Raw genomic sequence first — 144,179 nt, forward strand, 5'->3', positions numbered from 1 at the left:
CATAGTATTGATGTATTTTTCATAACCTGTAATGTTGTAGAAATAAGCGAACTGCTGACCGCACCTTCATGTGACACTAGCAGACCACTAACAAACACGTTATTCATCACTGCCAACAGTAAAACTTCACTCACACACTATATTTTCTTACCTTACAATCATATAACGGTGTTAGTTCGTGTAATAAGCGGACGGTTAGATTCGGAGAGCTGTCCGGCCCGGATATCTCATAAGGTCAGATGTTTTCCGAGCGCGTATAGTCGAGCAGTATATGTGAACGGACCGCCTTCCGCTTACGAGGACTGCTACGTCGGTATTCACGAACGACCGCTACGTACTAAACATTTCGAAGTGTGTACTACGTCTCGAAGTGTGTACTAAGCAAGCGTTTCCTATGTAGATAGCACTATTTGTAATCTTAATATATGAGGCGCTTTAATATTAACCTGTAATGATGATAAACTGAAGCGAGTTTTAAACGCTTAAAGTTTAAAGTTGTGCGACACATTGAATTTCTATATAAAATGAGAGATATATAACTTCTTGATGTAAAATAGTAAGCTAGTAAAATTAGTAAAAGACTATATATTTTTTTTTTTGATGCTTTTGTTGTCAAATATGTAGTTTTATCAACAGTTCTGGAACAGTCATGAGTTATACATTTAAAGGAATTTAATTCATTTGCATTCATACAGATTATATGTTCTTTTAAATTTAAGAAAATTCAGTTTTATGGCTGTATTTATTATTATTATTATTATTATTATTATTATTATTATTATTACCTAAAAGTCTCTTAATGCCAACATATTTATTTCATAGAAATGTCATCAGTAGTTTACAGAAAATAAGAAAAATTACATTGCACTTAATTTAAAGCATTACGTTTATTTTATTAAAGTTGTAAAAGACTTTTCCACATATCGACACACTGAATTTGTATATGAAAATTAGTAATAAATAACTTAATTTCCTCCACAAGTCCAAAGACATGCGGTACAGGTGAATGGGTTGGCTAAATTGTCTGTAGTGTATGTGTGTGAATGAGAGTGTATGGATGTTTCCCAGTGATGGACTGCAGCTGTAACGTCATCCGCTGCGTAAAACATATACTGGATAAGTTGGCGGGTTATTCCGCCGTGGCGACCCCTGATTAATAAAGGACTAAGCCGAAAAGAAAATAAATGATTGGATGAATGTTATATGTTTGCAAAATGAAAACTTATCAGGCAAATATTTGTGTTCTTTTATGCTTTTGGTGTCAAATATGTAGTTTTTTAAAGTCATTAATTATGCATTTAAAGTAATTTATTTACATTACATTCAGCCATATATGTTCGTTTAAAATTAAACAAATAATTGTTAATAATAAAATTACATTGCACTTAAAGCATTATGTTTATTTTATTAAAGTTGTAAAATATAGTTCGACTTTTCCACTTCGACACACTGAATCGACACACTGAATATGACTATTAGCGATTTAGAATTTTTTTAAATGTAAAATGTTTACCTAATAAAATGAAAACCTTTTAGGCTAATATTTATGTTCTTTTATGCTTTTGGTGTCAAATATGTAGTTTTATACACAGTTTTTGAACAGTAATGAGTTAAAGGAATTTAATTAAATTGTATTTAAGAAAATTCTGTTTTATGGCTGTATTTATTATTATTATTATTAATAATAATAACTAAAAGTCTCTTAATGCCAACATATCACAGAAATGTCATCAATATTTTACAGTAAATAAGAAAAATTACAATACACTTAATTTGAAGCATTAAGTTTATGTTATTAAAGATGTAAAATATAGTAAGACTTCCACATATCGACACACTGAATTTGTATGTAAATTAGAAATATATAACTTTTTAATGTAAAATGTTTGCAAAATGAAAACTTTTCAGAGCAATCTTTATGTTTTTTGATGCTTTTGGTGTAGCTTTATAAACAGTTTTTGAACAGTCATAAGTTATAAATGTAAAGCAATTTATTTAAGTTGCATTCATCATTCATCCTTTTTCATTGCATTCATTCTTTAACATTTAATAGAATTCTGTTTTATGGCTGTATACATGTATTTATTATTATTATTATTATTATTATTATTATTATTATTATTATTATTATTATTATTATTATTATTATTAACTAAATGTCTCTTAATGGCAACATATTTATTTCACTTTATTTCACTCATTTATTTATTTATTATATTTTCAAATGTCATCAGTAGTTTACAGAAAATAACAAAAAAAACATTACACTTAATTTAAATAATTACTTTTATTTTATTTAAATATTTTCACAAAGTTTCACAAATTCACAAAGTTGCCATGTTTTCAAATTTTTTTAACCAACATATTAACAAAGTTTTAAATTCAGAGTTAAGAAGTTAACAAATAAAACCTTTTTTGGACCAAATATATTTTTCTGAATATAAAAAGCTCTAAAAAGGGGGTAATGCAGTAATAATCTTCTAAAAAAAATGTTCAAAATATATTTTCCTTCGCATTGTTGATCATTTGCTAATAAGACACAAATTAAGTTTAAAACAAATTAAGTTATAATTCTTTAAATAGGGTATTAAAGTTAAAATGTGTGTTTATCTTAAATGTAGTGTTATGAGGTGTTATTCAAGATGAACCTTCTACTTCTGTATATACAGTACACTACAAGTCAAAACTTTGGGGTCCGTTTTTTTTTTTTTTTTTGTTAAAGAAAATTATTCTGTTCAGGAATTATTGCTTGTATTACTTTTACATTAATGGTAGTAATAATAATAATAATAATAATAATAATAATAATAATAATAATAATAATAATAATAATAATAAGAGTGATTTCTGAAGGATCATGTAAAGACTGCAGTAATGAAGCTGACAATTCATCTTTAAAATCACTGGAATAAATTATTAAATTAAATGATAAACTACTTTTGAACTTTTGAACTTTTTATTTTATAGTTCAATAACATTTCACAATTTTACAAATTGTTCTGTATTTTTGATTAAATAAATGCAGCCTTGATGAGTAGAAGAAGCTTATTTTAAAAACATTTAAAAATCCTTCTGACCCCAAAGTTTTGACAGGTAGTGTATATCAACTGTATTGACTACTTTGATAGTAAATGAGATTTAGTTGGAGATTGAGGCCAACGACAGATTTTGTTTCACCAACAAAATTAAAGTTGAATTTAAAGTGTTTTACTCTGAGGTACTTTCACAAAGCTGATCCAGGTGTTTTTGTATGTTTACATATATTATTGTAAAATATATGAGAGATTTAGTCATTAATAAATATAAAGCTTTTTTTAAGTATTAAGTTAACGTTACACTCTTTACATACTAAAGAGGAAATTACTTCAGTTATTTGGATGAAATAAATGCAGTGTAGCTGTAATTCTCTCTTTAAAATGTCTCATATTAAAGTTAACTCAGTATTAATTACATGGTTAATAACAAGACTTACCTGCAGACTTCTGTTCGTGAGGTGCTAACCGTCGCTTGTCATTAAGTGAAGCGGTATTACAGACATACTATTTATACATTACAAGCGGACGATACCTGTGCAGGGCGAGCTTCGGTTTCTTGAGCGCTTCTCACGCGGCCTATCAAAACACAGAAGCAGTTCTGAAGGTCCTCATTTTCCCGCCCTCTTCTAGTTCTCAACCAATCAGCGCTCAAGAAAGGAGGGTCACTGGACGAGGTGCGCAAAGTGGTTCAATGGTGTGAGTGAGTGACGGTGTATGGTGAGAGAAGAGCAGCCAATCACAGCGCGTGTCTGAGAGAGTAGCAGCCAATCAGAGCGCGCGTCTGATGCGCTCGCCATTTCTGCACGAATCGGCAGGGAAGCCGAACAACGTTACCTTGACTACAAGAAGACACACATCATATCGGAGGATCAGCTCATCTCTGCGCGCTAAACTTCTGTCAGCACCTTATTTAAAGCACACAGGGTGTCTTAAAATCTTAAAAAAATAATATCTAATACATAATACCAGCCTGGTGTAAAAGGCGGTTCTTTTTTCTTTAAAAAGTAGACCTTTTTGCTTTCATTCGCCTCAATTTCTATTTAATTATGAGATTTAAATACTGAATTTAGGTGATATTTTAGGCACTATTTCTAGCTGAATTAGCTTGTCGGATGGTCATCATAACTAAACCTTTTGATATACCAAAGACATTTCCTAAACATTTACAATAAAGAAATATGAATCAATACTTAAATACTTAAAATACATATTTATTCTGTCAGATATCATTAGAAAAAGTAGGAATCTGCTCAAGTTTTAAATTAAAAACTGTAGTATATTGTCATTTATTAGACAAATAACAAACTGGCCAGCACATTCAACTTTCCTCAGTCACCATTTGACTATTTGAATAATAAAAAATTAAAACATAATAATAATAATAATAATAATAATAATAATAAAGCGTCATGATTTTTCTAGCCTCTCTTGTAAAAAAGTACATTTGATTGAAAATCCACAGATAATACTATAATAACCAAATATTAACCAAACAACCAACCATTAGTTTTCAAATGAATTTTAATGGTCCACTGTTGGTGCTTCACACTTATCAGTCATTTTTTTGTTTCAAGAATAAAGTCCAAGATTGAGAATAAAAGTTACTTGTTAAATCTTTTCTCTATTTAAAACAATACCAGTCCTATAGCCAGTTCGGTGAAAGTGGTGGGGTTTTTTTTCTCAAAAAGTGGACCTTTTTGCAGTTATACGCCTTATTTTCTATTTAATTATGAGATTTAAATACATTTTGAGCTCTGTTTTAGCTGGATTAGCTTGTCGGATAACCACAAATTTTGATGTCCCACAAATATTTCCTAGATTAAAAATAAAGAAATATGAAATAAAAATACTTATTTTTAAAATACAAGTTTAGTACATCATATATCATTAGAAAACAAAGACTCAGTGAAAAAAAAAAAAACAAGTATATTGTCATTTATTAGGCAAATTTCAAATAACAGACTGGCCAGCACATTCAACTGATCAGTCAGAATTTGGCCATTTGAATAATAATAAATAAATAAATAAATAAATAAATAAATAAATAAATAAATAAATAAATAAATAAATAAATAATATGTAGAGCTTCATAATTTTTCTAGCCTCTCTTGTAAAAAAGTACATTTGAAAATTCATGGATAACAACAATTGTATTCAAATTAATTTTAATTTCATGGGTTTTTGTTGGGTTATTTTGACTATTTATGATGGCATAGCAGTCTTTTTTCTTGCACAACTGGATGTTGGACTAAAATAATAGTTTGCATTGGCCAAAACTGATTAGCTGAAGTCACAATGATGGTCAACAGAGGATTCAGCTCTGTCTTAAAACCTTTTTCAATGGGTTACTTTTACAATTTCTGATGGTGTAGCAGTCAAAATATGTCAAATGAGCTCATGTATGGGACAAATTCTGAACCTTTGTCAGTGAGTGGTTGGTCTTTTGAACCACCTGAACCCCCTTTGGCTACAGGCCTGATTTAATAGTCTAGCTCTTCAAGTCTAGCACTTTTAAGATTATATATAGACAAATATGGTGTTGACCACTGTTACAAAGTACTTGACACTGAAAAGTAAAGGATCACTTTAAATTTGTTTACATAATCAGGCTCGTTGTCAGCCTGGTGTAAGGGGTGGTTCTTTTTTCTCAAACACCGGATCTTTTTGCAGTCATTTGCCTCATTTTCTATTTAATTATGAGATTTAAATAGTGCATTTTAGTGACATTTAGGCACTATTTCTAGCTAAATTCGCTTGTCGGATGGTCATCATAACTGCACTTTTTGATGTACTAAAAATATTTCCTAAAGATTTAGAATAAAGAAATATAAACAAATATTTTTTTTCAAAATACAAGTTTATTGCACAATATATCATGAGAAAAAATAGAAATCTGTTCAAGTTTTTAATTAAACATTTAAAAAAAAAACGTTTTGTCATTTATTTGACAAATAACGAACTGGCCAGCACATTCAACTGTCCTCAGTCAGAATTTGGCCATTTGAAAAACATAAAAACATAATAATAATCATATTAATAACCATAATCATAATGTAGAGCTTCACAATTTCTCTAAAAATAAAATAGAAAATTCAGGAATAACAACAATAGCCAAAATAGTATTCAAATACTAATAAGGGCCGCTTTTGGTGCTTCACACCTTTTTATTGCAATTTTTTTTCTGTGTAAGGTGTAGAAGTTAGAATAAAAGTTCAAATGTTTTCTCTATTTAAAAACAATACAGCCGCAAAAGATGACGACTTCTCTTACATCAGATCGTGTTTTCTTGCACTGCTGGATGTTGGACTCATAAAAAGTATTTGTTAGCGTTGGCCAAAATTGACTAGCTGAAGTCACACCAAAGCAACAGCCAACAGAGCATTCCGCTTTGTCTTAAAGGGCACATAGTTTACCTCTTTTTTATGATTTAATAATAATATTATGGTTCTTCTGAGTGTGCCAGTTTAGGTTCAGTTTAAAACACAATTCAGATTGTTTTATTATAATGTGTTAAAAAGTGTCATGTTGGGGGCGTGTCCACAGTTCGCTGATTTAGGGGTGTGTTGCTTCACATGTAAATTAGTTTCGGCTTCCCGCCAACGTAACAAGGGGCGGGGCCATGAGCTCACCCGCTCTGTGTTTGCAACAGAGTCTGACAGGAAGACTGCAAGAAGGAGCAGGAGCGAGAGGATCAGCATTCGGTCGTACATGTACGACTCGGACACAGACCAAGCAGAGAGTACAAAATCATATGTGTCTTTGTACAGTTTTACAGCCAACTGTGTGCTAGTTTCAAGTGCCGAGCTTGTACAAAGAAACTAATAACCAAGCACACTGAATTAACTTTGACTGAGGCACCGGATGCCCCACTCGAAGCCGTGACACGGCACACCAGACACTCTCTGTGGCGCGACAGAAACATGAAGTGTACCGAATCGTCGCGCCACACATTTTTGAATTCTAAACATGGGTTTCTGCAGCGGTCCGCGGCGCCCAGCCGTCGACTTGAGTGTACCCTGATAGAAACCTATGTTTAGATTTCTAAAACGCATGCTAGTTAAGATCACTGGGAGCTTCTGGGATCGCGAGAAATGCAAACGGCTGAAGTATAAGGTTGACTCAATGAGAAGTACACATGTTTGCAAACCTACCTAAAGATACAACCAATAATTCCAATTAGAGCGATAATGTGGAGAATATTGATCTTGTGTTGAGCCCAATGAGCCTTGCAACTAAAAACAGAGCTAGCGTGTTCCTTTAGTGATATCGCTTCGACTCACGCTGAAAATGGCGGACGTGAATCAACAAACTGAGGATATGATGACGCGCCTGTCAATCAATATTGGTGGGCGGGGGGACCGCTCTCCTACGTCAAGTTGCGTTCGGTTTGAAAACTGCTCCAAAGCACTGGGTGTGCTTATATCACCCCAATATGACGGTCTATACACCATATATGCACATATGTCAGTCCAAACAGCTTGAAAAGTAGATTTTTTACCATAGGTGCCCTTTAAAGCCTTTTTTCAAAGGGTTATTATCACTGTTTATGATGGCATAACAGTCAAAATAGAACAAATGAGCTCATGTATGGGACAAATTCTGGATCTTTGTCAGTAAGGGGTGAATCTTCCAAACCACCTGATTGTTAAACCACCTGACATGTTAAAAAAAAAACATGCACTTAGTTATAAATTAGACAATTGAGATATGCAGTGCTCAGCATATACAAGTACACCCCTCACAAATCTCTCTTTTAAATTAATATTTCTAATAAGAAGCTCTACAATATTATATTTGTGCATATACATTAGATTAGTCAGTACTGAAGCCAAATCTGCAGCATATCTAACAAAATAACTTACGATAACAGTCCAAAAGCTAGTACATCCAAATTGATGTTATAGAAAAATATTAAATACAAATTTTAAAAAAGAGAAGAAATCAAGAGAAAAAAAAGGAAAAGTTTAGTTGAAATTTTGTAGGTTGTAATTTTTTTTTGCAATATTTTGCTTGAATTTATTTGTATTATCTTTCAATTTCTGAATATGTTTGATGACTAAAATATAATTTTAATTAATATATCTGTTTAATAAAGATAGATTTAGAGACTGTCGTTGGTGAAGTTTTTATCCTTGCCACTGGCTTGCTTGGTTTGGGACTTGCTCTTCAGTGTTTGAACTTTCAGCAGTAAAATGTTAATCACACTGAACTAAACTGAACACTGAAATCTGTAGGAATTGAATGATAAATCTAATTGTATCTGGATGCAGCCTTTATCATGCAAGCTGAGATTGCATCACTTAGTTTGAGTGGATTGTGTCTGACATTGCATTGCTGAGCGAGTGACGTCACTGTGAGGGGTATAGGGTTAGGTGAGCCCATTAAAAAGTATTGGATGCAACTCAGATTGCACTGCACCGAGTCTGCAGCCAGATCCCTCTCCATAAATCTGTTTTGTTCAAATGCAATGCGCGGTAGGCCAGATTGACCGTCAGGCCACCGGGAAATGTCCCGGTGCTCCCTATGGCCAGTCTGTCCCTGGGTGCACTCAGTTATGCGGAGCACTGTCTAAATCCAGAGCAGCTGGGTATTTTACTTATTGGCTTAATTTTTGTTAATCAGGTATTCTACTGTAATGAAAAAAGTAATAATAAAATATGCAATTCAACATTTCAACTGAAGATGGTTACGTTTTTTAGAAAATTTCAAATGCTTTAAAAATGAATTAGTATGAAATTAGTCAATGACAAAATACTTTATGTCTGGTGTTACTTTAAAACATTTTATTTTTTGAGAATTTTTTTTTGCAGAGCAAATCTATTTTTGTAATGATTTTTGTAATGTGTTAAACTAGCGCGGTGGATAGCACAGTCACCTCACAGCAAGAAGGTCATTGGTTCGAGCCTCGGCTGGGTCAGTTGGCAATACTGTGTGGAGTTTGCATGTTCTCCCCGTGTTCGCGTGGGTTTCCTCCAGGTGCTCCGGTTTTCCCCACAAGTCCAAAGACATGCGGTACAAGTGAATCGAGTAGGCTAAATTGTCCATAGTGTATGTGTGTGAGTGTGTATGGGTGTTTCCCAGTGATGGGTTGCAGCTGGAAGGGTCTCCGCTGTGCAAAACATATGCTGGATGAGTTGGTGGTTCATTCCGCTGTGGCAACCCCAGATTAATAAAGGGACTAAGCTGAAAAGAAAATGAATGAATGAACAAAATAATTAAGCTGTTGCCAAAAAACAAAAGAATCTCAAAAATTGTGTTGATTCAGCTTATTTTAAATAAGTAGGTTGAACAAGCAGCAAAAATGTTTCGAGTGTAACTAACCTAATTAACCTAGTGAAACCTTGCACCCCCCCCCCAATAATGTTTAAAAATGTGTTGAAAATTAAAATAAGCTTGTCTTTAGCTGTACCTCAGAACATGCTGGAGATATGCTACTGTAGATGAATGTGTTAAAAGTCTCTAACCATCCTCACTCAAAAAACGAGCTCAAATTTTTTAAAAATTTTTTGGGACAACTTAAATGTTTTATTTTCAATTCACTTAACCATTAATAGATTTGTGTTGCATGAATTGTGTGGAACCTTGGATTTACAGTGTATGCAGACCAAAATGAACAAGATGTCCAAACGTGCAACAAAAGGAGACCAAAAACACAAATATGCAGATTTTTCTATAGGTTTTATTTGCTATAAAGACCAAAATAGGTAGATTTCTCATTATAAAATGCTTCGAATGGGGTAAAAACCTAATAATTAAAACATTTTTGACAAAAGCTACACGAGATTAAAAGATACAGCTTGAGCCAATTTCAATTTTCTTTTGCTGAACCCAGAGATTTATTTGCACAATAAAAAGGTGCTAATATAAGTTAGCCCTTAAGCCCTGGAGATCTTTGAGGAAAAAAAAAAGAATCAAGAGATATAAAATTATAATAAAAGAATATATATTTATATATATATAATCATTTATATATATTGAGAAAGTGAACTTTGGTAGAAGAAAACTCTAGAGGACACCTGAGGTAGAAAAAGACTGGAATAAAACAGCAAGACAATCTTCACATAAAAAAAAAAGTACCACCAAGTGACGAGAAAACAGCATCATTTCATACAGGTCAGTTCAGCCCAGATCAAAAAGCCCATGAAAAATAAAACGACAAGAGAAGAACAATACGGTGAGCAACAAAGCCACTTGAGATGATGAGAACTGACAAAAAAAGAAGTGAAAAACTCAAGTAATACTGATTAGATTTTATGAAGCTGACTGAAACAGACACCTTTCCAGTATATAAAAAGACAGAGTGCATAACTTTAAAGCTTTTATAAAGGCATAGAAAAACAAAGGAGAAAGAAAAAAACACCCAACGCAGGAACAAAAATATGTATTTATGATATGAAGTGTGGCTAAAAAAAAAAAAAGGAGTCAAGTAAAATACATTTAGCTACCAAAAATTCATATTTACATCTTAACTCTTCAAGCTCCGTCAGCCTGATCTCCACAGTAGGATTTGCATTAAATAACTTTACTTTTAAAAATAGTTCTCAAATTGTCACATTTAAAACTCGTATTATATTTGGGAGTCCAAATATTCTTAAAAAAAAAAAAACCTTTAAAACTAAACAGCAACAACACTTGAAGAGCTACAGTTCATTTCACCTGACATGTTTTCCGAACATGCATGTTAATCGTTTTTGAGGGGAAAAATAAACAGTGTTTGCTAAAAAGTCACTAGCTAAGTATGATCCCCTCCACCCAAACGTACGCTTAAGCCAAAATATTTAGCTGAATATTCCTTTAGGAAGCTTAATCGTTTACAAAAACAAAAAAATAATCTGTGGGATTTTCGTGAACGTGAACAGAACAGCACCAAAACAAAAACATGGCTGAGTAAAATGACAGAACTGAAATGAAATCACAACATAGAAACCGAAATCGCCGAATGATTTTCCAGTGAGACTTCCGAACATCTTAAAAACGAGATTTACAGACAAACGTCACAGTCTAAAAATTGGGTTTAGCTTTGAAAAAGAGTCCCAAGCGGCCTATAAAACAAGTAAAATTACACACGCACCATCTCCGCTCTCCAAAGGAACCATCGTTTGCGTTCACATTCAACGGTGTGCTAGTTCAACTAGCGTAGATTTGCCAAAACACGGTGTAAAACAGAGCATGAGGCCTTACATGCAGACTAAAAGCTAATCGCTAAATGCAAGGGGACTGAAAAGACTCTCCATTAGCATTATAATTAGCAGAATGGCACTTTAACACACACTTAACGTGTTTTCCGCATGGTGTACTGAGGATCCAGCATCGAGAGCCTCTTCAGTGATTGTGTTTTTGTGTGTTTGGGCGAGAGACAGACAGACAGTGGCTAAACTAGCACTAGCTTTAGCGCTAGTGGGATGACAGCAGTGGGAGCGGTGTTCAGTAGTTTGTGGTCTCGGCGGCTGCGGCTCGCGCTCTACCAGCTGTGTCTGAAGACGGGGTGTTTCAGCAGCTCTCTGGAGGGCGGCCGGTCAGTGGGCTGGAGCTCCAGGCAGCGCAGGGTCACGTCCCGCAGGCCTGGAGACAAGTGTGGTGGGATGGAGGGCGCTGTGGTGGCACTGGCGATCTGGGTGAGGGGAGAGAGAGAGAGAGAGAGAGAGAGAGAGAGAGGTTTAGACCAAGACAAAGGCCCGACCCCAATTTTATTTTTGTACCCCTACCCCGTGGCCCTTAAAACCGAGTGTGAAGGGGAAGGGCTTCAAAATTTACGCCTAAGGATTGGGATAGCACTACAGCACCTGCACACATCATCATGGCATCGCGATCTCTTGCTTCAAATGACATCAGACGATCGCGACTGCTGTAGTTATTTCAGTTGTGTTGTTTTTTTGGTATTGGAAATCACTGAAGGCATATATTATGTTATCATAACGATCTAATTTGGCAATAAGATCGTAACTGTATTGTGCATTTACACAGTGGCCATATTCATCTATGTAAACACACCAAAAACAACATTAACATTATAGCAGACACTGTAAAAGCTCATTCCCAGCCGCTAGACTTTTCTGACAGGGGATTCCAGTGTCATTGAGTGTCAGAATGTTGTGGGACTGCTGTACAGGAGTTAATATTATGGATTTTTTTTAAAGCATGATGGTAAAACATGAACGCGGTTATGAATATATTAACAAAAAAACACTGTGGATCTCCTCACTTCCGGGTGCAGCTTTACCGCCGTTGTGGCTGGTGTATTCTGGGAAATTTTCTTACCCCTTGGTTGAGTGTGGTCTTGAAAAAAATCTTCATTCGAAGGGGTATCTAGCCCTTCCCCTTAGCCCTACGCCTTCAAGCTAAAAAGAATTGGGACACTGGCACTCCTACCCCTACACATGAATGCGCAAAACGAAGGGTTAGGGTTAAGGAGAAGGGCTAAGGGGTAGAACTGGGACCACATCACTCACTCTAGTTTACTCAAGGTATGTTTTTCACCTCACGCAAACCTTTCAGCTTGAATTTAATTTTTGAATTTGCACAGTAAACGTGATAGAGGTGATTTCCTTGTGATGAACTTGTGCTGCATGGAGGAAATTCACATCTGTTTTAGGGCTGCACCTAACAATTATTTTAACAATTGATTAATCTGTAAATTATTTATATGATTACTCGATGAATCGGATAATAAAAAATAAAATAAACAAGAAAAGCATTCATTTCCAACTCTTTATTCAAAAAAGTTAATCCCTGAGCTGTTATAATAATAATAATAATAAACTACCAAAGAAGTTTTGCCCTATTTTCAATCCAAATATCTAAAAAAAAAATAAATCTTAAATCAAGATACACACTAGACACATGAAATAGCATATGAAATTATGTTGTGTTTTCAGACAAAAAAACCCCACCTCAAAATAAGTGATTATTTGCTTAAAACAAGCTAAATTATTTGCCAATGGGGTAAGAAAAATAATCTTTATGAGGTATAATCTCACACAGAAGTTTTTAGATTTTTCTGGTCTAGTAATCTTATAGATCTTAAGATTTTTTAAAAATATTTGGACTGGAAACGAGACAAAATTACGAAGAAAGAAAAGCTTTTTTTGCAGTGTAGCTATACATGACAACAGATGAAAAAATTAATGATCCAAAAATGGCGAGTGAATAAAAACTGCTTGTCTGCTTTTATATTTGGTGTCTGATTGGGAAAATCGATTTGTTCACTTCTGCTATTTATACTTTTATTTGCATTTCAGTGTATTTATTTTTTCCACTTAACTGCAAATTAGAATAGAAACTGTATAAAAAGCACACAAACATACTGACAGTAATGGGTACGGTCCATTGTTATGTGCTAATGATGCTAATATTCAGCACAAATTCACCAATTTCCCCTTTCTAGCTGCTCTTTCTATGAATTAATTATGTAGAAGCACTGTCCATGCCTGTTTCCTCGTCGGTTAGTAACACTATATTTCATTGCACAACAATTAATCAGGCTTTTTGGATAAAAATAGAAGTCACGGTTTAATTTGTAATTAATAGATTATTTTTAGATTTCACCTCTCCTGCTGTGCATATACTAAGCTGTTGAATGGTCAGCGTATGAGGCGGCTAGTCTTTAGCTTCAATTTTAATTAAATTATTTTCTAATCGGTTGCCTATCATGTCATGAATGTCCTCCTGTAACGCATACTGCAGTCCTTTTTTGTCTGGCTTCCTCAGATCTCACCTGTTAGCCAAAAATGCCCGATTACATCTCTGGGAATTGTCTGACACCAGTGCAAACATTTTGTAATAGACGTGCCAGGCATGAAAGCTTGACAGGCGTAACAACAGTAACTAAGAAGGGCGGGGCTTAGCAAAGGGTCAATTCTCGTACAGCTCTACTGAAAAAATGGTTACTACACACAACCAGATTGTCTGTATCGGTACTGAGAGCATCAGAGCCTATCAACAAACCCTGTGGATGATGGAAACGAACACCTACGACCCTTCACAACCGCGTATATACTGTGTGCCGTGCACTGTCTCAGAGCTTGGCAGGTCTGTCATCTTAAAGCTCGTGTAGTCAGGAATAATTAAGAAGCAAGGTCTTCCCATATGATCAGTTTATGAATAATAATGAGAAACCGACGCGTCATCAATGGACAGGCAAATTGGTGCTACGTCACCGATTTTGATCCCGCCTCAAAAATTATTTTAAACTCAGAAGATGAAATTAGCTGACAAAAGCTCAAAATTATCCAGTTTTTCCCACAATTAAAGCTGAGAGGTGTTAACATTGGCTAACTGATGCTCAACACACACAAATTTGTTATGATTTCAAAATGTACTCGAGGGTTTCTTGAACCTTTAAACTCACTTGACGTACACGATGACAGGAATTAACACTAGAAACGCCAGGGGTCACGCTATATCTAAAGTTTTACCCACGCACGTGAATAGTGTTTTAATACGGCTAAAGAACATTTTATTTCACTGTTGTCACAAAATACTCTATATGAAATGTATATTAATTTCCTAAGTTCTATCATTTATAATTTAGATAAAAGAACACCAAGAAATTTCAGGTAATCAAAAAATTTTTTTTTTCCATAACATCGTAGATCAGATTATTATTTTTTTTTTCTGGAAATGGTAGACTAGAATGATAGCCACAAAGTAGCGACCAATAAACGACAAAAATGGCAAAACAATGAAATTAAAATTGAATAAATAAATAATAATAATTAATTCATCCAAAGTTTGAACATTCTTGGTTAGGCTATATCATCTAAATATGAATATGTGGTGTGTGACTACAGTCGCCTAGTTCATTCATCACTTTGACTGTGCATTTCCCACAGACAGCATTCCGACACTTCAGACACTTTACAAACGTTTTATTCTGTTTGGATTGTGCCTTCATCATGCACATCATTCTTCTCAGCTGATCTGCTTTGTCCAGTGGCACATCCACGCGTAGTGCCACTTTGGATGCTGTGTGCGCTCGACCATTTCCGTCATAAATGAAAACAACAACAAACCAATTAAAATGCGGGTGCAACGCAAAGTAGACTGATGTTTACCCTACACATCTTATCCACCATTTCATTTTTTTCCTCCTTTACTAATTAGTGTAAATAGCCTCTGCATCTCCGCAATAATAATAACTGAGGGAGATGACTAATGACAAAAAAAAATACATCGTCGAAAGTTTATTGATGCTCACCCTCTGTAACTGTAGTTCTGTCCTGAAGAATAGACTCTGGATCGCTGTGGGACGAGTCACAAGCTGAGCTATCACTATATCTCCCCACCATCAGACTCTCCATCACTCGTGTCATTTAGCGCTTGCAATACTTCTTCGGCATGACGGCACCCATGAATGCCTTCTTTTTTTTCCATTATGATTGTAATTGAGATTTATAACGGCTTATTCAGTGAGTGAAAGGCATTGCCTAGTTATGTGCAATGTTAAAACAGGTGGTGCGAAAATGATACCGCGAAAATACAGCCATTATAGTGGACAAATTTGTCTCGCGCTAACGCTTATATGTATAAATGCCTTGTTTTTGATCTAGTTTTAGACCAAGCGTTTTTAACAATAGGGGACTGTAAATCCTACATTTTTAGTAAAGGTCAATGACTGGGAGACTTGAATGTTTGATTAAAAACCTGCTATCTACATTTGAAATATACCCACAGTTTAAATTTACCCCATGGAGGTTCTAGTGTTAAATTGGTGAAATCTGCAAACATATCAGCACTGATTTCTTTTTTGCCCAATATATAATAAAGCACAGTCCTAATATGGCCACACACACACCCACCCACACACACACACACCCACCCACAGCTCTGTCCTCACCTTGAAAATGAGCGCCAGATGGTTGGAGTGTTTTTCAGCGTTCCAGGGAGGTTTAGCACAGGACATCTCTATGATGGCACAGCCAACACTCCAGACATCACAGCTCCGGCCGTACTGCTGTCCTCTCAGCACCTGCACGAACAAACACAACAAATCACAAACTCCCGTCTGTCATCATTTACTCAGCCTCAAGTTCTGTGCAAGTCAGAATGGAGCAGAAACAATCTGGCAACCCACATTACTCAAAACATCTTTCATGTTGAGCAGAAGAAAAAAAACATTGACGTGAAATCTAAATGTGTACATCTTTTGATCTTTACACATTAATTTGAGAGAGATTGAGTCATCTGATCTAGAAGTGACTGATGTGGTTCTTGCAAAAACCTACTAAAGGGAAAAACCATGATAAAAACCAAAACCATGGGGATTCTGCAGTCCAAAACAATCTCCTTCCTCTGCTTTACAAATGTACAAAATATAGACCATCAAGACGTGCTGAAATTGTCAGTGATGCATTCATTATCTCCTTAATATCTTGTTTCAAATGAGTCCCAGACCTGTTTTTAAAAGCACAGTATGTAAGTTCCACCACTAGAGGGAGCATATTCACAACAAACAAAGGCGTAGTTTGATGCCGCCTTGATTTGAGTGTTGAATCATGAGAGTTGTGGTCCTTATTACATCGTATGGGACTCCTGCACAGGTCATGTTCACGGATGGGCTCAATTTTATGGTAGTATGAAGCAGAGTAAGGCTGAAAGCTGTCGAAGTAAAACGTGAGCACCGAAGCACCTTTTCACATGACGTCACGGTCCGGTTTCACTCCACGCAGTGTATCGTTACTTCCGCCTACACAGAAATCCCCATAGAGAACCCAGTCAGCTGTATATTTAATACAGAAACGGTTAGGCTGTGATTAAGGCTGTTTTCTGTTGTCTGCATTCAAGGTGAGACATCTGACAAAAAAAAAAAAAAAAACTTACAGATCATCCAGATTTCTGCTTGAACCAAGAAAATGGGACTTTAAACAGAGTCAATTGCTTTGTGTTGCTGTCTTTACTGCAGATGAAGTTGATATGGACTTGTCAGCATTTGTCAAATAAAGAATTCAGATGTTTACACGGGTGCTGTACATTTTAGAAATATCAAATTTATTTGTATTATTTTTTGTGTACTGAAGAATAAGTAATAAATAAAACAGTGGGTGTTTTACTGTGGTTGTTTACAGTGGATAGCTGAATCAAAAGCATTCATATTATTCAAATTCTCAGTTCTCTCACATTTTTTTTCTATGTAGGTATTTTATACATAAACATAAAACAGTTATATCCATTTAATATTCAAATTAAATGAAAAATAATAACAATGTTGTGTGTGACTCTTCCAAATCAAACGAAATCACAAAAATTTACAATTGCAAAAATAACACCAAGACGACAACATTAATTCAGTATTATTAAATTATGAATTTATTTGTAGCATTATTCATTAAAAGGTAGTACAGATATTAAATTAAATCCACCCAAAAGGTGGCGGTAGGACATAATTAATTAAACTAAATGGAGAAACTGAACAAGACATTAATAGATCAGTAAATAATAAATGATGAAACTGGTTGCATTTATAGACATACTTACCAGGTAATATAAGATTTAATAACGAATTGTACTCATGTTGGAACATTTAATTTAAAAACATTTAAAAATAAATCCATTATTGAGAAAATAAACTGAATTAAGTAAAAAATTTGCAACCATATGCTTTCCTTGATAAACAATAGCTTATTCCTATTCTTAAAAACTCAGAAAGCAGTTCAGTATTAAAAGAGAAACATTTGGACACATGCCAAATACCAATAATAGTCTTAAATCAGATCGTGCAATATTAATACTTTTATTTGTAAATTTTTCAGGGAAGTCTCCCATTCATTCAAAGGTAAACTGGAACTAAAAATACACTGCGTTGCCGATAGGGGGAAGTGAAGTAACGCCATTGTGAAAAGGGTCTATTGCTCACCGTCTGCTCTTTACAAAAGACAAGTTTCATGTTACTCGTGTGACTTGAGCCATGCTGCTCACATTCTGATTGGCTAAGCATCTAGTAGCAACAAGCAAACACAATTTCACACAAGTTCAAAACAAACTAAGCACCAAAATGAAAGGTTAACACAACAAATATGGTGCTAAACCGGCTTCAGAGAAGGATTTCATAAACGTAGCGGTGCTAAAACCACTTTGAAACATTTCTTCACCCGGGATTAAAAGTGGTGTTTAGAATGTCGATAACCCAAGGTTTATTAATGCAATTATCTAATTAGTCAATCACATGTCAGCAACTCGATGGATTTAGGCATGTAGACAAGATCAAGATGATCTGCTAGAGTTTAAACTTAACATCAGAATGGGAAAGAACTGTGATTTATGCGACTTTGTTAACATTTTGATGGTCTGTTTGAGTATTAGTAGACTGTCTGCTTAATATCTGTTGATTCTTCTCCTTCAATAGATATTTAACTGACTATAAGAAACTTTGCTAGTACATGTCAACTTATACGAACCCTAACCCCAACCTAACAGTCTACTTATAATCTAGTGACAATTATTTGGCATGTAGATGTAAAGTAACTTAAATTCAACAAACGGACCATCAAAATAAAGGGTGACCGCAATGTTAAATGTGGAATGGTGATTTAAGACAGACTGATCTGAGTATTCCAGAAACGTAAAGTCTAAAGTTTTGTCCAAAATGTGTCTATAATGAACTCAGTATCATGTTCAAGTAGATCATCAAAATATTAATAATATAATATATATTATAAAATGTCCTTCACAGTTTCCAGATCTCAGTCTAATAGAGAAGAAAACAAAAGGACACTGGCCAGCTTTACAAGTGCTCATATGAAACAAGCCAAATGTTGTTATATTTCCTCAGTGACTCCTGGTTTATTATTTATACTTGTGTAATGAATGAGGGCGCGTAGGTGCACAACCTCCTTTCCTTCTCTAAGCTTTGGACATATAAATCTCACAATGTCCTTCCACTAAACTGTGGTCAAGTTTGGTGACCTCTCCGTGCGGTGTTCAGAGTTACATGGCAAGTCAGGAAAGCAGGACAAAGTGCATTTAGATCTCTGAGTAACTTGAAATGAAAGTAAATTGCAGTTCTTTTGAGGCAGTCACAATTGGCCAACCCTTTAAGTCCTTGTTGTTATTGTGTGCCCAAACTCTGTTTAATTAGGAAGCAGTTCAGCTGGCCCTGCCTCCCCCGCCAGGGTATTCATTACTGAAACCTCTTCAAAATGAACAGGCTTTCTTTTTGTCTGGGAAGGTCTCTCTTTCTTTCCATCTCTCTTATTTTCAAACCAAACCTACGAAGTTTTAAGCAGAGTCTGAGCAGGTTCACTTCTGCATCTCTATATTATTTTACATCGGCCTAATGTGCGCACTGTTTTATTCTAAGCTTGAACATTTTGGCTCATTTCCACAGAGTTATGGTTCAGTACAGTACAGTTCTGTACAGGTCACCTTCATCAGGCTTGCATTTTACTTAGTAGCCATGTAGTATTCCAGAAAGTTGCAATCAATGACATTCTTGCTCGACAAGGAAAAGCGTAAACAACAATGGAGGACATACTGCAGATCCAGTTCTTGCTTCTTTTTATTTCTCAGCATGATTCCCATGGAAGGTCTCACCTCCCGGGTAAACCATGTTTCATTGCTACGGGCTGATGTGTTATTTCATTGTCGTGTTTTGGCTGTTTATTTTAACAAATTACACTTCCTGTGTTGTCATTCTCCTTGTCGAACACGCAATGATTCTAAACGAAAAGTGTTCAGCAGTGAGTCTAGCTCCACCCTTTAGGTACCATGCTATTGTGCTAGGCACCCTTATGTAAAAAATCCTATGGTACTTTTCACAATGTGGTACAATTCAACTTTTGACAGTGGAAACCATACACGTCAACCCTCCCGTTTTTCCCGGGATTCTCACATATTTTACAATTCTATCCCACGATCATCCCGTAAAGGTGTTTCTCTCGTATTTTGAATCTTTCTATGAAGGGTGGCAATAAACACCAAAGAGCCGATCCTTCCTATACATAACCAATACCGCTGAACCACCAGGGCATGCCCCTTGGTCTTAAATGTGAATCTGTTCTGTGCTTTTGTTTTATTTAGGCATGACAACACTTTTAAATAAATATTAAAACGGCAGGATTGCCTTCCTTTCCATTACAGGAGCAGTCAGTTCATGTAGCGGTGTGTGACTGTCAGACGCGCTCTATAGTGATAAATAGACGCTGTTTCCCAAACGAATTCTGTACACACGATTTAAAGCGAAGCGAAAGTGGACACTTTTTGGGTGCGTGTTTGAACAGACATACTGTATACATAATAATAATAATAATACACAAAATAAAAAATATAAATAATAATAATTATTATTATTTATAATAATAATAATAATAATAATATCTAAACATGTCAATCTTGGTGGGATTTCTTTTAAACACAAATTTGGTCTTAAATAAGCATATAAAGCGACACCTCTGTTATTTATGGTAATCAAACGAAAAATCTAAATGAGAGATTCATTCGTTGCTATTTAATCAATGCTTAAATTATACAGTGGATAAAAGGTTAATGAGATTTGATAACTTGATTCAATTTCTCTATAATAGCTATTATTTTTAATAGGCTAAACTGTCTAATCTATTTGCAGCTTTTTGTTATGTGTACTATTTATCCTGTTCTTTGTAAATAATAATAATAATAATAATAATAATAATAATAATAATAAAAAGTTGGGTCGGTATCCCTTATTTTCACATCCCAATGTTGACAGGTATGGTGGAAACGAAATTAATTACAAACCGTATTGTTCTGTACTAAACCATACTTTTCAGTGGAAACGAGTCATTAGTGCCAGGCAGTTGGAGCATTGAAGAGATTGTATAGTAAATGGATTGAAGCAAGGTAAATATTGTACATTAAACTGGATCGATGAGTAATTTAATTGTACTGGCTGTGTTTTGATCCATCAGTATATAGAGTGTACACTAATTCAGCCATGGCCTAAAAACGTCCCAATGTAAACACTGGAAAATTTTGTTTTAAAGCCTTTTCACAGTTTCTCAGCAGTGGATGTCATCATAGTTGGGTAAACTTAGAGAAAGCAGTGAATGGGAGGGCACCACAAATACACTTTTTTAAACTTCAATTCACTCAAAAAAAAAAAAAAAAAAAAATTGTGAGACCTTTAACTGCAGCCCACACAGAGAATAATGGTATTAAAACTAGTGTCCCACCCATAGCTGTTCAATTAGAAACCTCTTTCATAAGTATTCATTTTTTGTGAACATGTTTTTAAACAAAATCAGAATATTAAAATCTTTCAAGAATTTAAGATTCGGACGACTGTTGAAATTAATCATCTTGTGAAAAGGCTTTCTTGTGAGTGTATTGAGTGTTTGGGTAAACACTTCAGAGTGAACATTTTCATCTTAGCATATTTTACACAGCGATTTCATCTAGCTGAAATGTTTACCTCCGGAGCCATGAAGGCAATGGTTCCCAGAAGTTGACCCTGGAACTCCCCTGCTCCAGTGCCTTTCGAAGCCAAACGTGCTGCAGCCCCAAAATCAGCTATCCTCAGCCTCTGGCCTGTGCTGTCAATCAGTAAATTGGCACCTGCACAGCATAAAAACAGACCATGAATATTACAACACATGCTAAAGATCAGCTCCAAAACCTGCCTCACTGACAAAATAAAGTACTCTCTAAAGCAGCATCGCATATGAACACTTTATGCAAAAAGTGCTCCATTACTACAGCTTTTAAAGTTTACGTTCAGCTAGTGTTGTTTCCTGCAGGCTTTCTTCAGTAGTTTACCTTTGATGTCACGGTGGATGATCTGGTTTTCATGAAGGTAGGCCAGACCCCGGAGAAGCTGCTCCGTATAGTTGATGATTACCCCTTCTTTAAATGCGCCATACTTATTCAAGAGATGAGATACAGAGCCACCTGAGAAAACCAGAGGAGTCTTGTTAATGTAGTAATATCTTGTCAGATCTCAATGCAACCCCTACATCTGAGGTGCAGTCACGATTCCTGTTATTTGGGGAATTATCGTTAGCAATTTCAACAGGAAACAATACAATCTGGAATTTTGCAGTTTTCCCCCAGGTTGGTTAAAGGGATAGTTCCCACAAATATGAAAATTCTGTCATCTTTTACTCACTCTTCACTTGTTTCAAAACTGTTTGAGTTTTTTTCTTCTGTTGAATACAAAAGATATACTGAGGAATGTTGGGAAAAAGTAATGTAATGTGTATTTATATAGCGCATTTACGGTGTATGGTAATACACCCATGTCCACACCTTGAAAATGGTTATCGTCCCATGTCTACTGACTTCATCCAATATGCTGTCAGGATGTTTAACACCACTTCCTCTTCCTTTTCCCTACTCTAGAACTTTAAAAATCTACAGCTGACCCCACCCTTCCATCATTAAGAAACTTTATACTTTTGGCACTCTATAGACTATACAGTGTTTTACACTACTGCTGTAAACCTGCTATCTACCTTGCACCTTAAAACATGCATGTATATTTAGAACCTCAGAATGCTTACATAAAACGTCTGTATATCACACTTTTGTTTACATATATTAAATGTACATTGTAATGCCACAAAAAATGTAAATGCCAATTAATTCAATTATATTTATATTATACATATATACAGTTGAAGTCAGAATTATTAGCCCTCCTGAATTATTAGCTCTCCTGTTTATTTTTTCCCCTCAATTTCTTTTTAACGGAGAGAAGATTTTTTTCAACACATTTCTAAACATAACAGTTTTAATAACTCATTTCTAATAACTGATTTATTTAATCTTTGTCATGATGACAGTAAATAATATTTTACTATATTTTTAAGAAACTTCTATACAGCTTAGTGACGAAAGCTTAACTAGGTTAACTAGGCAGGTTAGGGTAATTAGGCATGATATGGGATGATGGTTTGTTCTGTAGACCATCAAAAAAATATAACTTAAAGGGGCTAATAATTTTGACCTTAAAATGTTTTTTAAAAAATTAAAAACTGCTTTTATTGTAGCCAAAACAAATCAAATAAGACTTTCTCCAGAAGGAAAAATATGATCAGACATACTGTGAAAGTTTCCTTGCTCTGCTAAACATAATTTGGGAAATATTTAAAAAAGAAAAACCAATTCAAAGGGGGGTTAATAATTCTGACTTCATAAACTGTATATTTATATTTATCCAATTATTACAATTACACTACTCAATCAGACAAACACAAAAACATTTTTAAAATTTGCACTGGCTGCTGACTATTCAAACTTCTATACTGCACCAAGACAAATGTAAACACTTTATGTGAGCGAAGAGATACAGTATTTTGACTCCTCTGCTCAATAAAAGAAAAAACTTAAAACAGCAAGTTTCTTGGCTTAAAAGAAACAACTGGCTTTCCACCATGGAATAATTTTGGACAACCAACCTGCCATCCACTCTACAAAAAGGTTGTAGTTGTTCTTCTCACAGGTTGCCCCCAGCATGCGGATGATGTGTGGGTGGTTTAGGAGGCCCATCATGCGAATCTCCTCTCGTAGCGCTTCCACCACCTCCTCCTGCTCTGATGAAGTGTTCCTCACATACGTCACCTGAAGAATCAAATCACAATCAAGCACCATGTCTAACATGATGGCTAACACCCTGCAGTCTGACTCCATCTTTAAAATAAGAAACATCTAAAGCTGGGTAGTATCGCACAAAATATTTACTTAATGCTAGGTCATTTTTTTGGACAGACATAGAAATGTCATATTAAGCAGTATTTGCAATTCAAATATATGACTTAAGTTTACGTTTGGATTTCACAGATATAAAAATATTAGGGGTGTAACGATACACTCAAGTTACGATTAGATATTTATCCCAATACTGAACTCACAATACATTTATTCAGTTTCTTTTCGGCTTAGTCCCTTTATTAATCAGGGCTCACCACAGTGGAATGAACCGCCAACTGATTATGTAATCAATCCCAAGGTCTGTATAAGAATGCTGTGAATGTGCACTTACTCTAGATGTAGCTGCACATTCTCATTATAGATCAGCAAATATGCAATAGACTAAGCCAGGATGTGCTGATTAAACTTGATCACGAAAGCACTAGGCGCTTTTTCTGTTGTCCAGGCTTTGTTCAATCTACATTCAGCTAATCAGCTAAAGGACATACATAAACTCCTGGGGCCTTATGTACGAAGACTTGCGTTGAATTCATACTAAAACATTTTATACGGACAAAGCTGTAAATGTGCGTACGCAGTAAAAAAATCAGATGTATGAAACACTGCGTACACTGAATCCCACGCATATTCTCTTTGTACATCTGAATTAATGTGAAACTTAGCGCATGTGCACGAGTGCAAAACCCCTCCCTGCTTCCTTCCCCTAATAAATATGGTAATGACTCTACTTTTGGCAAAACCAAATGAAAAAGCAATGGCAAAAGCAAGCAAGAAGAGAAACTTTGAACAGAATGTGAATTGGAGGTGCTCCTATCAGTGGTAGACCGGAGATAAACGGTGTTATTTGCAAGTTTGTCCTCCAGAATTAATAACAAAAGAAAAAAATAGAGTGGCAGAGTTTAGCTTAGCTTTAGCTTAGAGTTTAGAAAACTGGCGATCACTGCAAATTGCGCTTTAATGTTTGGCTGGTCAACTGTATGGTATGGAAACCTTGTATACCTGCTAGACATGCGGATGATCCCGTCCCATACAGCTGCCATTGCACGGCTCAAAGATACTTTGTAGTGTGCAATTTAACACAATTGCCTCAAGGAGTCGCCAATGGAAAAAAACAAACACACACAAGAAATGCACGTACGCCAGACATGAAGTTGGCGTGGACCAACGCACATTCTCACGTTCACTTCATCGTTAGTAAATCTGGTGTACGCAAAGTTTTTGTGCACACGCAACATTGATAAATGAGGCCCCTGTTCTTGCTTCTAGACATGTGGCTGTTTGTCAAAAGACAACCACAAGCTTTGTTTGAGCTCAGGTTGACCATGGTGCAATTAATGCATTCAGTGCATTTAATGCAGGATGTGAATTCTATTAAGGTGTCAGGTTTCAGCGGTGTATTTAAAAATGTTGTCGTTCCCCTTGTTGCATGTGCAAGTAAGTTGTTCCGCTGTGAGTTTAGCTCCACCATTCAAGGATCATACAAAGGGTACAAAAAAGTAGTGTGCTGCAGATCGCTATTTTGGTACCATTCAGAACTTCTGACAAAGAAAAATGGAAATAATTGGGTACCATACTGTACCAGTCTAGTGAAACTGAGCAATAGTTTAATTTTTATTCAAAGAGATCCCATTTGTATGAAAAGAGCAAAATCTTTTATGAGAAAATTGCAGATTAGTGAATATCAACGGTTTCTAGGGTCAGTAACTAGTCGGTAAAATGAAGCTGTGTCTTGAAACCTGAGAATGACAGTGCAGTAAATCTGAAATTTAAGATAAAAACTTCTATAAAGTGTGGTGTGTAACAGATATTCTCACCTGTTTGACAGCCATCAGAGTCCCAGTGCCCACATCCTGAGCCTGGTAACATGACGAAAAGGCACCCAGGCCAATCTGTTGACCTTTTAGCCATTCATTTCCCTCCCTGTATGGCTGCTTTGCTTTGGTATGACCAGGCAGAGTCTCTGGTGTCTGACCACAAAAAGCAAAAAAAAAAAAAAAAAAAAAAAAGGGGGGGGGGGTGGGGTGGGGGGTATGAGGTCAAACATACATTTTAATCTTAAAATTGTACACAAGCAGTGACTGCATGAGGTAGAATAATTTAACAGTCATTTGTTCAAAGCCTACATACATCACAGTGATTATTACTATAAACTTCTACATTCTTCAGAAGACAAAAAAAACATTATAGTCAAAGTCTACCTTTAGGGCGTCCAAGAGCTTGCTGCTGTGCAAGAACTCTGAAAGGACACATTTTGAATTTTGTTTACCTCTAAAAACAAGGATATCCAATCCGGTCCCTGATTTAGGGCCAATTCTCAGCAGAGTTTAGAAGTTACCAACTCAAACAAACAAAGGTATGTAGTGAGTAGGAAGAGGTTGATTCCTTTGGTTCAGGTGTGTTTAAGGTTGGAGCAAATCTCTATAGGACAGTGGTGACTAAGCTTGGGTCTGGTGGGACACTGTCGAGCAGAGTTCAGCTCCAGCTTGCCTCAACACACCTGTCTGTTAACCTTACTCCTAATAAGAACATGACCAGCAGTTTTTAGGTTTAAGTAGGGTTGGAGCAAAATTATGCAGGACAGTGGACACCCCTGACCTTGAGGACACTATGTTTCTACTCTTTGCACCTTTTTAAGGTAGATAAGTTCAGACATGGCCAGACTACAGTTAACACCTCCTCTTTTTGACTGGAGGAGAGGAAGTTCAAACACTGACTCATGGGTCTGTTTCGGGTCTGAAATTCAGCAGGGCTTGCGATTATGTTTGAAAGTCTCTCAGTTATGTCCTCTACAGAACAACTGGCTTGACCTGAAAGTGCCACTGGTGGGTAGCTGTAGACCATGGGTGGGGGAAATTTTTTTCAGTCATGCATGGGGAATTATGAGGGGCTGAGGGTTCAGTACAGAAAAGTGAAGTGTGCTTTTTCTGTTGCTCATTCTGGACACCCCTGGCCTTAAGGACACCTTATTCCTACTTAAGCTACTAATAAGCACCTTTTCAAGGTAGGTAAGTTACAAGCATGTAAGGAGGTACAGCCTCATTGACAAATGATTGTACCCCTAAAGGTAGACTTTTTGCAGGAAATATACTATGATTTTAGTCTAGAGTACTTACATCCACCTGAATAATGATCACGTCCTCTCCTTTGTCCACCTGTAACTGTGGGATTACAGGCAGAGCGTCTTGCGACTCAGACATGGCCATGACTACTGCCAATGCCTCCTCTTCTTCAGCTTCCATCTTCTCCTTGCACTTCTGGTTCTGGGTCACGTCTTCACTGTACGTGTCATCGTTTGCATTTGCCTGCTCTGGGGACAGCACTGCCACTTCAGACTGGAAGGTGACCGTGCTGTCTGCCACAGGGATAGTGGCTTCCAGCAGATCTTCCATGCTGGAGCTGAGATCAGCTGAAGCATCCAGACTGTGAAACTTCTCCTCTACTGGCGTGAAGGCAGTGTCCTCACTGGGGATGAGAGCAGATCCCCCACTGCAGGCCACATCATCTCTGGACCGGGCCTCCTGAAGGTCCAGTTTCATGTTGCCCTTTGTGAAAGGGCTTAAAGCTTTAGCTCCGTCAGATGAGGCAGCAGGAGAGGGTCGAGAAGGTCTGGGCCGGTGGATCTGACTCTGGGGCAGTGGCCGAGCTTGGGTAAACACAGGGGAGGGAAGCTTCTCTGGTTCTTTACTACTACAGGCACCTTTCTGAAGAGGCAACTTGCGTTGGGTACCCAGTGAGGACTGGGCAAGCTTGCTGGGAATAAAACTCTGTGGCAGGGCTTTGGAGTTTTCTGGAGGGAAGGCTGAGGCATTGGCCATGGACAGAGAAGGAAGGCTCGGGGGTTGACCAGATGAGGGGGAGTTCAGACACTGACTAATGGGTCTGTTTCGAGCCTGAATAGGGGGCTTTGGAAATTCAGCAGGGCTAGCGACTATGTTTGAGAGTCTCTCGGTTATGTCCTCTACAGGGGTTGAACTGGCTTGACCTGAAAGTGTCACCTTAGCGGTGGGCTGCTGTAGACCATGGGTGGGGGAGCTTCTTTCAGTCGTACATGGGGAGTTATGAGGGGCTGAGGGTTCAAGGAAAGCACAAGAGGGTGAGGTGTGCTCTTTCTGTAGGTCATCTAGTCCCAGATGAATCGCATCCAGGATGTCCATCTCCTCTGCAATGGCCAGAAGACGCCGGCGCATGCGTGCATAGTGAGTGGAGCTGGTGACATTGAGCATGTCCAGTAGCTTAACGAAGACATGAGGCACACGAGCTACCATACGGGCAGCACTCAGGAAGACACGACGAGAAAGCTTTCCCACCATGGAGTGAGAGTTATCAATAGACTTCAGAGCAAAACTTAGAAGAGGCAGCAGCTTCTGGTACCTGCAAAAGCAAAACGAACGTGTTAAACATTACAAAACAGCACATTTCATAAAAAGATTTATATTTTTGCGGAGTTCAGAGCGCACAATATTCGGCCTATTACAGTAATCAATGAGTGAGTCAGATTGTGTGATTTTTGTCTCCTAAATTCTTATGTCTCATTTGGACTGAGCGGTCTGGTTTAGGACAGTACAGTATAGCTCTACATGGGTCATCCCTAATCAGGCTTGCATTTCCACTTTCCCTTTGGTAGGTGTGGTGTACACCAGAAGTTGTGATCAACCTCACTGTCGCTCAAAGAAGAAAAAAGTCTCATCAAACACATGTTGTGTCTTTTGCTAGCTCAGGCTCATCATTTCAAGCATGCGCAAATAGAGAGGAAGTGCTGCCCTTGCTCTTTCCATTTAAACATGACATGTGAACATCCCTATAAACGACAATGGAGGAATTCTGTTCTTGCTTCTTGAGATGTGGCTGTTTGACACAAGAAGAGACAAACTTAGCCAGAGCATGCTTCATTGCTGTATACTGTCATTTTATTTTATTATTGCTTATTATTATTAGTGTTACATTTCAGATGTAAACAGAGTTCATCAGCCAGTTTAGCTCCAGGTACCACAGTGTGACAAAAAAGGAAAGGATGACAAAAAAGTGGTACCGTACCATTTTTGTTATCATGTCCAGTAGCTTAATAAAGACATAAGGCACACGAGCTACCATACTGGCATACCCACCATAGAGTGAGAGTTATCAATGGACTTCAGAGCATTTTCTATTTCGGTACCTTTGGCAGTCTAAAAGGAAATAAATGCATACTGCACAATACTGTACTGAACCATATCGCTTAGTGTAAATGGGCCACTTTTCCATCATCAATAAACGTCAAATCACACGTTGCTTCCTGTCAAGTCATAGCTAGTTCACAGACCACAGATGTGAGAGAACCTAGTCTTTGTCAGGATGTAGTAGAGCACTTGTTGGCCATCATCAAGATAACACATTAGCAAGATCATGTCCAATATCCATAATGGTTTAAGAATCACCACAACACACTCCACCAAATTAACTGTGCCAGAATGACTGATGTAGTGCAGTCTGAACCTGAACAGCTTCTGTTTAAGGTTTTTATATAAAACACATGAGACGATCAACCTCTATTCTACACTATACCACTTTTAATAATGTCAGTCTACAAATGTGAAGCCAAAGGCAAAGAAAATCATACAGACACTAATCCAACAAGCTCCTATTAGGTTACGGCTAATAACACTTCTTGGTTTAACTTCAGTTTCAAGCTATAATGTCAATTTAACTTTTTTTTAACATGTGAAAGAAACTGAGTACATCACAAGTATGGCCTTAAAAATTGTTTAAATGATCTGTATCTGTACCTCTCCACAACGTTTTGCGCCTGGTTGCAGTCTCCACCTGACACGATGTGTGGGTAGAATTCAGCAGGAAACTCCAGTAAGAGCCGGTCAATCAGACACAGCCGACCAAGCAGTGCTTGCCAGTTATTGGCCTCCGTTTTAGAGCCCAAGATACAGTTCAGGACATAGTCAACTCCACCAATACCAATAGAGCCTGATAGGAAACGAGACATGAACACAACCAGAGATAAACAGAAAGCTGATTTCAACATCTTATCAAGAACGTAGTGAGATTTGTACCTGCTTTGAGAATTTCTCTGCCCACAGCGAGTTCTCCCATTTGACCTTTGCACAGCTCCAGCAGAGTGGACACAGACAGCTGACTGGTGCGACTGTGAGCACAAATACAGGTACATGCATGCACTTAGGCTAAGGCACTCCAAATGAGCATTTAGGAGTCAACATGAGGATGTGTGACATTTCCAAACAAACAAATGGTGAAAAGTTAAAGGGAAAACTTCTATTATTGACTGAAATTAAATATTCTGCTGAACAGTTTAACCAGGAAGGTGTAGTTGAGCAAACTTTTATTAGCAATGATTGTTTGTCTTTGTTTGTTACACTGTATGCCCACTAGATGGCGATAGTCGGTTAAATTTACGTCAGCATGATATTATATGAAGTACACCAGATCTTCTGATCATCATACACAACATGCAAGGTTATGCAACTCAGAGATGTTGATTAGCAGTTGTACCTGTTAGCATCAGCACACTTGACCAGTATGGTTTCCACCACGGGCCGCAGTAGCTGCTGTAATCGAGTCCTCTCTGTAGCAGAGTGGCACGGGGTGTAGACAAGCATCGCTCGCAGGGTTTTCTGAAAGAAACAGGTTAAAACTCTTAAAACAGATCTACAAAACACATATGAATTAACAAACAAAGTTGCCACATTCAGAACTGTGGCTCGTCTTGTGGATTTTCTAGTTGTGTGTTGAGCACAAGTCAACAAAAAAAAGTTTCGATTATATTTATTAATTTAACAGTGAAATATTACAACTGTAATACCCACAGTTGTAATTATTTTACTACTAATAAAAAAAATAATAAAGTAATTCATATTGGTTTATCACATTCAAAATAATTTTTTTGTATTCATAATATACATCATTATTTAATTTATATATAACAAAATTCTCAAATATATCCAGTGTGTATAAATCCATCCATCCATCCATCCACTAAATTCTCAGATATATGCAGTGTATCCATCCATCCGGCTATCTGTCTGTCTATCCATTACAAAATTCTCAAATATATGCAGTGTGTATAAATCCATCCATCCATCCATCTATCCACTAAATTCTCAGATATATGCAGTGTATCCATCTATCCATCTACCTGTCTGTCTTTCCATTACAAAATTCTCAAATATATGCATTGTGTATCAGATCATTCATCCATCCATCCATCAACTAATATGCAGTGTGCATCTATCCATCTCTCTACATCTTGCCATCTATATACACATACATACAGTTTACACACACACACACGCACACACACACACCTCCATCCATCTATCTACAAAATTCTCAAATATATGCAGTGTATCCATCCATCCATAAAATTCTCACATATATGCAGTGCATCCATCCATCCATGTCTGTCTGTCTGTCTTACAAAATTCTCAAATATATGCAGTGTGTATCCATCCATCTCTCTAGATCTCTCTATCTATATACACAACCTATCCATCCATCTCTCTATATCTCTCAATCTACATACACATACATACATAGCGCACACACGCACGCACACACGAACAGAGAGAGTACTATGAAAATACAATACTTTCAAACTGATTAGATTTCTAATATTTGTTTTTCAATATATTCAGTAATGATAAAACCAATTGCCCTATAAACATGCAAAGCTAACCTAAAGCCTTTAAAAAGCACAACAAAGTTTAATAGTCACTTAATTTGTGAGCTTATACTGTATTTGAACATAGAAATACTACAAGTGGTACTTTAATATTTGAATTAACACAATATTCTCCCTGCGGTCAAAATCCCACTATGATCGTCCAGCTGAGAAGCGCCATGTTAACAGTGTGTGTGTGTGTGTGTGTGTGTGTGTGTGTGTGTGTGTGTGTGTGTGTGTGTTTGAGAGCGAGAGAGAGTTCACTCTGACCCTGATCCACAGAGAGCTGGGAGTGGTGACTAATAGAGCAGAGCCCAACATTGATTAACACACCATACACTTCGTACACTCCCCTCCTCAAAACAAAACACACACACATACATACACGCAGATACAAAAAAAAGGCTAAAATCATGGCACATGTAATACTCCTCTGCCTGCAAAAGAATAACGCCACGTCAAATATAAACAGTCAACCGATTTGACATTTGAACTTGGCACATTTAGACTTCAGATCTGCCAAACCACTACAAAACACTGCAGTGTTTACAGAGCAGTCGTAAAATCCTGAAAGCTTTTGTCTCTAATATTTTTAGTTCATAGCGACGGCCCTCTTTTCTGGTGTGTGCTCGAAGAATATAGAAAAAAAATGCTGGAAAGCCCCGAAAGGACAAAACGCTTGTTGTTTTCATAAAGGCAGCTCACTGAAGCACAGAGCCCGAGGGAAAGACACAATCCCACAAGTCCATGCAGCAAGAGCTATTGTTTTCTCTTTAAAAAAAAAATGGGTTATGAGAGAAAGAAAGAAAAAACAGAAACCTTTCTTTTCCAGCTTCAGTCTGAGGATCCCTGCTGCGTCCAGACTTCCTGCTTTAAAGTGAACTTTAAAACTAGCCTGCGTGGTTTGTTGCACTTTAGGACTCTGGTGCGGTTCTGATAACCTCCGATCAAAGTTGACAAAAGGGAAGATATACCTAAACGCTCAATCCACTGGATGCGCTTTTACATCTGGCAAGAATAAATGGATACCAGACAGATTCAAAATGTCATTTCTGGCACACCAGTAGTGTTTGAAAATGCTTAGAAACAATCAATTACACTATTTTAGATTAACTTTTAGATGTAACTTTAGTGTAACTTTTTGGCCAAATCTCAAATCTGTTTTTTTACCCTTACCCCTTCGGCCCTTGAAACAGAGTGTGAAGAGTAGGCATGGGCCGGTAAAAGAGTCTGTCGGTATGATAACCTTGGATAAAAATATCACGGTTTCACAGTATTGTGAGAACTGCTCCAAAATAAGTTCTTTTTAAATGTCTGGGTAAAAAACAAATTTTTCCCCCTATTGAACACAATATATTTTATTGTTAGAAACATTTTAAATATTCTGGACAAGTAGCTTTTAATGTAGGCCAGAGATGCCCAACGTAGGGCCTGCGGGCCAAAGTTGGCCCATGGTAACCTTTGATTTGACCCACCATCCCATCTGGAAAGAGGGAGAATGATGGGGAGGTGGTTGGGGCGAATTCCTTTGACAGAGATCGACATTTCAAAATTAACATAACCTTTTGTTTATTTGATTTATTGCTGAGCTAAAAAAAAGGCAACTGAAATTAAATTATTCAATTAAATGTTGTAAATGAATCAGATGTTTAAAATATAAATACTGTCACTGGACAGATAGAGGACAATGCATAAAATATCTGCAAGCAAATCAAGGTAAAGGCAGGAGCTGCTCGACTAGTATTTTTTGCATCGAACTCCATTGTGTTATAAATGGGATTGTTGATGTTTTTACAGTAATAAGTTCATTGTTAAATGTTACAAATGATTAGTTAATACGATTTAACGCAACATTTTATAGATATTTTTAAATATTACCGAAGTAATTAGGAAATTACCCATGCCAAATTTAATATATACAGGTTTGGTATATATATATATATATATATATATATATATATATATATATATATATATATATATATATATATATATATATATATATATATATATATATATATATATATATATATATATATATATAAATATATTCGGCCCACAACTCTCAATCGAGTTTGCTTTTTGGCCCTTTATAGGAAAAAGTTTTAGCACCCCAGATGTAGACGTTCATTTTCTGTTGGAGATACTGCTGCCCTAAAAACTAAATAAAATAAATGTGAAAAAACATATCTAAAAAAACATCCTACACAAACTTAGGAACGGTATAACAGAAAACGTTGGAGGTTTTAAAACCTTGACTTTTCCAAACCGTGGTAAACCTTGAAACTTGTTATGGCATGCCTAGTGAAGAGGGCTTCAAATTTTACCCCTAAGAAATGGGACAGCACTACAGCACCTGCACACGTCATCATATGTCATCGATCTCTTACTTCATCAATGATGGTGACTGCTGTAGTTATTTCAGTTGCGTTATTTTTTGGTATTTATCTTCAGGAAATCACTGAAGGCAACAATATCATGTTATAATAACCATTTAATTTGGCAATAAGCTTGTAACTACTGTGTATTTACGCAGTGGCCTTATTCATCCATGTAAACACACGAAAACTACATTAACATTATAGCAGACACTGTAAAAGGTCATTCCCAGCCACTAGACTTTTCTGACAGGGTATTCAAGTGTCATCGACAGCGAAATTTAGCATATTTTTTTTTTTTATTATAAAAAGCATGACGGTAAAATACGAACACCATTATGATATTAAAACATATGCTTGTTTGTTGTAAAATTCATAATCATCATTAAAAAAATACTAATTTGTGCTACTCCTGACTAGCGTGTGCAGCCATATTGCTGTTGTAGCAGGTGTATTCTGGGAAATTTTCGTACCCCTTGGTTTCAAGTGTCCTGAAAAATATCAAGTTCAAGGGGTATCTAGCCCTTCCCCTTATCCCTACCCCTTCATGAGAACGCACAAAATGAGGGGTTGGGGTAAGGGGAAGGGCTAAGGGGTAGCATTGGGATTGAGCCTTAGTGTAATTTATTTGAAACATTCAATTACACTAAACAACACTATTTTCCATTTGTCATTTTTACAGAATACAACACTTCTGGAAGTGAGACGTCATTCAGTTTCTCCAAAGAGAAACCAGTTTTTAACAGTAAGTGATAAATCTTTAAAGACAGATAAGATGGGGGCTCTAAGGTTGAGGTCTGAGGTCATTGAGGCCCGATCCCAATTCAACCTCTTAACCCTTCACCTTACCCCTACCCCTCGTTTTGCGCGTTTTCCTGGAAGGGGTAGGGGTGTCCCAATTCTCTTTAGCCTGAAGGCATAGGGCTGAGGGAAAGGGGTAGATAGCCCTTCGAACTGAGATTTTTACGGACCACACTCGAAACCAAGGGGTAAGAAAATTTCCCAGAATACACCAGCCACAACGGCAGTAAAGCTAGGGGTACAAAAATAGAATTGGGATTGGGCTTGATTGTACAAACTTTTGTTCAACCAGAATGTTCACGTTCATTTGACTTTGAACAGATTTAATCAACAGAATTTGTGAAGACTACATTACCCATGATGCTGTGTTTTCCAGTCTGTGAGCTTCCTCTAAACTGAACTTACTAAGTAAATTGTGATGGGAGTGCTCTCTTATGGAGCTAACAATATGACAAAACATCTGAATTTCAATTGTGTTAATTTGAATTATTGACAATTGTAATTTAATACATCTGAATTTTTATATGCTGTTAAAAATGGTTTTGAACTTGAATTTCTTATTTAGATTCAATGATTAAAATTCACTCTTCCCTGTTGATCACCCCTGACATACTTTCTGCTGAATCTGAATTTCACGATCTGAATTTCTGGTTTTGAATTTTAGAATATTGAATTTGATGTTCTGAATTTCTTCATCTTGAAAATTTGAAATTGTATTTTTACAAACTGAATTTCTGCAGTCTAGGAATTCAGAACCAAAAAATCTGAAGTTTGAAAATACGTCTATAAAAAAATTCAGCTCAGCTCTGCCAGTGAGAGTGGCTGAGCTCAAGTGCATCAAGTGAAAAACAAATGAGAAGCGTCTTGAAGGGGCGGGACATGTCAGATACTAGAAAGCATTTGATTGGTCAAGATTCGATAAGAAAAATGTAGTATGAGGTGACGTGAAAAATCGTTGATCGATTTAGGCACAAACTGCAAGTTTTAGATCTTTATGTCAGGTTTATATTTTCTAAACACAACTTTTAGCACACTAGCTTATAGATAGCGCTAAAACGAACAGACGGAAACTAACATCTACATTTTTTTTATTTCATTGGACCTTTAATGTACTGCTGTGAATTGACACTTCAGTCAGATGTGGTTTTATGCCATGTTTGACCCTTGCTCCAATTAACTTCCATTTCTGAAATGAAACTAAAGAGTTCAAATAATACATTAAAATGTTTCCTCAAGGCTAGCTAAAAGAGGAAAGGCCACCGAGGCTATCCTTTGGACTTCTGTAACTTGCTCTGATGCTTTAGGAGCTCTTGGTAAAAACAGTATTATGCAATTTCCTTCTGCTGTGTCACATTGTGTCTACTGTTCATATGATTATAGCAGAAGCATCACACGCTGTAAGACTTCATGTGACTCGAGTGTTTGTCCACATGATCACAGCAGCGGTCAGGCATATGAAACAGTGGTCAAATAAATTTGCACATGATGCTCTGCAGGATTCAAGTATTAAAGATTTTATCTTTAGAGACGAAAATCTGAAGTATCAAAGACTGGAATCATGTGACAATTGCCACAATCTGTGTTTATGTGTTATTTAACAAAAATTCTGAACATTATTGTTGGTTTTCTCAGCATGACTGCCCAGAAAAAGCACACAAGTGCAGAATTTGAATAAGTAAAAGTTTAATATTACAGTAAACTCCTAAAAATCACCCAAAAAGTATGCTTGACATTTCTGTGCATCACCTATAGCATCAAAATGACAAAACATAAGTTTTTGTGATAAACTCAAGAGCAGTGATGGGAATAAAGGTGCTATCAATAAACAGCATTACTAATGGCATTACTTTCAGTAATAAGTAATCAAATTAATTACTGGTTTCCCCCTTAAATGAATTAAACTGAAACCGTTAAAACGGTTTAATAGACTGCTTTGGTGCTAAAGCATATACTATAGCAGACTTGTTTTAAAGTGCTTCACCTCAGATGTTATTCATTCTTCTTGTTTATGTTGTAGATGACTGACCAACAAAAAATACATTAAAATTAAGTTGCACAATACAAAAAACATAATTAGTTGCAAAAAGATAAAATGTCAAAGAAAAATATATAAAGTGTACACATTTTTAGTTTGTGCCTGTCTTAAATAACTGCGGGTGTATAATGCTTCGTTCTGTGGAAAATAAGGATTTAATTAATGATCCACTGCTGTTGTAAACGTCTCTCATATATTTGCAGCATTTTTAATATGTCATTATTTTAAAGATCATGTCTTGAGCATCTGATTCTCCTTGGAGATTATGTTCTTTAAAAAAAGGCTGGTTATTTGACCGTCGAAGAGGGACAATAGTGGTATTACAGATTTCAAAGAAAATATCTTGATATTAAAAAGGAAACATAAGCTTGACAACAAAAGATCTGATCAATGTCGTAACAAATGCCCTTAAATAACGCAGCATGTAGTTTACAGCAAGCATCAAGTGTTCATTGAGATGTGTTTGAGATTGTGTGGTCTGTCCAATAGTATCTTATATGGGAGCCTTTATGATGCAAGCTGAGATTGCATCGCTAGGGTATGCAATGTCAGACACAATGCACTGAGTGGAGCGAGTGACATCACTGTGATGGGTAGGGTTAGGGGAGCACATTAAAAAGCATTGGATGAAGCTCAGATTGCATCTGCACCGAGTCTGCAGCCAGACCCCTCTCGGTCTGTCATATCTTTTGTCTGTCTTTTTGGGTTTTTTTCTCGTAAGGCACGGCTTTCGAAAATGATGACATGACACCCTGCTGGGTTGTTGCGCTGATTTACCAACACTTGTTTGGGTCTGTAATTTTATTAGCATCTTCATTAGGGTGGTATTGTTTTAAATATTAAAACAGGTTTGTGGTGTTGCCTGCTTTTGATGACACGAGTCGCCTGCAGTTTGCAATGCTCGTTGCTCTGTTTTGTGTCAGATTGCAAAAAACTTAGTAGCTCCAGACAGCTGAAGTTTAGTGATGTATCTTGTCAACAATGTCTGTGACTGTGGCCTTTTTTACCTCATTTTTTCTTACTCCTCCAAGTGCAACTAACACTGCATGGGTGTAAACTTGTACTACGTGCAGCATCTGGAAGGGCAGGCTGCAAAATGCCTGCACAGTGTTATGCATAGTGCATAAATATTATTGAACACTTATCAAACTGTCATTATCATTCTATCGTGATAATTCTCGTTATCGAATTATCGCCCAGCCATACATCATTTACTCAAACGTCACCTGTCACAAACCTGTTTGAGTTTCTGTTAATGTGTTGAACACAAAATAAGATATTCTGAAGAAAGTTGAAAACCTGTAACCATTGACTTCCATAAAATTAGTTTTTCCTTCTATGGAGGTTTATGGTTTTCAGCTTTCTTCATAATGTTTTCCTTATGTTTCCCTATGCTTATGTTTCCTAATGTTTACTTATAAATGGTTGAAACCACTTGACGGCGAGTAAAACATCATTTTTGGGTGAATTATCCTGTTATGTAGTGGCCAAAGTAATGTAATCAATGGAGTAGTGCAGTGTGATGGACTCTTTGATGATGTTTTTGTGCTCTTATACAATCGTACCCTTACTCTACATCTTTAAAAACTGTAGCAGAGACAAGTTTGGTGTCATTAACACAAAGCTGCATCATCTTACCAGCGCTGCCACGTAGACTTTGTAGACAGGGTCTGCACAGACCATGGAGAGCACACTACAGCAGGACTCCACCACAACGTCTCCAGATACCTCTGCCAGCCCTGCCCCTGCACCCGCTCCGGCCAATGAGTGCTCACCGTTGGCCAAGAGCAGGGCTCCGCTCACGTCATGGGACAGCCGCCGCAGAGCCATTTCTCTGATGTTCCAGTTACGAGAGAAGAGGCAGCCGACCAACTCCAAACCAAACACCTGAGACGAACACAAGAGATTATTACCACAATTTAAAATATTAAATGAATCTTATTCTTCAATCAAACCGATGCTGACTTCACTATATACTTGGAAAGGATGGCACAACGGCTAATCTAGCTGCAAAGTATGTGTACATTATCCAGATCATTAGAAATTAAACCATTAATCAAATCAATTCATTTACCTTATGTTTATAATCGGCACTACTTATTAAATTAAACATTAGAGATGTTTTCTGGGGGGTTTTTGTCTGTAATTTAGTTTTTTGTTGTTTAATTATTTGATGATGCAAATATATTCAATATTTTTTACATAGTTAAAATGCTTTGGCTGTAAAAAATGTCATTTAGACGTGACTTATTTAGACTTAAATTTGACTAACCAGACTGTACTGACCTAGACTTTTGACATTATTACTGACTCTAATGTTGTTCCAAAACTTAATGACTGTCTTTCTTGTCCAGAAAACAAAGGATATTATGTTGGGATGTTCCGATACCCCTTTCCCCTTCCCTACACCTGAGTTCAGGGTATCGGCCGAAACAGAGTACTAAACCGATACTTGAATGTGTATCAGTAGAAACAGTAGTCTATACTAACCAGCTCTGTATAAACTGCCAGAATTAATTTACGGTGCGCTTCAAACTTATCCATTAGTGAAGTTTATTTATAAACTAATTTCGAGAGGATCATGAGCTTATGATTGCTTGCGGCCAGTCCCGCATTATTCAATTTAAGATTCACCAATCAGACGATTCCTAAGCCACTATAAATACCCTAAGTTCCATATCAAAGCCATCTTCGTTTTGAAGAATCCCCCATTCCACCCTACTCCTCCTCCTTTCCTAGATGGGTGGCACAGTGGCCCAGTGGTTTGGTCCTTACAAAGCCACCCGACGTTTCTGTGCGGAGTTTACACATTCTCCCCGTGCTCACGTGGGTTTCCCCCGGGTTCCCCTGTTTCCTCCCACCGTCTAAAAACATGCAACTTAAGTTAATTGACTAATCCAAATAGGCACCATAGACATGCTCCTAGTAAGTAGTTATCTCTTAAGAGCAATCACTATATGTTCATTAGCTACTACAGCAGGGGAGTTCTCGAGATCTACCTGAGCTCAAACGCCCCTCTCGCCTTGCAAACGAGAGGGAGCCCCGGGCTCGAGGATCTTATGAGCTCAGGGCTCTCTCCCAGGACAGCATGCCAAACAAGCTTTATAATCAATCATCAGCTAAGTGTGAACTCTTGAAATAAAGTTTATTAACAAATACATACAGTGCATGTAGAAAAACTAGAGTATTTTTATAGTCTGTCATTTTTATTATCAGACACGCAACAGTAATATGATTTACTTGACTGTACTTTAAAAATCAGTGCATAAATAAAGAAAAATTTAAAATGAATATAAATAATATAGAAAAATAACATCTTTGAAGCTTCACTGCTTTAACAGTGGTTCATGTGGCAACAAAGCATAGCTCCGGGTTCATGTGGCAACAAAGCATAGCTCCGGGTTTGCAGTTGACTTCGGGTTTGCAGTTTTAAGCAAAGCTAGAGGGCACAAGTCTCAATTAAAAAGATGGTATCGGATCTGTTTATGGTTAAAAATATTCCCCCGATAACAATGACAGAATTTTGGCAGTGTCAGTGATACTTTATTGGTATCAGAACAGCCCTAATATTATGATGAGTGTTTGTAAGAATGGCCTAGACATTACAGGTTTTGGTCAATGAGATAAAGAGGACCCTGTCTTATAGACTAAAAATGTCAAAATCAAAGACAAAACAAACAGCCTTTTTGCCTTCAAACTAAACTGATGATTTCAGACAGTACAGTTCAAAAACAAGTCCTGAAATGCAGTTACAAGCTATCTTATACTACAGTAAGTTAACTTTTGTGGCTGTCCAAATTAATTTGGCTTACATTACAAAAGCAATCTAGTCAATATTTTAGACTACCTTTGGGAGTGAAAATGTATTCGATCCTGTTTACACCCCTATTTAGGGTGGTCTACTTGAGAGAAGATTGACAAAAATATATACAGTCATACAGCTTTGGATCAACATGAATAATAATTTTTGGTCTTCTGAAGAGCCAATGATACTGATACTGAGAAAGTTTAGAATGACTGGTAATCAACCAAGAAGTGATCATTTTGCCAAAATCTTTCCAGCATGAAGGCACAAAATTATACTGTAGTTGTAAAACAAACAAAACAAAAGCAACATCTGAAGACCTACTATGAAAAACCAATGAATTCTTCTCCAAATCAGAGAATTCACTATGAGAATATGAAACTCTCTGATGAGGAACTGCAGTTGGGTCATTCAGCAAGATGATGATCAAAAAAAAAAAAAAAAAAAAAAAAAAAAAAAACACCAGAAAGTCTACCTCTGAAAAATTTTAAAAGTTAATATTCGAAAGTCTGTAAATGTGCAGCACCCGATTTTCCATTTAAATGCATAACTAGCGGAAGAATTCTTACTGCTACTGCGTTTATGGTGCATTTACATATTAATGAATGCCATGTCTTGTTGATTATGTTCTTGATCACTTTAACCCTTTATTAGATAAAGAACCATATATGGTAACTTCACTGACATTGGTTACAATTTAATTATTGTTTTAGTCATAAAAAGTCCAAAAGTCTTGTTAAAAAAAAAAATAATAATAAAAAATCTGAACGCTCCAGGGTTTTTTTTTTTTTCAATAAGCATTTCAATGAATTTGCTATAAAAGTTGACTATGTGTGTATAAAAACATCTGACTGCACATTATATTTATGTATTGTTTCAGAGTTATAAGCGCACCTTGATCCAGGGTTCGGCAAGCTCCGTGTATGTCTGAGGGATGTGCTGAACTCCATATTGAGGAAGAGAGAAGTCTCCATCCTGCCCCGTCCTGGAGCTCTCAGCATGAAGAGATGAAGACGATGATGATGAAGCAGCTGTTTGGCTCTGAGAGCGGCTGGTTGTGCTTTCCACAGTAGACGGTGCTTCATAACTAAATCAAACACAATATTCAGGGTTAACAATTTAGGATAATTGGCCAGCATGAAGCAGGTGCTAGTTCAAAGCTAGTGCTCTTGATGGTTTAGAAATAGTTTGTCTGTCGAACATTTTAAGAACTGCACTGCTTTTTATGAGCTAAAGAGCCACCTCAAAGCCAGATCTGATGTCACTAACGACACATTATCTTTCCTTGCGGTGCAAACATAGATTTACCAAACAAAAACAAACCATCAATGTTGCATTGCTCTAGATGTTAATGGCTTTGCGAATATACATTGGCATCCAAACACACACTGTAAAACCCAACGATCAACTTTATCAAATGAAATGAGTGTAGTTAACACAATTGACTGAAAGTTAATTCTAACCATTTGAAAAGAGTTTTGAACGTGTTGAAGGTAATGATTTAATTAAATTCCTCATTACTTCAACTTAAATGGAGTAAGTTTACAGATTAGTTTTTTTTTTTTACTCAAATGGTTTGTAGCAATCGGTTTCCTCAAACGGTTTGAGTTGCCTAAACGTATTGGGTTTAACAGTACTCAGTTGGTTTGAGTTCTCTTTATTTATTGGGTTTTACTGTGCTCAAATTGCTTTTAGTCAAATGGAGTAAGTTCACAGTACTTATTAGGATTAGTTTTTGAACTTAAATTGTTTGTTTCAATCGGTTTTCTCAAATAATTTGAGTTACCTTAACTTTTTGGGCTTTACAGTGTAGCAAAGACTACAATAAAAAATAATGTGTTCACACAGCATGCTTTATTTGCGAAGATAGAGATTACAAACGATAATAGCGTGTTCATTTAGGACACTATTTTTTTAATAGGCCAAGATCACAAGTGATAATAACATGTTCTGCTGCTCAAAACAATTTGTTGTTCATTTTGTTAGTGATGTAACCCCAAACTCAGCTCCTGCTGCAAGCGGTTCTTATTATTAAACCAGCATTGCTGGTTTGTGCTACTTTCTTTTGCTGTGTTGAACGACGAAGAACCAATATGAAGCTCCAAACCAGCAGCCAAAACTCCCTTGGTAAAAAAGGAGTATTTATGTCCACTGGTGTCTCTAATAATAGCTAACAAAGGTTGCAGAATTCTATAGAGCCCTTAAATATCTTTTTTAGGGTTTCTGCAGGTTTCACCAGGTCAAATTGAACACTTTTTAAGAGCATTATGAGTGAAATTCTAGGCGTATAAAGGGATAAATGGTTATGGCCCGGTTGGTCCAGCAGAAAAGATTTTTACTGGGCCCCAACAAAAAATTAACTAGTTATTTCTTTGCCACATATTTTAAATGCTTCAAAACAACTTGCATATTTATTTTTAGCAACATAACTTTTGTTTAAAATAAAACTCGTTATTTAAGCTATAATAAATTAAAATATATGCACAACAGGCTGTCCAGGTCAGTGTCCTCACCCATAATGTCTAAAAAATACATGGAGAACTTTCAAACCAGTTTTATTGTAATGAAAATTAAACTATATTGGTTATAAAGCTATTAAATCAGCTATTAAAACATTAGTTATAAATGAAGTTTTGTTAAAACGGATTTTTGGTGATTGGATGGGTGTTGGCCTGACTGCATTTAAAAAAAATAAAGATCTCTTTAAAATAATTTAAAACCAACAGCATAATATTTCAGTGAATTTAAGGCTTTTTGAGGCCTAAAATTTTGTTTTTGAAATTTAAGATATTTTAAGACCAAGACATCATGTTTATTTTTAGGTGGGATCAAAAGATCACACTTACAGACAGTGCTCATTATAGCACCCTCATCGCTGTGGTATATTGTTTAGGAGTCTTGGTTATGCAAGTTCTGTACAGTGCATTGTAAGTGCGCAGCTTTGAGGTACAAACTCATTTTCTTGACTGGGGTGATAAATGATGGTTTACGCAAATGGTCGCCATAGTGTCTCCTAAAACAATAAAGCATGTCGGTTTTAGGTCTAAAACCCAAGACAAAACAACACGGAAGGCAACAAACTAGACTTGTGGTTTGTGTTGACACAACATAAGATGATGCAGAACTCTCTGAACATCAACCACTCAAAAGCAATTTTACACTCAGGGAAGACAAATAGAGGGGATTTACTTGGTGAATCAAGATAATTGCTGCTTCCTAAAGAAGAAACATCAGGGTTTGGTTTCGGGCATCACTGTGTGTGGTGGGGCAAATCCCTGGATGGTTTTGCAAGAAGTTGGAAAACAGCAAAAAACTGACTAGTCGCTAGCATGTCAATCCCTGGCAGACACATAAACATGGCTGGTGCCGGTCTGTCTCACTTACCACCAAAGGAGAGTTTCGCATCATACTTCGGGACTCTGCCTATCCTGACCCCTAAATGACCTAATTTCAGTGTCACAGGAGCAAACATAAGCAGAGCATGCTGAATGAAGACGAGTGATTTCATCTGAAGCATCACCGGGCTTCATTAGTTGGTGCAATTTGTTGCTCTGACATGTTGGATTCGGCAATGGCAAAATTCCTAAACTCCATCTTTGCTTGATTATGTAGGGTCCAATAAACACCCTATCTGCTTGTTTTCATCCACTGCATTTTGGGAAATCATATAATTTTTAAGAAGTGCTATGTGGAAATACCAAAAGTAGCATTTTTTGCTTGAATGACACAAAAAAACTATTTTAAATTTTAATAATATGAGGCTGGGTGACAAAATTATCACTATAGCAATCAATTTTCTCAGTAAAACAATTACACCTGTTCAATAGATATTCGATATGAAGCTTATACTTCAAAAATGTAGGCTGAGGCATGAATTTCAAACGAGCCTGGGCTGGTTTCGTGATTTGATTAACATAAAAAGTATGTAATTCTTGGCCCTCACGCCCAGCCCTGAGATGACTAAACAAATAACAAAAACTGTTAACAAATACATTTGTTGATGTGCAACAACAGGCTCATGTGACTGTCTCAGCAGATCATGGAATTTGATAACTGGACTAAACAGCGGGTCGAAAGGCACACCACCATTAGAAACCAGTTTTCCATAAAGTGATGATTGTGTTCTTTTGCTTACATGTGATGAAAGAAAAATAGCTTTCTTTGCAAATTATTCACGCACTATAAAATACATTTTTTGGTCACAGCATAAATCACAGCTTTGGATGTAAACATAGCGAACGATGCATCTCCTTAAAACTAGGGCTGAGCAATATATCATATATGCATCGATATCCCAATGTGTGTATCTGCAATAGTCACATCGCAGGATTAGATTGTTTATTAAAGATTAAAAGATGAAGATATTATTAAACTTGATTTGTTAAAAATAATTTATACAATGACCATGATATTTTATACTTGATTGTTTAATTTCTGTACATAAATACTGTTAGACTATTATTGTGTAATTTATTTGTAGACTCTGTAATTTATTATAATTTATGCAGATGCACTACACAGAAAAAAATCTTCCTAGTCAATCTAACTTATTGAAATCTTTCCAATTAGAGCTACTCAAATTATCTGGTGAAATTATATTCATAATCGCAATAAATATTGCAACAAAATAAAATATCGCAATGTTAGATTTTTTCAATATCGTGCAGTCCTACTTAATACACATAAAAAAAAATCCAATGTATGTTTCTGAGAAACCTAATGCTCAGAAAATCTGTAGCCGTTTCTGCATCTTTACCTGTAAAAATCATGAGACTTCCATTTGGCTCTACACAGTGGGCAGATTAAAGGATCGTGATTTCTTCTGCACTCCTCGGCCCCTGAAAAACAAATACCACACTAAGATCAGCAACAACTCATTACATAAAGAGCTGTTGAGGGATCTAGGGCTTTAAAAATGGGTCAAGGATGCCAATTCAACAAATGAAAACTAGACGAATATCAAAATAGCTTCCTGCATGCAATAATATAATTATTAGAGATTTAAGACCAACACTGGGAATTAGGACAGTTTTATACAATATACTAAATCTGGCTTCACTTTACCACAGAATTTCACAATTTTTCCCACTTTTTTGTTTTTCTAATAGGATAGAAATTAAGAATCAAACTTTTTTGATTTAATCGATTAGAAAAAAAAGAGATCAAATTTGTAGCAATCAACGCTTTGTTTAAACAAAATAAATCAATTTAACACATCTGTCTAACATTTATTTAATTTGCTCGTTATATTTTTTTAATTAAGCGATATGTAGCTTGTTTTCATTTCATCCGGTAATTAAATTAGTTGTAATGCAATATCTAAACAAATAATTCCATTCTATAATTCAGAATATAGTGCACTAGGTGGAAATTGAGCTGAATGCAATGAAGTTTATTGCAATACATATACAGCGGGGAAAATAAGTATTGAATGCGTCACCATTTTTCACCGAAAACATATTTCTAAAGGTGCCATTGACTTGAAATTTTTCCCGGATGTTGGTAACAACTAAAGAAATCCACATATGCAAAGAAAATAAAACTAATTTGTTTACATATTAAGTAATGCATAATAAAATGAAATGACACAGGTAAAAAGTATTGAACACATGAAGAAAGGGAGCTGTAGAGAGGCAGTGAAAGCCCAGACTGCAGCTGAAATCTCTCAGTAGTTCTTCAGCAACCTTCTGCCCTTCCACAGTGTATATAATAGTCGCTGCTTCAATTCAACATCTTCATTGCCAGGATGATGAAGATGAAACCAGGGTGGACATTTCAGCAAGACAATGATCCAAAACACAGCCAAGGAAACTCTCAACGGGCTCTATTTTAACGATCTACCACACACCTAATGACTTTAGACCTGCTTTCGGCTGGTCTATTGAACAGTCTATTTTAGTTCCTCAAAATAGCAAAGCGCCAACAATGCGCCTTAACACACCTCTTTTCTAGACCGAAACACCCACGAGTCCACAAAGTGGACTATTTAAACAACGTGGCGGAAAACAGGAAAATTAGGGTTGCGTTGGTCTGAAAATAGCAACATGTCGTGGAAACACGTCTTGCGCCTTATTGCACCGGGTGTGTGATAGGGCCCAAATGCTTTCAGAGAAAGAAAATCAAGCTGTAGACTGGCCCAGCCAATCTCCTGACTTGAATCCAATAGAAAACACAAATTAAAGATCAGATTTGATAGACGAGACCCACAGAACCATCAAGATTTTTACACTCTGTTAAAATGTGTAAAAATCACACCGGAGCAATTCAAGGCTGTCATCACCAAAACAAAGCCTTTTATATAAAGTATTAAATACATTTTAGTAGTTCAGTACTTTCTCCTTGTGTCATTTCATTGTTAATACATAAAACTAATGTTTTGTTTCATTTTTATGTTTTATGCATATTTGTTTGGGCTTTTACCAAAATCTGGTTTAATTCCATTGTCAACATCTCCTTTAGAAATAGTATTCCCAGGAAAAAACATGACGCGTTCAATACTTTTTCCCAGCTGTATGTATTTTTATCCTTTTATGTATGCATGTATATATGTGTGCAAGTGTATCTGTATTGGCATTTATGCAGTTTTTACTGCTCTGTTGCATTTCAGTCAAAAGATCTTCAAAAAAATGCAAAAAAGCTTATCCAAATAATCGATTCGTTGCTCGATTACAGTAGAAGATTCATGAATTATTGAAATAATCCATAGACCTACAACCCAAGTAAACACAAAAATGTTGACTGCTGCATTGTTTTAGTCATGAGTTGATCACCAAAATTAAAAAGGCCAAACAAAGCTTAATACTCACTCACAGATTCAGAAGTCAGTGTTTAAAATATAAGCAAGGGATGTGAGGTATTGTGGGATATTTCTGCTGGCACTTACATATAGACATGCAGTGATGGTGGAGTTTGTTTCGGCAGCCTTCTTCACACACTGTCAGACTTTCCTCATCCAACATGTCCAGCAGACAGATGGGACACATCTGCTCCTCCTCGTCCTTCATACTGTGCACATGAGGACACACAGAGGTAGATGTAAGCAATACTTTCCTCATGAGCAATATTTTCTTTGATCTTCAGAAAATAGGAATTAGCTGTAGCACAAAAGCCATCAATTTTAGAAGTCAAAAAGCTTACTGACGTCGACACAGTAAATATAACTGAAGAGACTTGACTATTCAAGCTTGTTAAGACAGATAAATATAGTAATGTGTCAAAGCAAAATACAAATTTAGACTGAATGATTATGCTAGACAGCTCTTATAATTAAAAGTGATGGGGCCTTTTTTTACTATTCTCTTTTATGACCTATGCAATTAGTTAAAAAAAATCCTCTAGTGTGAAGAGAATTGAATCTTTCATTTGCCATTTAGAGCGAATGGGAAAGCAAAAGGTTTATTAGTGGTAGTATATGTTTGCAAACAAAGTAGCTCACTAATTATGATTTCTGAGAACTACAAAAATGTAAAAATAGACCATGAAGCCATTTGTAATGTACATATAACATATAGGAGAATATAGCCTGGTTTCTCTCAAGGTTTTCTTTTTTTTCACTTTCGTCAATTGGTGAAGTTTGTTCCTTGCCACTGGCTTGCTTGGTTTGGGACTCGTCAAGTTGCGCATTGATGGATCTTCACATCTGAAAACTGGACTTACACGGTTTCAATTTACTAGAACTTCTATGTTAAGCCGCTTTGGCACAAGCTACATTGTAAAAGTGCTATAAAAATAAACATGAATAACTCGCACAACTATTTGATTACACAATTAAATAATTAAATAAAAACCAGAGCAACAAAATCACTTGCAACCTTTGGTCCATTATTTAGAGGTATCATTTTATATTTACTTCAAGATTCTTGTATTAAAGGTCCCGTGAAGTGACTTGAAACGTCCATTTTTTATTCAATGATTAATGTGATCTCAACTGAAAAAATGAAAAGAGGGCAGGACATAGGCCCAATCCCATTTCTACCCCTTAGCCCTTCCCCTGAATCCTACCCCTCATTATAGGCGTTCATGTGAAGGGGTAGGGGTGTCCCAATTCTCTTTATAGGTGTAGGGCTAAGGGGAAGGGCTAGATAGCCCTCGAAAGGGAGATTTTTTTAGGACCACACCCGAAACCAAGAGGTACGAAAATTTCCCAGAGTACAAAAGCTACAACGGCAGCAGGGCTGCACACGGAAGTCAGGAGACCCACAAATTAGTATTTTTTATCATTATTATGAATTTTTACAACAAACAAGCCGTGTAAACAATTTCATATCCACGTTTTACCGCTTTAAAAAAAAAAAAAGAAAAAAAAATTCCGCTATCTATAATCCATAATAATAACCACAACATACTTTCACATCTGAATTCTCCATGACATTCGAATCCTCTGTCAGAAATTTCTAATGGCTGGGAATGAGCTTTTTACAGTGTCTGGTATAACGCTAATGTTGTTTTTTATGTGTTTACATAGATGAATATGGCCACTGTGTAAATAAACACTACAGTTACGAGCTTTTTCCCACATTAGATCATTATGATAACATAATATATGCCTTCAGTGATTTCCTGAAGATAAATGCAAAAAAATAACACAACTGGAATAACTACAGCAGTCGTGATCGTCTGATCTCATATGAAGCAAGAGATCGCGATGACGTATGATGACTTGTGCAGGTGTTGCAGTGGTGTCCCATTTCTTACGGTTAATTTTTGAAGCCCTCCCCCTTTACACTCTGTTTCAAGGGCCAAGGAGAAGCGGTACAAAAATAGAATTGGTATTGGGCCATAGAGTAGCCTCCCTTTTAAAAAAATGACTCAAAGCTCTTTCAGTGAGAGCGGTTGAGATCAAGTGGATAAAATTAAGAGTTTTGAAGCATTTGATTGGTCAGAGATTTGAAGAAAAACTTAAGTATGAAGTGACGAGCTGATCAATTTGGGCAGAAGTGACAAACTGCAAGCTTCGGATATAGTCTTATATTTTCTAAATGCGAATTTTGTCTCTGTTTTAGAGCACACTGGCTAATAGATATCCTTCAGACTGAAACGGGACCTTTAGTCACAAATTTAAATGAATTGTTGTTTTTACGAGCACAAAACAAATAAATAAACATCTGATGATTACCAGAAAAATATTATATAACATAGGGCTGGGTATCGATATTTATTGACCGAACACCATTGTCAATATCGATAAAAAAAAAAGTAGTTGGTATTTAGTTTCGGTATGACGTGCTATTGTTTTAATAAAAATGTGGCTGCTGAGCCTTGGAAGCAGTGCCAGTAAGCTTGGTGTAAGTTTGTAATTTTCAATAGAGGCGCGCAACTTGCACGACTTAGCAAGGATGCCGTTAAGAGTGGCTTTTTGGTTTCTTTTCTTGTGCATCCCAGCCACTAGCTCCCCATCTGAAAGATTTTTTAGCATAGGGGGTATTATAGTCATTTAACCTCACTGTCTGAAATGTTGCAATATGTATTTGAATAATGATGGTTAGTTCCTTTACTTCAAAACTCTTGAGGTTTACTGTATCACTATTATTCACACCTTAAAGTTTGCTTTGATTGTTCAGTATTTAAGCTTTACCATTGCACACACTTTGTAACATTTTATTTATAAAGTTTAAGAGTCTCTTTAACACTTATGTTTATTTTATTATAAGGAGATGAAATATTTTGTTTAAATATTTTTTGTTTTTGACTATTAAAACTATGTCTTAGCAATGTTGATAAATTTAAATAAAGTGGTTAAATAAAAAAATCTTAATATTCCTAAATGCACTCAAAAAAATATTCAAATTATCTATATCCAATGATATGAAACATAATATAGTGATATTGTTTTTTGCAATATTGCCCAGCCCTAATAACATTCAAATAACTATTTGGATGGACTAAAGCTCACAAAAAGTAACATTGATTAATCAATATTTATTATTTATAATATTTCATTCATAATATATACATTTTTAAATAGGATATAATTAAATCTATACAAGGATAAACTATCCCTTGAACAATGTCTAAAAAAAAAAGAGGAACTCATAGTGACAGATGCTAAACCAGCCTATAGTATCATCTCGTGAAATATTTATATCTACAATTACAGTGTTTCCGACAGGTTTGAAATATACTTGCAGTGGCAGCCGGATTGAAACAAACCTTTTAACCACAGTACAGAAAAAATGGTCAACTACATGCGACAAACAAAAAAAATAGTGTGATTTTTTAAACTATATTTTTATTTATAATGACACACCTTTTCTTCAATGGGTTAAAAAGGCTGTTAAAATAAAGGAAATCATGATTTCTCTTACTTTTATGCTATTTACGAGCCATGTGCATCCACGGACAGGTAAAATCTGCTTGCTCTCTCTTTCTCAAGTTGCCTTATTGGCAAGACCTTTACAGTATTGGCAAAGCATTTTAGATATTTATAAAGTATGTAATATATTAACATTAAATTAATAAAATATACAGCAAATGAGAAATAAATGTCAGAAAAAAAATGAATAAAAATAGACAATATTTCTAATAATTACAATGATTACTAAAATAAAAAGTGTAGATTATTTAAATTAGACAAATTAGTTGATTAGCCATTTCTAATGGTGTACAAATATTTTGTAGCCATTATAGATGTCATTTTGTTCTCTCTGAGTATATAGTAAAGTTATATAGAGTCGTTTATTAAATGATTCATTATTTAATGTTTCTCTCATGGTTGTGCGCGTGCAGTCAGCTGCGAAAAGGTAATGCAAAAACGTATACAAATAACAGCAACTTAAGAAAGCGAAAGTAAAACCCGAATCCCAGACATTTTATGAGATTCAGAAATTACGGTCGGATGCATTTTGGAGGAAAAGGCGCGTCTCTGTGGGTCTGCAGAGCACGTGAGATTGTCTTTGTGAGTGACAGATCGTGCAGCACATACAAAACCAGCAGTAAGAAACATGCAAAGCGAGAGAAGATTTTCCAGTTGTTAATCGATTGTGAATGTTTGGCTTTCTTGGACGGTTACAAAAAAAGTGTAAAATGATGATAATAATAGTATTATTCATGTGTCACGACCAAATATACTTGGGCGGCCGTTAATATACCTGGGTGGCCCGCACTAAATTATTTATGATAACAATTTTGTAACCGATGCCACTGTTTGAAAACACTGATGATATGACAGCTTAAAGAGCAAAATCTAAATGACGCATCACAAACCTGCTTTCAGTACTGGATGGTGAGGCACTGGAAGTACACGAGGTGTGAGAATTGGACATGCGGGACACAAACTTCTGGATGGTGCTGCGTGAGGGAGCTTTGATGCGGGAGCTGCGGCGATTGTGGTACTTCTGAAACAAGCTCTCCACCTGAATGAAAACACAGCATCTGTGAACTGAATGCTGAGCTTAAATTACAAATGAAATCAAAACTAACCATTTTGTAAGCTCACGTTGCTAGTTTTGTGGTGAACAATTCATCGGTGCATGTCATTAAGTATAAATAAGCGACCTTGTAATCTTTAATTGAATTCTGTTTTCTCAGATTACGTGATTTTGAGGTATTGGGGTGTGGCTAACATACATAGAAAAGGTGAGGAGGAGGAGTCTGTTAGGTTGTATTAACTCTTCTAAGACCTATTTCCTAATCTTTGTGAATGAAATGACTACTTTACTACATCCAATCATCTTGCAGTAGAAAAAACAAGCCATGCCCACTGTTTTCTCATTTAATATTCAGTTTCTTTAGGAACTGCGTCACAAAACAAAAAAAATGGTCGCAGCTTCCAGTTCATATGGACTGAGTTCAAGATGGAGCACAATGAGGCTTGTGGAGCTTTGTTTGGGTTATACACTCTCCTCACCTCAAAATTCTTGAGGGTTTTCCGCCACAGTAGAGGATCTGAAGGCTCCAGCTGGAAAACTCGGAGCATGACGAAGAGCACGTGGATGCAGAACGTTCCTCTGCCGCAGCTGCAGGTCTGATCACAAACAACAGAACGCTTTTCATTGCAAGTGATACAATTATATACATTATTGCACATACAGTAAACATGAAGAAAACGGTTTCGCTAATATGCCTTCAGGCTTTTGTTTTCGGAGTAGATATCATAGTTTGTTTTGCAGAAAACGACCACTTCAACAAACCGTAAATACTGCTGACAAGATAATCATAGGTACCAGAGTGAAATTCAATGCCTTTTAAGATCTTTTTTGTTTTTTTAAGAATCTTTTCATACATTAGGACCTCATCGCCACTTTAGGTTTCAACCAGTAACATTGGCAACATTTTAACTTATTGTTATTGCTTTTAAAGTAAATTACTAAATTGTCATGGCAATTTCAAAATCTCTGAATGATAGACAAACATGTCCAATTATATTTAAAGATGATTTTGTCCTCTTGCAAGAAGGTCAGACAGTAGGGTTGCACCGTTTACCGGTATTATGGTAGTATCGTGATACTATGGCTTCAAAATACTGGCGGTGCCACTGTAGTTTGTAAACGGTAGTATCATCATTAATGGTCAATCTACAATAGATAATGTTGCATGTGGAAAAGTCACTAAATAATAACAATAGACCATTTTATTTGAATAGTCTGTAGTTAGTTTAGTTTCCTTTAGTTTAATAGCCCTTTAAGTTAGCAAAACTGCATAGAATTTGCATCCTTTATGGTAGCCTTTTGCACGTTTTCTGATGCTTCAGTTCGAACGCACATCTGAATTGGTTAATTTCTGTTCCTGTCAATATGATTTAGTAGCTACAACAACCGTGATAATCTCTTAAAAAGAACGACTCACAAAGTGACATTTTGAATTACTTTGGATTGTTACCTGAGAAGACTGGGGGAAAAAAACAATAGATGAAAAATCCCAAATAGCAACAGGAAACATTGAAACAATTTTTTAACACTTAATTTTGTTTGACAAATGCTCTTTTTGTGACAAATTTCATTTGATGTATTTTGTATCTTTATTTTAATGTATTTTTTGTTGGTCACTTATCTACAAAATAAACAAAAAGAATGAATACATTTTTAGGTGAAGTGGGATGCAAATAATACTTTTCAATAATAAGGGAATTATGAATTAAATTTAAGTAGGCTTATTATAACATAAAATATAGTATTTCTGACAATTTTTTTTTGAATTTGAGTTTTGAATTACAGTACTGCAATTACAGCTGCACGAAAAATTAATCGAAAAAAAAAAAATCATCGCGATCTCGATTCAACCCCATAAACGATCTTAATCCAGCATTTCTACGATTCTGCCAATCATATTTTCAAGTTCAGGAGAGAAGCAAAGGCGGCTGCACGAGTCTTTTCTTCGTTTCAAGTACATTGCTCAGCGACATGGACAGCTCCAAATGATGTTGAAAGAGTCACATACTGTATTTATAAGGTATAATTCACCTAAAAATGTCATTTTTGTCTTCATTTAATGATGTATTCGCAGCCAGGAAATCACACGTGACGTGAGCTGCTGACCTTGAGCTGTTATCACAGAGAGGGTGGGGGCGCAAACTACTTAATGATAGACGCGCGTGTGTCTACTTTAGTGAACAGAATATAGTGAAATAATATTCAGTTTGTGGCACAGAGTGATCGTTTAAGAGCCACGCGCGAAGTATGAACAGCACTTAGCAGTGAAAATGAAACCGAAAGCGTGCACATGATTTAAATAATCACATCATATTACAGAGCTATGGTTGCGACAAGCATTTGATATGTTTTTCTTTCATAGCGAACACAGAGAGTTGTGCATGAAAATAAATGTTTACAGTGTCAGTATAACTACTCTAGCCAATTAATGTTGATTTTACCAGTGAATTAAATGGTCTAATAATGTTGTCAATGACAGATTGCAAGCATAGGCCTATTTCCCAAACATAATTCAACATCAGAATTATTATAAGTAGAATAGAATTATTTATAGAAACCAGTAGACCTACAATACTATAATTGTTGTTTTACCATATGTGTGAGAAAAAAACAATAATAATTGCCGACTCATATTATATTATCCTTTATTTTACATCTACAGAATCGTGATCTTTATTTTAAGCAAAAAAAAAAAAAAAAAAAAAAAACATTTCTCATTTTAGCCAGAATCATGCGGCTCTAATTGCAATACTACTTGGTATTGTGATGCTTCAGCTGGTATAGTATCGCAAGATGAATTAGAGGTATAACGACAACCCTATCAGACAGTCTTACAGAAACACAGGTCGCTGCAGAGTGTGACAAGGAAGGGAGGGCTTTTTTCAGCTTATATCAGTTCTTCAAGGTTATTTTAACTTTCCAGTCAGAATTACAGGCCAGACTAATGATTTTTTTACTGCATTCTTTTAAAGCACCAAGCTGTTTACCACATTTGCTCTCTTTTGTTTTTTTATTTCTACCAAGACTAATGCTACCTAATCAGTCACTGATTTTTACATGACAATTCTTTTGGCATATATACTAAATACTGATCGTAAGAAACGAAATTGTATTGTTTAAAATATTAAATTTGACATTTATCCTCTGATACTTTTTACATCAAGTAAAAAATTCAAGAATATTTCACAAAAAGTAGTTTTAAATCTCTTAAAACTGAAACAGCAACAAAAGTCCATTCGTTTGCATTATTTTAACATTGTTTAAATACACCCTACCCTGTTCAGACAGTAATACATAAATATGGAGATTTCCATTTTCCTACAGCTGGTTTAAAAGGCTTGCACTTTACAGCAGATTTAAGCCCAATCCCAATTCTACCCCTTAGCCCTTCCCTACCCCTCGTTTCTTGTGTGTTTACATGAAGGGGTAGGGGTGTCCCAATTCTCTTTAGCTTGAAGACGTAGGGCTAAGGGGAAGGGGTAGACAGCCCTTTGAACAGAGATTTTTTCAGGACCACACTCGAAACCCTGGGGTAAGAAAATTTCCCAGAATACACCTGCCACAATGGCAGGATAGCTGCACACGAATGTAAGGAGAACCATAAATTCAAATTTTTTGTCATTATTACATCAAACAAGCAAATGTTTTAATACATTCATAACGGCGCTCGTGTTTTACTGTTATGCTTTAAAAAAAACAAAAAACGAAATTTCGCCATCTATAATCCATAATAATAACTCCTGTACAGCAGTCCCACAACATTCTGACACTCGATGACACTCGAATCCCTTGTCAGAAAAGAATAGTGCCTGAGAATGGGCTTTTTACAGTGTCTACTATAATGTTAATGTTGTTTTTGATGTGTTTACATAGATGATTATGGCCACTGTGAAAATGTGCAGTATAGTTACGATCTTATTGCCACATTAGATCATTATGATAACATAATATATGCCTTCAGTGATTTCCTGAAGATAAATACCAAAAAATAACGCAACTGGAATAACTACAGCAGTGGTGACATGTGTAGGTGCTGTAGTGCTGTCTCATTTCTTAGGGGTAAATTTTGAAGCCCTTCCCCTTCACACTCAGTTTAGGGGTAGGGGTACAAAAATAGAATTGGGCCCTAGTTCAACCAATAGTCATGCATGAAATGTGAATTCCATATACACTAATAAATCTAAACTTCTGCATTAATAACATACTTTTCAGGCCATTTACTACAGGCATGCAAGCCCAGAAAACATTATTGGTGCATTTTGAGTTTGCAAGTTGCGGATTTAAAAACATTTGTTAAAAAATTATGAAAAAATGTGCATGTAAACTGAAAAAAATCAGCCCTATGGCATCTATTTTACTTCCTCTGGCTCAAATGAATGAGGTGGCTGTCAAGAATGATGTGCAGTAATATGTACAGTGTGGGGCTAATTTGTTTTTTAAATTTTTAACTTATGTTGTTGTCTTGATGAGTGTTGCTATTGTGTGATTGTTGTATGTATGCAATTGTTGTCTTAAATCCAGTGTTAAAGACTAATTTCCTTCCTAGCAGAACGGCCAATAAAGTTTAAACTAAACTAATGAGGAATGAAAAGTTTTAATGGAATTGAGTGTAGAGAAAAGTATGATCTTAGATTCTGGAATGCAGTGAACTTAAAAAGTAAAACTTTCTCAAAACAAACACTGATAGAGTGCAGAATAAAGTACAGTACAGTAAAAATAATCTGTACGGTCACCACCTCATCTCTCAAACATTTGTCATTATTTATAAACCTCTGGCACAGAGATATGGCATACCTGTGGACCAATGAACACCCTGAACTTGTTGTCAGGACTGTCTCCGCCAATCAAGAATGAGTTGGGTCCTATTTGCTGGAGCAGGTACAGGCGGGCCCTCATGACCTTGTTGACCCTGCGGTTGGTCTCCTCTGGACTGTATGGAGAAAAGCCATCAGGAGAGGGAGCTCTTCGAGGAGGGGTCACCCGTCCACTCTGCCAAAACACATCAGCTCCATGACAAACAGATCATGGGCAAAATACAGAACATTTCTTATCTGAGGTCTTAACCAATGCTACGTAAAATTAATATATTTTGCTAATTAGTATTATAGAAGCAAATATTAACTCGATTTGGGATTCTTATCCTTTTTTCAGATTCTGAAGGTTAATGCACACTGAAATTTTTGCACGTTAAACAATTAATTCAACCTCACGTTGTGTCAGTCGTATTGACACGCTGCCTCCAAAATTTGTCCGTCAAAAAATTTTTGGAATTGGGTTAAATTGTTTTCTGGTTTTCACATTCGAAAAGAGGTGCTTTGACAATTCAGGACCACTATACAAGCAAAAGGCAAAATCCAAAATGGCGTCCAAGAATCACTTTGCATTTGTTTTTCTGTGTCTCCATACCTTAGATAATCTGCCAGTCTCTGTTCAGGATCAATTTGTTCAGTTAATTTGTGGTTCCAGTATCGCTAGCAAAGTATTAAACTGAGCCACAGACATCCTGAAGTAAACTTTGAATCAGTTTGGATTATCCGGCAGCTCAATGATAAGGAGGTGGAACTCTCCATCCTCTCTCTACAATCTAAGGATGGGACGATCCAATATTCCTCTCTTTCCCTTGTTAAGCAGGGAGAAGACTACAAAATCATCTTCACTACTCCAAGTATGCATTTTGTTTTGTGAATTATTTTGCAACTGATTAAGTAATACGTATCGGAATCAGTGTACATGGTTTGTGTGTGACGAATTTTTCAGATTTCAATATTAAAAAAAATGCGTACGAAAATTTCAAACTTCTGTGTGCAAAGACTTTTATTCTTGTTTCTTACTTCTGTAGAACACAAAATAATTATTTTCTTTTTGTACTAAGGATGTCAATTAGGATGCACCAAATATTTGGCAACCAAAAGATTTTTTTTCACCGAAACACAAGTGAAACAGTATGTTGTGATGTCACAAACAGGTGGCCTGCAAGCAGCAGGTCTGCTGTGTGTGTATTCCATCTATTCGAATCCTTTGCACTTCATCGTGACTGTACTTGATCCATGTTATAAAGATCATTACTTGATTGCGCATGCAAAATGATCCAGATCACAATGGATGCAGAGAACCCACGGCGAGACTGCAACTTCAGAGTTGACCTGCAACTCTTTATTTTACTAATTATATAGATCATACAGAACTGTATTCTCCTCAAGCTCTAGAAGTAGTGTCATTCATGTCTTTTCAGGTGCACTCAAAAGACAATCGCCTGTGATATCACTTCATTTTGTTTTTGATCGTCAGCATGATTTTATGACTTCTAGGCTAGATTACTGTAATGCCCTGTACTACAATGCTCTGTTCGCTGAAAAATATGACCATATCACCGAAATTTTATCCTCCTTACACTGGCTGCCTGTTAAGTTTTGTATTGATTATAAAATATTACTTCTTACCTATAAAGCTTTCAATAATTTAGCTCCCGTTTATCTAACCAACCTCCTGTCTCGCTACAATCCAACTCGCTCTTTAAGGTCTCAAAGCTCAGGGCTTCTGGTAGTACCCAGAATAGCAAAGTCGAGTAAAGGAGGTCGAGCCTTCTCATTTATGGCTCCTAAACTCTGGAATAGTCTTCCTGATAATGTCTGAGGCTCAGACACACTCTCGCAGTTCAAAACTAGATTAAAGAACTATCTTTTTTAATAAAGCATACACTCAATGCATCACATAGCGATATGATGCATGAATGACCATTTGGCCATAGGAGAAATGGTCGTGCCCAACTGAGCCTGGTTTCTCTCAAAGTATTTAATCTTTCACTTTCGCCAATTGGTGAAGTTTTTTCCTCGCCGCTATCGCCACTGGCTTGCTTGGTTTGGGACTTGTGGAGCTGCACATCAATGGATTTGCTCTTCAGTGTTTGGACTCTCAGCAGTGAATATTAAACCACACTAAACTGAACTGATCTTAAACTCTGAAAACTGAACTGACACTGTTTCTATTCACTATATTCTTCTATGTAAAGCTGCTTTGACACAATCTACATTGTAAAGCAAAGATAAATTTAACTGAATGTAGGCCAATGGTTATAATAATATTTATAGTTATAATGATATTTATACATAATCAAACTACTGTGCAACTTAAGCAAAACTGATACTAAAATAGTTTAATATTTGGTTTTGTAGTTTGGGCCCAAACAAATATTTAAAACCCCATTGTTTTAATTGCTAAATAAATATTTTTATAATTTGTAATTGAATTATTCTTTGAAGCTGTAATATTAATTTATGCAAATGCACTGCATTGATTTTAGTAAGGTTAGTCACAGTCATGCAAATGCAATGGTACTAATAATTTGCATCATTTATTTTTGTGTTTCGGTCTTCGGCCTCTTTTTTCAGTTTTTGGTTTCAGCCAAGAATTTTCATTTTGGTGCATCCCTAAAGTCGAAGGCTAATTATTTCTAGCATTCTTCATCTTGTATTGTGTTCCGACAGAAGAAAGAAATTCCTAAAAAGTTAAGAAGCACTTGAGTACAAGTAAATGATGAAATTCCCATTTGAGTGAACTATCCCTTTAAAGGTTTTATAACGGGACTAAAATGCTTTTGCAAGAGCTGTAAATGGATCTTGTTTTTCTCATTACCTAGAGGTGATCTAAACATTTATGGCTTAAAAAAAAAATAGAATTTTGTTGGTTCTGTTGAACAGTCCTATTGATGTTTTGTGTAAGTGTCAGTCATGTGACCACAAAAACAAACAAAAAAATGTGAACACAACAAGAATAAAAACAAAGCCTCACAGGCACTGGTGATGCTCTCCGTCTGCGTAGACCAGGAGAATCCGGCTTCCCAGCAGTCTTTGTGGAGGACGATGAGGAGGAGGAGGAACCGGCTGAGAAAGAGGAAGGTCCGGGAGACGGGCTGCGATGACCTCGGCTCTGGGATGAAGACGAGTTGTGACTGTCACTTCCGGCTTCAGTGCCGTCGGCTCTCAGAGGAATGGGCTTCACAACCTGAGACCACACCAGAAAACATCAGCAAAAATCTCCCTGTTTCCTCTGCTTTCATTCTGTACAGCAGTCCCATTCAGTCCCAGATCACCAGTTAACCACACATAAATGGGGAGTTAATTTCCTTTTAAAGCAATGTTATTGTAAAAAATAATAATTAAACCATATTAACGTAGAAGCAGGAAAAAAAAAACATTCCTTGTGAAAATGAAAGGATGATCACACACAGTTAACATTAGACCCATAAATAATCTGTTCAAAGAATAGTTTAAGCGAAAGCAACCGGTGCTGCTTACAAAAAGTAAAAAGTTACAAAAATCTGGAGCTCTTGAAAGCAGCAAGACTGTTGGTGCATGAGCATCACTTTTTGTCAAGTCTATTTGAAAGAGAACCAATCACATCAGTTGCGTTTCTAGACACAGTTGCTTCACGCAAGGAAACAGGAGCGTGCACGCATTTTAAACAGTCGTGCGCATCACCTCAGCTGTTAGCGTGAGTGATTATCCTCTCATTCTGCTTTCTATTGCTCGCGTGAAAGCAATTCTTTTTGCTTCTCAATCATGTTGCTTCTCAATTCTAAGATCGCCTTTGCATGCATATTGGACCATCCTTATGGTCGAACCCTGCTTTTAAGAATTATTATTCGGGAAAATTATTTTCAACCAGCCAAAGTGGCTAGTGGGAGTATCTGTCCGACTGTCTCCTCTGCTGAAATCTACCTGCATTTGGCGGGTGTTAATGTCAAGCCCTGTTTGTAATGGAAGTCAATTGAGCAAGAACAGCCACCAACAGTAAATTAGGGAGAAAAAAAAAAGAAAATTCATCAAAAACAATGCAAAGTTAAATGTTTTCACATGTCCACGACTGTGATAAAAGAAAAGAAAAAAAACAGTCCACAATTACTTATTATATTGAAAATGCATCATTTTGTGTTTTTTTAACCATTCAGTGTCTTAATTTATGAATTTGACAAATCAATAATTAAAATCTTGTAATTTCTAAACAATTTAGTAGTTTTGATCAGGAGGTTGATTAACGGATTAATGCAAGAAAAATGAAAAAAAAAACTATATAATGCATTTTTACAGCAGTTTAATTCGGTGGATGTTTTCATCCCGAAAGGGTAGTAAATTTACAGAGAGTGTTTTTTACTAAAAATTCAAAGCATTTTCTCAGAATGTGTATCAAAATAAGATGTCACCAAAAATCATTCTGCTAGCTAAAACACAGAAAACGTTATGGGTTAAAGCAAGCACTGAAGTAAGTAAAATAATCTTTGGACTAGAAACAAAACAACCAATTTAAGTGGGTACAAAAGTAAGGAAAAAATTATGTAATTTTTTTGAAGTGCAAATGTAAAACAACACTTTATAGTCTTCATCGCATAAATAATTAAATACAATCTTTGTTACACCTCCAAATGTCAATTTATTGTGCCTGGATGTTTTAAACTCACTTGAAATGTGTACAGTCACAGGCCTTAAAACACATGCAAACAATAAACTTTCACTCTCTTACGGTTCAACTTAGTAGTGACTCTAAAAATAACTTATTTAGTGGCTACTTAAACTCAGACTCAACATTGCAGATTCTGCGAGGTGATTATTGCGGACATTGCGGTATTGATGCTGAAACGATGTATATAAAACATCAGCAAAAATCATCCCATTTCCTCTGCTTTCATTTGCTGGTTTTATTTTGTACAACAGAGATGAATAATATCACTCAACACATGGATGATGATTATAGCTGCACAATATTAGAAAACTCTGATATCAAATTCCTCCAGATGGCTTGAATAGCTCTATTTCACTTTTTTTGGGGAAGTCTAACAGTACTCAGGTAGAGAAATTAAATAATCACACTGTTTCTAGTCCCAATATCTATACAAATTCTTAAATCAAGAAGAATTTACTAGACAATACAAAAAAATATTGCTCTGTAATAAAATTCCTAGGTCAAAATTGAATTAATTTTTTTATAAGTATAAGTAAAATAATCGTTAGATATTTGGACTAGAAACAAGACAACAATTAAGTAGGTAGGAAAGTAAGAACATTATTTTATGCAGTGCAAAATAAAACAACACTGTATAGTCTTCATCAAATAAATAAATACAATCTTTGATTTAATGTCATAATACACATTATACACCTTTAAATGGCAATTTATTATGCCTGGATGTTTTAAATTCACTTGAAATGCATATGGTCACAGGCCTTAAAATATATGCAAATGATAAATGTTCTCTCTATTATGGTTCAACTATGTAATGACTCTAAAAGTAACGCATTTCGTGGCTACTTATAACTCAGACTCAATACTGCAGATTCTGCGAGGTGATTATTGCAGACATTGTGATATCGTTGCTGAAACAATATATTGCGCAGCCCTAATGATAATGATGTTATTTGAAAGCTTCTGAAAGTCTTGTTAATGTTTTGTACGACTGCAAATTATTAGTTGAGTGTGTAGCCGCAGTGAAGCGCTCAGTGTGAAAGTCTGTCCGCATGGTCGATTGTTCTGATGGTTATATAAGGCATGCCGGCTGCACTCAGGAGGAGGCTTTCCACTTCAAAACCTCACAGTTCCGGTTTCTTACTTCGACCATTCTCAGCTATTTTTGGTAACTGGGCATCTGATCCAATGATTTAAAGGGATAGTGCACCCAAAAAAGAAAATTCTGTCATCATTTATTTCTCCTCTACTTGTTCCAAACCTGTTTGAGGTTATTTTTTCTGTTAAACACAAAGGAAAAGATTTTGAAGAATGTCAGAAAGCAGCAGCCATTGACTTTTTGGTTCGTACTATGGAAGTCAATGGCTAATTTTTGAACAACATTCCTCAGAATATCTTGTTTTGTGTTCAACAGAGGAAGTTTAGAAACATTTAAGTCTGAGTAAATGTTGGGGAAATTTTCCTTTTCGGATGAACTACCTTTAACCATTAATGATAGTTAACAATGGTTAACTAATTCAGACTTACTTATTAAAAGTAGTCATGTAAAAAAATGTCATTTACAGTAGTAAATGACTTTACAGAATCAGTAATAATAGCATTTGAATAAAATGTAAGAAGCATGCCAATGTGGTTTAACTGAATACAAAAGACGTTAAATGAGAAAATTAAGTGCAGAGGGTTGGGAATTGCAAAACACAGTTATTCTGAAATAGGACTGCTCTGAAATCATTCGCAATAGTCACATTTCAGGATATGCGCAATGTTTAGTTTGTATTATAATTTATCATTTGCATGCGTTTTTTTAATTCCTGGAGTTTTATTATGACTTTAAAAGCATTCAGGTGTTGGAAATTGTACCATTTGTGACCTTAACTACAATAAATTTTATTGAATTATTTTTATCATTCAGTTACTGTACTTAAATACTGTTAGACTCTGGAAGTAATAAACATTTTATTTTAATTGTATCTTTTTCTTGATTGTATTTCTAGGTTTGTATGCGTGAAAATAATCATAATATATCCAAATATAGAAATGCTTTGCAAATAGCACAGACCACAAAGAAAATGTGTTAGGGAACCCCTAAAATTTAAAAGATTGTTTATTAGATTTTATGAAGATGCAAATAATTAACATTAATTCATCAGTCTCTGACTAACACTTGCATGAAAATAAAACACATGCAAATACAGAAATGCACTGCAAAAAGCACAGACTACAGCGAAAATGTGTCAGGGGACCCAAAAAAGTTTATAGATTGTTTGTTAGATTTTATGGAGATGCACTTCCACTGCAGAATCATACCAATCAATCTAACACTATAAATTATTTTCCAAATAGAGATTAAGCCATCTGGTGAAATTTTATTCATATTGCAATATATATCACAAAATAAAAAAATATTGCAACGTTAAATTTTTCCAATATCGTGCAGTCCTAATCTGAAATATACACAAGAATATAAAACACTGAAAAACATCTGTAAATAAGTTATTTTAAACTCTTAAGAACTTTTAGTTTTCGAATAAAAAAAAAAAACTCAGTGTGTTGCTTGCCTTTTATTGGTAATTTTTTGAAAATTCACAACCAATTTCTGATCGTAAATGGTTTCAAAGTAAATCCTACGCCATTATATTCTGGGTTGCTATTATCAAAAATTATTGCTCAATCATAGCCCATAATACCACTATTTTGATCGACTGCAATTATTATGAAAAGGCAAATAAAGAGCATAATTTTATTAACTTTTATAATTTTAATAGCTATAAAAAAGTAAACCCTTAAAACACTTGTGTGATAACTGCAAAGACTGCGAAATGTTTTTCAATATATTATGCAGGCCTGTTGGTTGACCTTAAGTTCTATGCACGGTTTTGCTCATGACTAAACAAACAGTAGCTATGTCTCTATCCACAGATGCAAATTAAATGTATGCGCAAAACTGGAATATTGCATATAAAACATGTGAATAAAGAAATGTTTCTATTTCCTGATTAACTGGCGCCAAATATCGAACGTAAAAATGGAATTTGCCGCGGTAGGAGAAGCTGCGTCGATGTTTTCTTTATTAAACTACTTGCACCTCAGAAGAAAAATGCCTATACGTAATGAACGGCTCGTGGCGTTTGAAGGCGAGAGATGCGGAATTTGTTTGGTAAAAGCGTTTCCATCGTAGTTTATGTGCATTTCTTTTATTGAATAAAAAGTTTATCCTACTCAGTTATGCGCATTTGCTTTATGCACAATTTAAAAATGTATGCACATCTTGGCATTTCCATCAAATATTTTCAATGCGCATATCCTAAATGCGCAAAAAATAGGTCAATGGACACATAGCTAGTGCAATGTGAGCACGCACCACTTTTTGGGTGCTCTTTACAAAAAATACCTATCCCAGCAAAAGAGTACAAAAAGGCGGAGCTTAACGCGCAGCTGAACGTTATTGGTTTACAAAGATACATCACTCGCTCATGCAACAAGCCAGAATGAAAACAAAGGAACTGCCATGTTTTAAATTCACAGCCGAGACATTACACCGTAATAGTATATACATATAATAACGAGCCATGGTCGACCCGAGCTCAAACTAACCTTGTCGTCGTCTTGATGAACAGCCACAAAGCCAAGAAGGAGAGCAGATTCTACCCTATGCCCCATAGTTTTTTTTCAAGGCCACCTAAAGCGAGAGCGGTTTTGCTTTCTTGCTTGCACTCGCTGCACATGTAAATTTAAAATAACAGACTTCTTGAGCTGATGATAAGAACGTGCGTGTGATTATTGAAGTGCTTCTGACATCTGATCCTGTCAGAAACAAACAAACGCGAGACTGACGCGCGAAAAACAAAGGAGAAGCCGGAAAAAACAAAGGAATAAATTATTTTTTTCAGCAAACATTAATAAACTGCTACGTTTAACTATCATCATCGCCTTTTGGACTATTATGAACACAGAATGATGGAATTACTTTCTAACAGAGGTTACATGTGCTGGCAAAGATTAAAGATACAGACGAGAGGTTTGCTCTGACTGTGGACTATATTTTGTGTTGTTTTTGAACTTAAATAAGGGCTAAATGTATGCTGTGTGTAGTTTTTTTGTAATTGATAATATATCGGAGACTGTAAGGGTCTGTATGTGTTCATATACGTTTCATTTATTTATTTTATATAATCGCAGACTTTACAGTAGGCTATTTCGCATCATTGATCTGCATTAAAAAAATTCAATCATGTTCATAGAAAGGTTAGTAATGAACATTAATACACAAGTGTTTATGTGTATTAAGCATTTGTTTCATGAGAAATGCTTCTCATATGATATGTGAACGACGTGTGAACGATATGTGAACGACAAAACAGCGTATAGGAATTGAAGATGAAATAGGACTTGACGGTGAATTTAATTTCACTTAATGTCGGAATTAATTTAAAATGTACTCTTCTTATTTTTATATAGTAGTGCTTGTTATAAATAATGTGCACTTCATTATTTTGTAAAAATTCATTTGCATCAGAATCTTTTATCGACTACCACAACCTTCCCTCCCCCCTCGAAACAACTTTTCTTTACTTCTGGTCACATGAAGTGCCTTTGTGGTAGAGCTATCAGTGTGTGCTCTGCCTTCATCCATTCATCCAGCAATCCAATAAGTTCCCAAAGGGTGAAATCACGCACAATCTTAACTTCAGTTTTATGCTGACTTTCATTTTCTTTTGGGGCTTGTTTTTTTTTTTAACTAAACAGAAGTTCAAAAGATTACTTCATACATAAAAAAGAAAAAGTTGCGAGGTTGACCAACAAGTGAGCGTCAGAAACGTAAAGTTGTGTAGCGCCTCCTTAAGTAGCAGGGTATTTCTGTTTTGCATTAAAGGGATAATTCATCCACAACTGAAAAAATACTTCATTTTCTCAACCTCAATTGTTTCCAATCCTATACGAGTAAAGATATCTTGAAGAAAGCTGAAAACCTGTAACCATTGACTTCCATAGTGGGAAAAACACATACGATGCAAGTCATTGGTCACAGGTTTCCAGCTTTCTTTAAAATATCTTCTTAATTGTTCAACAGAGGAAAGAAACTCCAACATTCAGAAGTTGAAGAAAACGATGACAGAATGTTCTTTTCTGAGGGAACTATCCCTTTAAGTGCCGCCTAATATCGTGATTTTGAAATGTTTAGTCAGCTCATCGCTATGTAAAAATCTATTGGGTATGACCGCCTATATAAACGCTGATGATAAGTGTGAGCAAAAAGTGACACAGACTGCACACCAAGATTTAAATACATCTGTTAAAAGAGTAACTAGAAGCAACCACATGATTTGATTCAACAAAATAGTTTTCCCCCAGTGGTTTATACAGTATCTCCTCCCCATTTCTTTATTAATTATCATTATTCTATTTATTTATTTTAATATACTGAGTGTATGTTTATTTTAATTTCTTTGTTGCTTAGTTTTGATGTTGTTCTGTATCGTTAACTTCGGAAAAAGCTAAATGAAAATATAGAATTCAAAAAATGGCCAGCGTTTTCAAGGTGTCCTACCATTGGTCCTCTCCTGCTCCGCCTCTCCAGCCACTCGCTCTTCCAGGTGGGCATACAGGTGGCCTTGAGCTTCTCTCGGATCAGTCGTTCCTCAGGCCGGTCCTCCATCTTCTGCAGCCCGCGCAGAGTCTCCTTGTTCTCCATGTCCCGGCTGCAGAATGAAAAACAGAGTTCATATTGTTGCAATGCTTACATGCACAGACAAATGGCTTAAAAAATAATTAACAACATATTACTTTGACAAACCGCTGCATTAAGAAATAAGCTCTTTCCAGAGCAACTTCCCAACTAATCCATCAAGTTTCAATTCACACAAGATTAAAATCATAACTGATGGTCTCATTAACTGTCATTAAAGTGAATGGTGAAAAATCCCCCGAACCACCACCCAGCAGAGAGACAAAATAAATAAATAGAGTGGAGGAAGCCTGCAGGATGTGGAGCGTCTGTGTCTTCAATGAGCAGCAGGATCACACTCCAGTCCCTTCAGCTCTTTTGGTTCCTCAATACGACCCAGCGAGGGCTGCATAACAATAACAACCCAGGGACAGGAAAGCCAGACTTCCTGTGCTCCCCCAGTCAAATCGAATGAGGAAGTGCACTGACGTCTCAGCAAACTGAAACAACAGCTACTATTTAGCAGAACCGCTATCTGCTGACCAGCTGATTGTTAATATAAACGACCACCAAGCATGACAGTAAAAATGGCTAAATCTGCACAAGCAATGCTGTAAAAATGCCGGTAATAACAACTTACTAACTCTTTAAACACCACAGGGTTTTTTCAAACACAATCAAAACAATAAAGATACTTTTTTTGGCTAGTGGTTTTCTAAAAAAATACTAGTCACTACTTAACATCTTCAATTGGACAGTTTTGTTGTTGGAAAATTGCATAGATTGTTTAAAAGTTAATTATCACACACAAAATAAATTACGTAAATTAAACTGCTTTCCAATACAATTTTTGCCTATTTAAAGGGCAATTTTACTTAACTTCATTACATACAGTTGAAGTCTGTTTTTTTTTCTTTTTTAAATATTTCCCAAATTATGTTTAACAGAGCAAGGAAATTTTTACAGTATGTCTGATAATATTTTTTCTTCTGGACTAAGTCTTATTTGTTTTATTTCGGCTAGAATAAAAGCAGTTTTTAATTCTTTAAAAAACATTTTAAGGTCAAAATTATTAGCCCCTTTAAGCTAATTTTTTTCGATAGTCTACAGAACAAACCATCGTTATACAATAACTTGTCTAATTACCCTAACATACCTAATTAACCTAGTTAAGCCTTTAAATGTCACTAAGCTGTATAGAAGTATCTTGAAAAATATCTAGTAAAATATTATTTACTGTCATCATGACAAAGATAAAATAAATCAGTTATTAGAAATGAGTTATTAAAACTATTATGTTTAGAAATGTGTTGAAAAAAATCTTCTCTCCGTTAAACAGAAATTGGGGAAAAAATAAACAGTGGGGCTAATAATTCAGAATGGATAATAATTGTATATGTCATCCTTTACAAAAATTTTTTACATTTTCATTAAAAGGACAGTAAATATATAAGCACTTTAGGGTGATTAATAAAAGTAAATCATGTTTCTAGTGATTTTAGCACAGAGCTAACAGGCTTCAGCTGTTTACTAGCATTTTAACACCTTGTTATCAAACATTCCGTTTCTACAATTTTGGAAGTTTTTTGTCAGCAATAACAAAAAAAAAAATACACCACAATATAAAAACTGCATGAAAATTCACATCTCCAGTTAAATAATTTTTCCAAAATAGCAAAACCCTGGTTTGCGTAATGCATCTTTTGCTTCATAAATTTTATCCTCACAAATTTGCACATAATATGGTTGTACATACAATATTAAATATATCAAAATACCTGTACATATATTTGTCAATTTGTTTATTTTTATTCTCTATTTACTTCTTATATTTTTGATTGATTTATTTGGGTTATGACCGAAAGGACAAGATCTTGGATACAAGCGGTCAAAATAAGTTTCCTTCGCATGGTACACCCTTATGGATAAGGCAAGTAGCTGACACCCGGGAGGAGCTCGGAGTAGAGCCGCTGTTCCTCCACATGGAGAGAAGTCAGCTGAGGTGGCTCGGGCATTCTTTTTTGTATGCCTCCTAGACGCCTACCTAGGGAGGTGTTCCAGGTATGTAAGGAGGTGGCCTCTGGAAAGACCCAGGACATGCTGGAAAGACTGTCTCTCAGTTGGCCTGGAAACGCCTCGGCATCCCCCGGAGGAGCTGGAGGAAGTGTCTGGGGAGAGCGATGTCTGGGGTTCTCTCCTAAGACTGCTGCCCCCACGACACGGCCCCAGCAAATCGAATGAAAATGAATGAATGAATGAATGAATGAATATTGTCTGTGCTTTTAACATTTATTTTATTCACTTAAAAACACAAAATTTTTTACCAGTTGATATAGTACCATTGCTATAAATTCAATCATTCATTCATTTTCCTTCGGCTTAGTTCATTATTCATCAGAGGTGGCCACAGTAGAATGAACCGCCAACTATTCCAGCATATGTTTTATGCAGCGGATGCATATAATCTTAGGGCAAATGTTTTTATGCATATAATCTTGCATTCAAACACACACACACACACACACACACAAAGTTTACCCAATTAACCTATAGCGCATGTCTTTGGACTGTGGGGGAAACACAGGAAAAACAAACTCCAAACAGAAACTCCAACTGGCCCAGCCAGGACTCGAACCAGCAACCTTCTTGCTCTGAAACAACAGTGCTAACCAGACCACATGTAATGCATGATTTTAAATATAAACTCAAAAAGCTTACTCATTGATATGTGATTATATTTCTCGCTTTATTTAGATCTTTAGGGCAAATGTTAGTTCACATTTAAACATGTTAAATTAACATTAATAAAATAGAAAAACTATTTTTTAAAAACTATTTTTAAAACAAAGCTGTTAATTATGTTTATGTCTGAATCCCCGTAATGGTGTGCAATACTGCGCTCACAAATTATGAAAAGTCTTACGTAAACAACATATTTTGTGACGCCACCAAATACATGATAGTCTGTCATAATATGAAACAATAGACTTCTTTTGTCCATACGATACAGTTGAAGTCAAAATTATTAGCCCCCTGAATTATTTTTTCCCTAATTTCTGTTTAACGGAGAGAAGATTTTTTTCAACACATTTCTAAACATAATAGTTTTAACAACTCATTTCTAATAAATGATGGTTTGTTCTGTAGACTATCGAAAAAATATAGAGTTTAAAGGGGCTAATAATTTTGACCTTAAAATGGGTTTTAAAAAATTAAAAACTGCTTTTATTCTAGCCGAAATAAAACAAATAAGACTTAGTCCAGAAGAAAAAATATTATCAGACATACTGTGAAAGTTTCCTTGCTCTGTTAAACATCATTTGGGAAATATTTAAAAAAAGAAAAAAAATCCAAAGGGGGGCTAATAATTCTGACTTCAACTGTACATTTCACCATATTTCATACAGATAACATACTTGTACTGTCACAAATATGAATTCTTCTCACACTCGCACTTTACGTCTTTAACACAGCCCAAATTGCAACACTGTAAGCGTGCATAAAAACAACAGAGCAGCTCACTCCCACACTAGCAAAACCAGCTCTCACGAGCCCGAGCCAGCCGCACAGAAACCCGATAGCAGGAATTCACCATCTTCACTTTGAATGAGAAAGTCGGTGGTGGCCAACCCCTGCCTCTCAGATAACAGCAGTCCCACAGTGCCATGGGGCAGGAACAAAGAGGCATTGTGGGCCACGCAGGTGGGATGTGGAAGAGCCAGCGGCTGGGAATCCATTTCAAGACTCCACGTAAGCCTAGACTGCGGGCCTGTAGCTGTGCACACCCTTTCTCATGGGCCGCAGCGCTCTCAGCACTCGGGTTACTGCGAACACAATGAACACATCTCTGCTGGAGGGGCCGAACGCTTGGATGTCAAGTAAAGACTGCAAAAACACATTTGACTAACCAGCACTCGGCATGGGTAACTAAACTAGCTGTCGAGCACAAAGAAATGGCCACAAACAGGGTTCCCACTCCAACAATGTCCTCCTAATCAGTGTTGAGGAAGTTGCTTTTGAAAGTAATGCATTACAATATTGAGTTACTCCCCCAAAAAGTGACTAGTTGCGCTTAATTAAGTAATGTGTTATGTTACGTTACTTTTGAAGTAACTTTTGCGTTACTTTTTCCTTACCTGGCTAAGTTTTTTTTGCCTTTTTTTTTTAAAAAATAGAGAAGCACTGCAGTTAACAACAGCCATATCACCCTGCAGCTCAAGACCTGTTACTCACTGAAGCTAAGCAGGGCTAGGCCTGGTCAGTACCTGGATGAGAGATCACATGGGAAACTAGGTTGCTGTTAAAAGTGGTGTTAGTGAGGTCAGCAGGGGGCGCTCAACCTGCGGTCTGTGTGAGTTCTAACGCCCCAGTATAGTGAAGGGGACACAACACTGTAATTGAGTGCCGTCTGTGGAATGAGACGTTAAATCAAGGTCCTAAAAATCCCACGGCACTTCTCACAAAGAGTAGGGGTGTAGCCCTAGTGTCCTGGCCAAATTCCCACCATCGGCCCTGACCAATCATGGCCCCATCCAGCAAATTAGCTCCATCACTGACTCTAAACTCCATCAATAGCTTTTGCGTGGTGTTCGCAATGGCGTCATTGTCCTGTGGCTGTCGTTGCATCATCCAAATGAATGATTGCGAATTACTTTGGGTGTATGGCCATACATGATAAATGCGCTACATAAATACACTCATTACTTTCCAACAACGCACTTTATAACTTTCATTTACTTAAAAAAAACAAACAAAAAAAAAAAATAATAAGAACTTCCAGGCCGAGATCTATACAATGTGTTTGCTACTTTTGAATTTACTAAATTAACTTTTAAAAATGTCATATTTGAGTTACTTTTTTTAATAAAGTAATTAGTTACTTGTTACTTAGAAAAGTAATATTACATAACTTGCATTACTTTTAATGCGTTACCCCCAACGTACACACGATAAAATGTTTCCTTTTTACTCAATGTAAATTTCTGATTTGTTTTTGCACCAAAACTGCAACAAATAAAATATATATATATATGATAAATAAAAAAAATTATAATTAATAAAAAAAATTATAATTAATAAATAAACGATATATATATATATATATATATATATATATATATATATATATATATATATATATATATAGACAAGACACAATAATAAACATAATAAAATTGGGTGTCAAGTTTAACTTCATGCCAATAACACCGTATTTTTGTTGATCAAGTAAACTGTGTCTCTTGGTTTTCTCGTTTCTTCTTTTGTTTCGTTTCAGGTCACTTATAGTAAACTAGGGATGCGCAATATTGAAAAATAAGTGCATGCACAGGGATTTTGTAAATAACAAAAATCAATCAATATTTTGCTCGATTCAAAAATGTGTTGAAAAAATTCTGACCTCCTTCAATTCAAATTTATTTTTTAGCACTTTTACAATATAAATTGTGTTAAAGCAGTTTACCATAGACATTATAGTTAATCGAAACTGTGTCAGTCCAGTTTTCAGAGTTGAAGTTCAGTTTAGTTCATTTCAGTGTGGTTTAAATTACACTGCTGAAAGTCTAAACACTGAAGAACAAATCCATTGATGCACAAATCCACAAGTCCCAAACCAAGCAAGCCAGTGGCGACAGTAGTGATGTGTCAATAGAATACTGAATAATTGAAATAATATAAGGGCAGGGGAGTCATTATTAAAAAAACTAAGTAGCAAAGTAAAAACAAAAATCATTACTCTGTTGTACTGTACATACAGTGTGAATAGTACAAGCAACAAGAAAAACTAGTAATCTAGATGCAAACTTGTATAAAGAACACAAATGAACAATAAAAACTAGAAAGACAAATACTATTAATTACTGTAAAATGTTACATAATACAAAAATCTAGAGCATTTAAATGAAATAAAATGTTCTGCCTAATATTCCACAAAAAAAAAAAAAAAAAAAAAAAAAAAAAATCAGCTGTAAAATTTCAAACGTATAACAAAATATTTAGTACATTTTAGGCAGGGTTGCTTCACTAAGTGCAGTATTTTTTAGTGTGCATCTTGACATGTTTAAGTACATCTCTAAGCTCAAAGTACAAAATTCATAAGCAAAATCGAAAGTGAGAGTAGGCTAAGTAATATAAGGGTGCTGTCGCCAGTACTGTGAATGCGGGAGATGCTTTCAATTGAGAAATTAAATGTGCGCTGTCCATCTTTAATAAACTGCACTAAAATGCACTGTTTAAAAACATTTTAAACCTGTAAAACTCCTTCCTGAAGTGCAGCTGATCAAAGAGAGTTGGAACAGATCTTTTAATCCCAGTTTCTTTGCAAACCCTGTTCTGTGGATGTTTATATGTGATACAGAAACATGTTAATATGCTCCTGTCAATCAATTTGGTGGGTGGGGAAACTGCACTCCTACATCACGTTGCGGTGGGTCTTAAAATCACTAGGATTTGGATCCTATTTTAGTGTGAGAGGATTTATTTAAAAATGTGGAAAAATACTATGGACACACTATACCTGCACACATTTCTGTCAAACAGCTTCTAAAAGTTGGTTTTGCATCAAAGTGGCCATTTAAATCATATTGGTAGGATCAATGTGACAATTTATTCATCATGTGATGTTATTTTAAGTTACTTAAATTTAAATATGTTTTTGTTTTGAGAGAAGGGTAAATCAATTAATTAACAGGAGGGGGAAATAAATTCAGAAAAAAATACTTTGTAGAGCTGCACAATTAGGCCAGCGCTTCTCAAACATTTATTTTTTTAATATTACATGCCCCGCCATTGCTTCCCAGGCACTCATGCTGGATGGACTGAATGAAGCCTTGAAAATACACGTTTGTTCAGTAGCCGTTTCTGAAACTTCACACCACTGTCCTGCCAATGGCTCTAATAACCAAGTTTAAGTAATTAGGACAGGCATGAAGTATTAGTGTCTACCGCTATAGTGAAGTTAATCAGGTTTCCTTGCCTTTAAGCATGACAGGGGCGTTACAGAGAGCAAACTTCGTCACGCTCCTTCGCCAGGACCCAGCCGTAATGTGAACTAGCACATGAAACGAGCTGCCGTTGACACAAGCGTCACAGCGAGATCACACACTGTTACAGTCGAAGTGGGTCACACGGTAAAACGAGGAGCACTTTCAATCACTGCCTTACTGTACAACTGAGAGCCAATCCAAGTTGACTCCCAGGAGCAAAGGCTCACTAAATAACAGCTCTTCACATTCTGTTCTACAGGATAAAATATAATCTATATCAAACCCTTTTCAAAATCAATTTCAATTGTTTTATTTTCAATTATACTATTGATTTACTTTATATCTTTTACAGTTCATTGTCATCATTTGTGCTGTAAATATACTCAACTATTAAAAGGTCTTTTTCAAATGAAAGAGCACATATAATCTTTACAATAAATATTATTTCAAACTGAAATCAAAAAGCACAAATTGCTTAAAATTGAAGTCATTTTAATAAACCAATTGAATTTTTCATGGTTTAAAATGGGAATATAACCAGCATTTTCTGTGAGCAAAACCAAAGTTAACAAAACATAATTGAACTAAATATTTGCTACTTTTAATTTCATGAAATAACATCATTCTGCTATGCGACCCCTCGTAAGTTGGAATAAGCAAAAGGAGAGTAGAGAGTAAGTGATGCTTGACATATTGTAGCTCAGTAAAAGAATAATAAAAAACTATTGCTAATATTAATGTCAGGCTGCTGAATATTAATTACATGGTGTGCATTTGCCTTTCAATCACACTGTTCCCACCCAACACCAAATAAACCAGCAACAAAGAATTTTACCTGATATACGAGACACTCGCATTCTCTCTTTTTTTTTTTTTTTTGTTCAGTTTACATGCGCTAAAATGTTTTGGGATTGTTAGCAGGATTTAAAAACAAAATAAAATAACCTACATTGGGAAATTACGCAGGTTACAGGTTATGAATTTCAGTTACTTTTCTTCAAATCATCCAGCCCTAACCTTATACAATGTACTTACACAACAACTTCCTGGTTAAATGCAAAACCAAAACAACAACAATACAAAATACTTTGAGGAAAAGACACAAAGTTACTGACTTTTGTGCAAGTTGAACCATTTTAAAACCTGAAAAATATAAAAGTGTAACTTTAAAATGGCCTGTTCCAACTGAGTGGTACAGTATGAATTGGTATGCTTTTATGCTCGTTTCCTCTGTCAAAAGGTACCAAAAAGCGAATCTTACCGTATCACTTTTTGGGTATCCTTTCCAAAGGGTACCTAGCACAACAAAAGGGGACCAAAAGGAGGAGCCAGATGTGCAGCTGAAAGCTATTGGTTTAGAGGGATACGTCACTAGCATGTGTACAAGTCAGGAGAATGAAAACAAAGGAAGCGCTATTTTTAAATACACAGCCGAGACATTACACTGTTATAATATATACATAACAAGCCATGGTCTACCCGACCTCAAACAAACCTTGTCATCTTGATGAACAGCTACAAAGCGAAGTAGAAGAGCAAAATATGTGTGTGTCCTGTTGTTATTTAAGAGGATGTCTAAAGCGCGAGAGGTTTCACTATCTCCTGATAGCTCTCTATCGCTCGCCGTGCATCTATATTTGAAATAACGAACTTCTTGAGCTCATGATAATAATGTGTGCGTGATTATTAAAGTGCTTCTGACATTCGATCCTTTCAGAAATGGACATGCGTGAGAGTTGAGCGTGAAAAAAACCCAAAAGAGAAGCAAAAACAAAGGAGCAAATGATTCTTTTAGCAACCTAAAAGATTAACAAACTGCCATGTTTGTCTACTATCATCACCTTTTGGACTATTATGAGCTCGTAATGATGGAATTAATTTACTTTTTAACAAGATGTTATTATTGCATGTGCTAGTGAAAAATAAATGAGAGGTTTGTACTGAACAAAGATGAGAGGTTTGTACTGACTGTGTTTCATATCGTTAATGGACCCAAATAAGGCTTAAATGTACACTGTAAAAAATGGCCGTGATTTCAACGGTAAAAAAACTGTAAAAATGCTACAGTACAAATCAGTAATCTGGTTAACAGTATGTTTGCTTAATATATACGGCGAATAACCGTAAATTGACTTTCCCAGAAGTCCCTGTATGGCACATCACTTCTTATGCTTTTTGTTAACATTACATTGGATCTTTTTAGTTGTTTCCCCATCAGTTATGAACATTAGAGATGTATGTTACATCTAATGTTGATAAACAATGTTTATTTTATAACTTTAATTTTATGCGTGTTACCATACTGGTGTTTAGTAGCTGTGCGAATGACACTGAGCACCTTCTACATATTGATACACTTTTCTGCTTGTGGGAAAAGTTGATTGTGATGAGCGTTGGTTCATTATGTAACTTCTTCATCACCACCTGCGTATGGTTGTGCTAACGTGTCTAACTGTGTAACAAAAGATGTGTAGATGTTGGTAATTCAAAATACAGACATATTACCTCTAAAAATTTATAAAATACGGTAGTTTACCATAAAAATGAGAAATTACTTTTACGGTTTGTACCGTAATTTAAACGGTAAAGTACTGGCAACCACAGCTGCCGTTTTTTTACCGTAAATTTTACAGATTTATTTTTTACAGTGCAAGTTTGTTTTTTTTTTATTTGTAACCGGTAACATTTCAGGGACTTTAAGGCTCTGTATTGTGTTCATAAAGGTTTTATTTATTTATTTTTATATAATCGCAGACGTTACAGTAGGCTATTTCACATCATCATTGATCTGTAGCTATAATCAAATCCTGTTCATAGAAAGGTTAGTAATTAATTATTTATTCATAAGTATTTATGTTCATAAAGCATTTGTTTAGTAAGAAGTGCTTCTCATACAATGTGTGAATTTCAAGCGAGAAAGACGGCGACTGCAACTTTGTCAAACACCACGCCCACCAAGTGTACCATTGGTACCCTTCAGCAGTGGAGACGCAAGCCTGATAAAGGTGACCTGTACCAAACCATACTGTATTACTCAGAGGAAACGAGACATTTGGTGAAGGTACAGTCACAGTGACCGCTTTTGTATTGTTATTTCTGAGAGTGTACACATTTTTCAGTTGGCTTTATTTTCATTAATATCTGGATTACTCTTTTAAAATACTGTATATCATATATATTTTTTAAATTTAACTAAACAACGCAAATATGAATGTGGTGATTAAAGCATTAATAACTAAGCATAAATAAAAACAAAAATGATGCAACTTTAAAAGCTTTTTCCAAAGTAAAATCTCTAAATTAAATTAAATCAAATCCACAAAGGATGACCAATACGCAACTACACGTGCAATATGTAGTAATAACATGAAGTAGAAGTACCAATTAGTCTAATGCAGCTTTTTAAGTTATAATAAATAGAGAAAAAGTAGAAAATGAAACAAGAAGTGCTAGTATATTAGAGGATCAAATTGGGTCAAGTTAAGCAAATGATTCCACAAACAGGGTCTAGTTAAAAGTCTGTGAAAGCGATTTTGTGTCCGTTTAGGACAACACCACAATGCGGCATTCACTTGCTGAATGCAAGCATCTTTAGACAACCAGTGCAAATTGATGAACAGGTTTTGCATGCTTTCTGTTCAACTCAAAAGAGCCGCCTCGCTTTTACATTCAAGATTACTTAGAGGTTCGATAGCATGCACATGGCCTTTTGATCAAGAAAAGAATGAATATTTTAGCAGAAAAAAATAAAAGGATATTTCGTTCATAAATCAAAATAAATAAAAATGGTATGTTGAAGAAGTGATGATGCTTCTCAAGCCTTGAAATGAACTCTCATTCATAGCACTGGTGCTGCCAGTGGGGTATAAGCACACAGACATTTATGTTCAGTCAGCCAGCCCAAATACTTCTGGTGATCAATTCTTGCCATTACAATATCACCAAGATCTGATTTCCTATTTAACTGATTGTATTTTTATTACATTACAACATCGCTGCTGTAAAAGAAACCTTACACTACATTACATTAACCTTTCACTGGAAGTTTATTGTTGGCTGAAAAACATTAGCTGTGCATATATCCCATTTAAAAAATAAATAAATAAATAAAAATCAGGAGCACTAGCCAAAATTTAGGATAAGAGAACCACTACTACAAATGTTATATGTTTTTCTACTCCAATGCGCCTCTTTTCCAACTTTTTCCTTTGCACTTGAGATTTCTAAGATGCCTCGTCAAGCAAAAAATTTTGACTTTTACATGCAGCATCTTTCAGTCAGTTCCAGAGCAGTGGGCTCATAAGAAGACAAGTGGCAAGCATTGCAGGCTTTTGTTTATGTAGCAAGTTGGCAACTGTTTTAAACCTTTTTGCCTTTTCTGTGTGAATGTGAAGGTTGCAAGTCAACAATTTTATGTACTCGCATAAACGCTCCGAAATATATCTCGAGGTTGCATAGATTAAATTTCGGTGGCATATGTGACCAAGCTCTGGTTCTGTATAATAAAATAATGAAGCAACAGATTTATGATCAGAATTATACTAGAATAAAGCAATTTTCTATACTGATTAACACTCAATTATGCATTATGACTAAACACTTTTCATCCAAAGCGCTTTGCATGACTTTCTTGACACCCATTTCATCAGTTCAGGCTTTTCCTGAGAACTGAACCCATGATCTTGATGCAACTTATGCGATGCTCTACAGTTTGGCTCTCGTTAATGCTGGATGACTCATGAAGTATGTATTTTCACATGGCCAGATTTCTGTGTCAAGAGCTTTGACAAAGTGCTTATGCTGTTCAGGGCTGCTCATTTCTCACCAATGAAACATTTATGATTTTACCATTTTAACACATTATAAAGATTACCATTCCTATTTTAGATTGTAGTACACCAATCCAGAATTGAAGAATTTATAAATTTTTTGGTTTTTCTGATTATTATGTTTGAATTTAAGGTAGGCAAAGAATATCACAGTTTTAGTTGAAAAGCATTTAATGTAATTTTATTAACTTTATTGTGAAGTTTTTTTTTCCCCTCTTCACTGTCGCCACTGGCTTGCATGGTTCAGGATCTGTAGAGCTGCGCATCGTTGGATTTGCTCTTCAATATTTGGACTCTCGGTAGTGATTATTAAACCACACTGAACTGAGCTAAACTGAACTGAACTTAAACACTACAAACTGAACTACACTGTTCCAATTTACTATGACTTTTTATGTGAAGCTGCTTTGACACAATCTACATTGTATAAGCGCTATACAAATAAAGGTGAATTGAATTGAATATTGTAATGCCTATATATTAAATAGAATAGAAAACTTTATTGTCCACATGTGTGGAAATTCATTTTTGGCCTCCCAAGCATCACAAATACAAAAACACAAACACAGAGCAGTTTATGTAGCCTACAATGTGCACTCTGTACTAAACAAGATCTGGATTTTTAAAAATAAAATGATGGAATTAAACTTCAGCCTAAAGAAACTAAAAAATGAATTGCGGATCATATCAGTTTGTCGTCCGCAGCCTCACATGTCTATTTTGACAGTCAGCTGAACGTGGAGGAACTGACTTTATTTTTGGATGTCATCTGAGATGGCAACCTTACAATAAATTATTTCCTAATTTAGAAAGGACTATGAAAGAGATCAGTCACTTTGTAAAAGCCCCACAATGGATTTTTGTTTTACCATAACACTATTAGATAACATTTGGTGAAAAACTAAGTCTTGGTTTTGTTTATTACAGTATACACTCAATAACAAAGACATTAGGGCTGCAACTAATGATTATTTTAATAATCGATTAATCTTTCGATTATTTTATTTGATTAATCAATGAATCGGATATTTTAAAAAAGCATTAATTTCCAAACCTTTATTCAAAAACAGAACTTAAATCTTTGGAAAGTGAACAAACATGTTGTCCTTGAACATCCCTGAGCTGTTATGATAAAAATAATAAAATAAAAACTTGGTGGTTTTGTCCTGTTTTTAATTTAAAAAAAAATCTTAAAACAAGATACATACTAGACACATGAAATAGCATGAGAAATTATGTCTTATTTCCTAAAAAAAAATCCACCTCAAAATTAAGTGATTGTTTGGCGATCATTATTTTAGAACGATCACCCTTAATGTTTCTGTGGCGATGCGTCATGTTTGTCACGTGACACACTGCAGCCACAATAGCGCTGCATGACCGATGTATCCCTTTTATTATGCTTTTCTGTTTTAATACAAAATATACAAGTCAGTGTTTTTGTTGTATAAAAGAAGTATAAATGATCTAGATCGTGAACTATAACGTCGCCATGTTTACTTGCGGCCGCGCGCATGTGTTATTCATAAAAGCAGAACACGCAGGATTCGGCACGGAAATTCACCATTTACTCCCAAAATACATGCGAGCAAGTGACTGGCCAGCTGGGTGAAGAATAGATTGAATAAACATAAAACGTAATCTGTTAAAATTGCGTCGTTGTAAGAAAAGTTAACCTCTCGCTCTGGCCGGTAACGCTGCCAACAAATTAAGCTAACATGAGAAATTTCCTTGATGGAAAGATGACTGAAGTAGAGGAGGTCTATATAAATATATAGTTTACTGTAGTAAAGGCTAAAGTATACTATGGTAATTACTATTAGTTACTATGATAGTTACTAATGATACTACATTATGTAGTGTAATTTAATAACGAAGAGTTGTAAATATATACAATATAATGCTTATTACTAAATATTTCCCTTTACTATAAATTACTATAGTATTTTAAATGTGACACCTGGTTTTAACGGATTTTTTGTTTTTGCTGTTATATACTGTACTACTGTTTCTGTTTAGTACAGCATATAATTTACAGTAAATAATAGAACTAAACGATTTTTTGTTTTAAGGTCTGGTTTTGTGGTGGCTGTACTTTAAAATTAAATTAATATAATCTTAATTCAAGTGATGAAAGATTTTGAAATTCTAACAGTAAACAGAGCTACTGTAAGCTCACACCTGCTTGATATAAATGCTTGAAAAATATTTAGTTGAAAATATCCATTAAAAGCTTAAAGTAATCAAAAAGTAATCAGATGTAATCAGTTACTTTACTTTTATAAAGTAATTGAAAAGGTACACTACTCATCACATTTTAAACAGGGTAATGTTATTTGTAATCCATTACATTTCCAAAGTAACCTCCCCAACACTGCCCTTCAGTTCTCGATCGTCATGAAGGAAGCAGATCTCACGTTCGATCAACGTTTGTGAGAAATACTACAGTAAGAACTTCCCCAATGAGTATTTGATGTATTTTTGAGTTAATTCAAGCTTTTCTACCACGATGAGTCACACACAATGTTGTTTTTGCACGGCAAATGTGACAGGATACACGTTAATATCCACTGCTGTATGGATATCTGTTATATTAAATGCACAAAATAAACCTAACAGCCACAATTTAACAGCCACAAACTGGGATTGAAGCATCTTCTTTTATAATTTTACTGACATGCAGCTGTAGTGATAAAGTAAAGATGGTAAAAATCGCTGTAAATCATTACAAACATGCCTTGTTTTTAAAAAGTTTTAAACCTGTGATTGATGATCACAGAGAGCTGAACAGATCTTTTAATCCCAGTTGCTTTGCACACGTCCTGTCTTGTGAATATGATTAAATGCGTTACTTTGACATGTTAATACGCGGCTTTCAATCAATTCGTTGGGTGTGGAAAACTGCACTTTTAAGTAACATTGCGGTGGGCCTCAAAATGGGAGGGATTTGGATCCTATTTTAATGTCATGAAACTTAAAAATATTTAATTTTTGTCTTTATAGCACCCCAATATGACTGTGGACACACTATACCTACACACAGTTCTGTCCAAACAGCTTACAAAAGATGATTTTCATCATATGTGCCCTTTAAGTTAAACTTTGTATAACTTCAAAAATTTTGTTGAAACCAAAAATAACTTATTTTAATAAGTAAAAGCAACATAAAAATGTCATGTCAAATTTATTGTGTTGATTTTATGTCATTAAATTTTTTACAGTGTATATATTTTTATCAGATTTTTCACATAATGCACAGCATAGCCCATTACATTCATGTATTTGCATGTGTTTTTATAAGCTTGAATCTGCACACTGCACTGGCATGTAGCAGGAATGCAGAGAAATTCCTCCCACCAGGCTGCTTCACGCTACCCAATTGGAGCAGAGTGACCCCACAATCTCTCCACCGGCCCCTCTCTCAGCAGGACTGTCCGACTAACCTCACTGCCACCCACACACACACACGCAAACATGAACGCTGCTCAACAACAACAGACCACAACAGCCAATGAGTGCTTTGTGTTGGCATTTCTTGAATGCATGTTCAAGTGTGTTGTCAAAACGGTGGATGCATCAAAACAACAGTTGCATTTTTATATTTAACTGCACCAGGGTCAGTCGGGTATGCACTGATAGATGGCCGTTTCCTAATGCCTCCATGTGTATTTGTGTGTGAACACATTCCGCGTCAGAGGTTAATGTTTACAAAGTGCTTTGCATTGTGGAGCATTGTAGCCAATCACTGTCATGTTTGTTGAGCAGATGAACTCAACGGCCAATTAGAGGTGCTAAAGGCTCTAATACACACAGCAAAGCACTTTTTCATTCTTCATCTGCCTGAACATGGACAGACTGCTAGCTGAATTTACGGCGGTACACACACTGGTGAGAGCGGCATTTAGATGAAAACTCAAATATGCGTTTTGCTCAAAAAACAATTAAACAGCTTAAAAAAAAAAAAAAAAAAAAAAAAAAAAAAAAAAAAAAAAAGGTTAAGAAAGCATCTGATAAAAGCAATGTGTATGTCCATATGAGATCGACAGTGCAGCAGTCAGTCACGTTACATTTATTTATTTATTTTCTTTTGGCTTAGTCCCTTTATTCATCAGGGTTCGCCACAGCGGAATGAACCACCAACTTATCCAGCATATGTTTTACACAGTGGATGCTCTTCCAGCTGCTACCTATCACTGGGAAACACCCATAAACTCATTTACAAACATACACTACAGACAATTTGGCTTACCCAATTCACCAGTAGTACATGTCTTTGGACTGTGGGGGAAACCAGAGCACGCGGAGGAAACCCACGCCAACACGGGGAGAACATGCAAACTCCAATGCCAACTGACCCAGCTGAGACTCGAACCAGCAAACTTCTTGCTGTGAGGCGACAGAGCTACCCACTGCACCACCTACATTTATTTATATGATTTTATACAATAGACTGCTTTAAGTTTAGAAATTTGGTAAATGAATGCATGGACCTACATTTCCATAATGGTATAAAACTGGCACAAACTACAAGAACGAATCTAAAAATTATTTATTACTCTAAAAATCTCTCTTCAGAGATTTAACTTTAAAATGTTTAGCTGCTTTGCAGATTAATTGAACACATAAATACATCATATTTGACAAATACCTATTTGCATTTAAAAAAAGAAAGAGAAAAGAAAAAAAATCACACTGCTGTAACCAAGAGTGAATGCTGTAAACAATTTTAATATGCAAATAAAAGCTTAAAATAAATAGACTGATTCATTTTTATTTTTTAACATGAACAATTTGAAGAGCTTGAATGGTTTTGAGTAAATCTGAGGAACAGAAATCTGTCAGATTTGACTAAACATGTCTTCATTTGTGTTTAGACGACTAATAAATGTCAATTTTTTATTTGAGTTGAACAAGCCCCTTAGGTCTAAGTAATACAAATGCAATATGTTGAACACATTATGCTTTAATCTATTATTTAATTAATGTATTAAACATTTTTTTAAAGTTGCAATCGATCTTGCAATGGTACAAAAAAAAAAAAAAAAAAGTCACCAAGAATTTTAAATTAATACACACTTCTAAAATGTTAATACTGCAACAGCGCAGTTCCTAACTAGTGTTCCTGATCACGTTCCTGCACCCCCATCACACACACAGCTCCAGTGTCAGGCCGATTGTGCCGCGAGCCCTGATGAGAAGTGCTGGAACTGGAGCACGGGGAAGCCAAAGCTCATGAAACGTGCAGGAAACACACAGGTGGAGATATACACAATCAAACACGCTCTCAAAAAACACTGGACAAAATACATTTAAGCAAATCCATGCAAATGTCAACCTTGCCATGAAAAAATTTAGGTTTTCACCAAAATACAGAAACCGCTTCTAAGTTTGTCTAATCAAGTATTTTACAGTACTTTAAAAAATACTCAAACATGTCTCTGTCAATGATTTCAAACAATTATGTTTGATTTACCAAAGTCACACAAGTGGCATATTTACATTGGTCACATCCATACCAGAGAGCGGTCACATCCATAATGACACAATTTCCTCATAAATGCAAACATATTAAATAAAATTAAATCAATCAAGTTTGTTCTATAGTGAGCCAACTCCTATCCTTATGATTAGCATTATTTATTTTGGTTTGTGCAGTTTAATTCACAGAATTTCTGCAAAGTATGTTGTTTACTGCAAACTGCCATACTTTTTTGGTCACATCCATAGCGCATGTTTATTTTCCTCATTTAAAGTACAAAACATGTTTACAGATTGATATTGTTCTGGTTCCTTAACTCAGTTGTTCTGGAAAATATGAACAGATGTTTCAATTAAATGTAAACATACTCTCTTTGTGAATTCAGGTTGAGAGTTTTTACTGCAAATGTCACATCCATAACGCTGGAAATGCTCATTTACAAAACAAAACAGCTGAATTTTCCATTTAATCCCTTTCACATCAGTTCTTATGACTATTACGACTAAGTGTTTCTGCCAAGTCATTGCCTCGACATCAAAAAGAAAAGCACTCCATGCTGAATCGCTAACTTTCCTGAGGTTAAATATTAAACGTTATAACAGGGCACCTGAACTTGAGCAGAAAGCACGTGTCAATACTGCTGAGAAAAAGAAAACGCTCAAAAATAATTTAGCTATTTAACAATTCACTAAATCATTTGCAAACTGCATCAGCTTTATTTGAAACAGACATTAAGAAATATAATGTTGTGTTTGGGGTGATCAAAGAGCAACACTGCAGAATAATTAATACAAAGAAATGTCAATTGATATTAGGAAATTAAATTTAACAAAAAAAAAAAGGATGTGTAAAACAATAATGTTTGTTTTAAATACAGTATGAATCTAATTGCACATACGAGGAGCGTTCACACCTAAAAACCTTAGAGTAGAACATTTTTATTTGTTTTGGCATCTCAATTACAATTCATTGAGTATGTTTACATGGACACCAATAGTCTGATTTTAATATGATTAAGACGATACAACTTAATCCGACAGTCATAATTATCATAACCGAACTAAACAGAAATCAAACTAAGACGAGTATGCCAATGTTAGTTGCATTATTGAAGTGCAGTACAGACATGTAAACACCTTAATCAACTGTCAACCCTCGTGTAGAAATTTCAGTGCATTTTTGTGACAGGATAGTCTATATACACACAGCAGTTTGACACTATTCTCTGTACCTACCGTGTCAGAGAAGGACCACAAACACCTGCATCGCGAAATGCAGAGGTTTTTTTCCCCATACGGTGCGGTATCAAATTCCATTTAAACCAGTGTTAATTTTGACAGCAAATTTAGATTTAGTTTTAGTCTTAGACTTTTAACTAAAATAGTCATTGAGTTTTGGTCAAATTTTAGTCTTCTGACTCATTTTAGTTTTAGTCGACTAAATTTCAGAAGATTTAAGTTGACTAAATCTACTTGAGAATTAGTTGACAAATATAATTGGTTTAATTTAAGAGTAATTTAAAAACTTAAAATTAAATACAACTCTCTCATTAAAATATGGAATATAGTTTTTCCATTGAAAAACAAAAATTACACTGTTGAAAATAAATCCATAAAATTAACGGTAAAAAAACGGCAACTGTGGTTGCCAGTATTTCACCATAAAAATTATGGTACAAATCGTAAAAGTAATTTGTCATTTTTACAGTAAACTACCGTATTTCATTAATTTAGAGAGGTATTAAGTCTGTATTTTGAATTACCAACATCTACACATCTTTTGTTACACAGACACGGTAACGTGGTGGTTACATAATGAACCAATGCTAATTACAATCAACTATTTCCTATTATCAGTGTATGGAAGGTGCTCAGTGTCATTCACACAGCTACTAAACACCAGTATGGTAACACGCATAGAATTTAATTCATGCAATAAACATTGTTTATCAACATTACATGTAGCATAAATCTCTAATGTACATAACTGATGGGGAAACATCTAAAAAGATCCATAGTAATGGCAACAAAAAGCATATTAAGTGATGTGCCATGCAGGGAATTCTGGGTAAGTCAATTTACAGTTATTCGTCGTATAAATTAAGGAAACAATGTTAACTAGGTTATGGATTTTTACTGTAGCATTTTTACAGAGTTTAACCGTTGAAATCACGGCCATTTTTTTCAGTGCAGATATGCATGGTTTATTATTAATATCATAGGTAATATGTACAATAATGTGCCAGCAATCCACATGTAAGAACCGTAACTGAAAATGCAGGATTGTGCAGATATTTAGCAAAAGCCTTTATTTTAACGTGGTAAACTACTAACCTTTTTAAACTTAAACTAACCCGTCTGTTGAACAGTTTCAAGCCATTAACCCTTTGAAAGAGCTTTAAATAGTTTAAGTTCACTTTGCAATGTCAGTCTATAGCAAGCTTTACTGTTGTAGTTGCTGTTACAGTAGATGCAGGTGCTCAGCTTGATTGGCAAATAATGTGTTATCTTGCAAAATGTGCACTCAGTCTCATGGCTCTGTTAGCTCACATTCAGGAATTATAAAGCGAAAATGTTCTTAAAAAATAAGTGCGATTTACTTCAAGGCAGTTTTATATCTTGTATGTGACTTCCTAAGCAGAGATTATAGCACTTCAGTATCATTGCATCCTTACAGATGTAAGAAATAATCACATCGCTGAATGATGTCCTGAATAAAGCAGTTTTGTAGTACAGGTACACTGTAAATGGTTGTTGTCATGATGATTGCAGCAGACACAAACAGCGCATGACCCTAGCGTGAGTTAGTTAGCTAAACCGCAGCTAAAATGAATGGATGATGATGTAATCGCATGTCGCAACTACTGCGGATGAGTAAATTTTCAAGTGTGGTTGTGCGTGTGTGTCATGCATCACACACCAAGAATAATTCTGATTGGATATTTTCCCAAAAACGTCTCTCAAATCACATTCTCGTCTCGGTTTTATTACTCAACGAAAATGTCAGTAAATTTATATTACAGTTGTCATCATCATCACTTAATTTTATTTCGTTTTCATCTAGTTTTCGTCAGTAGAAACTTGTTCGTCACAAAAATGATGACGATAATTTTGTCAACGAAATTAACACAGATTAAAACAACATTCTTCCACCAGTCCTTACTTCATACACACATCCAATACCTCAGTTTGTTTTGGGGGCATGCATGAAATTTTCCTGAATGAAAGTAATAGTGGCAAACTGCAGTTATTGTTGAAAAATTTTTAATTACATGAAACTTCGGAGGAAATGTGGATAGCGCTATAACATAGAACCTGTGTGCTATAACATGTAAAACGGGATCATGACAGGAACATTCAAAGAGCAATTCAAGTAAACACTTTAATCATATTATTGTCTTATTCAGATTCAGGCAAATGATTTTATTACTGATGTCCATGTAAACATAGTCAATGATACTTTGGGGGCAATATCAATAAAAAGAAATAAGAATAAAAAATAAATAATTATGAAAAACTTAATTAGAGTAAAAAGAGTGACATATAGACTATATATGTGCATATGTTCATTAAATTAAAAATAAATAAATACTCCAAAGTGTGAATTAGGTGTGTTTCCATCAAGTTGTCAGAGCAGCTGACTGTAGTATTGGTAACCTAGTAGACAGCTGATTGGTCACTTGGGCATAATGTTCGCCAAGTCAAAGTTCATCAGGCAAGTGTGTTTCCATCTCCCATTATCCGCATTTACAATGCGGTTCACCTTTCTTGGCCTTACAGTTTTGTTAATTTTTTTGTGTGCAATTTGACAAAATTTGACATGCTTTTTTTTTTTTTTTAAGCGCATTGTGTTCTGCGCCCTGATTGGCTTTAGACCACTGTCAATCAATCTCCTCCGTGCAGCGTCTACTGTAGAGTACAGTATGTGTTTAGCTTGCCAAATTTACATACAGTTTAAGTGAGAATTATTAGCCCCCCTTTGAATTTTTTTTTCTTTTTTAAAATTTTTTCCAAATGATATTTAACAGAGCATGGACATTTTGACAGTATGTTTTATAATATTTTTCTTCTGGAGAAAGTCTTAGCTGTTTTATTTCGGCTAGAATAAACGCAGTTTAAATTTTTTTTAAGAAGCATTTTACGGTCAAAATTATTAGCCCCTTTAAGCTAATTTTTTAGCCAACGTTTCATCCATCATTTTACAATAACTTGCCTTATCACCCTAAGCTACCTAGTTAACATATTTAACTTAGATAAGCCTTTAAATGTCACTTTAAACTATAGAAGTGTCTTGAAAAATATCTAGACAAATATTATTTACTGTCATCATGGCAAAGATAAAATAAATCAGTTATTAAAAATGAGTTATTAAAACTTTTATGTTTAGAAATGTGTTGAAAAAATTCTTCTCTTCGTTAAACAGAAACTGGGGAAAAAATAAACGGGGGCTAATAATTCACAGGGACTAATAATTCTGACTTCAACTGTAAATCTTTGATCGCTAGCAGTGTGACTCTGAAGTGCTGTACTGTATGTTTTCTCCCCACAATGTTGACAATATGTTCTGCACAGTCAAAGGCACCTGCAGTAGCACCCAAAACGCAGATGAAGATGCTAACCATTGCACAAAAAGTTGATAGATAGGGCACCATTATGCAATAAATTAATCTTTGGTTCATTAGATTCAGTTTTACAGCCTTAAAACATCTATAACAATTAAAAATATAAATATAAAAAATAAAAATATAAAGCTGACTACTTCGTGCATTTTGCCTATTGCAGGTTATTTTTAAAACGCAACTCCCGCAATTAACGAGACCACTGTACCTCAAAACGCACATTGACCCTTTAACTGCCCAACCAAGAAAAAAAAAAAAAAAAGTATAGCATTTCTTAACTCCTAATGTTGCTAGTTATCACACAAGGCATTTTCTTTCAACACATCCCATAATTTGTAAAATATTAACCTCTACCAAATGGTAGATATGTCAGTTTATGATAAAAGTAACAAAATTAATACAATATAGTATGAAAAATGTGAAAATATGAAGTGTATAAGACCAATTTATTTAAAAACAAATCGAAACAAAACACTTTTAAATACTATATCATCATTATTTTTTGAAGTATGCCATAAAATATTTCAGATTTTCATTTAACATGTTTTTTTTTTTTTTTGTTTTTTTACAATAAAACCAAAATAAAGTGTAGCAGCGCGACAGGATCATGTCTGTTTTTTTTAACAGTCATTATTTAAAACAGTCAAAATATGGTAGAGCAGGCATTTAAAGGGTTAACACAGAGGTGAAAATCCATCTAGTGACACCTTCTGGTCTGACACGCAAAATACACTGATTTGAAGCAATGTTTGTAGACTGTTTTGACAAAGTTTAGTGTATTAAAAATGTGATTAGCAAAGCTTTAAATGTCTAACGCAATCATATGGCAATGTGTAACTTTGATTTAGTGGTTAATTTGTACAATCTCATTCATACGTTTTAGAGCCATTCGCTCATCCCCACAATAATAATTCTTTACATTTGTATAGCATTTTTCTAGACGCTCAAAGTGTTTTACACATTTTTTGGAGGGAATCTCCTCATCCACAACCCGTGCGCAACATCCACCTGGATGACGCAATGGCAGCCATATTGTGCAAGACCGCACCCCACACACCAGGGGCCTTATGTATCAACACTGCGTACGCACAAAAACTTTGCGTACGCCAGATTTTTGAGTACGCTCACGTTTAAATTTACTAACGATGAAATGAACGTGAGAATGTGCGTTGGTTCACGCCAACTTCATGTCTGGCTTACGTGCATTTCTTGTGTGTGTTTGTTTTATTTCCATTGGCGACTCCTATAGGCAATTATGTTAACTTGCACACAGTATCTTTGAGCCGTGCAATGGCAGCTGTATGGTACGGGATCATCCGCGTGTCTAGCAGATTTATAAGGTTTCCACACAATGCAGTTGACCAGCCAAACATTAAAGCGCAATTTGCTGCGATCGCCGGTTTTCACATTGCAATAAAGGCGCCATCTGAAGACTAATTTGGATTAATCAGAAACATTTCCATTCAATAAATGTGCAAATAATATGTGACGCTCAAATGCGCTTAACATAATACACACACTTATTAATGATTCCTACTTGTCCTCCTTGTGATGAAGAGTGGGCAAAATCTGATATGTAGTGGGGGGAAAAAAAAGAATGAGTTCATCATACGCTGGATTCGAACCGAGTCCATGATCGAACGTGTCAAAACATGTTTCCATGCGCTTTACGAGCTACGCCACTCATGCTGCTATAGATGCTATAAAATTGTACACCTTTACATCAGACCATTTCTTTTTTTAATTCACTCAGTGTGATGTTCAGACAGAACTGTGTTAACCGCGTCAGCTAAACTCTCTCACTTTTTTTTTCTTTTGTTATTAATTCCGGAGGACAAACTTGCAAATAACACAGTTTTTCTCCGGTCTACCTTTTGCTAGCTTTTGCCATTGCTTTTTCATTTGGTTTTGCCAAACTAGAGTCATTACTATATTTATACAGGTGAGGAGGCAGGGAGGGGTTTTGCGCTCGTGCACGTGCGCTCAGTTTCACGTTAATTCGGATGTACAAAGAGAATATGCATTGGATTCTGCGTACGCAGTGTTTCATACATCTGAATTTTTTGCTGCATACGCACATTTACAGCTTTGTCCGTACGCAATGTTTTAGTATGATTCCAACGCAAGTCTTTGTACATGAGCCACCAGCTGATTGGTGGAGAGGAAACATGATGTGATGAAGCCAATTATGATATGGGGATGGTTGAGAAGACGTTTTGGACAGAGGGCAGTGGGAAAATTTAGCCAGGATGCCAGGGTCAAACTCCTACTCTTTTTCAAAGGACACCCTGGGATTTTTAACGACCACAGAGAGTCGGGACCTCGAAAGATTTGAAAGACGTGTAAAGAGTCCCCTTCAATATACTGGGGTGTTAGGACCCACACAGACCGCCGGATGAGCACCCCCTGCTGGTCTCACCAACACCACTTCCAGCAGCAACCTAGCTTTACCATGTGTTGTAGAGTAGGGTTGGAGTTTGGGGACACCAAATCTAAAATTCACCATAAAGAAGAAACACAGAAAATCCCTGTAGAATTACGCAAAAAAAAGTTTGACTATCTAACAACATATAAAAAAAGTGATTGAGATTTATTAGAACAAGCTTTACTGACAAAATGCACACAAAAATCACTTTTGATTAAATCACCCTGGGACCTATGCAAAAAAAAAAAAGAAAAAGAAAAGAAAAAGCTTGCTGTTTTAGTGCATTGTTGTTGTGTAAATGTACTCTTACATTGGAAATCCCATTGGAAACCATAACTGATGACTGAAGACCTAATGTTCTGTGCCACACGTACTGATCACATGATGACCTACATTACGTCTCCCTGTGTGCTGGTTTATGAACACCAGCAAAACATGTTAAACATTTACCACATTCTTAGACAGAAGTCTTTCGGCAGAGTTTTAAAATGAGCTATAAAGTAACTTGAGTAACTTTATAAATCAGTTACTAAAGCAACTAGAGTAAACATCCTTGTTAATATAGGTTAGTCAATGACACTGACAAAGCACACACATTTCAGAAATCCAACAACTACATTAACTGAAAATCTATATTTAACTCCTCTACACACTCCACAGCTCTTTTACAGTACAGCAGTGATTAAACACTTTCTAGGTCACACAGAGTCAAAGCATTTTTCTTCATGTTCATTTTTAAAATTTCAGTGGATGACATTCAATAACAAATTATGTATTCAAGCAAACGATAATGATGTAGTTAGGATGGACTAGATTAATAACAAATCCTAAATGCATTATTAATAAGCCTTTGAGCAAATTCAATTAGTTTTTTAATTAGTTTTTTCAATTAATTTAAACTGGAATAAAATAAATCACCATTTAAAATGTCTTATCACATTTATAATAGCAAAAATAAAATCCTGGCCAAATTATTTTTCCAGTTTGTATTTTTACATGAAGAGAAACTTGCTAAAATAAAGATCTATAACAGAGTTTTACTTGTACATTCGGCGAATCACTCACAAATCAACTAACTGTGCATCTCTTATTCATGTACAACCCAGTTTGAGTTTCACAAAGGAAGACGTTGAAAATCTATCTATTTCGGATCTGATGTAAAGCTTAAGTCTTTTTAAATCCATGCTTTTATAATAGTATCAAACAAATAGCATCAAAGCATTCCAACAAAGTCATTGCTTATTCAATAATAGCACAGCAGTCAGACCACAACAGTCGATTTATAGATGAAAACACTATTTTCCAATAAACATTTAAAGACAGACCTAATGTCAATTCATAGGGTGTTAGACACATTTAATTTAGATTGCATGTTCTTTTGTTGAAGCCAGATATTCAGATAATTTCAACTTATTCTTGTAATTACAAGCACAGTATGTAATTTTCTAATGTAATGCCGTCACTGAGGGTGGAATTATGAGAGTTGTGGTCTGCGTATCCACTTTTCTCAACCTGAGCATTAATTTTTAGTTATTGTCAATAGTAGCAGCGCATTTGTAGCTATAACGCACCTATAACGTAGCTAGGCACTGAGTGGGCGTTCGACAGTTAGCGCTGATCGATTAACCTTTTTTTAGTACACCAAGTTGAAAAATGCAGCATCCATCAGTGTGCTTTTGAGATAGCCGTAAAATCAAACTGGAGGAGGGGCGGGAAAAGTTATTTTTTATTTCTACATTTATAAGACAAACATTTGCCCTGAAGATCTAAATAATGTGAGAAATGATCACATATGAATGAGTAAATTACTGAGTATATACTGAGTATATATAAAAAATTAAACAGTCCTTTTCCCAAAAAAAAGTCTTTGACCACCGATAAATTTGTAATTTTTTTGTATGATTATTTACATTTATTTATATTACAGCATAATGATATCTCGCTCTTCACCTGAACAGTAATGATATTCATAGATAATTTTAAATATTTATAGATATTCATGATATTTATAGACAAAAACAGCTAAAAGAGTCATGAAATGTAGTATTATAGAGGCAGTATGGGATTGCCTGGACAGAGGAAAAAAACATAAATTAAAAGATGAACTTGGGTCTGCTGTATGGACTCGTACTAAATCCTGTCTTTTGCTAGCGGGAGCCATTTTGTTTTGAAAATAGGGTTTTGTTTTTCTTATTTTTGCTTTTCCATTTGTTTATTTCTTGATGCGGAGACCAGTTTTATATCTTGAAGGTCATTAAAACTTTGCTAAAACACCAAAACGTTTGCACAGTACTGTATAGAAACTATTAATTGATTTAATTTACTGAAATGATACTATATCGGGATACATATGAGACGACTTGTATGGAGATATGAGAATTTTGTCATATTAGCCAACTCTAGGTGGTAGGATAGTAAGGCTCTAAGTAAGGCTATAGGCTGTCTAAGCAAAAAGAGTTCACTCAAGTGGTTTATCAGCTCGTGATCACTTTAAACATTTATATAGCTTTATACACATGTTTTCTATTGTTTTTTTATAAAACCAAACTTACTTGTGTTACTGCACATCGATCAGACAAACAAATGAAACTACTTTCTCAACACTCAAAAAATAAAAAAATTAATAAAATAAAAAAATCTAAGAGCAGAAACTGATGAACAAAACCTGACACATTGCAATGCAAGTTCTAAAGAGAGCGGATCATGACTAAAAATGTCTGTCTTAAAAGTTCTTAGAAGAAAAATTTTAAAAGACAGATTATTAATCTATAACCACAACAAGCTTATAACTACTAATATTATATTAGAATATTGAAAATAATATTGAAAATAAATATTAAAGCTTGATGGTTTAATATTTGAATAGAACACATGAATCAATGTAATTAGTGTTTATATAATATTTTTTGAAAAGTAGAATATTAAAATAGTAATACTTATTTGTTTTTGTTTTCTTGTAACAATAGTAGTAATAATAATAATAATAATAATAATATCAACTATTAGCACTATCATTATTAATCTTCACAAACAATAATTATATCAACAATACAACTATTATTATTATTCATATTATTATTAATACAATTACTATAATTATTACTTTTACAATAGTAGTATTAATATAATATATAAAATAATAATAATAATAATAATAATAATGATCAAAAATAATCAGTACCATTACTATTAATCTTCCCAAACAACATGAACAACAATACTACTATTATTATTATTTTGTTTTTTATTATTGTTATATTAATATAATTATTACTTTTACAATTATTATTATAGCTGATATACAAGTATACCTTTATGCTTTTCCATTTAGAGTGAATTGGCAACCTCCAATATTAACATGGTGTCAAAATAAATCACGTCATATAAAATAAAGCAGAGACACACACGGATTCGTTCTTACTATTTATGCCAAAAATTATGTTGCAGCTCTTAATAAAGTACAGGCCAATTCAAGAGCCCATTTTTGGCCTTGGATGTGGGGCTGGCAGGTTACCCTCACCAAAAACAGGTGCAAAAATGGTCACCGGGACATTTCTCTTTCAAAAAGGTACCTTTAGGAGCAAATAAGGAGTAACTATTTGAAGTTTTACTTTATTCAAACATTTTATTCAACCCATTTTACACCGTAATAAAGTGCCATCCCATTGTGACCGGCCTGCCAAAAATCCATTTCAACATTACGAGTAAACAGGGTCTGAAAGAGAAGAGGTTACTGCAAGTGACAGCCAAAGTACAGCTCCATTAAAAGATTCAAGACTGCAGTGAGAAAAAAAAAAAAAAAAAAAAAAAAAAGTTTCATTAAGTGCTCCCTGTCCACCAAACAAGGGCAGAGACTCGAGGAAAAAGGTCAATTGAGATTAAATCCGACCTCAAAAGAACAAAGTAAAACAAAAGACGATGGGGGAACAATGTCCCCAGGGAAGCCCCGGCCCAAGACAGCTGCCCGGATGGATGTTGGGAGTTGGCCGTGTTAACGCCACACATTTTAAACTTTAGCAAAAAGAAGGCCAGAGGGACCGAGAGGTGGTCAAGGGACACTTGGCCATTTCCTATTTTGGCCCCTTCGGCACTGAAGCCCAGAACTGGGATCCTCCTCATTATGACAACAGCGCTGGCGTTTCACAATGCATCTCTTTGTATCGCCTTCTAAGCCCATGGATTGCGTGCCTGTCCGCAGCGCCAATCAACTGACAGTCACTCCCAATTTACGGGCGGAATCAAGTTTCCCGCTGATGGTCCCCGGAGGCCAAAGAGACGCTGGGAAAATCGATGGCCCTTTCCCATGCCGTTACAACACACAGTGTGTCAACAGCTCTCATTGGACGTGCTGGAAAGGACTGTGTACAATCAACACGCTCCAATCTAGATGGGACGGCCTCACTCAGATCGGTGCATTCCGACAGAGATCGGATATGGTTTCCAAGACATACCACCGGGTTCAGAGCACACTGGCTCACATCGTGGGTATCTATCTCAGAGGCCTGCCACAAGACCTGTTGTTTTAACCAGTAATCTGCGCCTTATTAGTCACGCTCCCGTGTGTTTACTTTTCACATGTAATCTCCAGCTTGCCTCGTCCTGCTGTTAACTAAACAAAACCTGAGAGGAGGGGGGACCCCTGAGCCTGCGGACAGGGCCTAATGGGTATGGAAATATCCGGGCCTTTGTGTCCGGCGTCCAGGCGTGATCATTCAGCTAACCCTGGGCTTTAAACACGCAGTTCCTGGTGACCCTGGAGAGGCCTCCGCTCATTAGACAAAACATGCTAAAACACTAGACAGAGACCATACAAGTCACAGCGCTAGATTTCGGTACTAGCACCTGCATGAAAATGGCATTAACATTTGTCCTTGTAATGCAGGGGGAAAAAAGGCATTTAAAATGGTCTAGCAATAAATGCACATTTTATGTAGCTTGAATAATCGTATGCGTTCACACTCGACTGAGCTGCAGCTTGAAGGCAACTTGAACTGCCTCTTTCTGTAAAAGGAGTATAGCTATACACAAACATAAAATGATTTTATTCAGGTACTAAACATCTGAAAAATACTCATGAGTGATTCCTTTCAGTGTCTAGGGCTACAGCTTTCAATATAACAATAACAATTAACAGTAATTATGAATCAGTGTTAATTCCTCAACAAAAATAAAACAAGAAAAAAGTTCATTGACAACCTTTTTTCCCAGGACCAAATAAGGATGGGATGATATGGATACCATTAGATACTAACAGTGACTACATCAGCTAGCAATATTTTTGACAAGAAAGGATGAGAATAAAACGTAGCTGAAAAAAAGCTAATAAGTACCAACATTTAGGCCGATCACAATAATCAATATATTGACTTATCAGACATGGACATGACCTCAATCATTGTTGTTAATGCAATATACAATTAAAGTCAGTTTTCACATTCTGATTCCAATGCCTGATTATTAAATTGTTAAAATTACTATAATTCAATGAAATATTCTTAAGAATAAAATATTGTGTGTCCTTTGGAAGAGTGTACTTGCATTATGATGCTATTTTAGTGGCATAAAATGGTCTTAAAATTACAATAATATTGTTTAATCGCAATATATTTTGGTGCAAAATATCGTACAACAAAATCGCGACAGGCCTACTAACATAAATTTTTGGTTATAATTCAGTGGATCGATTTAATACTTTTACTGCATTATGCTGTTTATTCATTAGATAAGCAGATCAGAGTGTGCAAATGCTATGTTTTCACCCAACAAACACACAACATTGCCTCAACGTAACAGCCTTACTTCAACGTTGTACCAACCTTATAAAAAGGTTGGGGATCTACGTTGTTGTTGAAGGTTGTCACTTACAATGGTGACATGATTACGGCCATAGCTTTAGGTTGTGCTTAGGTGGCGTGGATGACCACTGTACAGTACAACCTTTACTTGTCATCAATGAGTAAGTTTAAATTTCAACATACCATTCGGCGTCTCATTCAACAACAACTGAGGAGACGCGAGTATTGCTTTATTTCTTCTTACTAAATAAGTAATCAGTGGTCATTTGTGTAGTCCTGTTGTGTCAAGCTCTGATCTGTTTTCTCTTTTTCACTGCCTATTTTAACTTGTGGCTGCTGTGGATCCATCTCTGAACTGGATTCTCTGACTGCTTTCTCCGTACCAACAACTTCACCTGGTCTTCGGCTGCGCTCCCCGGTCTGCTGTGTTCTCCAGTCCAGAGCTTCAATGTAGAGTCTGCATTTTAATGTATTTATTTATTTGCTTCTCTTGTTATTGTCTCTTTTAGTTTGATAATATATAGTTAAAAATTTAATATAATCTAAACTTTAATTTATACTGTTTGATTATATTAATTTGTGTGACAGTTTTACACTTTAAAGCTTACACAAGCAGTTGTTAAATTAAAAAGGAAAAATAAACAAACAATATTTAATATTAAGCAATAATGGAAAAGTATTACTGCTTATCCTGTATTTTAGGCAGTATTGATAAACTGCCAGGAAAAAAAGCATTGCTACATGTAGTAAGAACGTTGTCTCACGGTTGCTGAATGTCACACGACGACGTTGCTACAGCCTTCTCACGTCTTACATTTCTACGTTGTTACAATGTAGCGAGCACGTAAGTGGCGACGTTGCCTTGGAAAAAATGCAACGTTGTACAGACATGGCTACAACGTAAATGTGCTTGTTGGGTCAGTCACTGGCGCAGTAGACCTGTCAAAGTTTCTGTTCATTTCAAGACATAGGCTACGAATATTTTCCGTAGTGCACAGCGGAAAGTTTATTAAGGATGTACCGCTCGATTGCATCTCACTATAGTTGTTAAACGTGATATTTAATTCATTTTGTCTCTATCTAACGACTCTTCAGTCTTTTGAATCTAATCAGGTAACGTGTCACAGTGTCAGTACACTGCTTCAATCTTTCGCTTTAACGCTTTAAAAGCTTGTAGTAATTTTAGTGAAAATCTCAGATACTGTTGGTTGGTTCCTGTTGGTTGTGTACCTTTTTTTACCAACCAAGTTTGTCAACGCCATTATAACGACACAGATCACTCTGCTGATTCATGCCAGAGTCCTGCGGAAAAAGTGATTGACAAGTGGCAATTTGTGTGCAACTTATCTGTATTTATTTATGATTAGTTTATGGGTAAAACAGAGACCATGCGGGTCAGGTAGTTGAAATGGTAGGCTACAAATAATTAATTCGTTATGAATTATTTACTTATTCATGAATAATTAATTCACCTACACCTATGACGATGATGCCATTGTCCATCGCGTTATTTTACACTAGACATCGCACAATGCCAAATTGGTCGACATCGTCCAACCCTAGTTTATTGCATGTCAGAATGTCACAAGACAACGTTGCTACAGCATTCTCACATCTTACATTTCTACGTTGTAACAATGTAACGAGCACGTAAGTGGCGATGTTGCCTTTGAAAAAAAATGCAGCGTTGTACAGACATCGCTACAACGTAAATCTGTTATATAGTTCATGAATATTTACTTTATATTTCTAAACTTTTAAATCAAACATGACTTGTCAAAGTTTGTTTATATCAAAACATAGGCTACAAACATTTTTCCGTTCTTATTTTATTTGAAGAACTGAACACTGCTATGAATAAAAGACAAATTAGCAATGTTTATAGTTATTGCAATTACGGCCACCGTAAGACCATTAAACTTTCAAAAAGCAGAGATAAACTGCTTTATTTTCACAAACCGTTAGTAGCGCTCCACTGAAAAATATCGAAACACAGTAAGGCTTGCATTTAGTACAAAAATTACATTTTGTTTTAGTCACTGTACATGCACTTGTTTACTACAACTATATATTGTTTTATCATTAATCAATAATCATTCTAAAACCCCCAAATCCATCTGTCCATTGTTTCAGTTGATTTATTATTCTTCACTTTATATATAGGCACACTGACAATTCCAAGAAGCATTAGGTTTTGTTATTTCAGATGAGAAACAAAGCCTCATGCTTCATTTTTTTTCCCTGCGCTACTTTATCAGGAAATGTAAACAATAAATGCTGTTTTGGCTTTCATGTGACAAATCGCTGTACAGGCGGCTCAGTTCAAACATCAGCAGAGCACAAATAAACATAATCATTACTTCACATTCACTGGCTATACATTAGGGCTGCGCAACATGACAAAACAACAATATAGACAAAATAAAAAGTCTATTGTTTTAGGTACTGTCTAACGATTAATTGTGATTAAGTTCATAATTACTAAATTTATCTGTGCGCACTGTGTATGCATGACTATATTGTAGGGGTGTTAAAATTAATTGCTTCTTCCGTGCACCACGATGCAGATGGGGGCAATTCGATATAGATCCTAACTGGTTGTCAACGGCTCCAGTTGGTGTTGATTGTCCTGTCTCTACACATTTGGTAAGTGATCGATCAGTGGTCTGTTTGTTTGTTTATTCAGATGGCAAAGTTAGTTTGTATCGTCAGCAGTACTCTTTCAGTGTTTAAAGACATACCTTAGTCAAAATGATTTAGTTACTAAGTTTACAGTACGTTAATATCACTACAATATTATGGACTGAAAGATCCGCTGTAAATGTTGCTCTCCGAGTGTAAACATGTAAACACAGCAATCAAACGATTACTGTCATGTAGGATTTTCGCTGCATTTTGTGACAGGATAGGTCTAGTCTATACACACACGACTTTCTGAAGCTACGTTACCTACCGAGTGCATCTAAGTTACAGAGAAATGTGGAGGTTTTTTTCTCCCATTCGCTGTTGCGGTATCAAACAGTCTATTAAAACTACACTCTTCCAGCAGTTCCTTGCATCCAATATCTCGTTTGTCATGGGGGCATGCATGAAACTTTCCAGAATGAAAGTGAAAGTACCAAACTGCAGTCAAAGTCGAAAAATAATCATTTAGCAAGTAATTTGATTACTGATGTCCATGTAAACACAGTCATTGTCTTTCTCCTCTGCGTCTGTGTGATTGTTTTGCTTCTGTGAAAATCAGCGCATGCCCAAACAGAAACTCCCATTTTTATGCAAAACATTCCCTCTTTCCCTCCCCCGACACTCCCACCTAAACAGAGCTGGACAAACCCACTTTCCTCCGGACTTTTTCCAAACTAGAGGTGGGATTTTATTTACTCGCCCTCGCCTCCTTCACCATAGTATTCCATCACGACATAGCACAAAGGAGATAAATGACGTCAGAACGTAATAAGCGGTTATGATCTATTACTGAACCGATATCTCCACCCCTAATATATTTTATATAAAATAACATTTTTTTTAATTTTTATAATATATTTATATAATACTAATTATATGTAAATGTATTTATTTTGTATTTTATGTACAGTGAGTGTGTATATTTGCACATATATACATAGATGTACAATACACACAGTACATGTATACATTATGTAAACACAGATTTTTATCTTGGATGTGTATGAACATTTTTTCATGGGGTCACAAAATACACTGTTTATGGTTATATTTCTTCATAATTAAGACAAAGACATGAACAATTGCATTATGAGAAAGGTGCATTAAAAGTAAAATGTTTACATTAAGCAATTTATTATAGATTTTTTTTTTGTTGGGTTCATAATCATTAGTTTTGAAAAAGTGTTTTATATTTCATGAATATTTACTTTATATTCCCAAACTTTTGAATCAAACATTTGCCCTTAAGTTTTAAATAAGTGAGAAATATGATCACATATAAATGAATAAATTACTAGATAATACATTAAAATATAAAAAATAAATTGACTTTTACATTTGGTCGATATATATCATTATTAAATGACGCAATTTACAGAAATGGTACCATATTACAAAAAAAAAATCATTATAAAGATATAAGACAAGCTCTATCTTGACATTTGTCATATCACCAGCCCTAGCATGAAATAAAACCCATTAAAAGAGTTGTTAAAACAAACAACTCTTGTACTTGCTTAAGTGATTCAAAAGCAGAAATAAGTCAATATTGGAGCTTATGAATGTTGTGTAGCTTCAGATTTTCCTATTAGCAAGAAATATGCACACAATTATTTATTTTTGACTTGACCTCTGTCTTAACAGCTTAATATATAACAATGGATTGATAAAATTGTCGTAGTGTAATCCTGGAAATAAACAAACCAAACGGCATTTAAGAGAACACAACCACTAGACAAAGAGGGCTGTTCAGAAGCACTTCAGTTCAGTAAATGCACAGATTCAGTCTTGATCAACAGCCTCTGCTTTGTGTTGTGATGGAGTATCGTAGCATGTGCTGCAGACGAGACTATACAGCAAACAACAAGTTGTAAAAGTTGTTTTCAATGTGCAATCAAAATACCCGTTTATTTGATGCTATAGTGACTGCATTAGCCACATAATTACCAAAAGTTTAAATGGATTATGATCGGGCCCACATGATACTTCTGTAGGTCGTCATGCAGTCTATTTCTTAAAATATGTGAATGTATGTAAATATTAATTTATCCAGCTTTTTATATTTACTTCGGTTACATTACAGTCAGGGCTTGACATTAACTTTTTTGATCACCAGCCACTGTGGCTAGTAGTTTTCCAACGTTACTAGCCACTCGCCATATCCACTAGCCGCAATTTTGTTGTTTGGAAAATATATTATATTTGCATAAATTTGACTTTGGCATGCTAAAATTACTTTTTATATTATTTGTTTCTATTTTATTTATACTTGTGTCTTTCATTCATGTTTATGTAAAGCCCTCTGAATTGCCACTGTTTATGAAATGTGCTATATAAATAAACTTGCCACGCCTTTTATTAATTTTGTGTTATGTCCACATGCCTCCTCATTAATTTAAGTTTTTTGTGTTTCGTGACCTTTGGGAAATGGGTTGTGGTTTCAAAGTGCTGCATTGCAATTAGTTTTATTTCACATGACATTTTAAGGCTCAACACTAAGGATTTACCAATCATTTCTATGGCCACACCAAACTAATTAATTCCTAGCCACAAATTTTAAATAATGCTTCAAAACAAGCAAAATATAACAAACATTCCATGTGCGATAATGAGAGGATAATCGCATGCACACAGTTAATGTTAGGCACATTAATAATCTTAAGATTTAGAATAATTAAGAATAGTTAAAGTGAACGCTGGAACCACTGCTACTTTATTAAAAAATAAATAAATAAATAAATCACAAGCTCTTGAAAGTAGAAGGACTGTGGGTGCATTTTTCCAGTCTATTTCAAAGACAAACAAATCGAACCAGTTGTATTTCCAGGCACGGTTGCTTTGTGCAAAGAAATGTGATGCGCATGCGCGCGGGTGCTTTTAAGCACTCGCACACATCACCAGCTGTGCGAGCGACACTGTCATCAGTGAGCAAGGATCGCTTGTGTCGCTCCGTGCGCCTGATCATCCCCTCATTTGGTATTCACCAGCTTTCTTTTGTTCGTGCGAACACTTATTAGACGTGCTGCTTCTCGATTCTAAGATCACAATTGCACGCATACTGTCAACGTTTTGTCAAACTGTCTGTCTAACAGCTGTCTGTCTAACCCGCCACAGCTGAAATCTACCCGCATTTAGTGGGTGTTAATGTCAAGTCCTATTTACAGTACAATTCGCAAATGTTTAGATGTTTGGATTGTGTACAATACATTCACAAATTTCAATGTATTGTTTTGTTGTTATATATTTTTATTTAATATAGTATTATATGCATTATATATAATATTTTATTTTAGTGTAAATACCTTCTAATAGTATTTGCACTGTAAACCTTAAATAAAAATAATTATCTTATTGGTCAAGTTTCAGCTACTATACACTCAAAATCATTCCACAAAAATAAGCGGATTTTTTTTTTGTTTGTTTTGTTTTTACAAATTTCTGCCCCAAAAAAGCTAAATTCAGACACTTATTCACTACTTATAAAAAAGTAATTGAACAAAATAATAAGTTAATTGATTTCAGCAATAGAAGAGTAACTTAAAACTGCACCAATACAAATTTAAGACATTCTGGACAAAATTCTGAGAAAAATCTGATCAGAAAGATCAAGGCTCTTGAATAAAAGTTCTGAAAAGCAAATTCATTTGTGCATAATTCATGATGCCAGCGAACAAACACAGTGTTAGCTCTGTTTCATTCGGCTCTCTTAAAGGTGCTGTAAGTTTGACTCTTCTAAAGCATAAAAATACCATAATGTGTTTGCAGATATTTAAGAAACATGCCAAGTGAGCATTCGTTTATCTGAAAAACAATGCTGAAGTCAGATATTCTGCTTTGAAAATGTGCATTGCATGGCGGAACGTCTGTCTTTGTTTTGGTCATTTAACCCGGCCAATGGCAGTTTAGCCAATTATATTTCAGCACCTCGAGTTGTCTTTATTCATTCTGTCAGAATGGCTCTCAACATTTGCATCAGTGACCAAAAAATGCGACCTAAAGTGGACAGTAGCAGACTCCAAAATGAAACGCAGATTCAGTGTTCAACATGAGGTTATTATTTAGCAAATAATATAAATATTACAACCGTAAACATTAGGTGAGCATGTTACATTGTAACCCCGTGTCCTAACAACATGCTACGTGACGAGATTTGCAGTGATAAGCAAGTTGGCTGTTTACACCAAATGAAACAGAAATTTAAATGCAGCCATTCAGAAGCCGAGAATAGTGCACTCACTGCACTCCAACAAGATGGTAAGGTTTTTAATATAATTAATACATATTAAACCTCTTCAACATTATTAAATTTACATGCTGAGTCACTGATAAGTGTTGGTTTGCACAGTCACAGTCCTAAAGTTCAATTTCAAATGTTTATTTTATTTTTAAAATCTGTGGTAAGCTATCTGCTGCTGCTTTCAGTAAATGGCAATAAATGTCATGTAAAAAGGCATTCAACTCACATTATTAGCATTTAACACTAAATAAAGCACCTGAGGTGATCATTGCCAGTTTTCTGTTGTTCAGCTCCAAGAAATAGAGGCCGTTCAAGTGTTTCCCCTAGGTTTACAGTTTTGGGGGGTTGCAGCGCGGCTGCTGAGACTGACACCGACACAAGGAGTCATGATGTTAAATTTTTTAAAATTATTTTAACGCATTTTTTGGGATCACGAAGCAGATATAAATTTGCTAGAGACTCGCGGAGCTTCCGGGACAGGTCATAAGGTTGGATGAGACACTAGATAGAGGCGATAGCTCTACTCGCGTCACTGCAGCTCAAACACTGAAAATACAATGGCTGCACTTGCAACTAAAGCACATCACTCACGCGAGTCTCGCCAATACACTGTAAACAGAGGTTGCACCACATCTGTATATAGTTTAGCTGCTGTGACGAGAGCGAATCGATCGCTCTGGCCCCCACACTTGACTTCAAGGGGGGTGGGGAAAGCCGTTGGGAGGGAGGGGCGCCCCCCCTAATATAATGGTAGGGGAAACACTGCCGTTTCTAAAATATAAATTTCTCCTTTAATATGAAAAACATTCCTTCTATCTCTTGTCGTTGCTTTTATTTAGGACACCATTTAAATCAGCCTTTAAGCTCAACAGTCAGTCACACGGTTGGTGTCGTCAATCTGGCAACCTACGTATATTTTGATCCAGGAGTGCTATACCTAGTTCAACCACTGGGTGTCAAACTTACATTGTGCACCTTTAATGACAGACAAAATACAAACAAACATGCTCATGTCAATATTATTTACTGTCGTCATGGCAAAGATAAAATAAATCAGTTATTAGAAATGAGTTATTAAAACTATTACGTTTAGAAATATTTTGGAAAAAAAATCTCTCTATTTAACAGTAATGGGGGGGGGGGGGCAGGGGGGCTAATATTTCAGAGGGGCTAATAATTTTAACCTCAACTGTACATTTACCACCCATATAGCTTATTCTAGATGAGTACATAAAAAGCAAAATAACTTTGACTTTTGTTCTCCAAGTGAAACAAATAAATGGCTGATTTTCCAGAAAATACAGTAAACAATACACCACTCATTCTGGTAATACAACCCATTCATTCTCTTCTTAAAAGATTTCAACAGAGTCCCTGTGTATTCAAAGTCATAAAGGGGAATAATAACACTTTGTGTAAGTGAGACGTATCGAAATTGCCATAAATGAACATCTGCCCTGTGCCTTTTATACATAAACGTTTCCACCCAACAGATCATTAGGTGTGAAAAGAGCCCTTCACACTTAAGCAGAAAAGCATGTGCTATGATAGAAAATACGACGAGAGTGCTAAATTTATCCTCCATAGGTGAAGCGCGAGACTCAATTTAAAGAAGTGTCACATTTCGCAGTCAAACGCCAGTGAGTCACTGCCTCGGTGCACGTTTAGGACACCGCCGAGGATCATCCACCCTAGATCTTTATTTTAGCCCGTCGCAGTCTCCCACGAGAGCCTATATTTGTCGCAATAAAGCCTTGTGAGTCTTTTGACAGCATGAACTCGTGGAAGTGGCTGTTTCTAAAATGAACAATGGCAGACGGGATGGGGGCATGTGAGAGCAAACGTTTGAGGAGCTCCAGCTCTGCAATGAAGTCATTTTGGCTCCAGATGTTAGTCGGGAGCTAATTTGAGGACGGCCCTGGAAAGGTCAGTTTTAGAGATCTGACAGGCCAAGGAATCACATGCTTTTTTTAGGACACCAATGGCACAGAAACTTCAAACTAGGATGTGCTGCATAATCACATTTTGATTTAAATTTAGTAATAAACTTAGTTATGATGAACTTTGTTAGTTGAATGCAGTGGATTTTAAGTGTTTACACGGTAAAAAGAGGATATATGACGCACAAAAAAAAAATTTTTTCCTCAAAATTGTTGCAAACAATTTATATGGGCTGAATTTAAACAAACAAACATGCAGTAGGTGATCTGCCAAAATGCTAACTGGTGGTTAGCATATTATTTTTAGACGGCAGGGGAGGGACTGTGTTTCAAAGCCACGCCTCCTGAAATCGTAAACGCACGCACACACTGTGACACGACAGCAGACAACCGACTAGTTCATGTCATTCGCCAGTTAGAAATATAGTTAGTGGTTGGCCGGCGGCGTGCAGGAATTACACTCATTACGAAGCCATACGTACATGCTATTTCAGAGCGAATATTCAGAGTAGCATGGTAACAGTAAAGGGAGGCTGTTAATGTTCAAAAATGAATATTTATATGTGAATATAAAAGCAACTTCAGCTCAGTAAAGCAGGCTAGGTGGAATAACGCTATTTACTGATGTCTTGTTATTAAACTAAATAAAAATCTACATTATCGATGCTATGAAAGTACCTTATGAAACTGAAAATAGTCAATCTTTCACCAGGACATTTCAGTGGTTAAACAACACTTCTGTGCATATAACCCAGTCATAACACAACACCATGTACATTTTTCAGTCACTCTTTCAGCAGGTTACATTCTGCCAGGAGACAAGAAGGCTAACAGTCTTATTATTTTTATCATTGCAAGAGCAAAAACAAAGTAAAAAGTAATATGAAATGCTTTTATACAATAATTTAATAAAGTTAATATTACATGCAATACCACTATGCTGTTTTTTTACTTCACTTAAACAAATTAGCACCATTGTGAACTTTTAGAATGAGTTAATGAGCTATAGTGAAAGATCCAGAATAAAGAGTTGAAAAACAAAGGTCTTTTGGGATGCTTCTTGGTCCATACTCATTTACTAAAGCTATACATAAAGCTTCTAGACATTATTTAACAATATTGCTTCCAAAAAGAAAGAAATCATAAATAAATTAAAAAGTAAAAGGATTTTTTGGGTTTGATTTATTTGTTAATGTTTATGGAAGTCTCTTATGCTTCCAAAAGCTGCATTTAGTTGATTAAAAACAGTGACATTTTATAGTGTTTTCCTTTAGCAACTTCAAAAAATAATTTGTATGCATTTTAATACAAGAACAGATTAAAAATTTTTCCTGTTTACTGTTCAAGAAACATTTCTGTTCTTATTGTCAATGTTGAAAACAGTTTGTTAAAAAGATGTTAAAAATATTATTATTTTTATTGCGATTAAAAAAATATGACAAATGTCATATCAACAAAAGTCTGTGCATTACTATAACTTAATTAAGTTTTAACTAAATTTAAGTTACTATTTTTGTCAACTGTATTGATGGAAGAAATGACAAGTTTAATTAAAATTTGAAAGCAGCAAGAAATAGTTTTTACAGTGTAGTGAAAATACAATTATTCCACAGGAATCTTTGAACACAATGCTATTTTAAGCAGAAATCTTTTTACCATCATTTTTTACCCTTAATTTAATGCATCCTAGGGCTGGGCAGTATATAGAGTTCTGGGAATATGTCGATATGATTCCCCAACGCGATGCGAGATTATCCAATACCTTTCATATCGATATGGTTTGAGGCCACACGTATGCATCCTCCGCGAAACAGACCACTCCAAGGTAGCATGCGAGCTCCTCTTGCACAAATGAGCGCATGCGCAAATGAATGATTCACTCCCTGAGTCATTCAAAAGATTTGATAAAAAACGAACAAATCATTCAAGAACGACCCATCATTACACGCGACATGGAGGAACATGCAGTGCTGGTGTTGTATTGAAATCTGACTCCCAGGACTAATCTGACTCCCCCTCGCATGCATGCGCGTCACACAGCACCTGCAGCCGTCACAGCGGTTAATCAGAAACCTTTTATTGATAATTTCTACCGCAATTGACAGCAAAAACGAACATAGAAGCCTTGCCAATTTGACAAGCAGCACCTGAATGTGTTTAAAATAATTACAAATGCCAAAATGGGAAGAATTTATACCGCATTTCGAAAGTGAAACCACCTCATATTCACTGGTCTGTTATTGCATATTGACTTCAATTCCGATGATATTCTAATCATTGTGTTTATTTATTTATTTATTCTGTTTATTTGATTTATTTATTTTAGCCCATTAACTGGAGGATGTGATTTGATTTGTGTGTGTGTGCCTATAGTGTACAAACAGTTGGTAGTTTAAACGATTATTAAAACTTAAAAAATAAAATAAAAATACATGCATTTGTCTACCAAAAATTTCTTTTTTCCATTTTAATATCTGGCTTTAATATCTCAACAAATAACAATATAAGAATGATAATTATATGATAATAATATCAGGGAGGGGAACCCCTGGATGTTTCTCATTACGCGTTCTTCAGCGGTCTTGCGTCCTCATGTAACGTCATCATCAGATGCAAAAGTTCAGTTCCAATACTCAAGACCGCAAGAACAGAGGACGCGTAAAACTTCCCGGATGTGTTCTGGATATCGAGGACGCACCGATGCAGACTTGAGCATCGATCTTGCTCTAGAAGTCCCAGAAGTCATTGCGACTGGAGGTGGGAAGCGCTGCATTTTATTTAGATTTATTATTAAAGTTCAGAGATATCACTTATTTACCTCAGGAGTTTCCTTAAATGAAACTGTAAAAGTAAATATTACCATGAACATCTTAATAAAGGAATAAACCCATTAAGGGTGTTTGTTTGCTGAAATTCGTATTAAAATCTGTTTTATTTATTGTGCAACTTACATTTATAATGTTTTTATGCATAGTATATATTTTGAAAAGAGGAAAAACAATAAATCGTTGTTTAAATGCTGTAATCTTTAAATAATTTTCCATTAAAAAACGAGTGAAAGTCATGTGACCATCAGGAAAAATGTAGCATCTCATTTCTCTAAGGCGTTCTCTGTTCTCGTGGTCTCCCGAGTTTGTTCTTCCGAGGACACCTGGCAAGACCAGTCTCCACAAGAACGCAAGTCCGATCTCTGCGTTCTTGGAATTGAGAAACAGCTCCTGTGTTGTGTTGCTCAAAAACTGCTTAATAAAGTTTTAATAAAGGCTTTGACTTTCAAGTAACCATTTATGGGAAAATACCGGATATATATCATATACTATCATTTATCCTAAAAATACCGAGATATGATTTTTTGCCCATATCGCCCAGCCCTAATGCATCAATGCCACATAACCGCATTCATTTAAACACCAAACCTTTGTAAACACAAGTCAAGGACTTTTTCAAACACAGCCCTCATGTCAAGAAACTCGTTCCTGATATTTACACGCAAGTTGAACATAAACCCATTTAACCTCATGCATTTGTTTAGTTAGATCAAAGACCTGCGATATCTGCCAGGGGAACCATCCTGTCGTGCACAGGACCAGCCATCTATGCTTAAAGGGGATGGTCAAACCCCCACCACATCCGCTGGAAACGCAAACAAATTAATTACGATTCTGTGGGCTGGAAACACCCAATGGAAGCACACCAACTGTGTCAACCACACAGGAAACTCCGATCCTCGCTGCAGGCTCACCGGACAATGAGGGAAAACCAAGCTGATGTTTCACAATCTGAGGCTCCGATTGCAAATCTTCCCATGTATATTAAGCAATCATAAATCTCATAAATAAAGGCTGCTCTAAGCACATCCAATAGATCTGTTTAGGGCAAGACACAACAGGCAACGCATTGTTTTGTTGTGCGCTGGTGAGATTGGAGATTTTGGCCTATTTTGCTTTTCAAAACATGTTTCAGAGCAGTGCAAAACATCCAGAACGCACTTGGGTTTTATTGCACGTCATATATTTGCATGTTAATTTTCTTTGAAAAAGTCTGTTTGACTTTGTACAGAAGGGACACACCGAATTTCTTAAAAACAAACAAAACTTTACAAACACTCTGAAAACACATTTATTTTTTATTTTTTTTAATTTAAGAAATATACTTAAGATTTGCACTTGGTTATTTTTTGACCAGAATATTCAGACATTTAGATATCAAAAATGCTTCTTGTAAAATTATCTATTATGTTATCAATGACAAAACCGCTTATTTAAAAAGATATTAACCTTAAGCTCCCATCGGGAGCTGAATCAGAAATTCTAAAACAATGGCAAAAACGAGCGCACTTCTGCACTGCAGAATAATGTCAATATATTGTGATATGAAAACAATTACAGCAGATGACTTGAATAGCTCTATTTGGAATGAAATCTTTAACTTTGATTGATATAATCTTGCAGAGGAGTGAATCAAAAGGAATTGCAAGCATAAAAAATAAGATGGAGCAGAGGAAAAAAGTTAAATAAGTCAGATATTCAGGTACAGTAAACCAATACAATACGATAAAATCATGATATTTTACTTACCATAATGAGATTGCATACATACTTATTTATTTATTTTTTGCCTTTTGGCCTTAAAGACTGCTGACGTACCAGGTTTTTTATTATTAATATTAAGGTTTAGTTATTTTTTTCCCCTTTTTACTTAATTTGCGTACTTTTAATGCTGCAAAATGTTACCCATGGAATAGAATATGGTATCGAATAGCAATATTTTAAAAGGTATTATATCAAAGTTTGAAATTCCAGTATCGTGACAACATTAGTGCATATTATGTGTTCACTATACAAAACCATTACAACATGATCGTTATTGGCCCGTGAACACTTCTTGTTGTCAGACTATTTCATATCTGTAACAAGAGGCAATTCAATCATAACTTGATCTTATAACAGCTATTGTAACATTATTTATCTATATGCAAAGCGTTTTGGACTCTCAGAAGCTATGGAAATACGTCAGGACCATTATTATCATTTACATCCCTCACACGTGCGAATTGACAAGCAAAACAACAACAGCGTAAACCAAAATTTTGCTTCAGACTTTTACTTCAGTATAAAGAAGTATTTACATCTGAAAGAGAATATGGAGTAGGGGAACAGGGGTTTATTACTGTGCTCCTTCTTTCACATCTTTCGCTCACAGTAAACTAAGGCTTAAAGGGGTTTGGCTAAGCAAAAATCACTCTGACATCAGCGAAAAACTGTCAATGCAGAGCAGAAGAAAATGGTTAAATAAAGATTAACAAAACAAGCTTTTTTTTTTTTTTTTTTTTTTTAAGAAAACTTGTATGGATTAATAGTTCACCTTAAGACTTATTATGTGCGCCAGTAAATTAAACATAAAATTTTGATTTCACACATAATTAAAATGACAGCATTTCCTTTAGATACTTCAATGTAGCTAGTTTGTGCAAATAGGGATCATTTTAACAATGCTGTCGTCCATTTTTAGTACATCACTGCCATGTAAACATATCTTTCTTCATCTTAAACACAAGTAAAACGAGCTCAAGGATCATTGAAAGGAAGCTGCTTTGATCTTTCAACAAAAAACAGTTTCAGTGGATGACTTGTCCCTAAATTATTCAGACACAAGAACATCTGCTTCAACAGCAGTGACAGAAACTGACACTGTGCAACACCTGTTGTTCTCAGCAGGGCTGTTTCCACCTGTAACGTTCAATCCATTAAAAAAGGCCTACATGAACAGACAATGACCAACGCTCCTATTCCTACCTGAGGGGAAAACGGCAGTAAATGAATAAGCTCAATGACGTAAAACAAGGAATCACAGACTCTGAATCCCAGTATAGCACATAAACACACAAGAAAAAACAAAACAACGCTGTGAAAAATGCTCCACACAATTGATTTATGTTGAGAAAACATGAAGAAATTAGGTTAACTCAGTTTTTACAAATTTAAGTTGATTGAACATAAAACAAGTTGTCCATACACAAAAACTGTGTTGTTTCAGCTCATTTTAAATAAGTAGTTTGAACAAACAGCAAACGTCAATTTATTCAGTGCGGAGGAAGTAAATAACAGAAAATCTTCTAAGAATTCTGTATGTGTGCAGAAGACACTTTAATTCCTGATTTCTTAAAGGTTTAGCTTCTCATATTTACAGTCTCAAAGCCTGCAGCTCCTATTGCATCAAATCCTGTGCTCGAAGTCTCCATTAACGTTGGATAAAGAAAAAAGCTGGCTTTCAACCTGCAGACGCGGAACTTTCTCGCAAGATTCACACTTCATCAATACACACACATCCCACACTCAACTAAACATACAGCTTTTAACCCCACACTCAAATATGATGTGAACATTAACCATCAAAATATAGCTACAAATGTCACAGGTCACATAACTGTCACTCGGAAGAACTGACGTGTAATTTAAAAAGGGGAGAAAAATTAAATAAAGATAGGCTATATATAGTCCAATGTAGGTATTTTAAAATAATAATAATAATAATAATAATAATAATAATAATAATAATAATAATAATAAACAAACAACTTTTCGCGTGTCTAAATATAAATCTTCCGAAAAACAAAATAATAAAAATCGCGTTGACAAAACAATCCTTTGAAAGCAAGCTGGACATCAAAACAAACCATTTCGTCCACACAAAACAAATCTTAATCAATACAAACGATTTAAACTTGGAGTTACATCCCGTAGTACAACTTTTATTCCTTCAGGAGATAATTTTTTAATAACTTTAAAAGTCACCTGCCCCGTGACTGTCACTTTTCAAACTTGCGTCACAAATTTCCTTAAACTTTCATACAAACACAAACACAGATAGATCTGTCAGAGGGAGCTTTATGCACATCTTTAGTCACTTTATACAGTTTCTTCAAACCCATCTGCGACAGACGCGCGTATCTGAAAAGTAGTTTTGCCGTTATTTTTACCTGTTTTGCGAAGCGTTCACGTCCACAGCAGCAGCAGCCCCTCCATGTTCAGCGCTCGGACTTTCACTGCTGCTTTTTAAAGAGCTTTTCATCCATTCCTGAGCACTTGTACACAAATTATTGCTGGTTTTGTCTCCGAGCTGCGGGTCGGCAAGGCTTTGCTGCAGTAAAGCGGTCTGGATCGAGCCGGGACCGGACACCGTGAGGAAGTGCAGCGCTGCGGTCCCGCTCTCGCATTTATCCAGATCCACACTCCTCACCTTTCGTCTCCACTGAGAGCTCTCACCCGCATTTCTCTTCACTTTCCCGCTGCTGTTCAGAGGCGTGGAGCCGTTGGAAGTGCCCTGAAGTCCGTTCCCGACGTTTGTGCCGCTACTGGAGTCTAATAATCCGCCTAACGACGACGTCCGGCTCCCCGCCGTCGCCATTTTCTGTCCTGAATTTTTGCCACTTAATAGATTCTATGAGAGAGGGAGTGGCGGGAATTTAGGGGAGGATGAAAAGGAGGGGCTTCGGGATGGATGGGAGGGGTGCTCTGAAATACAGGAGGGACCTAGGGACCCCTTTGGGAACATACTTACCTACGTGCACGGTGTCAGACAACTTTTTAAGTGGTCATATCATGATATTGAACTGTTCATGAGCATTTTAAATCAAGGTTAAAAGTATACTCTAACATTATTTCCTGACTCAAAAATCACAGTGCAAAGGGTTTATCACTTCTATTGCATTTAGATTTATGTTTTATTGCATTATAATGTTAAAACACAAACTTGCAGCATAAATAATCATTTCTATGCAGTAGTCAATAGATTACAAAAACAACAGGAAAAGCAAAACACAATAAAACTAAAAACACACAAAACAAACAATATATATAAACAAATAACCAAATAAACACAAGCATTCATATACATAGAAACCAATTACACAATAAAATAAAATAGGCCTAAACAATATGCCTCCTATTACAAAACTTTCCACAATTTCTCTCCTAGCGGCATCTTTTATGCAATAGGTTATTGTAATTTCAAAATCTTTAGGTTTTAAACATGTGTTATTCCAACCACAACAATATTTAAAAGCCCTCAAGCTAAACTTATTTTCAAACCTTTTTTTATGGGCATAAGACATTAATATTGGGTTAGATTTAGGTCGTGATGTCAGGTAAAAAAAATTCAATGTCTAGCCAGCGTCTAATTTTGATTTCCAGTAACACCATCAGTAACTTTCTTGAGCTTTTGAAATCAATGTTAAAAGTATTCTGTAGCATTATTTTCCAGTCTCAAAAGTCACAGCGCAAAAGATTCCTCAGTGATATTTGTTTTATTGCTTTTAGCACTTTATAACGTTAAAACACAAACTAACAGCATAAATGCTCTTATTCAAACTTTATCATCTTATGTTAATTGTTCTTTATTTATTCTTCCTTAGTTGTGTTATGCCTATATAAATATTTCTTTTATTAAATTTTGTTATCATTGTGTCCCTCATTTGTTATGGTTTTGAGCTTACTGGGAATTTTTCCATCCTAATGCAAAACAAATCTTTTCAAAGTTATAGCAAAAAATTAAAAAATCCCAAATGTAAATTTTCCATGAAGTTGCTAGAATGACTGAGCTATGTGTTTCTGTCTCGATTATCAGCTGGAGTGCCCATGGGGACGTTATAGAGCACTCCACACATAACCTCTGACACACACCTGGATTACACTGACCATGATGTTTTGCACCAGCACACCTTTACCCATCTGGACTTTAATTTCACCAACACATATACAGGACATTACACACCATATATGCATCACTTCCACACTCATTTGAGGGTCAGTCTTGTATCACGTTTACATGGGTGCATTTACATGGCCACCAATTCTCTGATTTTAATACAATTAAGACAATAATCTGGTTACCATACAGTGTACTATACAGAGATTGTTTTTTGATGTAAATACACATTTGACGGACCTGTTTGACCGTTATGCTGGTGTCTTGCATCATTTGGATGGCTGCACACTGTGTTTTTTAACACCATGTCAAATTGAAAGATCTTCGAGTTTCACACACAGCACAGCTGATCACTGTCAGGCCCAAAAGCAATGGACTAGTTAGAAGAGGTTGGAGGTGGGGCAACAACTTTTTGTTTTATCAACCATTATATCATGGGGGAGGAGGCACTCATTGTGGATGTATACAGAAATTCTGAGTTTTATAATGTATTTTCAAGTGCTTATCATAACATATTGTTTTCCTATTTCTAATGATCCTGTTTTTGTCGTTATTTCATTTACAATATCACAACACTTTGACCTAGCGCTTTTTTCAAACCCATACTTAAATGCAGCATCTCTGCGTTTGGTGTAAATGAGCCCTTAATTAAATTAAAGTCATAGTCACAGTAAACACAAATCGAAGTAAGACATGTGAAGTATTCCTATTTTATTCATGTTATTGGTGTGCAGTACAAACCGGTAAACACCTTATTGAGTTATAATCATCATGTAGGACCTTGAGCTGCATTTTTAACAGCCATACACAGACGGCTGTTTGACACTATTCTCTGCACAAAGTCAGTCAACAGACACACACACACACACACACATCTCCAAGGGCACAAGTAGACGCACAGTAAACTCCTGGGAGATCATTACACCACAGATCATTACATCACTGTTATACAAATGCTGTCTGGGAAATGCAGAGGTTTTCTTTCCATTTGGCGTATCAATTAAACATCACATGATAAATTCCATTAAAACAACCCTCTTCCACCAGTCTTTACTTCATACTCTCATCCAGTTGCTCAGAGTTTGTCATGGGGGCATGAATGAAATGGTGCTAAATAAAAGTGAAATTGCTGCAGTTGAACTAGGACAATTTGAAATACCTGAAAATACATAAAAATCCAGAGGAAACATTGGATAACATGGAGATGTAATGACGTTAATCGATTTATGTAGTATTACATGTAAAACGGGAACACGAAAGGAAAATTCTGAAAGCAAAACACCTTAATCATATTATTATAATCATATTATTATAATCAAATAATTCAATTACTGATGTAAACATAAATCAGCAAAGGTTTCCTTCTTCCTTTTCTTGTCCCATTGTGTTTTGCCTGCTACAACCTTCACTTGTTTATTGGATTACTCTCTTGGATTACCTGTGAGCTATTTGCTCCTGTTTTGACCCCTGCCTGTTTAAACATCCTTTGATATAAAACTCATTTGAAACCTCAATTTTGTTAATAATAATAATAATAATTATTATTATTATTATTTTTATTTATGTAGCGCTTTTCTGGACACTCAAAGCACTTTACACATTTTTGGGGTGAATCTCCTCATCCACCAGCAGTATGCAGCATCTACCTGGATGATGCGATGCCAGCCATATTGCGCCAGACCGCACACCATACACCAGCTGATTGGTGGAGAGGAGACAAAGTGATGAAGCCAATTATGGGGATGGTTAGAATGGTGGGTAAATTTGACCAGGATGCCAGGGTTAAACCCCAACTCTTTTTGGAAGGACATCCTAGGATTTTTAACGACCACAGAGAGTCGGGACCTCGGTTTAACGTCTCATCTGAAAGACAGCACTCACTGAGCAGTATAGAGTCCCCTTCCCTATACTGGGGCATTAGGACCCACACAGACCTTGGGGTGAGTGCCCCCTGATGGCTAACACCACTAACACCACTTCCGGCAGCAAACTAGCTTTCCCATGTGGTCTCCCATCCAGGTACTGACCGCCGCAGCCATGCTTAGCTTCAGTGGGTGACCATGTGAGAGTTGCAGAGAGCTAGCTGCTGGCTGTTGTCCCCAATCCATAATAGTTTCCATTTCCTATTTGCATTAACCCTAAAACCAACTCAAGCAACCATTTTTTTAAATAATTATTTTATATTTGGTGCATTAAGGCAGGGTGGTGCCGTGCATAGTACAATACTTAATAAACAGTGTTTTTATCAATTTTCACAGATCTGGTGTTCTGACAATACTTATTTATAAATTCATAAATTCAAAGGAAGAATTTAAGTGTCAGATAAAAGGGAAAATAGGCTTCAGCATGTGCAGCATCAAAGTCTCTGCCCAAATGTCTGAAGCATCTAAGCCTGAACGTGGGTTTGCAAAATTTTTTATTTACATCAGCACTTACAACGTCTGGCTTCAACAGTCAAATCAATAAACAATCACAAGAAACTGCGCACTGGCTGATCTGGCCCAATCCCTGCTGAATACAGTGGTTCTCAGAAGACAAAGAAAACAGCATCATTTATAAACAAACAGTACTTTTTTAGGTTACAGAGAGTTTTGTTTAATAATCTTAATTGTTTTAAAGCAGTTTCTGTCCCAGTACAGAGAGACTGTCCCAGTACAGAGAACCCCCCCCCCCCATCCCCCAAAAGACTTGATGTTACTGCAGTTTGTTCAAATAATTTAAATCAACAATATTTGGCCTTTTAAACCTTATTATTTTGTACAGTAAATAAAGTAAATGGTTGAAGAAAATAAGAAAAGACCAGGGGCCTCATGTACAAAGACTTGCGTTGAATTCATACTAAAACATTGTGTACGGACAAAGCTGTAAATGTGTGTATGTAGTAAAAAATTCAGATGTATGAAACACTGCGTACGTGGAATCCTACGCATATTCTTTTTGTACATCTGAATTAACGTGAAACTGAAACACGTGCACGAGCGCAAAACCCGTCCTTGCCTTCTCCCCCATATAAATATAGTGATGACTCTACTTTGGCAAAACCAAACAAAAAAGCAATGGCAAAAGCAAGCAAAAAGAGAAACTTCACACAATGTGAATTGGAGGTGCTCCTATCGGAGGTAGACCGGAGAAAAACTGTGTTATTTGCAAGTTTGTCCTCCGGATTTAATAACAAAAGAAAAAAAATAGAGTGGGAGAGTTTAGCTGACGCGGTTAACACAGAGGGGTCTGAACATCACACTGTGAGTGAATTAAAAAAGAAATGGTAACATGTAAAGGTGCAGGTTAAGAGGAGAACAGCGGCGCACCGTAAAAGTGTGGACTAAAGTGGCGGGGAAATGGGGATGCTGAACTAGATTTAGATTAGATTAGATTAAATTAGATTCAACTTTATTGTCATTACACATGTACAAGTACAATGCAAACTAACACCCTTTGAGGAGAGAGTTGCCTCAATTGTGGGTGACACTTTACTGTCTGGAGTAGTATCCGTGTCTGTGGGAGACACAGATGTAGTAGAGGAACACTTTGTTTGGGCAGCACCACTTCGCTCTTTTTAAGGCAGCGCCACCGGCATTTCAGCTGCCCAATCGCCTGCTCTACAACTGACCGAGTGCGAGACTGAGCATCAGTGTATCTGCGCTCTTGATCAGTTTGTGGGTTGTTGAGGGGGGTTAACAGCCACGTCTTTAATGGATAACCACATTCTCCTGATATGCAGTTAAATAATTACGCTCAATAAAATAAAAAAAGTAGCTGGAATAATATCTTTAAATACATCACTCACCAAGAAGCCACCCATCGCGCACCCTGCCACCTTGGAGTCTCAACCATGCTGTTTGTGAGGATGAATTAACCATAGGTTGACCAAGGCCATCTTGCCACAATATTTGTTAAGCACATTTGAGTAACACATATTATTTGCATATTTATTTAATAGAAATGTTTCCGATTCATGTATGCAAACTCGTCTTCAGATGGTGCCTTTATAGCAATGTGCGTGCAGTCGATTGCTCCGACTACATTGGGAAAACCGGTGATCAATGCAAATTGTGCTTTAATTTTTGGCTGGTCAACTGTATGGTATGGAAACCATATATACCTGCTAGACACGCGGATGATCCCGTCCCATATAGCTGGCATTGCACGGCTCTGAGAAACTTTGTAGTGGGCAATTTAACATAATTGCCTCTAGGAGTCGCCAATGGAAAAAACAAACACACCGCAAGAAATACACCTACGCCAGACATGAAGACATGTAAATCCAAACGTGAGCGTGAAATCTGACGTATGCAAAGTGTTTGTGCATACGCTGCGTTGAAACATGAGGCCCCAGGCCTGTAGTATAACAATCACACATCTGCTATTATGGGATGTAGATGAGAGAGTAGATGGAGGAAAACAAATTTCGAGCTGTTTTGTAAGGTATGAAGTGCAGCGTTTCTAGTTACAGGTAGATTCTGAAAGCTGTTGGGTCTGCATATTTGAGCAGATTATGTTTTTGTAGTGCAGTGCATGGTAAATTGACAAGGAACCTTTGACAGAACCAGATTCCTTTGTAGCATGTAGCAGCAATGACATTCTCAATTCCTTAAGCTTCAGGGTTATAATTCTGTTTAGTTTCAGTGTGTTCTGGTTCAGTTTTCTGTGCCAATCTCTCTGACTGAGCTTCTTGTTAATTCCATGGGTTATTGATTAGTGGTTTCCGCAAGTTTCTGTTTGGTTAATTACCACTTTGAGTATATTTTAGACTCCTCAGTTTACGTGTTTACATGTAGTTTCCTGAGTGCTGTGTTTGGTGTCTTGTTTTTACATTTATGTTGCTCATTTTTTCTCTTTAACTACAAAATGTTAAATTGGGAATAATGACATAATCAAATATATGAAGATACACTTTCAATAGCCACATTATCTCATGAATATCTTTTATTATACCATAGAACAAGCTTCAATCAGTTTGATAGAGGACGAGATGTGCTGTCTGAATGTAACAATGTAAAAACCAGTAAAAAAGGTATCGGTATAAAAGCCTAACACATTCACATGAAGAAAAGCTTGAGTTTCAAAACATATCCTAATTTAGATTTAGGTTACAGCACACCTTTTTGCCTCTAGTTTTCTCCAATTTGCAGTCTGGATGAATGAAAGTTCTACAGCGCAGGGATGTGTTTCTAAAAACCATCATTAGCCAACTAAGGTCACAAGTTGCAATTTTACAAACATAGTTTGTTAATTTGCCATTTCCCAAATCCATCGTTTCGACAAACATTCGCAAACTGCTTCGCAAACTTATCCCCCCATGCCCTATTCATTTAGAACATTCTAATATTTAAACTTGGAACGATTTTTTAAAAAAAGCATTAAAGTCATCTCTCTAAGGTGTGATTTGCTTTCAAAGTATTTTTACAGTCCAGTTTAAGCGATCTTCATATTGACAATTGCGTTGCCTTCGTAGTGCACTTTAAAAATCTTGATGTAATTTTGAACACAGTCATGGCTCATGACGAAAGCTATAGGTGACCTATTATTTAAAAGTGGAATTTACGTTACGTCTCCAAAGCTTGTGAATACAAAAATATATAGCATACGTTTATGCTTTTAATTTATAGTACGTTATTTATTTAAGTGTCTGTACTGTGACATGGGCCTGTTAGTTAGAACATTACTGCAGTGGTTTGCATGTGTCAAATTGTAAAAGTAGACTTAAAAAAAAATGATAAATAAAAAAAATTTCTACTTATTAATAATAATAATCATCAACATCATCATCATTAATATTATTAAAGTAGGATATTTTCATTTACTAATAAATTATAAATATTAAATTTCATTTCTTAATAAATAGCCTCATTATTTATTTATTTTTATTTTTTTTATATTTCTCAAATGATGTTTAACAGAGCAAGAAAATTTTCACAGTATGTCTGATAATATTTTTTCTTTTGGAGAAAGTCTTATTTGTTTTATTTTGGCTATAATAAAAGCAGTTTAAATTTTTTTAAAAAACATTTTACAGCTATATACCTTTAAGCTATATGTTTTTTGATAGTCTACAACAAACCATTGTTATACAACAACTTGCCTAATTACCCTAACCTGCCTAGTGAACCTAATTAACCTAGTTAAGCCTTTAAATGTCACGTTAAGCTGTATAGAAGTGTCTGGAAAAATATCTAGTAAAATATCATTTATTGTCATCATGGCAAAGATAAAATAAAACAGTTTTTAGAAATGAGTTATTAAAACTATTATGTTTAGAAATGTGTTGAAGAAATCGTCTGTCCATTTAACAGAAATTGGGGGGAAAAAAACAGGGGCGCTAATAATTCTGACTTCAACTGTATAATTCAATTAATATGGAAAACGAGTGCATGATTTTACCAAAACTAATATTGTATTTTTTTTAAATGCGTGTGTGTGTAAAACAATATAATGTGCACTAAGAAAGTATGGGGTTCTTCTCAAAAAAAGTTGTTACTCCACCATTTAGAGCATTATTATGGGCGTTTTACATTATAACATAACGTGGTTCAAATGATGGATCTGCGACAGAGAAACTATGGGTTTTGGGAAACACTCGTCACTACATCGTTCTTTTCCCACATGATGCATCGTACTATGATAGTTCAGCCGCGAGTTATATCGTTGTTTGGGAAACACACCCCAGATTGTGAGATTGTGAGAAATAACAGAAAACTACACTCAAAAAATGCCATTTGCTGTTTGATTAATCTGCTTGTTTAAATTGAGCTGAAACAACACAATTCTTGTGTTTTTTTAATGTTCAATCCACTTAAATTTGTTAAAACGAATAAGCTAACTTAATTTCTTCATGTTGGCTGCACGATGGCGCAGTGGGTAGTACGTTTGCCTCACAGCAATAAGGTTGCTGGTTCGAGCCCCGACTGGGTCAGCTGGTGTTTCTGTGCGGAATAAACACAATTTATTTACAGTGTACAGAGACATTGAAACATTTTTTTACAGCTTCAGTAGCTAAAGAATGCCTTCCTTGCATGTTTGAGACAGCTTTGCAGCCTATAAATCTAAACTGAAATAAAAGAAAGTATTGTATGAATGAAAAGTAAGACTGCAGCGATCCACAATGAGACCCATTTCTAAAAAAAGCAAAAAGATGGAACAGTGGAAAACCTTACCAGGAGTGGCTGCCTGTACAAAATTACCCCAACAGTGCAGCGACAACTCATCCAACAGGTCGCAAAAGACCACACAACAACATCCAAAGAACTGCAGGCCTCATTTGCCTCGGTTAAGGTGAGTGTTCATGACTCCACCATAAGAAAGAGACTAAGCAAAAGTGATTTGCTTGGTCAGGTCTACTGTTGAACAAAAATTTCTGGCATGTTGATTAACAAAATGCTATAATGATTTGACATGTTATTTCCTTCAATTAGCACGCTGCTTGCTAACATGAATTACATCGATAGCACATTTCTAGCATAGCGTAGGTAATGATTAACACATTTTAACATGTCTAACATGCTTGATATTCATGTTTTAACACTATAGTATCATGTATTACTAGATTAAATTATTGGTGCGGACATTTTGATAAACTGGGGATATTGGTGGGGATACGTCCCCTCCGTCCATGCCAATTCTACATCCTTGATCTGACATGACGCATGAGAAGCAGACATGCCCATGAGAACGTTGGACTAGCTCATTTGCATTTAAAGGCACAGGCTACAAAAACAGCTTTCTTCTCACCCCAAAATAGACATGTTCTGCATTGTATAATAAATAATTTGATGGGAATTTTGAGCTGAACTTCACACATTCTATAGGCTTTAAAGATCTTAAATCTTATAAATGGAGACAAATAGGAGCCCTTTAAAAGATTAAAAACTGCCAAATCAAGTTTTTTAGTACTACTGTATAACGGGCAGTGATCTCTCAGTAGCTTTATTTCCATCCCCAAAAAAAATAAAAAAACAGTTACGGTGTTTTAGAATGACCAAAATAATATTTCAGATGTTTTACAATGTGCTCAGCCAGCTGCTTTGTCCATTCACACACATTTTTATCATCACACGATCTCTTAAAACAACATCAAAAGTGTTTCCATTGCAGTTTATGCACATCTTTTCCTATCGAATAAAAAGTTTATCCTACTCAGTTATGGCCATATGTTTTTATGTGCATTTTCAAAGTTTATGCGCATCTTGGCGTTTTCATCAACTGTTTTTTATGCACATATGCAAAACGCGCATAAAATAAATGGATGAAAACGTAGCTAGTGGTCTTTTGGAGAGCTTTAAAAATTACAAATGTACATTTAATAAATGAAACACATCACGTTTTTTACAAGGGCATATTTTAAGCAATATTTAGTAAAATGACAATGCAGATAAACATTCCACCTGATGATGTGCAGACCACTTGTATTTTTAACGATGGTGCATTGACTCTATATATATTTTTTGTTTGAACTGCAAGCAATCCAGTCCAAGTGAGTGAAAAATAACTTGAACAGCAAGCAGCAAATCCCAGAATCAGCAAAAAAATGTGTCTTTTGAAGCATCAGTCCAGTCGTTCACCCTCCTGCTGGTTGATTATAAGCAAGCAGAGTATTCATTTAGGGCGAGGGCTGCTAGAGGAAGCAATTTCCTGTTAAACTAGATCCACTCCATCAGTAAGCACTATTCTTAGCCAGTCGGGCTTCCTGCAGCTTCTGCATTTCCTGCTCACGTTGACCACCACACAGTATTTTTGCTCTAACTTCTGTATTGTCAGCACTACTCAATGCAGTTCAATCACAAGTGGGAATTAAACAAAATGAGAAAGACAAAAACAAAAACGTAAACAATGAAGGAAAGAAGGTCCTTGCATAGTGAAAGCTTACAGAATTTATCGGGCTGGTTATGAAAGGGTATATTTAACAAAACTTTGTGAACTATAGGAGGATCAGGGCACAAAAGATTAAAAAAATGTTTGCTATATTTTGTGCAAATTTTTTAAATATCATTACAGCAAAATGTAATAAAGACTGCAGAGGCCCGATGCAAAGCCGGTTTGGGTTTTCACCCCTGTAAGTTTATGTTTAGTTTGAGTAAACTGTGGGTTTTTCGGGCTCAAGAAGGTGGATTGGTGATCAGGTTTTGCCACCATGGTAACACACAACAATAAATCTGTGAGAAAAGTGACATAATGTATATATAATAAATACTAAACTTACTTTCAGTAAGAGTGTCTTTTCAAGAGTTCACACTTAGCTGATGATTGATTATAAAGTTTGTTTGGCCCAGGAGAAAGCCCTGAGCTCATAAGATACTCGAGCCTGGGCTCCTTCCCGTTTGCAAGGCGAGAGGGGAGTTTGAGTTCAGGTAGATCTCGAGAACTCCCCTGCTGTAGTTGCTAATGAACAGATAGTGATTGCTATTAAGAGATAACTACTTACTAGGAGCATGTCTATGGTGGCGATTTGGATTAGTCAATTAACTTAAGTTGAATGTTTTTGGACGGTGGGAGGAAACCTGAGAACCCGGGGGGAACCACGTGAGCACGGGGTGAACGTGTAAACACAGAAACGTTGGCTGGCTTGTTAAGGACTAGAACCAGTGACATTTTGCTGTGAGGCAACAGTGCTAACCACTGGGCCACCGTGCCACCTAGCTAGGAAAGAAAGAGGAGTAGGGGTGGAAGCGGGGATTCTTCAAAACGAAGATGGCTGTTATATGGAACTTAGGGTATTCATACTGGCTTAGGAATCGAGTGGGGTCTGGCTGCAGACTCGGTGCACTGCAATCTGAGCTGCATCCAATGCTTTTTTATGGGCTCACCTAACCCCACCCCTCACAGCGACATCACTTGCTCCATTTGAGTGTCTGACATTGCATCGCTGATTGATGCAATCTCAGCTTGCATCATAAAGGCTGCATCCAGATACTATTGGAGGAATCGTCTGATTGGTGAATCATAAATTGGATAATGCGTGACCGGTCACAAGCAATCATAAGCATGTGATCCTCTCGAAATTAGTTTATAAATAAACGTAACTTTTTACTCCAATTAAAGACTTTTAAACTAAAATTGACTCCTTCGACATTTCCAAGTTGAGCCATTTGTTGCTAATCATTTATTCATATGAATTATTTAAACTAAGATTATATTATATATTCAAATAGTTTCAGATTTTCAATTAAAAATATTAGTAATAGTTAAAAAAAGGACATCAATTTGCTTAAATAAATTTGATCAAAAAATTTTATTTGTGAACATTCATTTATTTTCTTTCGGCTTAGTCCCTTTATTCGGCGGTTCATTCCGCTGTGGCGACCCCGGATTAATAAAGGGACTAAGCCGCCAAGAAAATTAATGAATGAATGAGTCCCTTTATTCCTCAGAGGTCGCCACAGCAGAATGAACTGCCAACTTATCCATCATATGTTTTACGCAGCACATGCCCTTCCAGCTGCAACCCAGCTATGGAAAATGCTACATTTTTTTAGTAGTTTTTCTTAAAATTCTGTAAAATTTATCTTTTTTTTGTCATAAAATGTAAAATTGGAGTTTTTAAGGATAAAGATTGAAACTTTCACTTCTGTTTAAAATGATATATGACACTTGATGCTGACTGCTAAAATAAGTTAGAGAAAACTAAAAATGCAAGCATCTTGGGCATCTACATTGTCTGTAAATAGAATGTACCAGTTTTTCACTGAAAAACACCTAGAATTACATTGAAATAAAATGCTATAATTTGCTTAGGGAATGTTGGATGACAAAATTTATTTTGGAAGTATAAAACATCATAGCATTTATTTCTGAAGAAAAAAAAAAACTAACTTCATGAGGTTTTGTCTGTGATAATAAAAAAATAATGTTTTTCTTAAAATTCTGAAACATTTTCTGTCTGTTTATGTTTTTAGACCAAAAATTATTTTAGATTTGATTTTTAAATAATAAAGATTGAAGCTTCAGGTTTTCCTGTTTAAAATGATATATGACACTTGAGGTTGACTGCTAAAATAATAATAAAACTGCTTTGAAAATATAATAAAATAGGCCCATTAGATGCCCGCAAAATACCTCTAGGTCTTTAAGGGTTAACACTTAATAGGAAAATACAATTTTATGGCTTGTTTTCACTATGGGATTAAAAAAACACACAACTGTTTTGTATAGTTAAGACTTTTCTGTATTCTCTGGGAAAATCAGAACTTCAAAATTTGCATACAATTCAATTATTTGATCAATAATTGAAATGCAAAACAGAAACATTAATAAAAATATATTCATTCATTTTTCTTCGGCTTAGTCTCTATTTCAGAGGTCACCACAGAGAAATGAACCGCCAACTATTCCAGCAATGTTTTACGCAGCGGATGCCCTTCCAGCCACAACCCAGCACTGGGAAACATCCTTACACTCCCACATCCACACACACTCATACACTACAGCCAATTTAGCTTACCCAATTCACCTATAGCGCATGTCTTTGGATTGTGGGGGAAACTGGAGCACCTGGAGGAAGCCCAAAACAACATGGGGAGAACATGCAAACTCCACACAGAAATGCCAGCTAAACCAGCCTGGACTCAAACCAGCGACCTTCTTGCTGTGAGGTGACAGTGCTAACCACTGAGCCTCCATGGCACCATTAATGATAATAGACTGTTTTTCTAAATAATGTTTTAGAATAGCATGGAAGTTAGTCTGAATATCATCGATCATACATTGTCAAGGAGTAACCACCTGTTATTCTTTTATGGGAAGGTTAATTTTTCATTAGGGACATTTACAAAAATGTAAATCTTCCTGTGGAATATCACATAAACAGTGCACCAATGCACAAAAGCAGAGATTTTTCCAAGCTTATTCAAAGGAATACGAGGCCAGTTTGGTCAAAGGCAGGAAACAGCTTTGTGGATAGATGTTATTGTTTTCCATCTAATGAAAGGAAAAGTGTGACGCAGAGAGCTGTGCTGTGAGTCTGGGTGGGTGGTTTTTCGTTCATGATTGTGTGATAGTTTTACTTGAATAGTCTTCATGAGTTGGAAGGACAAACCGAATCCCTGATTTATCTGTTAAATCCAAGTGATGAGACCCTTTAGACTGCTATAACTAAGGTTTTCAAAAATGCAGTATATATATCAAATGTTATGCAAAAATAAGTGAAAACTATTTAATTTGTAAGACATGATTAACGCCAAGGTGGTTTAGATGACAGATAATGAAGATTATATCAAGGTGCTTCCATGTATTTTCAATATGGACAAATATTTATTTGAACAATAATCTAAATATCATTTCTTATTTAGGGAATGTGTAAATTCATGTTAGCAAGTAGCAATGTGCTAATACATTTAGCCATGTATTTAAACATGCTAATTCATGCTGCCAGCAAGCTAATTCATGCTAGCTGCGTGTTAAAGGTGTTCAGGCTGTGACAGTTCATTGCAGTGTCCTGTATGCTTTGTATTATTTTTTAAATCATACGCCAACATAGATAAAGATATTTTATATATTAAACATGCTAGAAGAATGTTAATTCATGCAAAAACAAGTAAGCTATGAGCTAAGACATGCTGGAAACCCGGTGCCTGACTTTTTATCCTACCCATCAGATTATGCTACCAACATTGTATTTGAATGGTTCAGAGGTTAAGGTTATGGATTATGTAGGTTAGGGTGATATTACAGCTTCATATTACACTGCTCCACATTAAAATTTACATTGGTAGCAAAATCTGATGGGTACCCTGCTGAAAAATCCAGCTTAAACCAGCCTAGGCTGGTTGGCTGGTTTCAGCTGCTTGACCAGCCTGGTTTTAGAGGGGTTTTGGGCATTCCCAGCCTGGTCTTAGCTGGTCAGGCTGGAAAATTACCAGCTAAATCCCGCTAAAACCAGCTTGACCAGCCTGGTTTAAGCTGGACATAGCTGGTTTTGGCTGGGCTCCCAGCCTGGCTAGGCTGCCCAAGCTGGTTTTAGCTGGTCATTTTCCAGCCTGACCAGCTAAGACCAGCCTGGAAATGGCCAAAACCCCTCTAAAACCAGACGGGTTTAAGCTGTTTTTTTCAGTAGGGTAGCATATTGCATCATTAAAATGTGCAACGTACTTTTTGAATGGGAGGAGAACAATGGGGGAACTAATCGACAGAACACTGGCAGGAACATGTTAAGTTCAAGCTACAAACAGGTTAGCAATGTGCTAACCATGCTAGAAAGATGGCTACACATTAATATAAAACATTTTACAATCTAGTTTGTGTTATTGTTTTTAACTATTTGAACACTGAAAGAAGAAGAAGCCTTGATTTGAATAGCTGTATGAAGGACCAGACACAGATATCTCATCTTATCTTTCTACAGACAAATACCTCTGAGTGCCCTTTAGCACTCACATAGCAGTGTGTCTGAAGGATTCAGTGACGCTACTAGAAATTTGTCAAGTAAAGAAAATGCTGAGTAGCACTTTTATTATAACTTGTAAGTATCTTGCAACTGGACTTGGACCAAAGCCTGGATGCAACAACTGTACAATGTATGCTAACACAACTGTTGACATTTATGTTTCAGTCAGTGATTGTGCATGTAAACTGGATGTTTAAGGTCAGTAAAGTTTGTTTGACTTTGAAAAAATAGCAAATGGCATAGCATGGCATTTTACAAGGTTAAAAGTTTTCAAGGTTGGTTTTAAGGTACAGGATAACAGCAGAACGTGTTTATTCAATAAGAATTAAATTAAACAAAATGCTTTGAGAAACTTACATAACAACAATGTACCAAAAACAGAAGATTTTTTCTCTGCATTTTTATTAGTTAATGTAGATACAGTGCATCCGGAAAGTATTCATAGCGGTTCCCTCTTTCCACATTTTTTATGTTACAGCCTTATTCCAAAATGGATTCAATTCATTTATTTCCTCAAAATTCTACACACAATACCCCATAATGACAATGTAAAAAAAGATTTTTTGCAATTGTTGCAAATTTATTAAAAATTAAAAAGCTGAAAAATCACATGTACATCAGTATTTACAGCCTTTGCCGTGAAGCTTTAAATTGAGCTCGGGTACATTCTGTTTGCACTGATCATTCTTGAGATGATTCAGCAGCTTAATTGGAGTTCACCTGTGGTAAATTCACTTGATTGGACATGATTTAAAAAGGCATTCACCTGTCTATATAATGTCATAGGGTTGACAGAGCATGTCAAAGCACAAACCAAGCATGAAGACAAAGGAATTGTCTGTAGACTTCCGAGACAGGATTGTCTCAAGGCACAAGGCTGGGGAAGGTTACAGAAATATTTCTGCTGCTCTGAAAGTTCCAATGAGCACAGTGGCCTCCATCATCCGTAAGTGGAAGATGTTTGGAACCACCAGGACTCTTCCTAGAGCTGGAGACTAAAATTGAACTCTTTGGAGTGAATGCCAGGTGTTACGTTTGGAGAAAACCACGTACCGCTCATCACCGGGCTAATACCATTTCTACAGTGAAGCATGATGGTGGCAGCATCATGCTGTGGGGATGTTAGTCAGGATAGAGGGAAAGATTAATGCAGCAATGTACAGAGACATCCTGAATGAAAACCTGCTTCAGAGTGCAGTGCGACAATTCATCTTCCAGCAGAAAAATGACCCTAAGCACACTGCCAAAATATCAATGGAGTGGCTTCACAAAAACTCGATGAATGTCCTTGAGTGGCCCAGCCAGAGCCCACATCTGAATCCTATTGAGCATCTCTGGAGAGATCAGAAAATGGCTGTACACTGTCGCTTCCCATCCAACCTGACAGAGCTTGAAAGGTACTGCAAAGAGGAATGGGCAAATATTCCCAAAGACAGGTGTGCCAAGCTTGTGGCATCCTATTCAAAAAGACTTGAGGCTGTAATTGCTGCCAAAGGTGCTTTAACAAAGTATTGAGCAAAGGCTGTGAATACTAATGTACATGTGATTTTTCAGTTTTATTTTTAATAAATGTGCAACAATTTAAAAAAATATTTTTTCACATTGTCATTATGGGGTATTGTGGAATAAGGCTGTAACATAAACGAACGTGGAAAAAGTGAAACGCTATGAATACTTTCCGGATGCACTGTATAATACCATTGCCAGAAGGATCCCTGTTCATGCAGATCTGTGGAAACTACTAGAAATGCTGAACAGCAGTGGTCTTAAACTCAATTCCTGGAGGGCCACAGCTCTGCATAGTTTAGCTCCAACCAACTTCAATGACTGTAGCAGTCATGAACACCTTGATTAGGTGGATCAACTGTGTTTCATTAGGGTTGGAGCAAAACTGTGCAGAGAATCGAGTTTGAGACCTTTGCTGTACAGTATTTTTACTTGCCAGGGCAGTAGCTGGTAATGTCCCTTTTTAAAGAGCCCATATTATGGGTTTTTGAAAATGCCCTTCCATGTAGTGTGTACCACAGCTAAGGCTTAAATCCAGCTAAGGCTTAAATCTGTAAGTGTACAGTGTTTAAAACTATTGATTCATCTATAAAAGAGTCGACTCATAGTGCTTTAAACGAGTCGTCTTCATAACGAGTCATTATGTGTTTTCGTGATGATGCGACTACGAAACACAAGTAGTTGCACGCGCAAACCCGGGACATTTGAAACCTGTGGCTCCGCCCACTAAAACAGAAAAAAAGGCACACAAAAAACACACACACAGAGACACACACAGACACTGGTCGAATGAAGTCACGCTGTGCAGATGGATATTATTGACAGTCTCTACCCAAAGATGAAACCTCAGCAATATAGCCCAGCCATGAGCAGTTCGAGTGCTTCTGGAAACTACATGCTTACAAAGAAAACTTCATTGGACGTTTGTTAAAGGAAGGATCAGTAAAGACTGTCAGAACATGGATCAGTGCATCATGGATCAGTTTCTTCACCCATTTCACCAGTGTAAGTACGTGCAATTAAAATTATTGCCTCGTTTACTCTAGTTTGCAAATTATGTATTTAGTTGTGTTTTGTTACTTGTAACCGCGTGTACTGTATCAGGTTATCTCTTTATATTCTCATATCGCGTGTAAAGCCACGTTGAAATCGCGACGCGTGCCGCTTTGTTTACGGATCGTCAGCTGTTCTTACACACATGCAACAGTCAAGTTTCAAAATATTTCAGCTCAGGTTCGAGGTGAGGTGTCTAAATTGCACCCAGCAAGCTGAACTGGCGCTCTAGGCGAATGGTGAGGGTAATGTGTGTGTGTGTTGTGCAGGGCCGGAGCAAGCTGAACTGCCGCTCTAGGCAAAGGACTAACCCGAAAGTGAAAACGAAAGTTATCCGTTAGCAAAGTGAGGACGGGGGGCGTGTCGCGGATATAACTGAGGACGCGGGTGGTGAGGGAGGTGTCGCGGACGTCGCCCTCTCTATTCTGCCGCCAAAGGCGCGGATATAACTGCTGAGGACGCGGGTGGCAAGGGAGCTGTCACGAATGCCGCCCTCTCTATTCTGCCATCCTAGGCGGCCGTCTAGGTGGCCTCTATGGATGCGCCGGCCCTGGTGTTGTGTCTTCAGAGGAGGAGGAGGGTAATGTGTGTGTGTGTTCAATTCAATTCAATTCACCTTTATTTGTATAGCGCTTATACAATGTAGATTGTGTCAAAGCAGCTTCACATAAAAGGTCATAGTAAATAGGAACAGTGTAGTTCAGTTTGTAGTGTTTAAGTTCAGTTCAGTTGAGCTCAGTTCAGTGTGGTTTAATAATCACTACTGAGAGTCCAAATATTGAAGGGCAAATCCAACGATGCGCAGCTCTACAGATCCCTAACCATGCAAGCCAGTGGCGACAGCGGAGAGGGAAAAAAAACTTCACTAAAGGTGGAAGTGAAGAAAAAAAACCTTGAGAGAAACCAGGCTCAGTTGGGCACGACCATTTTAATTTCTCCGCTGGCCAAACGTCTTGTGCAGAGCTGCAGTCTCAGTGGCGGAGGCTGGAAGCTGGCCTCAGCGAAGACTCGTCTGTCTCTGGAGCGTCACAGGAATCAGTCTTATGTTCTCCACTCTTCCATGACCATCACAGTAGCTGCTAAAATGGCAACAATGTATTGCATTTTATTTTTTGGGGGGTTTTCACTTTTATTAGACAGGACAGTAGAGAGTAGAGAGAGGGGAAGGATCGGCACAGGACCGCGAGGCGGAATCGAACTCGGGTCGCCACGAGCACCAGAGTGCATGTGTCAACACACTAACCACTACACCACCGGCGGCGTGCGTGCGTGCGTGCGTGCGTGCGTGCGTGCGTGCGTGCGTGCGTGCGTGTGTGTGTGTTCATATGGGAGTCGCTGGGATAATTAGGTAAAAATAAATGCAGATTATAAGACCATGAAAGTGTTTTTTGACCTTGCATGCATATTAGACTGTTGTTGGAGACCCCTACAGTCAAAATATGACCCTGTTTCATGTATAATAGTGGCTCTTTAAGGAAGCACTATGTGCATGGCTATAGACTATAAATAATAAGCCAATACATAGACATGTACATTTTTTCTGCCATTTACAGTCCTCAATTAGGGGCAGCATGGTGGCGCAGTGCTAAGCACTGTCGCCTCACTGCAAGAAGGTCGCTGGTTCGAGTCCCATCTGGGTCAGTTGGTGTTTCTCTGTGGAGTTTGCGTTTTCTCCCTGTGTTCGTGCGGGTTTCCTCCGGGTGCTCCAGTTTCCCCCACAGTGCAAAGACTTGCAGTATATGTGAATTAAATAAACTAAATTGGTCATAGTGTATGAGTGTGAATGAGTGGGTATGGATGCTTTCCAATACTGGGTTGCAGCTGGAAGGGCATCTGCTGTGTAAAACATACGCAGGATAGGTTGGTGGTTCATTCCGCTGTGGTGACCCCAGACGAATAAAGGGATTAAGCTAAAGGAATGAACTGAAACAGAGAGCTAATGAGAAACTAAACCAGACACAAGTGTACACAATCAGTGAATCAATAAGTGACCACAGAAGACATTAAAAACAGGAAAAAGAAACAAGATCTAACACTTAGTAAGTGTAGCTATGAATTACGCCTCAGACTTTAAAAAGGTCCCAGGTTCTCAGAAACAAGTGGATAGTTTATTTATTTATTTTGGAGAAAGATTGTTTTGTAACCAAGGCAACACTGTGGAGAGATTGCAAACTGAGCTGTTTGCAAATTATGCAATCAGCTGCAGTTTTATGGAAAATATTGTCAAATCACTCGTGTGTGTGTGTGTGTGTGTGTGTGTGTGTGTGTGTGTGTGTGTGTGTGTGTGTGGCATTGTGACCAATCAAAACAGTGGACATTTACTGACAAACCTTTTAAAACAGATCCTTTCAGAAAAGGAATTAGCTACTTTACATTACACAACTACTGTCAGAACATAAAATATGATGGTTAAAATGCTTGGAAGCATTCTAGAAACTATCTAGAAATGTCACGGCAACACAACGCCCTAGCAACTACATGTCAGACCAAAGTGGCTTGAATGCACTTGACATGAAAACTACTGTGTTAGAAAGATAGCAGACGGGTCATTTTATATTCATTTTGTGCCAGAAAGCTTTCAAAGGACAAGGGAAACTCTGGCATTTATAATATCAGCAGTTGCTGTTTCACTTCTCTTGGAAATAAGGCCATGATGACAGATGAGGGAACTGAACTCCCCCAGTTTCAGTCCTCCTCCCGTGTGTGTGTGTGTTTACTTATTGGCCTTTATTCTGACTAGTAAGATCAGAAACACTTGATTCTTGTGTTTGTGTTTATTATAATGCTTTATTGTGTTTATTTTATCACAGTAAACTAACAGAACACTTGTGGGTCCCACTTTATATTAAGTTTCCTTAATTTCTTTGTACTTATATTTAAAGTAATCATTTAATAGAATGAAATTGTGTGCATACCCACCTAGAAATTTGTAGTTCTCTACATGTTCTGAGAATATTATCAAGCAATGTTGCATTACTGTTTTCGGCAGGTAGTTTTGTTTTATTTCCCTGAATATTGTCTTAAAAGATAGGAAAACATTTTCTAGAAACATTCTAACCACATTTGCTGGAAAAAAATGTTAGAACATTATATGCTAACATTCTTTTTACATTATTAGTGGGTAGTTTTCTTTAAGTTCTCAGAATGTTCTCTTTAATGGTAGGAAAACATTCTCTAAATCCGTTTCGAAGTAACATTGCTACATCATTATACACTTTAACATTATTATCATGTTTCAACGTATTGTTTTATTTAACTTCCCAGAACGTTCTCTTAAAAGACATTGCTTTCTTTTTTCCAAAATGCACAATAACAATACGACAGACACAAAACATTCTCTATAACCATTTAAAATATTTTATTTTACTGTAACAATGTGAAAAAGAAAGTTTAAAGTCCTGTGACATGTGAAACTTGACGCATGACCTTGCGTTTCCGGTCAGACGCATTCACTTGCGTATGAATGGAATTCTATGGGAGGAAAAGCCCAGTGTGACCGCAGCCTTAATGTGGACAGAGAAATTAAACTGTAATTGAGGTGTGACACTGTCAGGAATCTTTCCGGACCACCAGATTCATTCACTGCACCTGCACAGCCCCAATCACCAGAATACTAATCATCTTCACCTGTTGCTCATCACTCCGCTCACACTACATAAGCCTGGAACATTCATTCATTCCCTGTCTGATCTACTTGTTAGTACCCAGACTCATTTCTCTTCAGCTTAATAGCATTTACCTGTTGTTTTAGTCTGCCTGTCTACCAGTTTGCCTATTATCCCATTTGTTATCTCGTCCTGTGAATCCTGTACTGTGCTTACCTCCACCGGCCTCATCTTGTTTCAGTTACCACCTGAAGTTAAGTTCTGTTTGTTTTTTTTCTTTTATTATGTTGGTATTAATGATCTTTCTGTTTTTCTGTTCAGAGCAACCCTCTTTCACATTGTTTGTTTAAAGTATCATTAAATATTCATTCTTTCTGTTCATTTGCATTTGTCTTCTCTCTGACCCGTTACAGACTTTTTTTTTTTTCCCACGCTTAGTTTGTAGTTTCTTATTTTGTTCTTTTAATAATAACTTAATAACTGTATGATGTTTACTTGTGTTATCTTTGACATATTTATTTTGAAACCTTTAAAGTTTAAATAAATCAGTAAGGGTAAGAAACCAGTAAACTCTTTTCCACACCACTGTATATACAGTTGAAGTCAGAATTATTAGCCCCCTGTTTATTTTTTTTCCCCAATTTCTGTTTAATGCATTTATACAACATAGTTTTAATAACTCATTTCTAATAACTGATTTATTTATCTTTGCCATGCTGACCGTAAATAATATTTGACTAGTTATTTTTCAAGACATTTCTATACAGCTTAAAGTGACATTTAAAGGCATAATTAGGTTAACTAGGCAGGTTAAGGTAATTAGGCAAGTCACTGTATAACAATTGTTTTCTGTAGACTATCAGGAAAAAAAATTGCTTAAAGGGGCTAACAATTTTGACCTTAAAATGGTTTTAAAAAAATTTAAAACTGCTTTTTATTCTTGCAGAAATAAAACAAATAAGACTTTCTCCATAAGAAAAAATATTATCAGACATACTGTGATTTTTTTTTCCTTGCCTAGTTAAACATCATTTGGGAAATATATATAAAAAAAAAATGTATATATTATTTATATACTTTAAAATGTATAAGAAAATCAGCAAATGTTTGCTGTATGGGAATGGAGGAACTGTTAAAATCAAAGCACTGAGATGCCTTTACTCCCACCTGGAATTGTAGAAACGCAGTGCCTGGTACAGCAGAGGTTCATCTACGCCTCCTCCTCCTCAAGAGTCTGGTTACCAAAACAACCAGTGCGGGTATGCGAAGATTTACAGCATATACAGTGGCTACCCGTCAGTGTGCTATAGCTCTGCTTTTACAGCTTTTGACAATTGCAAAGGAACTTGTCTTTAAACGCTACAAAGAAAGCTCACAACACACATGATGGGGAGACTTGTTATGCATTTACTAATTCATTTAAAACTGGGTTTTTACTTTGTAACTCCACACACAGACTATCATGATCATCTGCACGCCAACCACACACATACGAGTCAAATTAAAAACCCCTTTTGTGTGGTGAGTGCAAAAGCAGCTTGTCATACCACTCACACTTATGTTCACAAACACTGCAGATACAGTGCTAAAATGCATCTACTGTAGCTACTTTTTTTTTTTTTCAGAAAATGTGAACTTATTTTTGTATTATATTGAATATTAATGTTTATGTGTATTTGTTAATGAGGACATTGTGTATATGTGTGACTCTGGCCCACAAATGCAATGTTGCACAGGTTTATTTTTCACAATAAATACATTGTATGGGTCATAATGACCAGTAAAGATTATATTTCATGAAGATATTTTGGTCATTTCCTACTGTAAATATATCTAAACTCATTTTTTGATTAGTGATAAACATGGCTAAGAACGTCTTGGTTACGTACATAACCCTGGTTCCCTGAAGGAGGAAATGGAGTCATTTATGTCAAGTTAATCAACTAGCCGATTCACTTCGAACAGGGGTAACCAACCCTGGAGATCGACCTTCCTGCAGATTTCAGTTGCAACCCATCTCAAACACACCTGCCTGTAATTATCAAGTGCTGTTCAGGTGCTAATTAATTGGTTAGGGTGTGTTTGATCAGGGTTGGAGCTGAACTTTGCAGGAAGGTCGATCTCCAGGTACAGGGTTGAGCACCACTGACTTAAGCTGCAGTCACACTAGAGATTGTGTGTGCAAAATTTTGTCATACGGTGCTGCGAAAAGGGGCAGGAATAAACAAGATTATTAGTCATTAAAAAAAAGCGAGCGATTGCTCCATGTTTTAAATTTCTGTCCAGAGAGGTCCTGTTTTGATCCTCGATTGGTCTCACGCAATCAAGTGATGCGATTTCGCAGGTCAGAGTTCACCAAGCTTGAACTTTGCACCGCAGTGAACTTCGAATCTTAACGCATGACCTTGCGTTTCCGGTCAGACGCATTTGCGTGCGTATGTATGGAAGTCTATGGGAGAAAAAGCCCAGTGTGACTGCAGCTTCAGAATCACCAATCTCTCTAATTTGTAAAAAAAAAGGGCCAATAAAAAGCCTATGAGATTGGCAATCACATAGGAGCTCATCAGACTACTCGCTGAATGACTTTACCGGCAAATTCATAAAACAGCGCTATAACGCTCCGTAATACGTTCTGAAAAGACCATTCACACATTTATTCCTAAATACGGTAAATTCTGACATCATTAATCAGAAATTACCTATAAAAAGCTGCACTTGTATTTGTAAACATAGAAGGGGTCGACCTTTTCTTGATGGTTTCACTTTTATTTAAAGCTTTACATTATCATTCATGCAGCTGCTTTGTGAGAAATCCAAAGGCAGAAACGCAACTGCGGCTAAATGTTTACACACTTGACTACATTACAAATTCTGTGGATGGATAAGTATTGTGAACAACTTGTATGAAAACATATGGAGGAACACTTTCAGATGCTGAGTAGTCCATAATATGTGTGTGCTAGTGCTCATCGGCTCCTTCATGTGCACATGTGTCAAGCAGAGCCTGAAGGTAAATAAACATCGGTTTATCATAAGCATTTTATCGGTAATTTTTTACACAGTTGGCATTAGGAAGGAACAGAGAAACGTTATCTGACTTGCATCTAGCAGCTAAATGTGTCTGGAAAAATATTCAATGGCTTTTATTTTCATAAACAGCATGGATGTGAATGCGTCTGATTGGCTAAAGTAGACTTCTAATGTCAGCTCGGTATTGATGTGCACACTCTCTTTCCGGCAATCGTCCTTCTGCTTTCACACAGCGCAGCATTCCGGCAAATTACCGGTAATGTTACAACTTCTCTTTTCGGAAAATTGCTAGAACGAGTTTAGCGGTATTTTCAAAAAGGGCCTGTTCACACATACAAACCGTTCCGGAAAATCGTTGATAATTTTCCGGAAAGGTTTGTATGTGTGAAAGGGGCTAATAACTGATTTTAACGTTATTACTTCCTTTCAAAACCAGGGCCCCCCATAAATAATGGAACGTTCCTTTCGTACTGCACATGCGTGAGGTGTGAGCGCTTCAGTCAAAGACACTGTTGGCCAGTTTTGCTACCTTAGCGAGTTTTCAAACTGTACCGTTCCTAACGTTACTCTTCATAGCTTTCTACAAACATCCTTGCAGGTGTGTATAGACAAGTTGGAGCTAAAATCTGCAGGACACTGGCCCTCCAGAACCGAGTTTGGACACCCCTTGGTTTGTGAACTTGTTTTTTTAATTTTGTGAGTTTATTGCCTTTAATTTTACATTAGGAAGATAAAGGTTCATTTTAATATTAAAATATATAAAATATATTGTAAATATATGCAGTTAATTTTTCAAAAACGCTAGGGCCACATACCTGAAATTGCTTTGAGTCCCCAAATCATTAACTACGCCCTTGCATAAATGTCTTCGTTCCCTCCTTCAGGGTTACGTACTTAACCAAGACGTTTCCACTCAGTCAATCACTACAAGTTTATGATGAGTTGATCGACTATCAAATATCCTAAACTCAACAAGAGCTGAACCCATTAGACACTTTGGGGTGTCGGGTGTCAGGTGAGTAGCGTGAACACCAAAAAACCACCAAAAGCTTGACCATCCAACGTTCCTGGCCCTAATTACCTAATAGGGAAAAATAGTTTGAGAAGTCATACTCGCCAACCATGCCTAGCAAGCACCAGCAGTATCTTCTGAATTTTGAATGGGGTGCACTGATGAGGAACAGGAAGACCGCAAGGGGTTAGCCAGCGATCGAGCTCCTGTTGTAAGCCTCAGGTCCTCTTGTGAACTCACCGCAATACGGGGAGGCGCAGAGGTGGTTTGCACCTTAAGCTGTGCGAGCCGTGACCTCACCGTGGCCACGAACATGCTCTCTCAGTGAGGGCACGACCCGTTCACAAGCACCGCATTGACGTGCTGGATACCCAGAGACGCCACACAGTACTTGTGACCATCTTCCAGGAGCAGGGAACCCCCACATCCAGAAAAGCACGACCAGAGCGACATCTTTTAAAAGACACGTGCACCGATCGTTTGCTCTTTTAGAGGAAACTTTTCTTAAAAGACTGCTGTGTGCTTCATGAATACACCGATCAGAGACCAGCGAGGCAAACAGGAACGAGACCCAGACCAGCATCGCTGAAGTGCCACACACACCATTGACTTTCACTGCTTTTAGAAAAGGCTTCATGCGCAAGTGAGGCTCTAAAGCAAAGTCTGATAAACTCCTTTCCCATGCAGCATTTTATAGACCATTTTGAGGGATGTAAACAATAACAATGGTCCTAAGAAATTTCCTGTTTTACATTTTTAATTTTCCATAGCTTCTGAGAATCCAAAAAGGTCCACTTATTGATAAATGATGTTATGAGCTCTGTTACAGTTAGGAAGTAGTTTAACAACAAGCAGGAAATATTCATGGGCCAATGACATCACCACATTGAAATGGTCTATATTCCTAATTGCAGAGTGGCTCCAATTCTCTCGCCAATCTCACAGGCACTCTATTGGCCCGTTTTATACAGTGTTACAGAATGTTACGTTTACACACTTCCACAAATTACATGTAAATGCATCAGCTTTTTACAGCTACTCTTGAGTACTTTTGAAATGGCAAATTTTTACTCATACTTTAAGTAATATTTACAACAGATACTTTAACTCTACTTGCCCTACATTTTCAGTGTTGTGGAGTAACTAGTTCCATGTAACGGCGTTACGTAATTTAATTACAAAGTAAAAGTAACAGCTACTGAGAAAAAATGTGTAATTAAATTACAGTTACTTATGAAAATGTTAAAGATTACAAATGGGGTTACATCTAAATATGTTGAATAATATTAATCTGTTGCTTTGCCTGTTTTTGATATGCACTGCTTTCTGCTAAGGCTATTTATTAAAGTGGTGCTATTCTAAAGCTTTTGATTGGTTTTCCGGTTTGATTGTGGCACACCACGTCTACCCGTTACGGTAATCCTCTCTGTCGCTGGAAGCATTAGGCTACTACAACCAGTCTGAGAGCTGCCACTATTGCGAGTGATAAAAATGCATTTCATTGCTGGAAATTTAAAAATCATTTCACCCTGAAATCCGAGAAGGGCACAAATACAACAGCTCAGTGCAAAATTTGTAGTGAAAATACGTTTGACACCAAAGGCTTTAATATCAAACCTGAGGAAGCATCTGCAGGTATGTAACCTAGCCTTTCTTTATTTTATAAAAGCAAATGGTTTTTGTCGTTATCGTGAGTGTACAGAAATAAAAACAGACCCTTTCATTTCGAATGATATATTATGACTTACAAAGTTATCAATTTGTGAAGTTCCGGACACCAACAGGCTCCTCTGGCCAAAGCCATTTTATCACATTAACAGTGTTGGGCAGTAGCGTTGCAACAAGTAATGACGCTACAAGCTTTGCTTAGCATTGCTTCTTTCTAAATCAAATAGCTTTTCAGTAGCGACGCTATTTTATTAGTCAAGTAGCGCAGTAGCGTCCACATAAGCTACATTTACAGATCAATATGACTGAAGGAGAGGAGGTCTATATATATATATATATATATATATATATATATATATATATATATATATATATATATATATATATATATATATATATATATATATATATAGTTTACTGTAGTAAAGGCTGAAGTATACTATGGTAATTACTATTAGTTATTGATCGTTACTAACGATACTACATTATGTAGTGTAATTTATTAATGAAGAGTTGTAAATATATATACAATATAATGCTTATTCCTAAATATTTCCCTTTACTATAAATTACTATAGTATTGTAAATGTGTAACACCTGGTTTTACTGGATTTTTTTTTGTTTTTGCTGTTATACATTATTCTTTGTTTCTGTTTAGTACAGCATATTTACAGTAAATAACTGAACAATTCTGCCTCATATGCTTCATTAACAGTTTTATTGATCACTAAGATGTAATTGATTTGGATTTAAGTTGCTTCGATTTAAAAATGAAAATTGCAAAAATAGCTTTGACCTATTGTTTTATTGCAAATGTCACAAAAATCTCCCTGCACAACTAACTAAAATTTAGATTTTGTAACAACACTAAACAATTTTTTGTTATAAGGTCTGGTTTTGTGGTGGCTGTACTTTAAAATTAAATTATTATAATCTTAATTCAAGTGATTAAAGATTTTGAAACTCTAACAGTAAACAGAGCTACTGTAAGCTCACACCTGCTTGATATAAATGCTTGAAAATTATTTAGTTGAAAATATCCAGAAACTTAAAAGTAATCAAAGTAATCAGATGTAATCAGTTACTTTACTTTTATAAAGTAATTGAAAAGGTACACTACTCATCACATTTTAAATAGGGTAATTTGTAATCTGTAATCTATTACATTACACCTCCCCAACACTGTACATTTTAAGGCACGTAATGGTACTTTTACTTAAGTATGGTTTTTCAGTACTCTCCACCACTGGTCGTTAGCCCAACACTCAACCCCCTAACCCGGAGGACCAGGACATACACACATACACTACGGCCAATTTAGCTTAGCCAATTCACCTACAGCGCATGTCTTTGGACTTGTGGGGGAAACCGGAGTACCTGGAAAAACCCACGCAAACACGGGGAGAACATGCAAACTCATGCCAGCTGACCCAGTCAGGGCTCACACCAGCAACCTTCTTGCTGTGAGGTGACAGAACTACCCATTGCACCACTGTGCCTCCCACAATTTTTACCTACAAGATTCAAATTGACTGGTATTGGGGGACAATCCCCACAATGTGATAAACACACACAGCATAGTACCATGTAAGAGATTTTCCTTTTCAGTAATCTTTATGTCTGAAAGGGATTTGATTGCTATATCACAGTAATGAGAAGGAAAGTACTTTTTCTATACCATGGATGAATTGATTGTCTGCTGAGCTGCTCAGTATTAATTAAAGGAAAGGTCAAAGCTCCTCTGGCTTCTGTGAAACCTGAAGGAGTTGTATAAATGGAAAGGGGATCAGCGAAGGGAGAATGAATGAACTCAAGGGCTGGTTGGGTTTGAGTGGGAACTGCAATTAATCTGCTTTAATCTCAGAGCGGGGAGATTCAGACACATTCCCGCAGACACTGTGTTCTTTTGCCCCGGCCAATTAGTTTACAAACTAATCTTATCCAAATGGTCCAAACAGATTAGATCCCAAAACAAGGGCCACGTAAGTCAGGCAGGCTTTAATTCCACAGCAGTCCTCAATGACATCATTGTTTAATGCAACAAAAGGTGTATTATTATTTTTGATTTCTTCATTTTTTTTTCCAAGTTGTGGATGACTAAATCCTTATGATACACATATGAACAGGCCAACTAGTGGAATGAGAAAGTGAATGTGTTTGATCTGGCCTTAACAGCAGTAGTTTTGAAACAAACTATATTAGAGCTATTGGTTTGGGACATTCCTGTCCTAAAAATACAGTTTTTAAATACAATATTTGTTTATTAATATAAACCAGTGTGTAATACATGAACTGCACAACAAATTCAACAGGTGCTGCTTGATGTTTTGTTCCTTCAGTATAGATTGTGTACTATTATGATCTATATTTATTACATTTCATTTACTGTACATGTAAAACAATTTTGGCAGACGTGTAAAAGTGACTCAGTGTACCAGGTATGCATTGTTTACAAGCTGTAATGATTGATGTCATCATTTTCCTCTCAAGTAACTGATGTAAACATGGGCTTTCGAGACATGACATCACTTTGTGGTGGTTTAAGATGTTGGCTGGTTTCTCCAGCAGTTGTTTAATTGGCTAAATTCCAGGGGCGGATTTTGTGATTTGGGGGCCCCAGGCAATTTCAGCCAAGGGGCCCCAATCATCCTAATATGCACACTTTGGAACCTGTATTGTCTCATTCTCGAATTACAGATCTACATTTTTATCTTAATGCAATCTCTACATTACAAAAATATTAAAGAACTAACAATATCTGTGATTACACTTTTATAATACAGGGATTTTTCTGACCGGGATATATGTAGTGCACAGGCATTAGCACCACACATAAACATTCATTTATTCATTCATTTTATTTTCGGCTTAGTCCCTTTATTAATCAGTATTTGGCAAAGTGGATTGAACCGTCAACTTATCCAGCATATGTTTTATGTAGCGGATACCCTTCCAGCTGCAAACCATCACTGGAAAACACACTACGGGCAATTTAGCTTACCCAATTCACCTATATCGCACATCTTTGAACTTGTGTGGGAAACCGGAGCACCCGGAGGAAACCCACGCCAACACGGGGAGAACATGCAAACTCCACACAGAAATGCCAACTGACCCAGCTGGGACTCGAACCAGTGACCTTCTTGCTGTGAGGTGACAGTGCTAACCACTGAGCCACCATGCTGCCCTGAATCAGTATATTAAAAAGGATTATACAAAGTTAATGTGCTTCAGTTTTCTTTAAAGCAATCATTCTGGAAGGTTAGGTTACAACACGCTCCAATCCACAGCCTAATGAGGTTGTAAATTCAAAGAGCTTTTATTTTTGATCTTAACAAAGACGTCAAAACTTTGCAATACCACAAAGTGGAAAAGCTCACATAAGAGAAACCCGATGACACCTTCATTGCATGTTTATTTCACCTGGATTCAAACAGTTCTGAGGAAGAACAGATACAGCTGCTTCAGTGTTTTTACTCAGAGGTAAAGTGTGTCATTCAACAAACAGCAGACATGTTGAGTGATCAGGAAACTGCGTTTGAAAGCAACAATATCGAGTGAGTTTTGCGTCTTATTAAATGGTGACAGAATATTTCAACTCACTCCATTAAGAGGCTGCTTGAAAAAAATACTTTTGAAAACAAAAGAATACAAAAACTAACTATAAGCCTATATTCTGCTAGTTTTAGTTGAACTGAACATCAGAGACAGTAAAAAAATGAATTCCCTTTCACACAAAAGCTGATTTCAGAACAGATTACCATTTAAGATTTACTTCGATGAGGTTCCTCTCATAATACTATGCTATCACCAAAGAAAATATTTTGGTAACACTTTATTTTGATGGTCCATTTAAGTATTAGTAAACTGTCTGCCTAAAATCTGCTGATATGCTCCTTCAACAGACATTTAACTGACTATAAGAAACTTTACAAGTACATGTCAACTTATACTAACCCTAAACCCAACCCTAATCCCAACAGTCTACTTCTAATCTAATGAGAATTAGTTGGCATGTAGATGCAATGTAACTTAAACTCAACATAAGGACTATCAAAATAAAGTGTGACCAATATTTTGAGAAACCTTTCACTTGGTTTTCACTATGTATATGGAATATTTGTTTAATGCAGAGACTCGTCTGTCACTGGGGTCTTTCAGGAATCAGTCTCATGCTCTCATTCAGACAGAATGCTCGAGCATACTGCCCGAGAGGTGTTTCAAAGATGGCCGCGGACTTGCCTTAAAGGGACTTTGACCAAACTGCCATAGCTCCAAGAACCAACATAATTAAACATTGGCACAGCATTTGATTTTTTTCTGAAAAAAAAAATGTGACGACATAAGTAATAAAAGACCAAATTCTGTGCTTTACATATGATTCTATATTCTCTCAGGCTTATCATA

The 144,179-nt window shown here is 36.1% G+C and overlaps 2 protein-coding genes across 4 annotated transcripts in view; both read right to left on the reverse strand.

Moving 5' to 3' along the window:
- The window catches only part of hmgcs1 (3-hydroxy-3-methylglutaryl-CoA synthase 1 (soluble)), a 23,159-nt gene extending 19,580 nt beyond the window's left edge, over positions 1-3,579 (reverse strand). The window contains exon 1 of one of the 2 annotated variants that reach the window (XM_056466386.1): positions 3,473-3,579. Coding sequence is in view for 1 of the 2 variants with exons in the window: in XM_056466385.1 (XP_056322360.1) it covers positions 152-162 (11 nt within the window). In the remaining variant the exon portion in view is untranslated. Of the gene's footprint in view, positions 1-151; positions 253-3,472 lie in introns of those variants that run through there. The other variant, XM_056466385.1, reaches the window with a different exon arrangement.
- Positions 3,580-9,694: 6,115 nt separating this feature from the next.
- On the reverse strand, positions 9,695-113,250 carry map3k1 (mitogen-activated protein kinase kinase kinase 1, E3 ubiquitin protein ligase). Of its 2 annotated transcripts, none has more exons than XM_056466396.1 (20): positions 112,797-113,250; positions 66,710-66,860; positions 59,494-59,706; positions 56,500-56,694; positions 52,185-52,301; positions 51,542-51,690; positions 47,223-47,344; positions 45,096-45,177; positions 41,234-41,426; positions 38,173-38,421; positions 30,153-30,274; positions 29,696-29,787; positions 29,417-29,609; positions 26,768-28,025; positions 25,469-25,621; positions 23,402-23,564; positions 21,762-21,893; positions 21,418-21,560; positions 15,871-16,002; positions 9,695-11,646 (listed from the first exon to the last, which is right to left on the reverse strand). In XM_056466396.1, the coding sequence occupies exons 1-20, from the start codon at positions 113,222-113,224 to the stop codon at positions 11,497-11,499; spliced, it is 4,437 nt and encodes a 1,478-aa protein (XP_056322371.1). In that variant the 5' UTR covers positions 113,225-113,250; the 3' UTR covers positions 9,695-11,496. The 2 variants fall into 2 exon arrangements, with proteins under 2 accessions (XP_056322371.1, XP_056322373.1); XM_056466398.1 differs by lacking the exon at positions 112,797-113,250 and adding an exon at positions 66,946-67,150.
- Between the last annotated feature and the right edge of the window lie 30,929 nt (positions 113,251-144,179).

The sequence above is a fragment of the Danio aesculapii genome, chromosome 10 (assembly GCF_903798145.1).
Source record: "Danio aesculapii chromosome 10, fDanAes4.1, whole genome shotgun sequence".
In the NCBI taxonomy this organism is placed as follows: Eukaryota; Metazoa; Chordata; class Actinopteri; order Cypriniformes; family Danionidae; genus Danio; species Danio aesculapii.

What these genes read in the sequence shown, in the direction of transcription:
- map3k1 (XM_056466396.1), bottom strand. Translation starts at nt 113,224, where the DNA reads ATGGCGACGGCGGGGAGCCGGACGTCGTCGTTAGGCGGATTATTAGAC. An exon ending in CTCTGATGGCTGTCAAACAG is followed by an intron (nt 23,565 to 25,468) that starts GTGAGAATATCT and finishes TTGATTCTTCAG; the next exon opens with GTGACGTATGTGAGGAACAC. An exon ending in CATCCACCGTGACATCAAAG is followed by an intron (nt 21,561 to 21,761) that starts GTAAACTACTGA and finishes TATGCTGTGCAG; the next exon opens with GTGCCAATTTACTGATTGAC.